Raw genomic sequence first — 121,896 nt, 5'->3', positions numbered from 1 at the left:
GCAGAAGGCTGACACCACAATCTCTTATCCAGTTTTCAGATATGAGCCAGTTTTCTCTCCTCATCTACTGACTGGGGGTCTACATGTCCATTAAGATGGTCTCTGCAAATTTTCCTCTTGCAAAGTTTATGCAGTAATGATTCCCCTAGTCCTTCCCCAAATGGCCCTATGGCCATTTATTCAGGACACTGAATAATGGGAAAAGGGGAATACTCAACTCTTTCAAGGGCTTTGGATAAAGGTTCTGAGCTGACACTGATATCCAGGGGCCCAACATCTGTTAGAGGAAGAACAAGGGGAGTCCTGACCCATACTGGCCTCACAGTGGGTCAGTGGCATCCATGGACCCACCTAGTAATGATTTCTTCTGTTCTGAAATATATCATTGAAATTGATATACTTAGCAATTGGCAGTACTATCACATTGATTTATTGACCTGTAGAAGAAGAGCTATTGTAGTAGAAAAGGCCTAGTGGTAGTTCCTCAAACCTTCCAGCCTCATTAAGATAGTTAATCAAAAACATTATTACATATCAAGGATAATGGAAGAAATTCATGGATGTTGATTCTTATCATATCCCCATTTAATTCACTAGTTTGGCTTCTTCACAAACTGGACAAACCATGGCAGATACAGTGAGTAGACTGCCACAAGCTTACCCAAGAAGCTCCAATAGTAGCTGCTTTGCTGAATGTGGTACCTTTACTGTAACTGATTAATACAACCACAGGTATGTGTGTTATGAGAGTTTAAGACAATTTGAAGGATCTCTACTAATTGTAATTATAATAAAAATTATTACAGAAAAAGATGCAAGAAGTTTTAAGAGAATCAGGATTCTAGAGATGTTATGGGTTCCCAATAAGAGTTGCTAATTTTTTTTTTTTTATACTTTAAGTTCTAGGGTACATGTGCACAACGTGCAAGTTTGTTACATATGTATACTTGTACCATGTTGGTGTGCTGCACCCATCAACTCGTTAGCACCCATCAACTCGTCATTTACATCAGGTATAACTCCCAATGCAATTCCTCCCCCCTCCCCCGTCCCCATGAGAGACCCCGGTGTGTGATGTTTCCCTTCCCGAGTCCAAGTGATCTCATTGTTCAGTTCCCACCTATGAGTGAGAACATGCAGTGTTTGGTTTTCTGTTCTTGTGATAGTTTGCTGAGAATGATGGTTTCCAGCTGCATCCATGTCCCTACAAAGGACACAAACTCATCCTTTTTGATGGTTGCATAGTATTCCATGATGTATATGTGCCACATTTTCTTAATCCAGTCTGTCACTGATGGACATTTGGGTTGATTCCAAGTCTTTGCTATTGTGAATAGTGCCGCAATAAACATACGTGTGCATATGTCTTTGTAGCAGCATGATTTATAATCCTTTGGGTATATACCCAGTAATGGGATGGTTGGGTCATATGGTATTTCTAGTTCTAGATCCTTGAGGAATCACCATACTGTTTTCCACAATGGTTGAACTAGTTTACAATCCCACCAACAGTGTAAAAGTGTTCCTATTTCTCCACATTCTCTCCAGCACCTGTTGTTTCCTGACTTTTTAATGATTGCCATTCTAACTGGTGTGAGATGGTATCTCATTGTGGTTGTGATTTGCATTTCTCTGATGGCCAGTGATGATGAGCATTTTTTCATGTGTCTGTTGGCTGCATGCATGTCTTCTTTTGAGAAATGTCTATTCATATCCTTTGCCCACTTTTTGATGGGGTTGTTTGTTTTTTTCTCATAAATTTGTTTGAGTTCTTTGTAGGTTCTGGATATTAGCCCTTTGTCAGATGAGTAGATTGCAAAAATTTCCTCCCATTCTGTAGGTTGCCTGTTGATGCTAGAAGAAAACCTAGGTAACACCATTCAGGATAGAGTTGCTAATTTTATCTTCCTTGAAACAAATCAACTATCTTTACGTGTCACTAGCAGAGGTTTTCAGGGAAGAGATGGGGAGAAAACTTTTAAAAGCCTGGACTAAGTTTTATCAACAGGAAAGTACGTGTGTACTGTTACAAATTATGCCACAATGTTATGGACTTTTATCTAACAATGAAAAAAGCACTCCATGTTCTCATTGTATAATATTATTACTCAGCAGATGTGTACCTGGGGTATAGCCCAACTCCATGTCCTTAGATGACTTTTTGGAACCCAGCTTCTCCGTCTCCAGTAGACCTCACATGTCCACAGCACACTATGTTTTCATAATATACTTTTTAATCACTGAGTGGTTGAGTACCTGGACATAGCATAACTCCATGTCCTCAGATGACCTTTTGGAACCAGGCTTTTCTATCTGTAGAAAACCTCACCATGCTTCATGACAGCACAGTCTGAGCCTATTAATTTGAGGGTTCTTGCTAGAGAACATCACCTCTATCCACTAAGTTGATGGCATCATATTAAGTGGACTCGGTGACCACGAAGTACTGTGAATGCCGTGGTAAAACACATGAACTCCAGGGGATGGGAAATAAACCTTGCAAAGATTAAGGGACCTACTATATCGGTGATGTTTTTAGGGGTCCCATGGTCTTGGGGATGCTGGGACATCCGCTCCAAAATGAAAAGAAGTTATTGTGCCTTGCATTTCCTATCATTAATAAAGAACTATGAAGCTTGGTCCCCCCTTCAGGGTTTGAGGCAGCATATTTCCACTTGGGATGCAGCTGGTCCCAAGATGATATAGCTAATTTTTATCATCTCCCTTAGGGATAGAGCTCTGACCTGTGTATCAGATGTTGTTAAGAATGTTAGTTTTAACTGGATCCCAGAGCAAGGAGCGGTTCTGCAGCAGGTTTAGGGCACTGGATTAGCAGCCCTGTCACTTGGGTTATATCTGGCAGAGGTCATGGTACTAGAGGTATCTGGGTATTTGAGGATGCTAATGGAGACTCTGGCAAACTCCTATAAGAGAGTCACAGCAGAGACCCTTAGGGTTTTGAAGCGAGGCCATGCAATCTGCAGCAGAAAATTCTGAACCATTCAAAAAACAGCCTCTTGGAGGGATGAGGCTGTGACTGGGTCCAACAGCATTGGTTTGTGGTAGACAGAATAATAACTCCTCCAAAGATGTTCACATCCCAATCCCTGCAAATAGGTTATTTTACATGGCAAAAGGAGTTTTGTAGATTTGATTATATTAAGGATCTTGAGATGGGAAAATTATCCTGGATTATCTGAGTAAGCCTGATGTGATGACAAGAGCCCTTACAAGAGGGAAGCAGAGGGGTCCGAGTCAAGGAAGGAGTAGTGATGATGGAAGCAGGAGTTATAAGCAGAGAGGGAGGAGAATTGAAGATGCTACACTGCTGGCCTAAAGATGGAGAAAGGGGCCATAAACCAAGAAATGCAGGAGTCCTCTAAAAGCTATAAAGCAAGGAAATAGATCACTCTCTAGAGCCCCTGGAAGGAATACAGGTTGGCTGTCCCTGGATTTTAGACCAGTGAAACTGATTTCTGATCTCTGGAATGGTCAGTTGATACATTTGCATTGTTTTTAGCGACAAATTGTGTGGTAATTTGTTACAGCAAAAACAGGAAACGAATACAAGCCTTTCTCACCAAGGCTGGCAGACATTCAGCCTGCTGAATGTCCAACCTGTTGGTAACAGAGATTGACACTGTGTCCATGATACAATGTCATTTCTCGATAAGAACTACCTGTCACTTGATGGCAAATTGACTGCATCTACCTGACTAGGATTATCCTGTTTTCTGAATGTAGGTTTGCCTTTACTGTCTGCAGAGTTTCATCCAGCACCATTCTCTGTGGACTCACTGACGTGTGATCTACTGAAATAAGATCCTGCATAGCACTGCCTCAGACCAAGGGTCCCATTTTAGAGGAAAGGTTATCGGTGAAAACATGACTACTGGATTCACTGTTCCTATGACATACTCCACCCTGATGGAGTGATGACATGCTCTTAAAGGAGAGGATACCTTGCAACATTGGGTGTTATGCTCCAGGATGCACTATTCTTCTTAAACCAAGGGTCGCTATATGGTTGTGTCTCCAACAGATAGAATATATGGGCCCAAAAATCAAGGGCTGAAAGTAGGAGTGGCCTCAGTAATCCCCTGTATGCTTCCCATTTCTACAACTTTAGAGTCTGTGGGTCTAGAGATACTGGGTCCTAGAGGGGAGAAAATGAGTCCCACTAAACTTTAAGCTACAGCTGTTACCAAGTCACTTTAGATTCCTTATGCCAGTTAACTTGAAGGCAAATAAAAGAGTTATCATACAGACAGGGGTAGCTGGCCCTGATCATCATGGCGTGAGAGAGCTACTGCAAAGTAATCATGATGCAGGTAAATATTTGGCACTCAGGTGATCTGATGGATCATCTCTTGGTATTCTCATATCAAGGTTTAACTGTAAGTCGAAAAGAACTGCAAACGCAGTCCAATAAGGGCATGGCAACCCTCAGAACCTCATACCCCTTGATGAGGGTCTAGCCATTCTACTGGGCAACCCAGGAGGGTCAGCCTAGAATGAAGGGTTCTGGAATGGTTGGTAGAGTAGGGAGATGATGAGAATCAGCTATACAGTCTTGGGACCAAATGCGTAAGTGGGGGCTGTGGTTTGTCCCACTATCCCTCTTTTTATTTATGGCTCCAGGAATTGTGACAACACAATTCAGAAGAAACTGTATCTGAATGGAGCAAATTTAATGTGAGAACAAGTGAATCTGAGCAATGCAAGGGGCGAACTGTCATAAATGCTGTGGTGCTTGCCCAGATTTGTGTCACGGGGCCATAACATCATCTCTCAGCTGCTGTAAATGTTGGCTGCTGTAGCATATGCATTCTTTCGCACTTAGCTTTTGTCCACTCATCACTGTTATGGTTATATTCTTGCATATGGTTGTAAGTAGCTGTAATGTAGTCCATTTATTTGTTTTTACTGCTCTATAGCATTCAATTGCATGAATATACCACAATTTGCTCATTCCATGCTTCTACTGATGGATCTTTGAATTGGTTACAGTTTTTGGCTGCTGCAAATAATGTTGCTATGAATATTCTTTTACCTGTCTGAATACACACACATATATTTTTGTTGGGTTTCTATCTAGGAATGAAATTATTAGATCAGAGGGCACACAAATGTTCTAGATAATAGATAATGTTAAACAGTTTTCCAAAGTGGTTTGTGTCCCGTTAGGAACTATTTCACAATTCTACGGGTGTGAAGATATTCTCCTATATTATATTCTGTACTGTTTACCTTTTAACTTTATATCAGTAATCAATTTGGAATTAATTTTTGTGTAAGTCATGAGGCAGCAGTCAAGTTTACATTTTTTTCCATATGGAAATCAATTAACATTTGATTTAAAACACTGTTTAAAAGATTTTCCCTTCCCCAACGTTCTCCAATATGGTATCATGCAATGTTTTGTTTGTTTGATTTTTCTCTGTAAAAGAGCTTTAGTTCTAAGCAAGTAATTAAACAGTTATTTGGTTGAACATCTTATGATGTTGGTATTATTATCCACATTTTACTATGAGGGAACTGAGGCATATGGAAATTAATTTAGTGAACAGGCTCTTCTGTACAAAGATTCACCTCGTAATGCCTTAAACAAGATAGACATTATTTTATTTATTTATTTTAGCGGGTAATAGGATGGAGGTAGGTGGCCCAGGGCTGCTAGATATGAAAATAAATAAAATTTAAGAGCTATTGGAATCCCCTAAACACTTTTAGCTTTGAGAGAGATATGACTGTGATCTGAGTCAAATACGGTTACAATTTCTGCTCTTAGATTATAGATTAACTAGCTTTCTTATTTTTCTTGTTTAGTTCATTGGCTAGAGAGAATTAAACACCAAACACTTTAAGCCTTGAGAGAGACATGACTGTGATCTGAGTCAAATGTCATTACAATCTCTGTTCTTAGATTATAGATTAACTCACTTTCTTATTTTTCTAGTTCAGTTCAATGGCTAGAGAGAATTAAACATCAGGAACAAAACCTTCTGCCTTCTTAATTCATGACTCTTATAATAGATTAATTTTTCCTTTGTTGTCCTGGTTTGCCTAGATCAGACGACAGAAAACCCATGGTTATTACACCATCTGTAAGAATGTGTTAAGTGTACCCTTCCCAGAAAGAAACACTGCCTATAAGCAAATTGCTATATGTGCCAACCTTGTATGAATAATGTAATTCTGCTAAAATCTCCTCTGTCTCTGCCTATAGAAATGAAATCTTAACTTCCTTACTTTCGAACACCGACTCTATTCCTTTGGAGATGGTGTTTCTGGGTGGTCCATCTTCCCACCTGAGCTTGAAGAAACTCTCTTTACGTTAGATCTTGATTATTTTAGGTTGACATAGGGAACTTCTGCCATCCTCAGTTGGTGTCCATTTCTGGATTCAGCATGGTTGCTTCAGTTCCCATGCTCATGTTCTTATCGCAGAGGGAAGAAAAGAAGATCAAGAAAATGCACACCTTTTATTTAATGAATGTTACTTGGAAATTGCACACTTCCACTCATATACTTTTGGCCAAAATCAGTTATACAGCCACACTCACATCCAGAGGAGCCTGGGAAATGGGAGTCTTTACTTTAGGTGACTAGTGGTGTCTTTGGGTTCTCTATTACTAAAGAAAAAAAGGAGAGAATGGATGCTGGAACTGCTAGCCACAGGCATGTACTTGGTTGCAGCACGTCTGAGATTCAAACAAAAGTCTATGAACTCCAAGCTGTACTGTACAGTCCTTGGCACCCAGCTGGACCACAATAGTTTGCCCCTTGAAAACCTTCTTGGGGTACATTCCTGTCAGAATTTCATTTCTAGATATCTCTCCAGGAATGTAGGGGTGCATGTGTTTGTGTGTGTGTCTCCTTTTATTAGAAAACAAAATAACTTAGTGTATTTCTTTTTCTTGCTGTAGCTATCAGAAACCCTGAGCTAAATTTAAAGACATTGCTCTTGTTAGTGAAAAAGTTTCTAAACCTGTTTTACTCCTTCCTCCACTGACTTCACTTAGCAGTTTCTTTCTTTCTCTCTTACCTTCTTTTCCAGACCCTTGCTCCCTTCCTCTCTTTCCTTCTCATCCCTCTTTGTGCCTCTCTGTCTCTTCCATTCTCAAAAGCTCTGGTGCCCCGTTGTTTCCTCTCCATATCCCCACTGCCCATATTTTGACAAATAATAAGCCAAGGAGGGGATGGAAATAGGGTGGGGAAGAGGATGAAGACAATTAGTGAGTCAAAAATGTCCCTTTCACGTATTCATTTTTTAAAACTTTTATTATTAGTTTTTATTACACAAGTAATACATGTTCATTGTAGAAAAATTAGAAAACACAGAAAAGCAAAAAGAAAAAATAATCACCCATAATCCCACTACCCATAACTACTATTAACATTTTAGTTTATGTCCTCCTAGCTTTCTTGTGCATATATATACATACATAGATATATTTATATATAATTTTCTTTTTTACAAATATTGTGTCATACTATACATACTGTTTTATAACATGTGTTTTTCATTTAATATATATTGTGAACATCATTGTTTATTCCCTGAAAAATTATACAGATACTACATGCTCATTGTGGAAAAATTAGAAGTTACAGATATGCAAGAAGAAAATAAATATAATTGCTCCAAATCTCACCTCCCAGAGATAAATGCTGTTACACTTTGGCAAGTATCCTTTCAGACTCTTTAATGCACACATGCATGCATATATTTTTAAAAAGGGATCGTACTATAAATATCCCTCTATAACTTCCTTTTTCATCTAACAATATATCTTGTACATTTCAATAAATACACATATGGTGCTTATTCTTAATTGGTACGCAGTATTCCATTGAAAGGATGTACCATATTTAACCAACCCTATAAAGTAGGCTTATTTACATTTTTCTACTTATCCAAATAATGCTGCTATAAACATCCTTTCTTGCATATACTTTTTGAATGATGAATAAATGCATCTTAGCTCATTTTATTTTCTGACCCATTTAAAGGAGAATTTCCCTAAAGTGGAATTACTAGGCATGCAGGAAAAATACATTACCAAAATATTTTTTCAGAAAGGTGGAATCAATTTACATTCCTGTTGACTCTATAAGATAATGTTTATTTCTATACTTCCTTTTTGTCCCTGGGAACTTTAATTCTTTATACCCTTTGCCTTTCTGACATATAAAAAGGAGTATATAATATTAACTTGCATTTTTTATTACTAGTGTATTAAAACACTTTAACACTTTCATATTTATTATTAGTAGGTTATTTTAGTTTATTATGCATTGCCAGTTTGTGTCCTTGGTCTAATTTTCTGGTGGAAAGTTTGATTCTCCTTGAATGAGAAAATAACATTCATTCATTCATTCATTATTCACTCATTCAGTAAGTATGTTTTCAGCATTTGCTTTGTGTCTGGCACTGTGTTATGTGTTATGGATGCAACAATAAGCAAAATAGACATGGTTGCTGCCTTCTTATACTTCCAATTTAATAGGGGTAAACAGGCAATTAAACAAGCAATAATGAAAACATTCAATAAGGAAAGAATGAAATGGAAACATTTGGTTGAGAAGGGAGTTGTAGATCATGGAAATGTCCCCAAAGTAGTGATGTTTAAGCTCTTAATATGTATTTGAGATCTATACTTTTTGTTGCATATATTGTTTTCTCAATTTAGTTTATTTTTCACTATATAGGATTTTAGCAGTTTTAATAAGTCAAATTCCATTCATCCTTTCTTTCTGTTTTTTTCCTTTGGTGTCACTCAAAGAAAGGCTTCTTTCACACTCAAATTATATAAATATCCACTCATGTTGCCTGCTAGTCTTGCTGTATGTTTATTTATGTGCTTGAATATGTCAATCTTTATTTCATCTGGAATTTATTTTGATAAGAATTATGAGGTATAGATCTAATATTTCTCTCAAGAAATGGCTAACCAGTTATCCCAATATAAATTAATAATGTAAACTTTTCTGATCGATCTGAAATGTCATTTTTATCATATACTCAATTCTTTTATATTCTTAGGTCTATTATGGTCTATATATTTAATTCTAATAATTTATCCTGAGGCCAGTAGTATCACAGCTTTTTCTCATCCTACCTATGGTTACCTGAAAGTTGAGCATTTTGTATTTGGTGACATTCCTAAGACAAAGAAATGATAGACATTTCTTGGGTATGTGTGGGTAAGGTGGGAAGTTTGGCTGGATGATATCCGTAATCCTTTCAATGTTGACACTTTCATAGTTTTAAATTCCAGATGGGATCATTGTTAATTTGGTCCATTTGTTTGCTGTTTAAAACAAAGCAGATGCTTTTACATTCTCTGTGTCTTTATTTCCCCTCACTCTGAAGCATAGCTTTCAGTAGGTGGCAGTATTGCCAAACACTCAGTATCCCAACTGGTTTCGTAGAAGCGCAGAGAAACAAAATGGTCTGGCAATTTTAGAATTTCCCCCAAGAGCTTTAATTCATTAGAGGAGGCATCAGGACTATGCTACTTCTAAAACACTCTTTGTACCCCTGAATAATGGCATAACCAGAGGTTTGCAGTGAATCTGCTCCTAGATGCGTGCAAAACATTAGTGGACAGATTTTTTTTTTGTTGTTGTTGTTTTTGTTTTGTTTTGTTTCTTTAAGTGACACCTTGGTTTTGTGGGCATTTCTTATCTTACCCAAAAGTGCCTTTGGGCCCAGCCACTGACTGATTTAAAACCCAGAAATGTGGTTTTAAACAATGTGGTCGTGGTGGAATTCAGGTGATTTTTATTTTCTATTTGGTAGTATTTTTCAGATTTCCCACAAAGAACATGTATTGTCTTTGTAATCTGAAAAAAAAAAAAAATCAACACAGGATATTAAAGATATGGTGGGAAAATGGGTGAATGTATGCCACAAAAGTTTACATCCTTTTCTGTTTCAAGCATGTGAGTATGTGCGACAAAATGCGTTCAATGTTCTCTTCTTAACCCTAAAGATTGGCTCAGTGTTATTGCTAATCCGAAAGCAAATTACCAGCAGGAAGCCAAGACAGTAGAACTTTATCGCTTGGAACCACACCTGAGAAAATCCTTTGGTAGGTGAGAGGAGAGCGGGGCAGCTCATAAGGGATGCATTGGCCTATCTAATGGGAGACAGTGAATTAACTACTGTAACCATGGGCCAGTGTAGGTTACCAGGATTTTGAGCACTAAACTTAATTTTAGGATATGTTACTGAAAGAGGGTCTTTAGATCTTGGAGTTTATCTGCGGGAACTACAAAACTGATCAAAGGCTGGAAAACAGGCACTATGAATAAAATATACGGTAGTTGAATATATTACCTTAAATATGCAAAGTCTGGCTAGGTAATTAGACAAATTCCCATCTCCATGAATAGCTACTACAGTCTTTTTAGACATGGAGGTGAGACCTGAATTTATTAACAGTCTTCAGTTGTACAAAGGACAATTGCACAGAAGGTAAGTGTTACTTTCGCACTGAGACTAAGGCGAGAATGAACACAAGTTAACCAAGCAGAAGTTATTCAGGTCAGGCATTTAGAAGAACGTGCTGAACAACAAGATTGGGCTTATCAGTTAATAACTTTGCATGGATTACTAGGAACTAGACTGAAGCTAGAGTTCAATATAGTTGAAGTATAGGAGAGGGGATAGGCAGGTGCTGAGAGCTGCCAAACTGGGCTACTTCAACATTTCAAAAACAGTGGATCTTAAGTGAAATGACCTTAGGGGGTGAAAATGAATTACATTCAGGAAGGGATATTAAGCTTAAATCAAGGTTTGCAGACCAGGTAAGTCTGGGTTGCTTGTTTTCCCAGGGAGTATTCACCCTAAGAGTCTTTAAATAGCCGAATTGTTTTACAAATATTTGATTCAGAAAATTGTGATTTTCTCGTATAGCTTTCCGTGGCTACTTCTTTTTTGAAGCCAGGTATACCTATAACCATGCATTAATTACTGGTTCATTGGAACATGACTCTAGATTCAAAGAATAAGGCCAAAAACCAGCTGGTATATTCTAAATAGAGACCTGTATAACGTTCTCTTCCAACCCTTTAATTCTTTCATTTTTCAATCAAAAGAGCTAGAAGACAATTCCAAGTATAATTTCCACATTGGATATTAGGGTGAACTATATGAAATTGCCATTTTGTAGGTCAAAACAGTCAAATATAGGAAATTTCATATAATTCAACCTAATACAGTAATTACTACAGTAGTTCATCTGTACCTCTCTTCACCTTCACTAAAGCAAAAGGCCTTAATATATTTAGTTTTTAGGTAAAAATATTGGTATACATATAAACGCCTGTGCACATAAGTATTGGGAAAGAACAGGGTTGGGATTAAAGATGTGTCTTTAATAAACCACTTATCGGCATCTAGCTCATCCTTCTATTGTAGTAGACACTGGTGCCTCCTGTCTGACTTGAAGGTTTTTCAGACTATGGAAAACAAGAAAAGAAATGCAAAGACTTGATCTCTCAGCCCATGGGAAATTCTGTCTGGGAAATGGGCCAAAGGAAGAACAGGGGACGGTATAACAAAATTTGTACCATGTTACAAGTTTAGTGAAGGAAGATCACAACAAAGCTGTGAGCAGAAAAACAAAGCATGTGGCTTCCTCCTTTCTAAAATATAGTATTGCTTAATGTGTCCTGCTTTCAAGAGTCTAAGCGTAAGACAAGACACCAACTACACATTGGAAAAGTCTTATCTGCATAGTCATCTAAAATGAGACAAGCTTAGCTTAACTAAAAAACTTTATTAACAATGTAAAATGTTAAATATTTTTATGATCTGAGCTAATTCCAGCATGCCCTATAAGATTTAACACTATGCTGATGTGCAGACACCATGCTTCAGATTTCAATTAGAACAAAATGTAATAATATTTGATTTTACATTTGAGGGTAATTGTATATGTTACTACACCATTTCCTAACTGAATTACTTCATTCTCCAAGAAGCTAAAAAAGACATCATTGGATCAAAAAGAAATTAGTTGCCCATATGCATTTGTACGAAGGTATTAGGATTATTGTGTATTTACAAAATTTTAGTACTTTTCGTATGTGGTTTTTGTTGCATTATAAATTAAGATACTTTTATGTTGAAGCTCTTAAATGCCGACAGAATGGAAGACTAAATGTAAATGAGTGCCGAGAAAGCAATAGGTGAGGTGGTATATGTTTGCTTATAATATTATTTCTAATGATATTGATAGATTGGATTTTTGAACACAGTTTTTCAGCTTTAAATAGATTTCTAAGTTTAAAGACTTCTTTCATATACGATAAATTTTAACATGAGATCAGCAAGAGTTATAGATATACTATTATATGTGAAATATTTTTTCTCTGTATAATACATTTAAAAAAATCTTTAAATAATTTAAAAATCATAATTCTTGCATCTGTCATGGCATGGTTTGGAGCAGACATGCACAATGTCAGCTTTAAAATTTCCTTTTAAAAACAGCTTGCTTTTTGAATCTGTTCTTTTTTTTTTTGAATCTGTTCTTTTTTTTCTCGACGGCAGCTGCTTTCAAGTGTAAAATCATTTAAAAGGGCAAGGGGAGGCAGATAAAAGTAATAAGGAAGCATAGAAAACATAGTCAAAAACCAATAACTGTGTGGTTCCGCTGTCTGGAGGTCCTCAGGTTTTGTGATTTTTTTCAGATGTTCTCAGTGGGTTTCCAGGAGGAGCCACCTAGCTTGAGACGAGACAACACAGCCCAAAGAACCTTCTCTTCCGTCTTCTCACCAGGGGGTAGGGAGTTAGATTCAGAAGGCTGCTGTCATCTGTGATGGGACATAATGTGCACATGAATGAGGTGTAGACACAACAACCTGCTTTTTAGGAAGTGGCTTTAAAAATCCATCATCCTCCTAATCAGGATTTCTCAACTTCAGCACTGTTGGCATTTTGGACCAGGTAATTCTTGGTTGTGGGGTACTGTCCTGAGCACTGTGGGGTGGTTAGCAGCATCCCTCAATTCATCAGATGCCAGTAGCACTGTGTGACAATTTGTGACAACCAAAAATATCCCTAGCTATGACCAAATGTTCCTTGGTGTGGAGGAGGCAAAATAATTCAAGGCTGAGAACCACTGCTTAAAATTGAATTGAAACTACTTAGAGGCAATCTTTCAGTTGGGAAATGTGTACACCTTATTTGAAAGAACCCATGCTTATGAGTAAGATTGACTTGTTTTCTAAACCTGCCTCGGCTATTTGCCAGTTCTGTGACTTTGAACATGTAACTGAAGCTTGCTAAGCTGTCTGTAAAATAGAGTTTAATAAAACTTAGCCCAGGTGAGGATTACATGAAATAATCTATGAAAGAGATTTAGCTATGATGAGTAGCTTACTGTCTAGCGTAGAGGAAGCATTTAGTTAAAATAGTTATTATTAACTATTTTCCTTTCCATTGGATCATTATCACGCCTTCATTCATCAACTTCATGCCTTTTCATGTTTCAACTATTTCCTATTGAGTCTTTTCTCAGCACTTTCTGTAGATTTCTGTATACAAGGGCATTCAGAGAAGACTGCCAGCTGTTGAATTAATAAATTTTGGTTTGAAATTTTTAGGATGATGACAAGTAGAGGAAGAAATAAACCAGTAAACCTAATCTGGTTTAAAGAGTTGCGTGTTTTAAAAAAGTGCAAACCAAAAGAGAAGGTGGGTAGAAATACCCTGTTGAAGCAGAACTGGCCAATGTGGGTCCCAGAGGCAAAGGACTACGAGGGGATAATCTAGAATTTTCCAACTGGGGCAGTGCTAGGACATGGTCAGACTGGAGCTAAGAACAACAAAATGGTTGATTGGCGTTGGTGACTGATATGTACCTAAGCTCTGCCAAGACTAGTTGCACTTTCCTTCCAGAGTGGGGCTAAGGAGTTCCCTCCTTTCCCCGTCCTAACCTTAAAGGGGATGGAAGCTTGGCAAAGGGCACAGAAGCAGAAGTTAGATGAAGAGATAGCTAAAGTGAAAAATGTGCCCCACCTGAACCGAACTGATTCATAGAAGAGGGCTTGTTTTTCTTGATTACTGAGCCTAGATGCTGTAAACCAAAATAAAATTGTAAGCCCCACAACCACCTGAATGGACCCCTCCTCTCAGCCAACTGCATTCCAAAGTTAACTTGAAAAACTAGTTCAGGCCATTTTGGGAAGAGGCAGTTGAACATTCTTCATTATATCATCCTCCTGTTTGGAATTCAGACAAAGCTAACTAGAGTTAACATCAACACAGAGACCTTAAGACTGATAGAACAGACTCTTTCATTCTGATAAGAAACATTTATAATCTATTTTCACTGAAACCTGCTACCTGGAGGCTTCATCTACATGATAAAACCTTGGTCTCTACAACCCCCTATCATAATAACCCAGACATTTCTTTCTTTTGATTCCAGGTCTTCAGATAATAACTCAAGCAACTGCCAATCAGAAAATCTTTGAATCTGCCTATGACTTAGAAGCCCTGCTTCCAGTTGTCCTGCTTTTCCAGACCAAACTGAGATCCATCTTACGTGTATCGATTAATGTCTTATGTCTTCCAAAACCTATAAAACCAAGTTGTAGGCTGACCATCTTTGGGCATATATTCTGAGGATCTCTTGAGGCTGTGCCGTAGGCATGTACTATTTCTTGGCAAATTAAATTTCTAAATTGACTGAGACTTGTCTCAGATACTTTTTGGTTTACAATGCTCAGGAAACTGTTGAGAGCAAAAATAGATCCTGGCTTTCCAGTCCTCTTACATAAAGTGTCATCTGAGTGCCTGGGCTTCTCCTCCCCTTCCCAAAGGCTCTAATGTGTCACACTTATTTGTAAATTAGTATCACCCACAAAGGTTGACAGTGTTCCTTGGAATGTTGCACTATGTTATATATTTAGATAGAGCTAGAGTAGCAAGTCCAAGCCAGAGAAGAAAACAGGCGCCCCCGCTGGGCATATCAAATGAATCAAACACAGTCCACCCTCCCAGTCTCCAGAGATTAAAATCCTCTCTTAAAGCTCATATTCTGTTAACATGGAGAAAAACAGGACTAAATTGTCCTTTCCATAGTGAAAAATAATTTACTGTAATCTGGATGTCAACATTATGAGAGTTAAAAAGAGGATATCTTTCTTTTAAAGTTAACTTGCTCCCAAATAGTTAAGAAACTGAAAACAATGTTAGATACTAAACATTAGCCTCAGTTTTCAGGAGAACATCTCAGAGATAAACCATGAAATATTTGGAGCAGAAAGAAATAACTAATTTTCTCGTCATTTTTAGGACTCTTACTTCTTTAACCATGAATTGATCAAGGTACTTAACCTAGTTGGATATGGCAAAGATATGGCAAATTCTGAAGGGTAAAGAATTTTACCTTTCAATATCTCTTTGGACTCTGACTACACTTTCTGAAACTCAAATTCACCTGGAATTCAATGCTTCCCTAAAACAGAGTCACCAAAAGTATGAAGATATTTATGGGAAAGAAAGATCTTCATAGTGCTGTTTATTTAAGAGTTGGAAGATCTGTTTTCTAAATTCTGGTATCTCCTTCCCTTTCCCCAAATACTTACCTAATTTGGGGAGGGACTGAAATGGTCTTTATATGTTATAGTATGCAACTCTGATGTGTTTTGCTCTTCTTACATGAGGAAATGTCTACCACAATGTTGTATTTACAAAGGAAAATGTGTACGTGTATGTTGTGGTCATATACTTCGTTCTACTGTCTTGTTTTTGTATATATTAAAAGCAAGTAGGTATTATACACAGATATTATGAAATTTGTATCAAGATTGATACTTATACCTGTGATGCATTCACTACAGTGGATTAAAAAAACCCAAAAACCTTTCAATAGCACAGCCTTTTGTGCTATTGAAATTCTTCTCACTCAGCCTTCTATCTAACTATCTATCTATCTATCTATCTATCTATCTATCTCCAGATATACATATATATGGCATATATACACATATTATGTACACATACATACACACATATACATATATATGTATGTGTACTATATATCTCTCACAAGGGAATAAATTGTTAGGATTGATGAGAAAGTGCTCAGACATTAAGCAAAGGGGAGGCTGCCTATTAAGGACAACTGCTGATTTGGGTCATCTTTGCTGCACATTTGTGAGACCTTTGCCTTGCTTAGCGCTTGTCTGACCATCACCTAAGGCTGAGGTAACAGAAAAGCTAAAAAATTATTGGCAGAAATTCAGAGCAGCTTTCTACACCATGGGGAGCTAACACCTGCAGTAAATGCTGAAATTTACGAAGCAGTAAGTATTCCTGGGATGGTTTGAAGTGAATTCCGCTCCAAGGAAATGTGTCTCTCCACATTGATTGAAATCCTGTCTCTGAAGGCCTCTCTCAGTAGCTCTGGGGTGGGGCCAGAGAATCAGCATTTCTTACAAGTTCCCAGACATTGCTGCTAGTCCTAAAACCACCCTTTGAGAATCACTGAATAAACAGAAGGGCTGCAAGAATGTAAGCAAAAGGGAATGTTTCCCCAGTCGTTCTAAATTTTCTGGAAGAATGCACTTGAACTTGTTGGAAAATCTTTGATTTTTATTGCAAATTTTTATTTAGATGTGGCTTATCATTAAGAGTTTTATAGCATTTTTTCTCCAAAGTACTCACTCTCAGAAAACTATAACCTAAGACAGTTTTAAATGTGAAAATGAAAGGTGGAAAGGGAAGCAGAGTAAGTAAAGCATGGGAGAAAGTGAAAAAAAAAATAGAGGGAGAGTAGGAAATTTGGCCACCATTAAGTTCAAACCTCAGTCATTCAGTGTTTAATTATTTTAGATTTATTAAAAATTTTTATTTATAAAGAGACAGGGTTTCATTATGTTGCCCAGACTGGTCTCAAACTCTTGGCCTCAAGCAATACTCTCACCTCAGCCTCCCAAAGTGCTGGGATTATAGGAATGAGCCACCATGCCCAGCCTCAATGTTTAGTTCTTGAATGCTGCTGAAGCCAGGGACACTGCAATTCCCCCAAACCACTTCTCTATTGCTTAAATTTATTTTGCTAATAAAAGATTTCTTATATAGGTGATGAGAAATGCTTCTACTACATTGCAGTTACAAATTTCTATTCCAGGGGAAAAAAGAGAGAGACCCTCAGCTAAGCCAGTGGTTCTCAAACATTAGCTGCATCAGCATCATCTTAGGGCTTGTTAAAGCACACATTGCTGACCCCAACTCCAGAGTTTCTCAGTCAGTAGCTCTGGGGTGGGGCCAGAGAATCAGCATTTCTTACAAGTTCCCAGATATCGCTGCTGTTCGTAAGAGCACACTTTGAGAACCACTGGATTAACAGAAAGCCTGCTAAGTCCAAGGCTCTACATTGGGTACTGAGGATAATACCAAGATGGGTCTTAATAGAAAGATAGTCCCTGGCCTCAAGAACCTTTCCTTGAGTAACAATGAGGCTTTGTGAAAAATGCCATAAAAGAGAGTGGACAGTCCAGTCTGGCTGGAATGAAGGGCTTATAAAGGAGGAGACAGTCCAAAACAGAGCTACTTAGAATTCCCTAGCGATGCTTGTACTTTCTTTTGCCTGCTGCCTTTGCACTTGCCACCTCTCGTTTCAGAAAAGTCCTCCCTCCTTAGACAATTGGCAAGCCCTCCTTCAAAGATTAGCTTAAACATTTTTTTTTCCTGCAGTCTTTTCTGACTGCTCCATGCTTCTGCATTCCTTCACATTCCCATTGCTTCTATAAACGATTGCTGCAGCTCTTGGCACATCATCTGCATCCAATCCCATCTTCCCACCGCTCTGTAATAAAGTCTTAATGAATTTACCCTGGCTGCCCCAGTTCATCATCTGCCATTCACTTCCCCTCCTCCTTAGCCAGGCTTCCATGCCCAAAATTCCAAGAAAGCTGCTTGTGCCAACACCACAAGTGACCACCTTGTCATTAAATCCTGTGGACACTTCCAATTCATATTTAGCTTCACCACTGGCCATTCCTTCTTTGCAAACTTCTTTGATTTATTTAATCATGCTCTTGTAATTTTCATCTTCGTCCCCTTTGTAGACTGATCTTGTTTCCTCTCAAACCTTCCCTTTTGGTATTCCAGGACTCTTGTCTGTGCACACTATTGGTAGGGCTTCAATTCCCACTACGCTGATGATGCTCAAATCTGTGTTTCAGTCCTCTCAGATCACATGTCTCACTGAGCACTGCTCCAGAAGGTTCCCCCCATGTCCAAAAGTTGTTGTTCTCTGCCTTTACTACTGCTCCTCTGCTCTCTCTAACTTGGTGACCAACATCGTCATTTACTTCATTTTCCAAGTCTGAATTTGGGTTTCTTCCTTGATTCTGCTTATCCTTATGCACCACATCCAATTGTCCCTGTCCTCCTTTCCAACCTCCTGACTTTAGGTGAGATCTTAAGCATTTTTCACCTGGATGACCGCACCTGCCTCCTCATGGAATCCTTCCAGTGGCTCCCAAACCTCTTAACATGGCCTAAGGGGCCTTAATGATACAGCTCTTGTCTCGCTCTTGTCTCTCTCTTGTCTCTCTCTTAAGCCTCTTGTCTAGACACTTTCCCAACTACTTAAGTCCTTGTAGTTATCAAAATCCCCTCCTCTTTCATCTCCCCGTATGCCTTCACACATCCAGAATCTTCAGCCTAGACTATATTTTTTCTATTCCTTTGGCTAAGTGCTACTCATCCTAAAAATTCTCAGCACAGACACCTTCTAAAAAGCAATCCCTAATAATCCCCCGTTTTGAATTCAAGCCTGGGCCAGGTGAGAATCTAATATACCTTGTAACAACCCATGTCTAATTGTTACGGCATTATTATATTGTGAGCACTAATTTCTGTTTCTTTCCAACTGTGTGTGTGTGTGTGTGTGTGTGTGTGTATCTGTCTGCATATGTAATAGTTGTTTTCAGCCCAACCCTGAAGGCTCTACCAGAATCTGTGCGAGAGGAGGCATATGGCGTTTCGAAAAGTTTCCTAGGTGATTCCCATCCAATTTTTCCCTGTTGAAAGGGACAGGTTTTAGTGGAGGAGAGACATCCTCAGCACCTAGCACAGAATTCGACACATCATTGGTGACCATTATATGTTGGATGACGATGGGGACAAAGGCTGCTGGGGTGAGAGGTCTGTTCTTCCTTCAGTAGATAGTGAGTAGACATAGCTCAACATAATAGAGTAATGCATTAAGAAATCAGATTGGTTTGCTTATGTCACACTGAATCTTGGACAAGAGATTGCAGAAATTGCAAAGGATATGGGGCTACTGGTAAAACTGCCCAGAATAACTTTCAGACAGCAGCCAGAAACGTAGAAAGTCTTTATAAGGCCCTTGGGGGAAGGACCTAAAAGGTCGTCTCTGTGCTAGATGGTGGCATAACTGCCCAGTGTTCTTCAGCCAGATATCTGAGGACTCTTCTGCCTCACACAGCCAGGTTCAGTTCTGGATGTGGGGGTCCTGATTGGAGGAGGATGCCATGAGTTTGGGAGAACTATCTCTAGGCCCACGTTAGTCTGGAGTAGTCTTGTTCACAGGAGGGGACTCATTCTAGCCCAGGTCAATTCCTGACTTACCTAATTCCAGACTGATTCTCGTGCATGGCATCAACGACCGAATTCTATGCAAGAATGAACATACCGACACCTCCCACAGCATTCACTAAATCAGAATTTTGGAAAAGGTGAAACTGTCTTTCAGGCTTAATTTATTTCTGCTGATTTGTTTTGTTTGATAACAGCATGCATTTAGAAGATGCTTGTCCTTCACTTTCCAATCTCCTTTTAGCCTCTGTCAGTAACCTTGCAGGCTCCCCACAGGTGGTTCCATTTGTAATCCATTTGACACAGCGAGACTATCATAATTAATGAAGCTCCCTACAGCACTGCCAGTGACCTAGAATGTAGGACAGGAGGGGCGCTGAAGCAGTGGGAAGAACAGCGGGCTGAGAGCCAGGAGACCTGGCCCTTGTCTGCAGCCCACGGTGGAACTCAGCAGTGCAAGGGTGGCTTGCTCTTCTTTTGTGCATCTCTTTGCCTCCAGTCTGAAACTGGATGGATGGGAAAGAAAAGGCTGTCTAAAAATGAAGGCATAATCACTAACCATTAAAATTCCTGCCCTTGGCCACCTTCCTTTCTTCTCCACTGAAAGTTGATTTAAAGTAAACTGTTGTGGAGCCGAGTTTTGACTGTAGTAGAAAGGGGAGAAGATATGATTAAATCTTTAAATGCTGAAATAAACATGGAACAGTTTTGGAGTTGAGGGCCGAGTTAGAGCCTAGAGAATAGTGGACTCAGTCAGCAGCATTTTCATGTGGTCAGGGGTTGCGATAGGAAAGATGGGGACCAGGAGTGGTATCTTTTCCCTTTTTTTTTTTTCTGATTTAAAGACCCATGTAAACGGAAAGAAAAGAGAAAGGAAATAAGAAGGCAGAAAGAAAACAGATGGCTTTCTATAATGGTTTTCATCCCGTTAGAATCATGTTTTGACAATAAGGTCCTACAGAAAAGAACTGGAATACTTTTTTCCACATTTTACCCTGCACCATTTCCGGTACGTATTAGACCTGTATAATAAATAAACCACCTGAAAAGAATTCCAGAAAGGAATTGGGGAAGCCTCTATGGTCTATCTCAGTCCATGTAGCAAGAAGAATCTATATGATTTGTTCATTAAAATGGTGCCACATGCATCTGTCAAAATGTTCCCAGAGAGACTCTTCAGGTCCCCTCTGGATCCTCCAGTTCAGACACAGTCCCCTTCCCCACTGGTCAGCTCAGTAGGCTGTGAGGTCATGTTAAACACATAGGGAACAGAGATGTATTGTTTCATGCTAAGGATTCCCATTTCTTCCCTCAGTGAAGAAACTCAAATTTCTCACAATCCTTTACATTAGTTATTTTTGATTATTAAAATCCTACTGCACCACCTCCTTCTGAATAAGTCCTTGTATCTCCTTTCTAGCTTTTTCCTTTCTGTTCCCCAGATAGATCCAAGGTTCAAGTCCTGAGTATAATTTATTTTGATGACTATTCCCTTTTCACTCATGTTTTCACTCACAGTATCAACCTTTGATTATTATTATTACATTTAAAAATGTAATTAAAATTAATTATTTTTTCGTGTATAAAGATGATACAAAGTCACATAAAATATTTATATGATATTCTTTATGATTATAAATGACTAAATAAAACAAAATTTCTGTCTTTCTATTAACACACAGTCAAAAACTGCTGGATGAATGATCACTAAATGGGGAGGGAATGTTTAGGATGATGTGATTTAAAATATAGGGTACATGGCACCCATGAAATTCAGACTGGGGGACCCTGGGCAGCCATCCTCTTAGAAAGCTGAATGTGAGGGAGGGCGAGACGTCAGGGTGCTACTGATGAAGGAGGCTTGCCAAACCTATTAAGACACTGAGGACAGTTTCAGACATGAGCTGCGGATCTAAAGTCCTGGGGCCAGTGTTTTGAATTGCAGGCTCAAGACCAGCCTCACATGTACACTACACATGGTCTGTTGCAGAGTGAGTGGTAGCAGGGACTCCTCTATTTGATGGTGATTTGGGGTTCTCTTGAGCAAAGCTGGGTTGACCAGCTTGTAAATAATATTAACAGTGACAACAATAATAATAATAACAAAGCGTTTGTCAAGTGTTTGCTAAGTTTGGTAGTAGGCATATGACACATTGCTTCAATTAATCCCCACAACAGACTTCTAAAGTAGGTGATACTATTATCCCCTTTGCAGGGCTAAGGAAATACATTTGCAGAAGTTAAACAATTTGTTCCCAGGGTGCAAAGCTGGTAGGTGGCAGAGCCAGCATTTGAACCCAAGGCTGTTCTTAATTCAAAGCCCTTGTTCTAAACACTGTGCTTATTTCTGGCAACAATCTTCCATGTAGTGGTCAGAGCAGTCTCTCATCACTACAGCATGTTTTCTACTTTCTCAAAACACTACACCTGTGGCTCAAGCCAGTTGGCCTTGGCGAGCAGGCCCTTCAGGGGCTGTTCCGAGTTATCTGATGTGCTGGAGCCCCTGCTTCTTATTTTCTGACCTCCGCCCCTGTGCAGCTCAGGCCACGCTACTCTTCAGCCTCTTCGTCTGGTGTTCTCACTTCCACCCCTCCACCTTCTGCTGAGCTGCTCCTGGAGCCAAGAGGAGCCTCCAGCTCCACTGCCAAATCCTCCTCCTCCTCCTCCTCGCTTCAAGGCAAGCGGCACCCTGTCTTCCCTCCCATCAGGCTTTGCTCAGTGAAAACAAGAGGAGTTTCTTTCTTGCCTCCTAGAAGCCTTTCTCCACCTCTATGTACAACCCTCTGAAGGTGATACTTTAACTATGGCTGCTCCGGCCATGTATACTTAATGTAAGCCCTTATTATTGGTCCTTTGTACACACTGTCAGTCTCTGGGGCTGCAAAGGTAGGTGCAGATTTAACCAACATCGATTGTGACAGGTATTATTCTGCTATGTCCCAGGCTCCAGATACTGAGGATACAATAGTTTAAAAGGCATGCAGAGGACTTTCCCGCATTCTAGTGAACATCTCCCTCTCATTTCTGCGTTAGGGCATATACTCCCATAGGATAGACCTGGAGACAGATTGCCTGAATTCACATCCCAGTTTTCCTATTTCCAGTCTGTGTGACCTTGGCCAAGTTAGCTAACGTCTCTGTGTGCCAGTTTCTACTAAATCGGGAAACACTAATAGCATTTCCCTCAAAGTTGTTTAGAATTAAATAAGTGAATATGGTTAATACATGCAAAGTATTTTGAATAGTGGCATGCTGTAAGTTCTCAATATATGTTAATTTTTTGGATTGCTTTTTAAAGATAATTACGCAAGTGGATGGCAGAGATCTTCCTTTGAAGGTGTTCTGAAGTCTCCTGCTGTGCCTGGCATGGTGCTTTCCACAGTGAGTAACAGGGCCAGTGGAGGAGGAGTTTGTTTTAAGGTCAGAACGTATCTCGGGCCCCCTCAAAGCATGCTGTGTTCACCAGAGAGTCTCTAGTCTCATTTTGGTATCTTCTTGAGGAAAGACAAATGAATGCTCAATGCCTTCTACTGTTTGTGTGAGACATATGCTTTAATTTCCAAGAAAACAATTCCCAAGTTTATCCCATTAAAAACATCTGCCTCAAAGAGAACTGACAAGACTCACCTTGATTTTTCAATGGTAAAGGCATAGTTTCCCTGAGTTTGCTTAAAAGGTTTTTCATTTCTCGCATGTCTCTGTAAAATTGATAAAAAGACAGAAGAATCAGCTGTAAATTTTCAAAACGAAATCTCAAACAATCTGTTCTATGAGACAACTGAAGGATGAGAGTCTGTGTCTAATTGCACTAGCTCTAGTTTCCAGTAGGCAAATATTGAATTTATTTTGCTTTTACAAGAAAAAAAATCTGAGATAGGTTGGCTCAGGAAAAAATGAGAGCTCCTCTGCCAAACATTTCTACAGGGCATTCTCCTGCAGAAGCCCTCATCTCTGCCTCCAGTCGAACCTGGCTAAGATCAGAGAAGAGCCATTGGTCACGAGAACAGTGCTTTAGATTTACAGAGAGGCCAAGGATGTACAACTGGAGCAACAGGGTTACCCAGAGCAAACTTGAGGCTGGGTGATGGTGCTATCAAGACTTTATGGTCAGAGGACTATAGTGGCTGCGTACGTTCACTTGCTGTTATTTGCTCGTTTGTTAAAATTTGTATACATTTAAGGAGTACAGGTGTAGTTTTGTTACTTTGACATATTGCACAGTGGTGAAGTCTATGCTTTCAGGGCATCCATCACCCCAATAATGTACATTTTACCCACTGAGTATTTTCTCATCCCCCACACCTCCCCACCCTTCTGAGTCTCTGAGGTCTATCATTCCACACCCCATGTCCATGTGTACCCACCATTTAGCTCCCACTTATAAGTGAGAACATGCGCTATTTGGTTTTCTAAGTTGTTTCACTGAAGACAATGGCCTCCAATTCCATCTTCTGCTTGGTTTTAATAGTCCCCTGTTACCATGATTGGAATTCAGTATAACTCAGGTATTAAGCATTCACCAGGGCTAACACTTATGATATTGACTTGGAATAATGAGAGAGTAACAAATTCTAAAACTTCCAGAGAAGAGCTCCTTACAATGGATGAAACAGAAAGGGGCGCAGTATAGGAACAAGAGGGAAAACAGCCCCACCTGGGGACAGCTGGGCCTTCCTCTAGCACGGACCATCCTTCCACACTTCCTGACTTCAGCGCACAGCATGCAATGCCACTGCACGCATCAAATATCTTCCCTCATCTCAGAGCATACATGGTCATAAAACCCCAGAACTGTAAAGCAGGAAGCCATCTTAGGAGGCTTCTAGTCTAAGGTAGGGGAAAACTGATCTTTTGAAACCCTTGGGACAATGGTCCCTATACACTTCTAGGTGGTTGTGCATTGGAGAAAGTGCTCTTGAAACCCCAGGACATAGTGGCAGCTTTCATTTAAAATAGCCAGGAACATAATTTGGTACAAAAAGCAGATGTATCTTTTAATGAACTGAGGATAGGCAAGCACTGGTAGGCACCATGGGTTTAGGAAAGTTTTGTGGGGGAAGATCATCCTAAAGTTGAAGAAATTCTATCCACTTATTTTTCTTCTGTTATCTGAGGAAAGACAGTCACCATTTAATTTTAGGTATGAAACCACTCAGTCCACTTCACAAAACACCCCTGTTCTGTTGAGCATGGTTTGAGGACCATTTTCTTAGGGTAATTCTGAAGACCTCATGGGAGCTCCTTTTCAAGTATTGACTGATATGTGAAGAGGAACTCAAGTCTCAGTAATAATTGATTGGAAAAGGAAAGGAAAGCAGCCTTGAGGATCTGCAGAAATATGCCTGTAAAAACATTCCAAATCCACTCCCATGGGTGTGAGGTGTGAGGAAGTGTCTGTGGTCTGCATGCTGATCAAGTGAGAGAGGAGGGCAGGAGAAAGGAAGCGGGGCCCCATCTCCACAAGTGCAAGGCACAGTCTGTTTTTATGTAAGATCTCAAGGACAGATGGAACGGGTGAGAAAGGGCTAGGAATGCAACATGGGGATTGAGGCAAGGTCTCCTCTAATAAAGCACCAGTTCTCAACCTTGGTGGTTGCAGAGGAGAATGACCTTAAGCCCAGGTCTCACCCCAAGAGAGCCTGATTCAGCTGGCTTGTAGTGGGGCCCAGCTGTCAGTATTTAAAAAATTCCCTCCTGATGACTTAACTGTGCAACCTAGTTTGAGACCCATGATCTCTCAACGCAGACAGCCAGGGAGAACGGAGTTAGCCACATCCTGGACCAGGTCCACTGTGCCTACCTCCATCTCCTTTGACCAGAATCTGGGCTTTCAGGCTGAACGGAAACATTGCCAACGTTGTGGGCCATAACTATCCTACTGTTACTGCCATCCCTTCTTATAAGCTTATAAGGCTTGAATATAGCTGCTGTCTAAGGTTTGCAAAGGAAATGGCTTCACTGATGGTTTATGCCCTGATATGGCATTTCAGCAGATATTTTTTTCCCTGGGAACAGAGCTAAGAATTTTCTATTTTATAAATTAAGATAAATCACTCCCTCATCATTTGTCTATAGTGCTATCAAACTGTGCCAAACAGCTTTATTGTTTGAATTGTTGCATTTCCAAGCTTATACAAAATCCAAGTTTTATTAATAGCACATAATTACCACATGCTCCAATTTTCTATAAACACAGAAATTCGGTAATTAGCTTTAGAATTATGTTACAATCTGAAAGTAGAACCACAATAGCTATAAATGCCATTGTGTGTTACATTTCTAAAAATAAAAAAAAAATAAAATGTTCATTATGTTGTCAGTGACTCAACCTCATACACACAGAACACTCAGTGGAATTGCCCAGTATTCATTCAGCTGCTTAGTGCCAGCTCTGGGGACATTAGTAGCAAAGGGCACAGATATCAGTGTAAAGGCAAATAAACAAGAGGCTTATCTTTCTGCCTCACAGAATGTCACTTTTAGCATCTAGATGGGACATGGTATTTATTATAATAATATTATTATTACTCCTTTTTCCTAAATAAAATAAGATCACTGTAGAGTCTCTTCTTTTCAAGAAAGAAACTGCCTCTCTAGCTACTGAAGTTAAGAAAATGCATTGACTTGCTTTGACCACTGAGGGGCTATCAGCTACCTTATGGAGAGAAAGAGAAGGGGGTCCTGGGAGAAGCCCTTTGTGAACTGGACAGAATGCTCAGCCCCCAAATGGCAGCTAAGCAGGCTGTTCCATATACCTGAAACCCGAGACTTTACTGGAGGCATCTTTGTGTAATTTTGGATTTTCTCCCTTAAACAAGTGAGAATTTTGGGCACCAGCCCAGTAGGTGAACTGTGACAGCATGTAGACTTTCTCCCCTCCAAGGCAGCACACTGTTCTCATTTTCCACGGAGATGCAATGTGTTGGAGTGGGAGAAGCAGAGGCCTGGGAGCCTATGCCTACTGTGGGTGCTGCTAGTGTTCCTCTGCAGCATTTGGACTGCTTACCCTCTGTTGTCTTAGTTTTCTTGTCTGCAGATTAGGCAGTCTCCAGGGTCCCTGCCAGCACTATGCTCCTCTGGCAGACCAAAGAAAGCTCTGTTTCTGAATCTGAACTAGAAAACCTCATCTCTCTGTGGCCCCTAAGAACATTAACGGGAGGAGGATTGGCAGTCTATTCAGGGTAACTTCCCACTTACCTTTCCGTGTTCTCAATGTCTGTGGAAACCTGCCAGGAATGTTGCTGACTATCTACGGGGGATGATGAGGAGTCTTCTAGGGCAGGTGTTTCAGCACTCTCCTCAATTTTGCAATCCAAACTCTTGGTTCCCCCGCCAGGTTCCTTTCCTAAGGGAGGGAAGGTGTTGGTAAAGATAAGAGAAATAAGAAATCATAAATGCAGGCTCTATATGCAGGATGTCAGTGCAAAGGTTGGCTATGCTTTGAGTCAAATGTTCCATTAACCCTAATAGCTTTCTGAGTAATAAAATAATTAGATATATACATGTATGAGTGTGTGTGTTTGTGTGTATAGCATGTTTTCACAACATTCTGGGAAAGACAGCTTGAGGTCAATGGAACCTAAAGATCAAGTAAAATTAAAGCCCCTGTCTTTGATAGAGTATTGGTGTTTTATAACGCATTCTTAGTGAATTAGATTAAGTTAGCTCAGGAGGAGGGATTTAGCTTGTGAAACCTACTGGCTTTTGGTGCAGGTAAAAGGGCTGGGAGCAGGTGACACCCAGCAGAAAGAATGAGAGCTCCTGCTGTTTTCTCTGATTCTAGACACTGGCCCTCTCAGCATGCAGCAGGGATCATGCAGCTGCCTTCCAATTCCTTGGCTCTCCAGCCTCCTTCAATACATCCTTCTATGAGGAGAGAGCCTGACCTTGATCCAGACTTACACCACTAAGACCATAAAGCACCATCAACTCAAATGTGAACACCATGTACTAGGTAGCCGTCCACAGCAATGCACTGCCTACCCACTGAGACTTGTCTTTACCATGATTGATCTCAAGTGAATAAATCAGTACTTTCTGGAAACAAATCTCCAAACTGGTTCAGTCATAAATTTATATGAAATTAAATGGGAGGTTATGTTGTACGGCCTAGGCATAATCTCTTAATGTCTTTTATTCTTTCTTGAAAATTTGTGCCTCCACAGGGGGGTATCCTGGTACCATGGAAACGATCAATGAGGCCTGAGAACTGGGTTTTAAACCTGGCTTAGTCATTTGTTCATTCATTCACTCACTCATTCATTCATTTATTTACAAATATATCTTGAGTGTCAGCTACCAGCAAAGGGATTGCTGCTAGAGATATGGAGGTGAAAGAAAGCTCTAGCACTGTAAGTCTCACGGAGCTTACAGTGCTGGAGTTAAACAATAAAAACATTATACAAATAATTACAAAGCTGTTGTATAACATTATGTAGTCTGGAAAAAAGGGTAGCTATTATATATAGTGTTTTTGCCTCCTTTATCCAGTTTTATTTTTATCACTTAGATATAACTCCAGACTAGTTAAGTGATTGTTACAGCCCATATCATTGAATATTCATAAGGTAGTGGCTATATCACCTTACCTTTTAGCTCAGTTTCCCTAATCCTGCTGTGATTGCTTCGCATTAACAAGAAAACTAATAAAAAACAAAACCTACAAACTTGTGAAGAGGATGCCTGCTCATGGTAAAATCTAACAGGAAGTTTTTTCCTTGGATTCCTGCTGGAAGGAAGTAGCAAAAATCTCATCCCTGAAGTTTCTAACCCATGTGGTAACAACACAAGGAGAAAGAGCGAAGCAATTTAATTGGTTGTATGCCTTTCACCAACCTACAGTAGAAATCGACCTCTGAACATTCAGCCAGAGCACATGCACACATTTACTGATGAGAAACTTTGATCCTTTCCTGTGTACTTTATGCACATTGATCCTGGGTGATGGGACTTGCCTGAGGAATTGTTTTTCCAATTTTATGGTATGCTCTTGGGGGGAAATTAATTAAGCACATAATTTAGCACATTACCATTTCACAGTTGAAGGGCATTGACCTCTTAAAAGCATTTGCATTTTGCCTCTTGGCAGAGTGCGGCAAGTGCAGTCAGTCTACCAGCCATGTATCTCTAGGCAGGGTCACCCTTAGGATGTGAGTCTGAGCAGGGGTAGCTGAGATGAGGGGAAGCGGCAAAATGAGGGCTCCTCCAAAACAGTCTTCTGCTTTTCAAAACCTGAAGGCTTCTGTTACACTCCTGTGTATTGGAAATGCCTTGGTGAATGGAGTATGGTTTGGGCATCAAAGAGGAGGAGGGGAAGAAGATTCACCAGAATTCTCTGGTTTATGGGCTTTGTCTAGCTTTGGGGCCATATTATTCCCTGTCCTGAGGTCCAGACTATAGAGCCTGAAGCTTTTATTCCAATGAGGAAAAGGGAGGACACCAGGAAATGTGATGTTCCTTGTTGGAGTCCTCTCTCCACTTCCCTCATATTACACTTTTTACATGCAAAGCCGTAAATGGAATCTAGTTGACAACACCTTTGATTATACTTAATACCTGTGATTATTCTGCTACTTACAAGACAAATGCCCTTCCATAACTTTTTCAAAGTAAAACATCATTTTAAAGATTTCAAAGATCCTGAAACAGCCCTATGGGCTTGTAAAGGCAGGTAATAACCTTCTTTTCCTATTTTTGGTGACGTTTAGGTCTAACTCTGCTAATGTAGCTGAACCAGAATGGAAACCACGAATGTTGGCCCTCACTTTAGGGCTTTCTGTCAGCTTACAAAATCCCTGCAGAAGTTTGATATAGTATCTTCTTTAGCTAACATGTCTTAAAAGACAGAAAAGATCAATATGAATTTAAGGGGTTTTCAATTCCAGAATGTATGTGGTGTCAAGTTTACTCTGCAAGTGAATTATAATTGCTCTCATTTACCTATAGTACCGACTTTATACTAGGATTCTTCTCCATGACATGACATGTTGCCTTCTTAGAAAAGTCCACTATCAGAAATGATCTTGCTTATGTGTTTGCTTACTAGTTTGTTTGCCATCCCCAGTCCCACACTCATCTCTCATCTCCAAACTTCATAGGTAAACTCCGTAAGGCCAATAATTTTATCTGTTTTCTTCAATTCTATAAGCCTACTACCGAAGACCAAGGCTTACGCATAGTAGTATCTCAATAGATATACAGCATTAAAAAATGTAATTATACTATATATGTTGTTATACAACTTACTTTGCTACTGTAGTCAGGCTTAGAGATATTTTCCTGTTAGTCCATTTTAATTCATGGAATGCTTTCTAATGGATGGGCAGTATTCCATAATAAGGAATCTAGGTTGTAATTGTTCTCTTTTTCCACAATATGTCAATATTTATGTAAAACAGATCCTTTGAGGCAGAATATTGAGACAAAGTATATGTATGCACATTTTAAAATTTAATATATATTGCCAAATTGGCCTCTGAAAAGGCTATGCTAATTTATACTTTTTACGTCCACCAGTGGTAAACCAGGGGGCCCATTTCCCCACTCCTTTCCTAGCACTTCATATTATCAACATTTAATTTTTGCTAATCTCATTGCCCTTTTGTTTTTATTTTTCATTTCCTTTATTACTACTGAGGTTAAACTTCTTTTTTTTGTTTTCTACTTTCTTTTAAAAAAAACTTTTAACTTCAGGGGTATAGGTGCAGGTTTGTTACGCAGGTAAGCATTTATTTTCCTATTTTATTGACCACTTGTGTTTCTTCCTTACATTTTCTATTTGTATCATTTGCCCATTTAAACAATGGGTTGAGTTTCTTATTGATTTGTAGGGGTTCTCTTCATAGAATGGATACTGAACATTTGCTATATATACTGCTTATATCTTTTACTCTATTATGTCTTTGAATTTTGTTTGTAATGTACTTTGTCAAAAGTTAAATTTGTGTAGTCAAAGCTGTTCATCTTTTATGTCTTTTGGTATTATGCCTTGCCTATATTTTCTTCTAATACTTGCACAATTTTGAAATATTCAGTTCTATAATTTACTTTTGTATATGGTACGATATGATAATCTAAATTTTTAGCTCAAATGAAGAGCAATTGCCCCAACAGCATCTAGTGACTTTTCTATTGACTTTGCTCTTTCTAATATATTAAGTTCCCATAAAAATGTGGGTTTATTTCTGGATATACTATTTTATTTTATATTTATTTGTTTATCCTATGGCAATTCCATGATATTTTAATTATTATGTTTTTAGTATTCAGAAAGTTTTCCTTCATTGTACTTTTTCCACTGACATTTCTGAATTTTGAAATTTTTGATTCCACTGCAAATGAAACTATAAATTACTAGCAAGTAAGACTTTGACCTTTATTAAAGCGTGAATCATTGATTACTTTTTAAGTGTTGTCTAGGTTTAATGGTTTATTTAAAATGATTTCTCTTTTTATGTTAATTTTGATAATTCATTTGTCCTAGAAAATAATCCACTGAATACATTTTTAATAGTATAAAGTTGAATGCAGTTTTCTCTTGGAACTGTTTCATACCCTAATGCTATTTATTTATGGCTCCTGATTTCTTTGTATACCACTTTTTCTTGGATTTCAAACATATCTTCCTCTTTTTTGAATTCAGTTTTCATTTTTGGGAGCATATCCTTGACTAATTGTTTCAGAGGAGATCTGTGGAATGCTAAATTCATTAGTTTTTACATGACCACAAATACATTTTCTTCTCTCTCTCTCTCTCTCTCTCTCTCCCTCTTGGTGCTTACACTTAGATTCTAATTGGCTGGCTATATAAATTCATGTTCAAACTAAGTTTTTCTAATAACTGTTATGACTCTGTTCTCTTCTCTTTTATCTGTACCTAGGGATGTGCCAATGTTTTTAAACTTTGATTAAATATGATTCAATATAATTTGATTCTATACTATTATTTAATGTATCGTCTATATTTACATTTCTCCAATGATTTCAATAAATACTTTATCATTTCTCTTTAAATTGAGGGATACATTTAAGGACTATGCACTGCATTTGCTTGTTGTGTTTTTTTTATTTTTCTTTTTTTTTGAGACAGGGTCTCATTCTGTTGCCCAGGCTAGAGTGCAGTGATGATAATAGCTCACTGCAGCCTTGAACTCCTGGGCTTATGTGACCCTCTCTCCTTAGCCTCCCAATAACTGGGACTATAGGAATACAACACCATGCCTGGCTAATTTGTTTTTATTTTTTGTAGAGATGGGGTCTTACTATGTTGCCCAAACTGATCCTGACCTCAAGCACTTCTCCCACCTCAGCCTCCCAAAGTGCTGGAATTACAGGCATAAACCACTGTGCATGGCCTGTCATGTTTCTTTATCTTCTTTTAATCTAGAACAGCATCCTTGCCTTTTTCATTTTTACTGTCATGAATATTTTTGAATGAAGAGTTCAGGTCAATTGTTTTATATAGTGTCCTTCCACTTGGATTTGTCTGATGGGTCCCACATGCCTAGATTCAGAATAAACATTTTTTGGCAAGAATATATAGGGGTGATACTGTGTCCTTAGTGCATCACACCTGAAAGAATGTGAGTCCGTTTGTCTTATTCATGATGCTAAGTATTATCAGTTGTTTGTTTAATGTGGTTTCTGTCAGCTTGTACAAGGTGCATTGTAGATGCACCCCTTTTCCCCTCTGTAACTTTTTTTTTTTTTGAGATAGAGTCTGTCTCTGTTGCCCAGTCTGAAGTGCAATGTTGTGATCTCAGCTCACTGCAACCTCTGTGTCCCAGGTTCAAGCAATTCTTGTGTCTCACCCACCCGAGTAGCTGGGATTACAGGTGTGTAGCACCATGCCTGGAAAATTTTTTGTATTTGTGGGAGAAACATGGTTTGGCCATGTTGGCCATGCTGGTCTGAACTCCTGGCCCTAAGTGATCCGCCCACTTTGGCCTTCCAAAGTGCTGGGATTATAGGTATGAGCCACCGTACCCATCCATCCCTCAGTAACTATTAAGTAATCTACCAAGTGATTCATTGAGATAGTCTAATATTTTAACTTTAGATATTTCTTTGTTTTTTTTAGGGTTGTGGATTGTTTTCTATTTCTCTTGATTATTGATTTCTCTCAATTCTCTCTGTTCTTTCAGAACTACTATTTTATATTGGAGTCTCTGGCTCAGTCTTTCCCATTTTTTAAGTATTCTCCATACTCAAATGATCTTTTGGGCTGAATTCTGGGAGAATACCTTGACTTTGTCTTTCAGTTCACCATTTTAGGCTCTCAGTATTTCCATTATAATAATGTTAAGAACTGTGAAAGGTTTGAGATTTTACCTTACTTGCAAATTAGCCTATTGTAGTTTCATGGATACTGGAAGAAGACATGAGATTTCTCGGTCACATACAAAGGTAGTTTATTACTCACAGAATAGCAGTAGCCAGAGGATTAGCATTTGTGCTGGTTTTTGAGTCCTAATTCCCACAGTGAGGAGCAAAAGGGCCAAACAGTACCTGCACACACAGTGGGCTGCGTGACAGGAGGGCAGAACCCTGAGCTCAGGGATTCTGTGTCTTTTATAAGCATGTCTGCCCTTTGCTGAAGAGGGAAACATTTTCATTGTACTGAATAGTAAGTATGCCTTGCTCTGGAAGAAACATGGTCTCTGTTTTCCAAGGCATTTCCTAAATAAACATCCTTGAGAAGATAGGGTAAAACAAAGGGCAGTCAGTGCCCCAGTTTGCAAGATGTGCAGAATGTGAGAGAGGAGTGGAGAACTGTCTCCCAACACTAATTAACCCATCTATTTTTATTTGATTGATCACATTTTTACTTCCAACAAATCTGGCTGCTTCCGTTATGCTGCAGACAAAAGTTGTTTTAAGAATATGCAGACTCATAAATCTCTTTGCATATATTGATCACATATATTTAAAATTTTTTATCACTTTTAAAATGTGTTCTTCAAGTATTAGTCATTTGTTGTATTTGGTATCTCCTTTTTACAGTGTTTGTTTTTCTTAAAAATCTTGTCATTCCTGAATGTCTATTCATATTTGTTTTTCAGGACCTCTGTCTGTCCGTTAATAACAGTGTCCTCCTTCTGGTGATGATGGAGAAGGGGCAGGGTGTGTGGCTGGACAATATGTGTCAAAAGCATTTCTTCTGGCTGTGAGGGTTTCCCATCTCCAGTGGATACCTGGGTACCCTGCCTGTTTTTGGCCCTGTGCCTGTTCTAAGTTTCCTGTTTACCACTCCTATTCCGGTGAGATATACTGAGCAATTTAGTCTGGAAAAAGCACTGTAGTCATGTGCTCACTGTCTTTTTCTTCTGCAGCTGTCCTTGTGGAGGCTCAGATTTATTTTATACTCTTTTCTGCTTTGCTGCCCAGTCCTGACCCTCACACAAGATGTCCTCCTGGGGCAAGCACCGATGGTCTATGCTGCTCAGTGTGGGGTAGCCCAGCTTTTCCGTAATGCGATTTTGAACATGAAATTTCCTGACAGCAGTTCCAGCAATCTTTCCCATGATTTGTATTTGTTGACTCTGAGTTTGAAGAATCTCTGGAATTGATCTCATTTTCACAGAAAATTTCTCCTGCTTGAATTTCTTCTTGAGCTTCTTATCTGCTAGGGTTTCCTTTGTTTTATTTTCACCAGTCTAATCCCAATTGCTTTCTAGCTTTGACAGATTCCTCAAAATTTCTAGTTTGTTGAAGTCATCCTTCCTTGTTTTCAAGGTTGTGGGAGACTGTTTTGTGTTTGTCATCCTCTATTTTCTTTTCCTCTTACTATTAGAAATGACAGAGCTATGGCCAATGGACTCTGATCAGGAGTGATGTATGCCTCTTCCAGACTGGCCCCTGAAAGTCCTCCTATAGGATCCCCCAGGTTTTCCTTGTTTTCCCCCTGACCATTTGATGAATGCAGAGAATGGAAACAGCAACACTGCTCACTCTACCCAGCTCTGGCATTGGACTATGCCATTGGTGAATAATGAACTTTTATTGTCTTAATCCATTGAGATTTGGTGTTATCTCATACAGTAGTTACCCTACCCTGACAAATACAGGAACTAATATGGATTTATTCCTTTCATTACATGTTTTTCCAGTATTTCAGTGGATTTTCACCAGGAAGGAAAATATATGCATAAGTTCAGCCCAACATCTCTGGATAAACTTTTCCTCTAATTATACTCTCTTTCTTTTGACAATAGACACAGAATTAAAGCAATTCATTCATTTATTCAGTAACCATTAATTGAAACTTTACTCTGCTTGAGGCACTCTGCTAAGTGCTAGGGATACAAAGGTGAACATACTCATGGTGATCAAAGTCTAGAGAGGACAATAGGTAAGAAACCAGGCAATCAACTCTCAATGTAATGTGTGCCATTATTAGAGTCATGGAAATGCTTGAGGGACACATTGAGTGGGCATTGGCCCAGGCTTGGAGGGTCAGGAAAATATTTCTGAAGAAAGTTATGGCCTTCATAAGTTATCTACGTTATGACCCAAAGAAAGTATAGGGATGGGCCAAGTGAAAGGGACAGGGGTAGGGTGAGGTAGGATGGGTCATATGTCCAAGGCAGAGGAAAAAACTGGAAGGAACTTGCAAGTTGATGTTCCTCAAAGTAGTTCAAGATGATTCAAGTGGGTAGGGCAGGGTATAAGGGCAGGTGAGGTGGGGATTACTGGTGAGATATGAGACTGGAGAGGTTTTCAGGGTCAGTTCATAGATATTCTTCTGAGCCACATTAAGGCATCAGCAGAGCCATCCAAACCTGGAAAGTGGCCAATTTGAATTCTTCATCCCCAGCATCACCCCCTTTGACAGGCTGTCCTCAGAATTCAGTACTTGTTTTCACATATCAGGTGGGCTCCTTGCCCTCTTCCTGGAAAAGAGGTCAACATGTGCTTCCAAATGGTGACTTCAAGTCAATGTTTTGCTTTGCCCAAGGGAGTTGTTGTACATTTAAAATCATTTCTTATTATGAAATGAAAAACTCTGTCCCCTGAAAAATCAATTTCAGGCCTCAGTGAACAAATATTTGCTCAGGAGGGGATGGGGTAGGAGAGGAAGAGAACCCTTAGAGCACCTTAAAATCATACCATGCTGGTTACATCACTGTTTAGAACTAGAACATGAAAAACTTGGCCACTTTCCTTAGAGTCTTGAAAAGCTTTTAGCCTTCAGCTCCTTGGGGATTTCTACGTATTTTTAGCTTGTTTATGGATAATATAATAGGCATGTTTGAGGAAAATTTAAGGGAAACCACCCATGAAGCACATAACAAATTGAAAGGCTGGGTTATTCTTATATTCGTGAGAAATTGCCGGTCATTCATGAGAAACAAAAACACATCTGACTGTGGGGCAGTCTCAAGGGTGCAATAGAGCACGCTCAGCTTTAGGAGTCCTCGGCACAGGCACCAGAGGAGTGGGCTGGGAGTCCTTTATCACACCCACTCTAGAGACCTCTTTCCTTCTCATCTCTTATTTCTCCCATCCTTTCTCCTCCACTCATGTTTTCCCCATTCCTCTTTTCTTTCCCCCTTTCATTCCTTCTTGCTTTCCTGCCTGTCTTCAGTTTACCAGTGACAATGGGAGGCAATGCCATAGTATCTTTTTGGATGTCCTTAGTTTGGTCTCTATTGTCCAGTAAAGTCAATTTATCCATTTGAGTAATTGTCTCCAGGAATCAAAACAAAATAAACCAATCTTCTCTGGGATAATACTGTATCAGTGCCCTATCACTTCCTTGGTGGCAGGAGTAAATTTCCTACATCCTTTGTGCTCCTGACACATTACCTGCACACTACGCACAGAACAGGCTTGCAGGGTAGTTTTCATACTGACTGAATGTGAACAACAAAATGAACATGGCTTACATCGGATTCATGAATGCTTATGAATCCAAATAGTTATACTAACTCTCATGCATTTTCATAACTGCTAGGTGCTTTTTAACACCATGCACTGTGAAAAGGACTGGGGAAATGTAGGCTGTTTTTTAAATAATCCACTTTTACTCTCTTGTGTTTCTAAAAAGCATGGAACTTAAATAGAAATAAATTATATTAATTCAGTTAGTCATTTACCCATATGAAAAAGTAGTTTCAAAGGTTTTTCCACACTATGGCAAGAAGATATTCTTAGGGTCGTAAAACACATGGCAAAAAGTAATATTTATACCATACCTGGAGCTCCATTCTTCCTATGCACTGGGAGATAAACATTTTCCAATTCAGAAGAGATACAAAACTATCCCCTTCTCCTACTGCCCTTTGGCCTCCTCTGCGCTCCTTGTGGCACTGCTGTCCCATCATGGCCCCCAGAGTAGCAGCCTTCATGGTAGTGCCAAGTAGCTGTGTAAGAAGCACAGAGCCCCCTTGGAACACAGGAGGAGAGCAAACAATAGAAGATACATTCAAAGGATATCCTTATGGGGCTCTGACTGCTCCCTTTCCAGCCCCTAACACAGTGAGAGCAGCACAGTGCCTAAGATGTATTCACTCTGTAGTTAATTAATTCAGACTTTTCCATACTGGGTGTCATGGCTAACTTGTATGCCTTTTGGATTACATACATGTTTCATTTTATTTATTTACTTTTACTGTATATAATAGTTTCTTAGAATTAAACTTTTTCACCCATGGTAATATATTTTGTAAATAAGATGATATATGGAGTTAAAATTCTCTCTAGTCTTGAAAGTACCTCTCCGAACTAAGTGTTATTTTGGTAAGAAACTAAAAACACAATGTGTTTTAGCTATTAAGCATGGTTTTGAAATATGCTCACTAATCATTAAATAAGATAAAATTCAGCTAACTGTGCTACTATCCTTTATTTCTCCATTTGATATGTCCTCCTGCCCTTCTCCAATGTAGCTTAGTAAGAATGGTCTAGTGCAGTGGAACAACCACAAACTTTGTAGTGAGACAAATGTGCTATGTGGCCTTAGGCAACTTACCTCATTGAGCTTTGAGTTCCTCATGTGTAAAATGGGGAAAATATGCTTGAGGATAAAATGAGATGATATGTATAATGCATCTGGTGAGTAGAAGGTACACAGTAAGTGGAAGCTATGATCATTGTTATTATCCTATTCTTCAGCCAACATCTACATTGACTAAAGGTGACAAATAATGTCCTACTCACTGGTATGTGAAGACCTGGAGATAGAGTAGAAGAAGGCTTTAGATTACCCTTGGGTTTCAGAAGTAAGTTATGATTATATTCTTCAAACACTACATGCCTGTTCTGGTCATCTGTAACACGAATGTTCATGAAATTGTTTCCTTCTTGTCCTTTAAATCTCAGGTTAAATTTTATCTCCTTAGAGAACTTTGACCACCCCTTCCAAAGTAGCCACCCAGTCACTTTCTATTACATCATCATCCATTCTATTTCAATTATTTTCATTGCACTTATTAGTATTTGGAACTTTTAAAAAAGTTGTTTATTTCTGTTCTTTCTTTCCTCCTCCTCCCTTTCTTCTCCCTCCCCCTACCTCTGCTCTGTCTGTCTCTCTTTCTCCTCTCTCCTTTTGCCTTAGAATATATATTTCATAAGAAACAGAAACCTCTTCAGTTTTTCGCCCAGGTTGGATTGCAGTGGCGTCATCGTGGCTCACTGCAACCTCTGCCTCCTGGGCTCAAGAAGTTCTCCTGCCTCAGCATCCTGAGTAGCTGGGATTACAGGCACCCGCCACCACACCTGGCTAATTTTTGTATTTTTACTAGAGACAGGGGTTTCACCACGTTGGACAGGCTGGTCTGAAACTCCTGACCTCAAGGGATCTGCCTGCCTCGGCCTCCTAAAGTACTATGATTACAGGAGTGAGCCACTGCGCCTGGCCTACCTCTTCAGTCTTAATCATTGTAGTCTCTTACCACTCAGAACAGTGCCTTACATATGATAGATAATAAATATTTCTTCAAATAATGAATGCATGTTTCCACTTAGAATTTGAATCATGTCTAAGATTTATTCAGCTTTATTTCTTCTAATCCATTGTTCTATTTTGGTATCAATTGCCTCATTCCATTAGGAAATAAGGCAGCTATATTCTATTTCTGTCTTTATGTTGCTGGCTTCTTTTGTTGAAGTGTGGATCACCTCCTTTACATTTCTTAATATGATGCTGAATACATTGGAGTTTTTACTTCTCATATTTTATTCTTTGTCTTGAGTTCATCCTGTATTTTGCTGGAAGATGGTTCATTAATTTCTCATTAGTGCATCTTGAGCTTTTAGCTCCCAGCAGATGCTGAATTGAGATTTTTCAACTTTTAACATTTCTCTATTATTTCCCTTTTGTGATTACATCTCCTCTGCATATTTTTATCTCTGTATTTACCATGGTAGCACATTTCAGGGGAAAGAACCCATCTCATCTTTGGGAGAGGGAGGGAGGATGGTATACCCTCAAAGGGCCTGGGGACAATTTTGCTGTAAGCTATGGCAGAGAGGACAAGCAGAGTCAAAGGGGACCACTGACAGAGCAAGGTAAAATGAGAACAAAGATAGAAAGGGTAGGTTCACATGTGGAGGGAAGCTGGACTGGAGTGTTCTGTCATCTCTGCTCTTTTCAGAATGGGACTGTTGCCACAACTGATTGAATGGGGAAAAGAAAGCAAGAGAGAGGAAAACCATGGTCAAAATGGCAGGATCATTCAATTCCCTTAGAAACCTGGCTCCACTTTCTGCCAATGAAGTGAATGAAACGTGCAATCTCTTTTCATCTGGTGGCAGAAAACAGGCATCAATGGTCAATGTGATACATGGACTCAGTAATGGGAAAAGATTTCCTACCTAACTAACTGTGAAGAAGTGAGAACAACTATTTTTCACCATAAACATAGAAATTAGACTTTGTCAAGTAATTCTTCAATCTACAACTTAAAGTGTTAGAATATGAAACTACAAGATGACTAAAATTATTCCCATCTGTCACCTTCTTAAAACAAACAAAGTTTTTCAGAACCACTCTCTACCTGATATAACTCAGTAGTGTTTATTATATGTAGATTTTACCTCACATTACTGTAATTTACTTTCATTTTGTTGGCCATAAAAAAAGAAAATCACTTTAGTAATGTTTTTCTTCATTTCTTTGGCAACAGGATCTTCTTGCAAAGTAGAAAAGATTTCCAAGTAGATTGTACCAATCAGACTTATGAGACAGCAAAATTTCAGAAGCATGGTGCATGAAATAAACATGAAAATCCATTGACGATTTTGCTAAGGACTAGAAAGATAGTTATACGTTGCCTAATTGGGAGAGAAGGAAAATCTTCATTACTAAATTCAGGCTCACTGCAGGAGCTTTAAAGTTATTTGAGGCTTGTTTTTCCCAGAAAGAAACTATATTCTTAACCCTTGCAGTGACCTTGTGTGCCCCTTCTCTCCAAAGAGTAAACTCATGTCATGACTACTCAATACAGTAGTACAACTAAGTGAGATACACAATTCTATCTGAACTTCTGGTGGCAGCCAGGGAGGTGGATAGACATAAAAACAAATTAAATGTATAGATAAATGTGAAACAGTTTGGTTTCAGTATCTCATCCTAATAAAAAATTGACTAGAGACTCTCATATAGAGCCAAATTTAGTGACTCAGTTGCAATCCCTTTTTTTTTTTCTTGATGGAAAAGAAATGCTGAAGAAGAGGGGAATGGCAAACTTTTAGTACTCACACAGAGGGAAAATAGTGTAGCTTGCATAATGGATTAAAATAGCAGTTTTTGTTTTGTTTATATTTTGAGATGGGGTCTTGCTGTGTCACCTAGGCTGGTGTGCAGTGGTGTGATCTTGGCTCGCTACAGTCTCTGTGTCCCACTTCAAGCAATCCTCCCACCTCAGCCTCCCAAGTAGCTGGGAGTACAGGTACGTACCACCACACCTGGCTAATTTTTGTATTTTTTGTAGAAACAGGGTCTCACCATGTTGCCCAGGCTGGTCTCAAATTCCTGAGCTCAAGTGATCCTCTTGCCTCAGCCTCCCAAAGTGCTAGGATTGCAGGTATGATCCACCACACCTGGCCTCCAGTTTCTATTATAGCATTAAAATAAACAAACCAGATAGAGATTCTATGCAGAAAGAGATTTCAAGTGTTACAGATTAGAATGTGAGCCATAATTCCCCTAAAACTCTGGGGACTATTTTATTTCTCAAAGAAAGGCATTTAGTGAGGTCAGCCAGACAGACTCAATCCCTAGCCTGAGGCCACGCCAGAGGTACCACTGTTTGGTTATGAGTGTATTATCTTGCAAAAACTAGTCTGCCATCTTAAATCTCAGTAAAAAGTCTTCTTTCCATTGGGAAAATGGTCATTTTTGCTAAGATATGACATATAAAATTAAATAAATATATGTGTATTTATATTTTATATACCTATTTATATGGATTTATATTAGTTCTGGGAGAAGGAGACTAATTTCTTGATCCATGCTTTCTCCTGCTACCTCCACCACCTTGCCTGAAATTTGGAATCACCTACATCTCAATTCTTAATGCACTGCTCATTTTGAGTCTATACATATTTTTCCTTATTCATGCATCTTGACTCAGGGCCTTAAGTCATATTAGCATAGCCTTCCTCCCATTCCTTCCCCATTTCCTGTTTTTATGAAGATGAAGCATTGGTCTGCCTTTCTCTCCAGTGGTAGTAAGTTTTCTCACTTCTTATTGGTAGTAAGGCTACTTGACTCCTTTCTGTCTACTTTTATGAGTAGGTGCTCCAAGCTTCAAGGGTTCCAAGATACATGTTATGTCTCTTAATTTGTCTGACTCTTCTGTTATAGTTTAATACTCTTGGGTTGTGGTCTATGGACCTATCTCTACCTCAACTCATTTCTGGCTATTCGTGGTCACTGGAACCAAGTATTCTTATTCTTTTAACCATGGCCTCCCAAAGAGTCATATACTTGTGTATTAACTAGAGGTTCCTGGGCAGACAGGTTGCTCTATAGTTTCCAATGATATCAAAGAATGAACAAAATCTAGTGGCACCAGCTGACATTTTCTGTGCTATCTTGATGGTGGGAATATGAATTAGCACACAATACAAACAAGCCAGGAGTCTAAAGTATTAAGATAGTATTAATCCCTTAGGTGTAATAAAGATATTAATGGTGAGAAGAAATAGAAAGGATGTGTCATACAAATATGTAACTAAAAAATTAAAAAATGATTTCTTTAAAGTAATCACCCCATCCAAAAGCGGGCAAAGGATATGAATAGACATTTCTCAAGAGGACATTCATACAGCCAACAGACACATGAAAAAATGCTCATCATCACTGGCCATCAGAGAAATGCAAATCAAAACCACAATGAGATACCATCTCACACCAGTTAGAATGGCAATCATTAAAAAGTCAGGAAACAACAGGTGCTGGAGAGGATGTGGAGAAATAGGAACACTTTTACACTGTTGGTGGGATTGTAAACTAGTTCAACCATTCTGGAAAACAGTATGGCGATTCCTCAAGGATCTAGAACTAGAAGTACCATATGACCCAGCCATCCCATTACTGGGTATATACCCAAAGGATTATAAATCATGCTGCTATAAAGACACATGCACACGTATGTTTATTGTGGCACTCTTCACAATAGCAAAGACTTGGAATCAACCCAAATGTCCATCAGTGACAGACTGGATTAAGAAAATGTGGCACATATACATCATGGAATACTATGCAGCCATCAAAAAGAATGAGTTTGTGTCCTTTGTAGGGACATGGATGCAGCTGGGAACCATCATTCTCAGCAAACTATCGCAAGAACAGAAAACCAAACACCGCATGTTCTCACTCATAGGTGGGAACTGAACAATGAGATCACTTGGATTCGGCAAGGGGAACATCACACACCAGGGCCTATCACGGGGAGAGGGGAGGGGGGAGGGATTGCATTGGGAGTTATACCTGATGTAAATGACGAGTTGATGGGTGCTGACGAATTGATGGGTGCAGCACACCAACATGGCACAAGTATACATATGTAACAAACCTGCACGTTATGCAAATGTACCCCAGAACTTAAAGTATAATAAAAAAAAAAAGTAATCATCCCTCCCCCAAAGCTAATATTTTATTTGTCCTTCCAGAAATTTTCAGGAAATTTTTCTAGTGTATATCTTCATGCATATGTTTGCTAGCACTTTATTTTCTCTGGTTTAATGATATTTTCTTTCATGCTTATTACTAGTGACTTATCTCCACCTTCAATATTTTTGTTTTGTTTTGTTTTGTTTTCTTTCCTTTTCTTTTTTTGAGATGGAGTCTTGCTCTGTTGCCCAGGCTGGAGTGCAGTGGCATGGTCTCAGCTCACTGCAACCTCCACCTCCTGGGTTCAAGTGATTCTCCTGCGTCAGCCTCCTGAGTAGTTGGGATTACAGGCACACGCCACTACGCCCAGCTAAGTTTTGTGTTTTTAGTAGAGACAGGGTTTCACCATGTTGGTCAGGCTGGTCTTGAGCACCTGACCTTGTGATCCGCCCGTCTCGGCCTCCCGTAGTACTGGGATTACATATGTGAGCCACTGTGCCCAGCCTTCAATAGATTTCTTAAGCCTACATGTTACTATTTTCTTTACTCCTGTATTAATTGATAATTTGTCACCAATAAAGTAGTCTCCTCCTCCTCATTGCCTTAACTCTACTGGTACCAAGAGAAAGGTAACGGTCTATAGGACAGCTAGTTCTTGGACTTGCATTCTGGAAACCCAAGAGACTTGCCAGGAGTGTAGGGTATATGCATACTTCCAAAAAGAGTAAAGAATTATGGTTTGCTGGCTACAGATGGTGATCGAGGGTTATACACATATTCAGTTGGAGAAATATCTCAATGACTTGTTTTATTTTTTTCCAGCAGTAAAAAAAGTAACTTTAGAGGTGTTTCTGATTTGGTATGTCTGGGGTGAGGACTAAGAATTTGCAATTCTAACAAATGATTTAGACACCGATGCTGTTAGTTCAGGGGCTGCACTTTGAGAACCACTGCCTATTTCAATGGTCACATCCCCAGTTCCTGGAGACAACGCACTGTATGAGCCATCACACAGATCACACTCATCGGGGCACCTACCCCTTTTGTATTTGCTTTTCATCAGCATGGGGGAGAAAGAAGAACACATAAAGTCACATTGAAAGTGTACACTTCGGGGAGTAGACAGTAGCAGAGCAGAATGGCATGGTAAGGGCTTGGAAGTTTTTCCTTTTATTCTTACGGAGGGTGGGGTGTGATTTACATTTTTTTGGTCTCAAAGGGTAGAGGAGCAGTTCTTAATCCTCAATGTGTTTCAGAATCACCTGGAGTGCCCTCAGAGACTTGAATTCAGTAGGTCCTTGGATAGGATCCAGGCATCTGCATGTTTATCCAGCATCCTGGTTAATTTTGAAGCAGGTTTTCTAAGGATTACACTTTAATAATGATTTTAGAAGATAGAAATCCAAGTGGACACTTAATCCTACATGGGGGAGAAATCAAAGATACTATCAGGCATTTTCTCTTTATGAGTTGTACATGGAAGTTTAGGCACTAGAGCAGGCGGCAGCAGTTTATTTGATTATTTTTTAAAAATAGGCAGAGAAAGAAGCAGAGCAGAAACTGACAGTGTAGACAGGAGGCAGTGAAGACCGAAGGAGCTGCTCAGTTAAGAGGTGATTGCATTTCATTTGCATGAAATGACCAAATGCAACAAGAAAGCAGTCTGGATGGGGAAATCCCCTTTACTTATAAACAGAGAGCTAGCAGAGAGGAGTTGTTGTTGCCTTTTCAAAAATCAGTTGTGAAAAGACAAAAAGTAGGAGTGGATGGCAGAAGGAGACCAGGTGGCAAATCGAGGAGCTACAGCAGGAGTGGGAGTAGAGATCACCGGGTGTTAAGGACATGCCGTGAGCAAGGAAGATCCCAGTGGCAACAAGGCATGAAATCCTGCAGGTGCAGCCAGTGCAGACCTGGGAATAAAACTACCTATCCCTTGCCTACTCAGTCATTAGAAAGAATGAAAATACTACTCTGTATGTGTGTTTGTGTGTGAATGCATGTACATGTTTGTGTGTGCGTGTGTCAGAGAGAGACAGAGAGAGAAAGACATCAGGCCTATGACATCAGTTTGGATGTCATGAGTGTGTCTGAGTATTCAATTTCCTGATCAGGCATTAGGAGTATCAAGGAGCTAATCTCTCATATATTAATAACAGAAGTAAAGATGGAAACCCTTGCAAAATCAGCCGTCAGAAGGCAAAAGGAGAAAGACATAATATTCACATATTGGGAAAAATGTTCTCCTGCCTCTGGAGCAATGTAGTAGGATCTTGTTTTTAGTTCACCTGTGTGCATATGTATATGTGTACACAAGATTATTATTATTTTTTTTGAGTGTCGCTCTGTCGCCTAGGGTGGAGTGCAGTGGTGGGATCTCGGCTCACTGCAAGCTCCGCCTCCCGGGTTCACGCTATTCTCCTGCCTCAGCCTCCCGAGTAGCTGGGATTACAGGCACCCGCCACCACACCTGGCTAATTTTGTTTTTGTAGTTTTAGTAGAGACAGAGTTTCACCATGTTAACCAGGATGGTCTTGATCTCCTGAACTCGTGATCCGCCTGCCTCGGCCTCCCAAAGTGCTGGGATCACAGGCGTGAGCCACTGCGCTCGGTCAAGATTTGGTTTTTACAAGTATTTCATCATGTCCTTTAGTTTCCTCCAAATTGCAATGCTTATTTGATTTCAAATCTTTCCTTTAATTGCTTGCTTCTTCATATGAAATATCTTTCTGTTTCCTTCCCCAACTGAACCCTAACTTCAGAACCCTAAGATTTTCCCTGAGTATTTCTAAGTTCTCTGGCCTTTTCTATCTCTGAATTTAAATCATAGGCAAGGATTACCTTCTATGCACAGCCCACCCTCTACCATTATCCTGAGCTCAAGCACAAAAACACTGTATTCTAGAAGTTCCCAATAAATTATTGTTCAATGAATTAATGAAGAAAATACAGATTGAATCTTCTGGTGATGGATACTTTTGACTTCCTCTGTGGCATCCTTCCCATTCCACTGTCTCCCATCACAGAATATCCACTGGTTGGGTGGGGCTGACTCTACCCCCTAGCTCCAGGAATGGGCCTTGATTGCCTTAATCAGTCAGTGGATTCTTCCCCACTGTCTACAGTGATTGGTTTAGGCATAAACCTGGTCCAAGCAGAATGAAGCTCAGAACTTTTTCTCTGTAGTTGGGAGAAGTTCGCTCTCTTAGTGGACAGTGCCAGATGTGATGACTGCAACTGTTGCAGTTTGCTAATGTGAGGGAAGCCAGCTTGAGGGTAAAGCCAACACCCAGAAGGCAGAGCATCATTCAGAATGGGAGCTGGAAGTCTGATGAAATCATGCTGAAGCCATGACTAACCTCTGGAGGGTACAGTCCTTATTTCCTTTATGGTTTAAGCCAGAAAATGAGGTTATCTATTACTAACCTCCCTGTTATTTATGGAGTTCCCTCTATTTTTAAATCTTTGGGACACTATGTAATTTGTCTTCTTGCAACTTAATTCATTTAGGAAAATAGCAGTCTTGGATAGCGTTTACTCTCCTAGTAAAATCAGTACATACCTTGCTGTTTATGCTGAATCTAACAAAAGTCATGTTCACAACAGCTAAAATAATAAATTTGAGAACTGTTGCTGCCCTAATTTCTGTTCAGAACAATCCGTGTTAGTATACACTTAATAGTACTGATATAGACTTCTTACCTATTTATATAGCAAGCATTTCCTGAACATTTAAATTCATTCTAATTGCATATAGATAGGCATATGGTATATATGGACACTTTGCCAAAGATTAGCTTTTGTTCAACATTCCTCAGTGTTTCCGGCAAGATTAAACGTAGATACCTTTTCGATGAAACTGAAGAGACCCCAGCAGACATATGGATTTTAGCATCTCTGTGGTATACATTTCTAAACAGCACTGCAGCTGGATGTAAAGCCGACAGATTTCTGGATGGATCTCACCATCTTCCGGGCTGCAACAGAATGAAAGAGAAAAGCTGTGAACATTCTCAAGATTTCACTCATCAGCCATTTGTCTCAGCTCCGAGAGGGAAAAATGCTCAATAAAGATTCCTTAAAGCCTTGATTCTAAAATATAGGACTTCCTGCTTTGAAACCAATGACCAGTGTGACAGTTCTTATGTAAGTCTCTTTCTGACTAACAGTTCTTAATTTTTTCCCCCTTCAGCAGCAGAGTTCTGCCGGGAGCTTAAAATCATAAATGCTTTACATAATTGAAAATATCAGACATCTTCAATTGAGCTGTTGGAACAAATTTCCAAAATATATTTAAACCATAAGAATCTCCTAGCCTGCAAGAAGAGATTAAAAACCCTTGTTTTTAGAGAAACTGACAAGAGCAATTCAATTACCAGTTGTAAGACAGCTCTTTAATATTAGGGCCCTCGTATAATATGATTAGAGAGCAATTTACAAATTATTTTTATCAAGGTTTTTTGTCTCAGTCTAAAGGTTCTTCCTTTATTGTTTGCTATTGCTAATTTACGAGAGACCAAATGTTTTTAACGAAAAAATTAAAATGTCATGAAAAAAGTAATAAAATTCTACTAATTATGCTTAACAATCTAAAGCTAAATAAATGCTGAACTTATGCTCTAAAGTTTATTCTAAAGTCCTTGTGTCTTCCTCTATTAAATATGATAAAACATATATAAATGATAAAACATGGAGCAATCACTTTTGTTTTTAAGGGGAGAAAAACTAGTTGATAAAACAATACTCTATTTTGTATGCGACTAAAATAGCATGTGTTGAATAAAACAAATCAAATAAAAGGGATACAGTTTAGAGATAGATTAGAAATAAAAGAAAGCCTAAAAGTGAACTCTATCAAATGTCTTAATGAGTTAACTTTACTTCCATCCCTATTAATTTAAAATGCAATGAAATCTGATTTTTAAATATAGCATTTGGATTTGATTTCTTTGTAATGTGGGTCAGTGGCAAAATATCAGGAGGTAATTATCAGATAAAAATAACGACTTCAAGTTCTGGAATCACAGTAAAGAGAATTTGTATGTACACAGCGCTTTACAATGATAGTTAGTTTTCATTTTCAATACTTATTTAGTCGATGAGCAAGAGTTGATCTAACCATATGGCTTATGTAACACAAGGAAATGCAAAATTCTTAGCCTCAGCATCAGTGATGCCTGCACATGTTTTTACTGTGTCAGACAGAATAAAGTACCTCAGAAGAGCTTACATGCAAAATTTGGCTTTATCTGAAAATTAAAAGATGTTATTTTCTCATTGGTGTCTCGTGGGTGCCACCCTAGGCCAACATAGGAAGCAAGTGTATCTCTGGGGAAAATATCGGGTTTTTTTTCAGAGCATCCTCCCATAGGTGCCTTCCACTCTCAAGCTGTCCTCCGATTCTCCCATCTCACCCCACTCAGACATACCCAGACATACACACACACACCCAGACACACATACACACCCCCCTCTGATTATTTCATATCATCTTCAGCCTTCACAGTCTCTGACTGTGTCCTATTCCCTCATGGACCTGCTAGATTCTGAACAGATAATGGGCATTAATTGTTCATGTAATAAAAATTGATCCTTGTATGTTATCTACTGATACATTTACTTTTCAGAGCAAAATCTGAAGATAATATCTTAATCTAAAAGGAGGGTAAAGGGAAAATATTTTAAGGCAGACAGTTCTTTTCTATGCTGGTTCATCATCCCAACATCAGCTGCCTATTTTCACCTACATATAACATTGGCCCTGGTGGCTCATAGGCAGATATTTTTAAAAATTTTGTTTTTAATGGACACATAATAATTGTATATACTATGGTATAGAGTGTGATGTTTTGATACATGTATATATTGTATAATGATTAAATCAGAGTAGTTGGCAGATCTGTTACCTCAAATATTTATCATTTCTTTGTGGTGAGAACATTCAGAATACTCTCTTCTAGCTATTTTGAAATATAAAATACATTATGGTTAACTATAGTCATGCTACTTACTGTGCAATAGAACACCAGAACTTATTCCTTTTATCTAACTGTAACTTTGAACAATATAAAATGCTTCACAAATTTGCATGTCATCCTTGCTTAGGAGCCATGCTAATCTTTTCTGTATATTTCAATTTTAGTATATGTGATGCTGAACCCTCATATGCAGATTTAAAAAAAAAAACTTTAAAACCTTTTAAAAATCTGTTGTATGTATTGTACATTTTGTGAGTGGGACAATTAGCCAGTACAGTAGCATCCGGGCCATGGAACATTCGTATTTTCAGAGGTACAAAATATGTGCCTAGTGGGGCTTAGCTCCAAAAATATGCAAACTTCATATATGGATGACATTTTATGTAATTTAAACAAATGACTACCCTATTAACATGTTTTAAGAACCAGTATATTTAGTATTCTTTTACAGCTAGAAAAAGAGAGGTCAAGCAATGCATTAGGTGCTTCTGAGAAAAGGCACGTCAAAACAGATTAAAATGCCTAATTCAAAACATTTCTTCGGGTGCCATCTCCCAAATGCCTCTGTAACCCACAGAGATTCTCAAACTTGTTACAAGAAGAACTGAATAGGTGCCACCAGAAATTCAATCTGCCTAACAAAAATTAATTGATGCTAAGGTTGCATCATAAATTTTCTGGTTAACAAAGTCACATATACACTCATATGTTGCCCTTTAATGTCTTGGGAAATTGAAATATAGAGAAAGAAAGGAACTATTTAAAGAAAAGTGGAAAAGTTAAGGTATCTTTTATGTTAGAGTTTCATGATGCCTTGACTAAGTTACTTTAACTTCAGGGCTTGTACAATTTATTTCTCCCTCTTTAGAGCTTTAAGATTTATTACCGTTAGTGATTACTGAAAATTCATTGAAATGCAAGTTGTCAAATGAGTTATAATATGTCTGATGTTATAAGCAGTGAACTGAAATACATTTTTGGGAAACATTAAGAGCATTTGCGTTATTTTCATAACAAATGAGTAAGAGCTGAAACACGGAGAATGAAAGAAGAGCTAAGAAAACAGCAATTTAAAAGCTTGAAACTTCCTAGGGATAGATTACAAGACCTAAGGAAACATTTACATTAAAATGAAATTGGACCTGTGTAATTCCTATGGGAACTGGAAGTAACAACTTAGAGGTAACTTTACCACATGTTATTTATGTTTAGTCTAACACGATTCACTCTAATTAATCAGAGTTTAGGTCTATGAGAGTCACCCCTGAGGGTGATTCTTTTAATTCAGTCAAATATGTTTTATGAGTTAGTGACTAGATTGTGATTATTTATTTTTTCTATTGCGTGTAAGTCAAGAGCTTAACCATATTGATTAATTTCAAAGCCTTAGTATTGATAGAAAAAAACTCTAAGAATTAACTTCAAAATTTCAGTGCTTTAGAGCTCAAGCTGAATCCAAAAACATTTAAAATAATGACCAAATTATAAATCTGCTCTCAACTAACTCCTTGCAGATCAGGATTTAATGACCAAATCATATAGCTTAGGAAACCTGAACTGCTGTAGGAGGAGGAGGACACGAATACAGATTTTGACTAAGTTGCCTCTTGACAATGGAAACTCTCTCTATTGTGAATATTCTTATTTTGTAGTTCAAAAAGTAATCTGACAAAGGCTTGATAGAATGGCTAACTGTAAAAAGACTCATAATGCCCAATGTTGGTGATGATGTGGAGCAACAGAAATGCTCATACATTGTTCATGGGAATTAAGTGATCTACAACTCCTTTATAAAAAGTTCTGGAAGTTTGTTATAAAGCTAAACATACACCCTCCTATGACCTGGATTCCATTTCTAGGTATTTGGCCAAGAGAAATAAAAACATTCACAAATAGAGTTCTACAGTAATATTCATGGTATTTTATTTAGATTAACCCCAAACTGGAAACAGCCCAGGTGTCTGTCAAAAGAAAAATGGTTAAAGAAATTAGTACACTTCTACAATAGAATAATACTCAACAATGAAAAGAAGCTAACTCCTGATCCTCAAAACAACATAGATAAATCACAAAAGCCTTATCTTGAATGAGAAAATCCTTACACAAAAGAATAAATACTGTATGATTTCATTCATATGAGGCTCTATAACAGCTAAAACTGATGGTAAATATTAGAACAGAGGTGGGGAATTGACTGAGAAGGGGCATAAGTGAACTTTCTGGGGTAAGGGTGATATCCTGTGTCTAGATGGAGGTTTAGTTACACGGGTGTATACATTTGGCAAAATGTATTGAATGGTACACTTAAGATTTGCATTTGATTACATGCAAATTTTACTTAAAAAAACAAAAGCAAATATTGAACTAAGTTAATGCTATATATGCTGAATTGTTTATGAGTAAAGTTTACTGATATCTGCAGGTTCAGAAAAATGAAATGGATTGCTGGTTGGACAGAGGGATAAACAGACAGGTAGATATGTAATAAAGCAAGAATTGTAAAATGTTAATTGTAGAATCTAGGGAGTGGGTATTTATTTGATGACTGAGGATTTACATTTACCTAAATAATTACATGGGATAAATTAATCAAAACCACTGGGAGGCTTCATAATTGGTAGGGTCAAGTTTAGGAGTTAACACACTGGGGATTTTAGTTATGAAATGTTTTGGCCCTGTATCTGTCTGCTCTTTTGCTGAGATTGCCAGACTTTGGAGGCCTGTGTAGCTGCTAATAGCTTTTTAAAAAAAATAGCAAAATGTTTGTTATTTTAATGGTCTGTCCCTAATGTAATGATTTATGTATTTAGTTGAAGGGAGCAAGACATAATGAAAGGAAAATTGAATCCTGGAGTCAGAAAACTTAGATTTAAATATAGGTTTGCCCCTTAGAATTGCGATCTTAGGAAAACTACTTTAACTTCTCTGAGACTCAGTTTCCTCAGCTGTAAAATTGGAATAACACCTATATGAAGTATCTCAAGGTTGCTGCAAGGATCAAATGAAATCATGTGTGGGAAAACAAGTATAAAAGGGAAAGGATGGTAAGAAGTTGGCTGCAATTCCTTTTAGCGCATCAAACTTGTGTTTAGTTAGCCTTCTGCTTGAACATAGTCTTTACTTATAAAAATTATCTGCTATTGTATAAAAGTCTTTATTTGCTTTACAGTTCCCTAATATGGACTTTGCTTAAAAAATATGCCATTAAGCTGAGGAAAAAAAAGTGTGACCTCACTGACAATCACTCAGCATTTTACAGAATTTAGTGATGACAGAAAAACACTCAGGGTTTGTCAGCTAGCAGAAATGGAAACAGAACTCCCGTCACAACAAATATATCTAAGTTTCTCTTTTTGGAATCAATTCTGTTGTTGGCTATTATGCCAAGTGGCAAGGAAAGACCAAGGAAGCCAAAACAGGATGAGGGAAGGGGACGGTATCATTTGCTTTCTTTTTTAGAGCAAATAGGAAGAAAAGGGATTAAATGACTTCTCCAAAGAGAGTGAGCTCCAGGATCTCTCTTCAAATATCCCCACTGGTTCCTCTCAAATGAATTCCATTTACAAGGATACACCCTAATTCAGCGCCAACTTCAGTGACAGCTTCAGAGCTTAGTCTTCATATGGCTTCAGTGAGGGAGCTTCCTCAAGGTGGTCCCATATATCTATGTAATCATTGGATAGTTGGGGGCAGGGAAGATACAAATGTGTGTGTAAACCCAGTTATTAATTTTGGTTTCAAATTCTTAAAGGTAATTACAGACTCTCATAGATACAGAACAGGTGCCAGATCTCTACTGAACAACTACACTATTTCATACCAAAATAAGTACTACAATTAAAAAAAAAAAGAAGCCCAGTTAATTAGAAGAATAGAAATAAGACATTTTTCAAGGCATTTACACATATTATAGTTGAGTCTTGTCTCCATTTTTCTCATAATCTTGCTCTAGTGAGTTTTGATGAAACTTGTGCTTTAGGTGGAAATGTGTGTTGTTTTTTGTTCATACAGAGCCTTAGCAAGTGTGATTCCAGCAGGAGCCTTTGAAGAATAATTGCAGTAATTCCCCTCTCTTCACAGCATGTTGTTTCATGGGAACATATGGCTGGCTGTGTGACTTCCTCACCACTGAACATGAGCTGAGATCAAACTCTGCCCTGAAGCTATTCAGGTTCAGTCAGAAATAAAACTTGACTTTTAACAGGAAAGGGGAACCTAAAGTGCAATGGAATTTTCTTTTGGTGGCTACTTGGGGGACCTATATGTAAAGCAACAGGCCTCAGAGGGGCCAGCACCTTTTACAGTTTCTAGCGATATTCTGGTGACCATCTCCCTGTTGTCCCTTGCTTGCTCTTGGCCAGTACCTTTGCCATTTCCCTATGACCCGGTTGGGAGAGTTGATAAATAATGGGTAGCATTACTAAGCACTTTATTCACTTTTTTTTCATTTAAAAAATAAAAACCATATTTAAACATTTAAACACTAAAAAAAAAAAAAAAAAAATCAATAACCATCAGTTCCCTGACCTTCGATGCTTATAATGAAATAAGACTAAAAATATTACGATTAAATTGTAAGTCATCTTTTATTCATCTTAAATGTAACTGTTAATGCAATACTGGGGAAAGTTGGGAATAAGCGGTGACATTTGGGGCAATTCTGAAAGGGTGGTCTAGGCATTTCTCAGGGCATTGGTGGTTGAAAGAGTTAATGGTCGATAACATCATGACTTTGTGTTTTCGTGACAGGAGTATCACTCCTAAAACTCATGCTTATTGGCAAGGAGAAAACTAACAAGTACAAGGCACCATTTCTTAAATCTTTAAAATAAAATGTCTTTATTATTCTGTCTTGGCCTCGTCTTCCACCTTCCTACCCTTTTTGGCTTGAGGGTCTCTTGACCTCTCCATTTTTCCCTTTGATTCTCTTAATGTTGTCCTGTTTACCATAAAGAGGCAAACAGCTCTTTAGTCTTGGTCTTATAAGGTCTTGTGATTCTCAGAGCTAGCAGAGACAGGTCTGCGACTGATAGAGTCCGAGTGCTTAATTCTTCAATCTCTGCTGGGATGAAAATCAGTACCGTGGATTACATGGCTAGAACAGAGCCCTTTCCCACTGAATATAGCTACGATTAGTTTATTTTTAAAGGTATTTATTTAAGTGTGTTTTTATGTAAATATATATATTTATAAATATAAAATATAAATATATCTTATAAATATATATTTATGTCTATATATTATTTTATTTTATTTTATTTTTAATGTTGCTAAGTGCTTTAATTAATTCAAGACTAACAGCAATTGAAAGTCAGATCCAATTCATGACAACTATGATGATGCACTGATAACAACACATCCTGCCTGACCATCTCAGGAATTCCAACTTTTTGTTTTCTGTGCAGGGTTGGACATTTGCCATGCTATCCAGTATTGTGTGTAGCAGCTAGACTTCTTTTATTTATTTATTTATTATTATTATACTTTAAGTTGTAGGGTACATGTGCATAACGTGCAGGTTTGTTACATATGTATACTTGTGCCATGTTGGTGTGCTGCACCCATCAACTCGTCATTTACATCAGGTATAACTCCCAATGCAATCCCTCCCCCCTCCCCCCTCCCCATGATAGGCCCCGGTGTGTGATGTTCCCCTTCCTGAGTCCAAGTGATCTCATTGTTCAGTTCCCACCTATGAGTGAGAACATGCGGTGTTTGGTTTTCTGTTCTTGTGATAGTTTGCTAAGAATGATGGTTTCCAGCTGCATCCATGTCCCTACAAAGGACACAAACTCATCCTTTTTGATGGCTGCATAGTATTCCATGGTGTATATGTGCCACATTTTCTTAATCCAATCTGTCACTGATGGACATTTGGGTTGATTCCAAGTCTTTGCTATTGTGAAGAGTGCTGCAATAAACATACGTGTGCATGTGTCTTTATAGCAGCATGATTTATAATCCTTTGGGTATATACCCAGTAATGGGATGGCTGGGTCATATGGTACATCTAGTTCTAGATCCTTGAGGAATCGCCATACTGTTTTCCATAATGGTTGAACTAGTTTACAATCCCACCAACAGTGTAAAAGTGTTCCTATTTCTCCACATCCTCTCCAGCACCTGTTGTCTCCTGAGTTTTTAATGATTGCCATTCTAACTGGTGTGAGATGGTATCTCATTGTGGTTTTGATTTGCATTTCTCTGATGGCCAGTGATGATGAGCATTTTTTCATGTGTCTGTTGGCTGTATGAATGTCTTCTTTTGAGAAATGTCTGTTCATATCCTTTGCCCACTTTTTGATGGGGTTGTTTGTTTTTTTCTTGTAAATTTGTTTGAGTTCTTTGTAGGTTCTGGATATTAGCCCTTTGTCAGATGAGTAGATTGCAAAAATTTTCTCCCATTCTGTAGGTTGCCTGTTCACTCTGATGGTAGTTTCTTTTGCTGTGCAGAAGCTCTTTAGTTTAATGAGATCCCATTTGTCAATTTTGGCTTTTGTTGCCATTGCTTTAGACATGAAGTCTTTGCCCATGCCTATGTCCTGAATGGTACTACCTAGGTTTTCCTCTAGGATTTTTATGGTATTAGGTCTAACATTTAAGTCTCTAATCCATCTTGAATTAATTTTCGTATAAGGAGTAAGGAAAGGATCCAGTTTCAGCTTTCTACTTATGGCTAGCCAATTTTCCCAGCACCATTTATTAAATAGGGAATCCTTTCCCCATTTCTTGTTTTTCTCAGGTTTGTCAAAGATCAGATGGCTGTAGATGTGTGGTATTATTTCTGAGGACTCTGTTCTCTTCCATTGGTCTATATCTCTGTTTTGGTACCAGTACCATGCTGTTTTGGTTACTGTAGCCTTGTAGTATAGTTTGAAGTCAGGTAGCGTGATGCCTCTAGCTTTGTTCTTTTGACTTAGGATTGTCTTGGAGATGCGGGCTCTTTTTTGGTTCCATATGAACTTTAAAGCAGTTTTTTCCAATTCTGTGAAGAAACTCATTGGTAGCTTGATGGGGATGGCATTGAATCTATAAATTACCTTGGGCAGTATGGCCATTTTCACGATATTGATTCTTCCTATCCATGATCATGGTATGTTCTTCCATTTGTTTGTGTCCTCTTTTATTTCACTGGGCAGTGGTTTGTAGTTCTCTTTGAAGAGGTCCTTTACATCCCTTGTAAGTTGGATTCCTAGGTATTTCATTCTCTTTGAAGCAATTGTGAATGGAAGTTCATTCCTGATTTGGCTCTCTGTTTGTCTGTTACTGGTGTATAAGAATGCTTGTGATTTTTGCACATTAATTTTGTATCCTGAGACTTTGCTGAAGTTGCTTATCAGCTTAAGGAGATTTTGGGCTGAGACAATGGGGTTTTCTACATATACAATCATGTCATCTGCAAACAGGGACAATTTGACTTCTTCTTTTCCTAACTGAATACCCTTGATTTCTTTCTCTTGCCTGATTGCCCTAGCCAGAACTTCCAACACTATGTTGAATAGGAGTGGTGAGAGAGGGCATCCCTGTCTTGTGCCAGTTTTCAAAGGGAATTTTTCCAGTTTTTGCCCATTCAGTATGATATTGGCTGTGGGTTTGTCATAAATAGCTCTTATTATTTTGAGGTACGTTCCATCAATACCGAATTTATTGAGCGTTTTTAGCATGAAGGGCTGCTGAATTTTGTCAAAAGCCTTTTCTGCATCTATTGAGATAATCATGTGGTTCTTGTCTTTGGTTCTGTTTATATGCTGGATTATGTTTATTGATTTGCGAATGTTGAACCAGCCTTGCATCCCAGGGATTAAGCCCACTTGATCATGGTGGATAAGCTTTTTGATGTGTTGCTGAATCCGGTTTGCCAGTATTTTATTGAGGATTTTTGCATCGATGTTCATCAGGGATATTGGTCTAAAATTCTCTTTTTTTGTTGTGTCTCTGCCAGGCTTTGGTATCAGGATGATGTTGGCCTCATAAAATGAGTTAGGGAGGATTCCCTCTTTTTCTATTGATTGGAATAGTTTCAGAAGGAATGGTACCAACTCCTCCTTGTACCTCTGGTAGAATTCAGCTGTGAATCCATCTGCTCCTGGACTTTTTTTGGTTGGTAGGCTATTAATTATTGCCTCAATTTCAGAGCCTGCTATTGGTCTATTCAGGGATTCAACTTCTTCCTGGTTTAGTCTTGGAAGAGTGTAAGTGTCCAGGAAATTATCCATTTCTTCTAGATTTTCCAGTTTATTTGCGTAGAGGTGTTTATAGTATTCTCTGATGGTAGTTTGTATTTCTGTGGGGTCGGTGGTGATATCCCCTTTATCATTTTTAATTGCGTCGATTTGATTCTTCTCTGTTTTCTTCTTTATTAGTCTTGCTAGTGGTCTGTCAATTTTGTTGATCTTTTCAAAAAACCAACTCCTGGATTCATTGATTTTTTGGAGAGTTTTTTGTGTCTCTATCTCCTTCAGTTCTGCTCTGATCTTAGTTATTTCTTGCTTTCTGCTAGCTTTCGAATGTGTTTGCTCTTGCTTCTCTAGTTCTTTTAATTGCGATGTTAGAGTGTCAATTTTAGATCTTTCCTGCTTTCTCTTGTGGGCATTTAGTGCTATAAATTTCCCTCTACACACTGCTTTAAATGTGTCCCAGAGATTCTGGTATGTTGTATCTTTGTTCTCATTGGTTTCAAAGAACATCTTTATTTCTGCCTTCATTTCGTTATGTACCCAGTAGTCATTCAGGAGCAGGTTGTTCAGTTTCCATGTAGTTGAGCGGTTTTGATTGAGTTTCTTAGTCCTGAGTTCTAGTTTGATTGCACTGTGGTCTGAGAGACAGTTTGTTATAATTTCTGTTCTTGTACATTTGCTGAGGAGTGCTTTACTTCCAATTACATGGTTGATTTTGGAGTAAGTACGATGTGGTGCTGAGAAGAATGTATATTGTGTTGATTTGGGGTGGAGAGTTCTATAGATGTCTATTAGGTCTGCTTGCTGCAGAGATGAGTTCAATTCCTGGATATCGTTGTTAACTTTCTGTCTCGTTGATCTGTCTAATGTTGACAGTGGAGTGTTGAAGTCTCCCATTATTATTGTATGGGAGTCTAAGTCTCTTTGTAAGTCTCTAAGGACTTGCTTTATGAATCTGGGTGCTCCTGTATTGGGTGCATATATATTTAGGATAGTTAGCTCTTCCTGTTGAATTGATCCCTTTACCATTATGTAATGGCCTTCTTTGTCTCTTTTGATCTTTGATGGTTTAAAGTCTGTTTTATCAGAGACTAGTATTGCAACCCCTGCTTTTTTTTGTTCTCCATTTGCTTGGTAAATCTTCCTCCATCCCTTTATTTTGAGCCTATGTATGTCTCTGAGTGTTAGATGGGTCTCCTGAATACAGCAGACTGATGGGTCTTGACTCTTTATCCAGTTTGCCAGTCTGTGTCTTTTAATTGGAGCATTTAGTCCATTTACATTTAAGGTTAAGATTGTTATGTGTGAACTTGATCCTGCCATTATGATATTAACTGGTTATTTTGCTCATTAGTTGATGCAGTTTCTTCCTAGCCTCGATGGTCTTTACATTTTGGCATGTTTTTGCAATGGCTGGTACCGGTTGTTCCTTTCCATGTTTAGTGCTTCCTTCAGGGTCTCTTGTAAGGCAGGCCTAGTGGTGACAAAATCTCTAAGCATTTGCTTATCTGTAAAGGATTTTATTTCTCCTTCACTTATGAAACTTAGTTAGGCTGGATATGAAATTCTGGGTTGAAAATTCTTTTCTTGAAGAATGTTGAATATTGGCCCCCACTCTCTTCTGGCTTGGAGAGTTTCTGCCGAGAGATCTGCTGTTAGTCTGATGGGCTTCCCTTTGTGGGTAACCCGACCTTTCTTTCTGGCTGCCCTTAAGATTTTTTCCTTCATTTCAACTTTGGTGAATCTGGCAATTATGTGTCTTGGAGTTGCTCTTCTCGAGGAGTATCTTTGTGGCGTTCTCTGTATTTCCTGGATTTGAATGTTGGCCTGCCCTACTAGGTTGGGGAAGTTCTCCTGGATGATAGCCTGAAGAGTGTTTTCCAACTTGGTTCCATTTTCCCCCTCACTTTCAGGCACCCCAATCAGACGTAGATTTGGTCTTTTTACATAATCCCATACTTCTTGCAGGCTTTGTTCATTTCTTTTTTTTCTTTTTTCTTTTGGTTTCTCTTCTCGCTTCATTTCATTCATTTGATCCTCAATCGCAGATACTCTTTCTTCCAGTTGATCGAGTCGGTTACTGAAGCTTTTGCATTTGTCACGTATTTCTCGTGTCATGGTTTTCATCTCTTTCATTTCGTTTAGGACCTTCTCTGCATTAATTACTCTAGCCATCAATTCTTCCACTTTTTTTTCAAGATTTTTAGTTTCTTTGCGCTGGGTACGTAATTTCTCCTTTAGCTCTGAGAAATTTGATCGACTGAAGCCTTCTTCTCTCATCTCGTCAAAGTCATTCTCCGTCCAGCTTTGATCCGTTGCTGGCGATGAGCTGCGCTCCTTTGCCGGGGGAGATGCGCTCTTATTTTTTGAATTTCCAGCTTTTCTGCCCTGCTTTTTCCCCATCTTTGTGGTTTTATCTGCCTCTGGTCTTTGATGATGGTGATGTACTGATGGGGTTTTGGTGTAGGTGTCCTTCCTGTTTGATAGTTTTCCTTCTAACAGTCAGGACCCTCAGCTGTAGGTCTGTTGGAGATTGCTTGAGGTCCACTCCAGACCCTGTTTGCCTGGGTATCAGCAGCAGAGGCTGCAGAAGATAGAATATTGCTGAACAGCGAGTGTACCTGTCTGATTCTTGCTTTGGAAACTTCCTCTCAGGGGTGTACTCCACCCTGTGAGGTGTGGGGTGTCAGACTGCCCCTAGTGGGGGATGTCTCCCAGTTAGGCTACTCAGGGGTCAGGGACCCACTTGAGCAGGGAGTCTGTCCCTTCTCAGATCTCAACCTCCGTGTTGGGAGATCCACTGCTCTCTTCAAAGCTGTCAGACAGAGTCGTTTGCGTCTGCAGAGGTTTCGGCTGCGTTTGTTATTGCCCTGTCCCCAGAGGTGGAGTCTACAGAGACAGGCAGGTTTCCTTGAGCTGCTGTGAGCTCCACCCAGTTCGAGCTTCCCAACAGCTTTGTTTACCTACTTAAGCCTCAGCAATGGCGGGCGCCCCTCCCCCAGCCTCGCTGCTGCCTTGCCAGTAGATCACAGACTGCTGCGCTAGCAATGAGGGAGGCTCCGTGGGTGTGTGATCCTCCCGGCCAGGTGTGGGATATGATCTCCTGGTGTGCCTGTTTGCTTAAAGCGCAGTATTGGGGTGGGAGTTACCCGATTTTCCAGGTGTTGTGTGTCTCAGTTCCCCTGGCTAGGAAAAGGGATTCCCTTCCCCCTTGCGCTTCCCAGGTGAGGCAATGCCTCGCCCTGCTTCAGCTCTCCCTGGTCGGGCTGCAGCAGCTGACCAGCACTGATCGTCCGGCACTCCCCAGTGAGATGAACCCAGTACCTCAGTTGAAAATGCAGAAATCACCGGTCTTCTGTGTCGCTCGTGCTGGGAGTTGGAGACTGGAGCTGTTCCTATTCGGCCATCTTGCTCCGCCCCCCCCCCGTCTATATATTATTTTAAAAGATAGCTACATATACTTGAATTAAAGATACATACAGGTTTCCACATTTTAATCTGAAAAATATTTTTGCATCTAAAATCAAGATTTTCAACCTCTGGTGCTTACTATTTTCACCTGATGTCAATGATCTTCAAAGGTCAATTATCATTCAATTATCATGTGTTATACTGCAAAGAAATCAACTGAATTTTCATTATATCCAAAGTATGGGTCATTCATTGCAGCATGCAGTTAATTTCTGCATTTATCCCCTGGAATTTTAGGGGTCAATACATTAAACTGTTGGCTTATTTAAATAGTATTTAGCTTTTCCTTCTTAATTATATCATTAAGTTAGTGATGCTGTATTTTTCTTCAGTAAAGCTACAGGTTTTATGGAATTAGTATTGCCAAAAACAATGACACAGCTTTAAAACATCCTGAGGTAACTGGGCTATGTTTAAATTATTCAATTAATCCTGATGTCTGCAACTTCAGAAAAATAATATGGATTGCTGGTTGGACAGAGGGATAAGCAGACAGGTAGATAGGTAATAAAGCAAGTATCGTAAAATGTTAGTTGTAGAATCTAGGGAGTGGGTATTTGCTTGTTGACTGAGGATTTACAAAAGAGAGATTTTAATTTAAAGAAGACATTATTCTATCATCTAATTTAACTGTAATAGCACAAAATGTTGATGAATACTTTAATAATTAATTATGACAAGTAAGTTGTATAGTTATAGAATACCCAATTGTTGAATCCATTGTGTTTGCCAGTTCCAAATGGCCTCCTCTTCCATGCGAAAGACTGTTTATCTAAAGTGATGGCCCACAGGGTGACAGAAAGACCATAAGGGCCCCCAAACATGGACCATACTGGTGGTCCACACTACATACTAGTAAGCATGTTCTGCATGGTCCTCTGGGTGCACATGCGCAGTAGCTGTACATGCTTGTTCATATGTTGCATGTCTCATTGGCATCTTAAATATCCACCCAGGGGAGGTTTATTTTACTATGAAAATGAGCAAAAGGTCCATTCGAGGACTGGTAAAATGAAAGTGTACCTGCTCTCAGTAGGGGAAATTCCCTACTCAAGATAGCTTTGCTTGAGACAGTTTATCTAAAGTTATGGGCCACAGGGTGACAGAAAGACCATAAGGGCCCCCAAACATGGACCACACAGGCCTGAAATCCCATTTTTTAGACTCACAAAAGGATTAAACTTGAAAGGTAGTAAAGGAAGTGACCATGTTCTCAGAACCCAGCAACCGTGGTGACCATACAGTCTACACAATAAACCCCAGCATTCCCACTGTAATTGAGCTCATTCAAGCAAAGCTATCTTGAGTAGGGAATTTCCCCTACTGAGAGCATGTACACTTCAATTTTACGTGTCCTCAAACTGACTTTTTGCTCATTTTAATAGTAAAGAAAACCTCCCCTGGGTGGAGATTTAAGATGCTAATGAGACATGCAACGTATGAACAAGCATGTACAGCTACTGCACATGTGCACCCAGAGGACCACTCAGAACATGCTCACTAGTAACATCTCGTCCCACCTCCTAATGAATAATCATGTAAGACTCCTGTCAAGCAGTCTCCCCAGTGCCAGTCTTTGCTGTCTCGCTTTAACAAGTAGCCTGCCCTGAATTCTCTCTCTCTCAGGGTGTACTGTCTATTCTGCACCTAACTTACAAGAAACTCTTTTTCTTTTGCAATAAATTACTCTCTGCTGCATTTCCTTTCTGCGTGCCCCTTGTTTAAATTATTTTAAACTAAGAAAACAAGAACCAAGGCATCACATCAGCTGTCAACAGCCCTGTGAGGAGGGTTTAGGAATAGGGTAGGAAGTTGGCATCTGTTTATCATACTACTAGTAATAATAGCAAAAACAGACAGCTTCTACTATGTGCCAGAGGCCCAGGGCTGCCACCTTAGCTCTCTGTTTCATGCTTTAGTTGATATGATGAATTTAGAGGATAGTTAGAGCTTTCTTCCCCAGCATTTTGCAGTCTTTTTCAGCTTCAGACTCCTACCCAACACTAGGGGTTCTGTACACATTACATCTAATTGGATCCTGGAGTGTTATTGTCTTTTCATTGGCATACAATGATAATTTCCATTTTTTTTGCATAATTGTCAAAAATGACACTTCATGCCAATATGAAAATGTTTATATCTAGACAGATGTAAGAGCTATTTTCTACAAAAAGGCACATGCTTTATGCAAACAGAAGAGGCCAGTATCTATATACATGGAAAATATCATCTTCCACCATGAATTTCTTCACTGGACTGTAAACTCTTTGAGTTAAAAAGAAGTTTATCTTGTGTATCTCTGTTATCCCCAACCCTTAACATGTTCTCTGGTACATACGAACTAAAACAATTCCAGGGTGGCTTAAAAACTAGTGCCTATGTGGTGTGAGAAGTTGGAAGGCTGGGGTTACAGCGCTGGTTCTACCTCATCAGTTCCATTTCATCACTAGAGATTGGCTTCTTGAGGGTTTCTTTTCCTGAAGTCTTCTTCTTTTTTTTTTTTTTTTTAAAAAAAAAACTATTTTATAAAAAATAATACATATAAACAGAACTTTTATGCAGAAACATAAGTAGAAAGAGGAAAAGATGACTTATGCCAGAAGTAAACACCCTAATATTTTTGTATATTTCCTTGATTAAAAAATAAGTATATAAATATATATATACACAGGCAAATATATATGTATGTGTGTATATATATATAGAGAGAGATAGAGAGCAAGTGAGCAGCATATAATATATATATTACATTGGAGTTCGCTTTTTTACCTAACCACATACCACCCATTAGCTTAGCTTTTCTAAGTGAATTAGCCTCTCTGAGTCTTAGTTTTCTTATCTATAAATTGAGGATGACAGTGCCTATCTGATAGTGTTGTGGTGATGAGTGAAATTATTCATAATAAAGTCTCCAGTATGGTTATGCATGGAAAAATCTGAATGCACTCAGATGCTTGTCCAAGTTTCTTCTTTACTTGTAATAGTTTGATGCAGAGATTGCATACTGGTGGCATGTGGTCCAAACATGGCCACAAACTTGTTTCATTTGGCTTGCAGTGGTCAACCTTTTGTTCATGAATTCTCACAACAATCTAGATTTCCTGTGTTTCTTAATGTCAGAAGATGATTGCACCCGGCCTGCTCTGGAATGGCAGCACTTAACTGCTTCTGAGGAATAGCCACCCTTGTAGACGAGCAGAAGCTCCCTTCTCCAGAGACCCCTGCCCAGACTGCTTCACATATTGACTGTGTCAGTGTGGCTTCTGCTGTATCTACATTTGTTAGTGTTGGCTTAGAGCGCAATGAATTAGGATATATAACAGTCTGCAGAGTGAGCTTACCAAACAACCACATTTTAGGAGGGAAGTCTGCAGGCAGCAAATGCTTGCATCAATTTCAGTGGAGCAGAATTTCCTCAATAAAAATGCTTTATTTGATATGAAACGTAAAATTGGAGATTAAGTTGGTAATTATTTAAGGGTATATAAAAAGTTCATCACAATCTGTACCCTTCTCATAAATCATGAATTATAACTGAAAATAGTTATTAAAAAGCTTCAAAAGTTCTTGAACAAACAAGAGCTTTTTATCATTAAATAAGCCACATATTTGAAATGTAGCAAAATAAGCCTTCTGGTCTTATTCCAAGAAGCAAAAATTCAGTTTATCACTTAACCAAGAAGTATATTAAAGAAAACCAGCAAAGATCCTTGAAACTGTATAGTTGGCTTCAGTTGCTCTAAAAATAGAACTTTGGAAATACTTCCCCAATGGCAGTTACTGAATTAACTGCAGTGTTTGTGGGCAGACTGAGGCAGAACATGACCAGTGGAAGGGTGGTATATGGAACTGTATTAAGAGTATGGTAGCACTGTGGACCAGATGACTGACGTTTTTTCCAGGTCATTCGCTTTAAAATAACCACTTCAATCTCGGCTAACTTAATTCTCCTATTCATTGTTAAGAGAAAGGGAGTTAACTCTCTTGACTAGAGAGTGATGCTAACACTAACACAACAGTGAAATTGATGTTTAATACCCTTCAGGTGAAGTGCATTGATGGACTTCTCTGTGAAGGAAAAAATGGGAGAAAAATTACACAATTACAAATAAAGAAGTGCAGAAATGTTTAGACTAGAAAGACACAGGCTGTGAAGCCCAATAATCCAAGTTAATATTATCTTGAAGGATGTCAAAGAAGCACCACAGACTTATTTTTGAAACTCCAAGAATTCCTTTTAGGTTCAAAATAAACACACTTAGAAGAAAGTAAAGGTATTGTGTATTAGCTTGCTAGGGCTGCCACCACAGATTACCACAAACTAGGTGTAATCAGAAATATACTGTCTCACAGCTCTGGAGGCTGGAAGTTCAAGATGAAGGTGACGGGAGGTCACAGCTCCTATTGAGGGCTGTGAGGAAGAAACTGCTCTGTGCTCCTACCTAGCATCTGTTAGTTTTCTGGCAATCACTGAAGTTCTCTGGCTTATAAAAGCATCCCCCTAACCTCTGCTTTCAGCTACACAGAGCTTCCTCTGTGTGTGCATGTCCACATTTCCCTTTTTGATAAGGATATCAGTCATAATGGATTAGAGGCCCACTCTAGTCCAGTAAGATTTCTTCTTAACAAATTACATCAGCAATGACCTTATTTCCAAATAAGGTCACATTCCAAATAAGGGTTAAGACTTCAACATATGAATTTGGGGGACATACAATTCAATTCATAACATTGCTATTTGAAAAAGCAGTTGATGAATTTAAGAAACCCTACCAGATTGTCCAGGCTCAAAATATAAATGGGTACAAGGATTAATTCATAAATGAGAGATCTTTATCTATAATACAGTAGGGTTTTGAGTAGTTAACTCTACTTTCCTTTTCCACCCTTTAAAGTAATCAAGGAATGTATTGCCCTAGATTTAAAATCACAGGTGTGCCAGTGCTAGATAGACTTCCAAAGCGACTTTTCATCAGGATCCAGGGAGAGGGTGCAAGCAGGAAAAAGGAGCAGCTGGGGAGACAGGAAGGGAGTGTGAGAGGGAGGGGCAACATTCTTAGACAATGTGTTTTCTATCAGATACAGATCCTTAGATTACAATATCCCCAGGACCAGGAAGTTTTACTCATTGTCTGGGTTTCCCCAGCACCTAGCTTACTGCCTGGCTCATTAAAGGCTCTCCATCCATGTTTGTTGAAACGGATCAAACTGAACTTTCAAGGCTGTGGAAGATGCCCAGTCCTGCTTACCCACCAGCTCACCTGGTTTCACTGCTGGAAACGGTGTTGTGCTGGATGGACCATGGATTTGGGTCCGTGTGGTACAGATACTGTTTTCAAAGGGACAAGGCTAGTAACTTCAGAGTGTTCACGTTGGTGAAGGAAAGCAACAGTCCTGGGGGAGGAGAGTCCACTTGACTGTGGGAATTCACACTTCCTCAAAAAGAGGAAAGAATATTGACATTAAGGCCACCTTCTGGCCTCCACATGAAGCACAGATGCTCCAGAGTCAGAAAGTCCTCCCTAGGTTTCTATTTTAATTTCATTACTCACAACTGTGTGATTTTAGGCAAGTTTCTTAATCTCTCAGTGCCTCAAATCATATAATAACACTTCGTAGCACTGTGAAAAAGATTTAAGTGAAATAATATATGGAAAATGTAAGGTCATAACAAGCAGAAATGAATGGAGGATGTGTTCCAGGGAGGCAATTCTGTACATTATGCCTAGAGAACCTTATATCTTTGTTACAGGCTTTCTTTTTACTTATTGATGCAAATATTATATATTGAGTCCCTGCTATTCAAAAAAGGATGAAATTGGGGAAAAAAAGAAAAGCATTACATTTTCTGGAGTCCTTTCCTAAGAGTTCATGAAGACTCCCATTATTATCCTATGGTGTTTTTATTGGATGATAACCTATTGTAAAGTCTCCTGTAACGCAAATTGATTTTTCTGAATAGTGATAGAAAACTTGCAGTCCTTTATTTCCTTCCTTGATGTAGTATCATTTTATCGCCAACAAGTTTTCAACTAAATGGTTCCACCGTGGAGATCTACATATAATTTTTTCTTTCTTTCTTAATGATGAAGTATAATGCACCATTAGGTGAAACAGAATGAAAGGACTGTGCACCGCTGCCAATGATTAGCTCAAGAACGGAAATAGCTCTTCAGGCAGACAGACATATGGGCAGGAGGAGATAGTGATTAGCAAACGTTTAGGTCAGTCTCTCCAATAGAGACATTACTTTTGATTTTCAAAGTGGCATAAATTATGTAAGATCATTTAGTGAGGGAAAAAGGGTTGGTGAGCTTCACTGACAAAGAACTTGAGGTTAGGAACATGCTTTTATTATTTCTTGGCATTCAATTCAGCATTAGCAAAATATAATAACGTTTATTGGGAGTTTACTGTGTGCCAGACACCATGCTAAGCACTTACATCCCATTTAATTCTAACAGTGAGTCTATGAGGTAGTTGCTATCCTTATCCTCCATTTACAGATTGAGGGAAATGAGGCTTAAGAGAGGTTGTGAAAGTTGCTGAAAGTCACCCAAAGAATAAACACAGTGATAGGACTCAAACCCACATTTATGTACATACCATCACCAGGAGAGAGTGCTCAGGAACGGAACTATATTTATATGTTTGTTTATTCATCCCAGGCATGGTTATTGAGAGAATACATTTTGTAAAATATTGTGCTTGGAATGAAATAATCATTTTGTTCTATTTTTTCTTTGTTGAGCCCCTAAATTATTGCGGCTTAAAAGTTGGCCCTCCTCTAGTTCTTTTACTTTTCCTATAATAAGTATAAATGTTATTTTGTGCCTAGCTCAGAGGAACACATAACACAAAGTGGGCATACATGTCTAGCACAGGAGGACCACCAGGCTAGTGCAAGTTAGTGTAAGTGGGGGTATGGGGAAAACTGCAAACAAGAACAGGGTGCTCCTGGCCCCCAGGAGTCCCTGCATCTAAGCAGAGCAATGAGAATGGGAAAAGGATATGGCAACAACTGGGCATAGAACCCTCTCTAACTTTTTGTGCTCTTTTCTGCACACACAAAAATGAATGCATTGAGGAAAAAATGGGAAGGTGGCATCAATGCTGTTCATGGACTGTCATTATTCTCTTTTTCCCAAGGAGAGGCAAGAGTCAGGATGCAATGCAGCGGCTCCTTATCATTTTACTGGGAATGTGAGACTTCTCTGCATAAGGGGAGAAATGAGTACTGAAAATTATTTGCAAAGCATTTTAGAAGTGAGAAGATTATTAATGCAAATATATGACATTGTTAGAGACTAATGGCTCAGTTGGATTTCCAAAACAAGAGCTTTCAAATATTATGCTGAGACAAGTGGTCTTCAAACTTTGTATATCATGCATTTCTATAAGTAAAAAATTAAGCATGTACCTCTAGTGTGCAACATGTACTTGTTGATACATTTTATATATATATATATGTATATACAATGATATTAACTATTAGACATATTTTTAAATACAAAAAATAGAAATTAGGAAAGGAGTATGTAATAAGAAAGTTATGATATTTTCTTTCAGGTCATCTTGCACAACTTCACTTTGAAGTCCACAGACTCAGCTTGGAGGTTCTCAAATTTTAATGTGCATCAGAATCACTTGGAGGGTTTAAACCACAGAATGCAGGGCTCTATCCCTAGAGTTTCCAATTCAGTGGGTCAGGGGTGGGACCTGATCATTTGATTTGTATTAAGTTGTCAGCTGATCCAGGAACCATACCTTGAAAACCACTGGGTTAGCCTATTACAACCATACCTCTGTAAACACATTAAAACAAATTTGTTTTTAAATACTAGATATAGAGAAAGTACTGTAAGGTTAAATTTTGATGTTATAAGTGGGCATTTCATGGTTTGAGTTATTTGCATGAAACAGCCAGTGTGACATATGTAGGGCCTAATTGAATGATGAATATGTTATGTAATATGGCTTAATTTAGACAGATTAGAATTCAAGTATCCCAAATAATGATTTCCGAAACATGACAATTACTTCCAGTAAACCTTTATCCATTCAGGGCTTCTCTAAAATGAGTGTTTTTCCAGGATTTTGCCCAACTCCTTTGAGGAGGGCTTTTCATTATATTTTTAGTGGACAAATTATTGTTTTTAAATCCCACATGTATGTTTGATTTTGTAAATACCAAATAAATGCACATGTATGTCAATGGAACAACACAGTATTAAAATGAAATGTAACTACTGGAAGGATGCTCAGCACCTGGCAAATGTACTGCATTAGTAAAACTTGTTTTGCCTTTTTTCATTTCTTCCACTAGAACTTCCTCTTTCCCTTTTCTTCCTAATTTTCTTATAGTCCTCCTCCTTCCTCTCAGCCCTTCCATTATTCCTGGGTCCTGTTCTGCTTTTATTTTCTGTCTTTAACATTGGCTAAGGTGTTAGGCTGAAATACGATATGCCAGCAGAGATATTTACATTTAAGAAAATGCTGAAGATGAGAAGGCACCTAGCACCCCAACATCCAAAGGAAAGGAGTAATAATGTTGACATGTCAGTGGTAAGGTTGATATTTAAAGCAGGCAACCCGATAGTGTTCCCCCAAATATAACATACAGCCATAGAGGTAATTCCATGAACCAGAAGAGTAGTGTCAGTAAATATCCAACCACATTCCAAGACAACACATGGAGAGAAAAATGTTTTCAGATGCCATTCAGGATACACACTAGAAAAATCTTAGTAAGTAGATCCAAACACACACCTTAGCTCAAAGTTAAGCAGATGGAAGACCATGGGAGGCTCCAGGCCCACAGTGGTATGGCATCCCACATGACAGGCACCCCTGAGAAGCCAAGCATTGCTTGGCAGATTATTCCAGGAGGCCTCCTGGAGGGTGTGCATTCAGATTGCAAATCCTATTTGGTTTGCACTCCAGGTTTTACTGTGCAAGGTTTTATCCTAATTTTAAAAGTGTCTTGTTTAAAAAGTTTTGCTTCATTTTGGCCTTCTTTCATTTCTTGTCCTTGAACTCATGTCACAGCAGTCTTAATATGAACTGACATCTTATTACGAATCAAAGGAAAGGCAGCAACACCCACTTCACAAATTAGCATATAAGTTAACAAAGAGTCCCAAATGGTGAGATTACCAGAAAGGGGCAATGTTCTAGGCAAGGACAAGGGCAAAGTCAAAAGCGATAAACTCAGAGGCTTTCTGCCTCCTGTCCTAAATATATCACTTATAGATGTGTTCATTTAAAAGCAACTGGGAAAGGCAGGGGATACACAAAGTCACCTTCCTGCTCACACCACTAAAATTCCAGAGATCCATAACAGATATCCAATATGCCTACAGCTGATAAAAAGTGCTTGAAGGATGTCACGCTGCAGCCTCCGCTGGGGCCTGAAGTCTCAGCAAAAAAGTAGAAAGACAGCTCCTGTCTTGGTTATCCTGGCTGTGCTGTCTGAACCTGCTGCAAAGAGCACTTGTATCAGGATGGAAAACATCATTCATTAGAGAGTAGGAGGGAAATTAGGAAAGTTGGTTCAGGCAGAAAATGAAAGAGTAATACCAAGAAAACTGGCTGACAATATGACAGAAGGAAAGGACCCATCAGGACAAATGTGCTCGGGTATGTGGGGGAGCGTAACCACATTCCTCCAGTGGAAGTTTACACATGCTGGCTGCTAGTGCTGTAGTGAAACATCTTATAGAACACAGCCCATTCTGTCCCAAGAATTTAGGTGAGCAGGAAGTATTTTCCTTTTAGTTTCTACATTACAGTTTTTGTTTTGTTTGTTTGTTGTTTTAAGCAGTGCAGTTCCACTTTTTAAGAATGTCATTTATTTTCCAAGTTGACTGCTTAGAAATACAAGTATCAGCGTGGACTGAAGTTACACTTCCAAAATATGAATAAGTGAAGTCTCTAAGAGATGTGCACAAATTCATTTCCCTCTACTAAGAATTATGAAAAGCAGTCTCCTTTATAATTTAAACATGTTGTCTAATTAAAGATACAAATCTCGAAATGCCTTTCTTCTCTCAGCAGTCTATTCTTTCTACACACACATAGAGGCACACACATACACGGACTTTTTTTTTTTTTAGGTCAAGCACACAGTGTTCTACCAGAAAGGAATAATGTCATAAAAATAATAGCAGGGATAAAGAAAAATAATCACGCAGTCTACATGGAGCCAGGAGAAAGACTTAAAAACAAAGACTAGGAAGTGGTAGGGCAATTTTCCCAAACCTCAAACAAAACTGTATTTGTTTTGCTCTTTGAAGATGAGAAAATAGTATTATGGCGACATTAATGTCATTTTTAGATAAAAAGTAAATTTCCCCAAATATCACTATCTTAAGGTATCTAAGTTAACAACTGTAACAAATTTTCCAAACTTTAACCATCTGGACATTTTCTTTTACTCTGTTAAAATCACTGAAGGCCAAATTTGTGTGTGTGTGTGTGTGTGGGGGTGGCGGGGTGGGGGAGTTGCGTTTTTTTTTTTTTTTTTTAACTTATCACTATATCATAAACATTTTTCCACTTTAAATCATTTCAACTACTGTGGAAAAACATAAATAGAAAATTCACAGTAAAGGAAATATGAAAGGTTAATAATGACATAAAAATACTCAGCCTCATTAGTAATCAGGAAAGTGTAAATTTAATTCAGTGAGATATATCATTTGATACCCATTAGATTAGAAAAATAAAAACACAAAAATAGCAAATGTCTAAGAGGAGGTGAAGCAATGTACGGATTGATGGGAGAGTAAATTGATACAACCATTGAGGAACAATTTAAAGTATCAAGTAGAATGGAAGCTGTGCATGGCAGCAATCCATCAATTCTACTCCTGTACCTATTCTCCAGAGCAGCACAATCCAACAGAATTTCCTGTGACGACGGAAATATTTTCCTGTGCTGAGCAATATGGTAGCTACTAGCTTCCATGTGGCTAAGGAACACTTAAAATGGGCTGGTGGACTAAGAAATTGAATTTCAAATTTAAATTATGTAAATTTAAACTTCAATGTTTCTAGCATTGTGTAGCATATGTGTACCAATTTTACCACAGAATTACCAGAACTGAATGTTTTTAAATTTTGACATTTTGTTAATTTACAATGTGTGAAATTCAATTTCTTGTTTTACCATGTGCTTTTTCAACTATTAACACAGTGGAATATTTTTCCTTGTGTTTGTTTATTTCAATTGTCTGTTCATACCCTTTGTCCATTTTCAGCTCAAGTCCTTGCTATAAATCCCAGGTAATCTTTTTCTTTTTCTCTGGCAATAGTTCCTACTTATTTTATACACTCCTTAATTTCTTTATAATTTATATCCCCTAGAATTTCAGTGCAGTTTGCCCCATTGTATTTTTCAGTAAGCATTAAAACATTTTTGCCTTTTTTCTTAAAGTTTCTTGTTTGAAGGTTAAAACAACTTTAGTTAAGATCAACAGGTTTAACTATGTAAAAAATAAACTACTATTGAAACAAAACAAATATGCATTGAGTAAAACAGACAAATATGTTTTTCTAAAATGTGATGAGCTCCTTTAGTTCATAAGGAAACAGTCAGTTGTGAAGTGTGGCAAGGTGTTCGTTGCCTGTAATCTGCTAAACATTTTATTCTGTTGTCATCTGGCTTCTATTTTTGTTGTGGAGAGACTCACTTCAAGCTTAATTGTATTGTGGTTCCTCTGTAGGTAATATCTTTTCTCTCCTGTTGCTTTTAAGAACTTCCTTTGTCCTTGGTATTTTGTGGTATCATTCCATTGTCTACTTTCCCTTTCTGTAACTCTCATTAGAAATACGTTGGATCTTCTCATGTTGGTCTTCATGTCTTCTTAATCCCTTTTTATATTTTCGATATCTTTACATTTATCTGTTGCATTTCCTTCAGATCCATCTTCCAGTTTACCTTTTTTAGTTGTATATAATATATGAAATAGGTTTTAATTTTATTAATCATATATTTTATATATATATTCGTTTTTAGAATTTATTTGAGTTATTTTCCAAGTATGCTTGGTCTTTTTACATACTCTTTTGTCTCATGTTTTCAATTCTTATCTTGCGTCTTTAATAATTTGACATATTTATTCTAAGTCATTAACAGGTAATGGTATTAACTAAAGCACTTGAAGGACTAAATCCTGCTGTTTACTTTGCATGTTCACTTTCACCTTTGCTAGATTCTTTCCTTGTGTGTTTTACAATTTAACTTGTGATCTCGTATTCAGCAGACTTTATCTGTAGATTTCTGAGATGTATTGCTTTTGGACTATAACAACAGTATAGTCATGATTCTTAGGATGCCTAGTCAAGCAAACATCCTAGTTATCTTCTTGGGCTGGTGGTACATTTTCCCTACCTCTTCACTAAGCATGTAGCCCTTTGAAAATCCTGGCTTGAATCAGAATTGTAACAGGAAACAAATGGATGATTTGAAGAGCATCTCTTTATACAGGGAGTAATTATAAAGGTATGGGTGGCAAACAGAAACCCCAAGGAATTTGAGGTTGGCTGTATGGTGCTGTCACCACTAAGGATGAGAGGAGGAAGAGGTTCCTGGCACCTGAAAGGAGAAAGAGTTATATAGTGCAGGCTTCCTTGTATAGAACAGTGACCTGAAGTTATGGGAGACTGTTAAAAATAACCTTATAGAGAGGGAAATGGGAGAATAAATACCCTGGCTTCACTCTTCTCCTTCCTTCCAATGTCCTGCCAGAGTTTCTGATTGATCAAGCCCAACTGAAATCCAGAGGATAAGGGAGTGGGATGATATAGGGTGGAGGAGGGCAAAGAGCAGATCTGGAGGGTCAAAGAGCAGACATCCAGCAAATTACTTTATGTGTATATCTCAGTTCTAATTCCTGCTCCCACATGATCTTCCAACTACAAGCCCCTTGTTAATGGAGTCAATGAACTTCCTCAGGGAAGCCATTGTATCAGACCATGCTGCCTTTCACCTCACTTTTTATTCCCTATTCATTTTCGACCCTGAAGATTTCTCTTACTTTCCTGTGAGCTTAGTTATACATTTAAAACGGTGTTTGTATACGTTATACAACTTAACTATCTTGTTTGTTTTAGGGTTATCTAACCAGTGTCTTGCCAGAAATAGATACATTATCTCACTCAATCTTACACAGACCTTATGATGTGTAGATATTATTAATATTTTAAAGATGAGGAAACTGAGACTGAGTTAATTCTCAGGGGTCATAGAACTATGAAGTCTAGGATTGGTACTCTAATCCCAAAGCCTAGGCTCTTTCTACTACACTAAACATTGGGTGCAAGCATGCTATTAGAATGGTCACTGACATTTTGAAAAAAAAAAGTCATTTTGAAAGAAAAGAAAGAAAGAAGGTAGAAAAAAATAAAGGAAGAAAGGAAGGGGCTAGGTGTGGTGGCTCACACCTCTAATCCTAGCACTTTGGGAGGCCGAGGTGGGTGGATCACCTGAGGTCAGGTGTTCAAGACCAGCCTGGCCAATGTGGTAAAACCCCATCTCTACAAAAATACAAAAATTAGCTGGGTGTAGTGGCACACACCTGTAATCCCAGCTTGGGAGACTGAGGCAGGAGAATTGTATGAACCCGGGAGATGGAGGTTGCAGTGAGCCAAGATTATGCCACTGCACTCCAGCCTGGGTGACAGAGCAAAAAGAAAAAAGAAAAAAGAAAAAGAAAGGAAGGAAGTCCTACAGATTCAAGTTACATTAAGTCATCTGAAAGATTAACTGTAAAGCTCCAAAAATAAAGGACAAACAGACTAAAAAACAAGAATACTAGAGATTCATTAATAAGGACTGACATTTAAGTATTTTAGGTTGCAGGTGCAAATCTGATATTGAGTCTCCCATGGAAGCCATTATTAAGGGAGGAAGAAAAGTAAGTCCTGATAATTTATTTTCTTCTGGTCAGCACAAGACTGTGAAACAAAAACATCCTGATTTCCAATTATCTGGGCTTTTGCAACTGTCCCATGTTACTTCAAAACAAAATCAACTACTCAGGAGGCTGAGGCAGGAGGGTCACTCGAGCCCCGGAGTTTGAGACCAGCCTGGGCAACATAGCAAGACACTGTCTCAAACAAAACAAAACAGAATCAAATGTCTCTAAATTGACAAAATAGTCAATAGACACCATGGAAAGAAAATAGCAACATTTACAAGTCCAGAAAGACACAATCTAAATTCAGACCCAGGTGATAAAAGTTGATGACGCAGAGTGGAAATTCTCATTCCAGATTATGTCAAATCAGGACAAACACTTATTTCATGTATAGAGGTAATTCAAAATGAAGATATGTTAGGTATGTCAAGTCAGTTATAATTCTCCTTTGTTGAGAAATTAGTACAAAGATGAAAGAAAACAAGAAAAAGAAAAGAGTATTCTGTCAAATTCAATAAGATACCTTCTACTTCATAAGTTAAATAATTAAGAAAATGTCAGAAGTAGTTAAGATGGTCTAAAAACTGACTAAGTTTTGGAAAGCTATTTAGAAAATATTACTGACTTTGGAAAAAATAATCAGAATTGGGAGAAGAAAAAAGAGTAACCATTTCTGAAAATAAGAACAAAATTTTTTCTAATAGATACATTTTAAAATACCATTTTAGGAGATGTTATTTAGGGGATAAATTTTTCTAGACTGCTTATATTAGACCACATTATCACCATTTGTGATAATCAAAAGATATTTTATTGAGCATTGAAGGGAATACACTTTAAAATACACTTGAAAATAAGGAAAATTAGTTATGCAGATAAAAAGTGCAGAGATGCCTTATTTTTTCAAAAATTTTGATAAAGGCACGTATCCAGCTTCTAAAACAAATTCTAATCAAGTTTATAAGGTATCAGACATGCAGTTGTCAATCTAACCTTGTTCCGTTTTTAGTATACAGATGAACTTACTGTAAGGATGTCAGCTGAACAAATGTATTTTTAGAGGAAACTGTATATGAATCAGATGATATGTAATTGGAACACTTGAAAAATGATCTTAAAATTTAAAAAGTAAAAGATTTTAGATTAGCTGTAAAGAAGAGAATACTAATACATAATGGACAAAGTAATTATTAATAACTGCTTAACACATAATAAAAGGAAAGAAAGAAATTTCAACAAAATGCAGAAAAACATACCGTATTTTCCAGACCTAAAAATGACCAGAAGCTATTTAGAATAATCCCTTTGGTCTTAATAGTCAAGTGCTGATTTGAAAGATTTTTTCTAAATACTTGATGTCTAAAGATGAATTGAAGCACACTCTATAGTCTTAATATAGGCTGACTTCCGTAAAAATCCTTAAGACACAAACTTTGGGAGGCTAAGGCAGGCAGATGGTTTGAGGTCAGGAGTTTGAGACCAGCCTCGCCAACATGGTGAAACCCTCTCTCTACTAAAAATACAAAAATTAACCAGGCATCATGGTGCACACCTGTAATCCCAGCTACTTGGGAGGCTGAGGGAAGAGAATTGCTTGAATTTGGGAGGCAGAGGTTGCAGTGAGCCAAGATTGCACCACTGCACTCCAGGCTGGGAGACAGAGCGAAACTCCATCTCAACAACAACAACAAATCCTTAAGACACAGGATGCTTCTACAGACAGTAATCTTTGTCTGTTTTAATACTGTGTTGGCAGAAGGGGGAACATTCTTGAATATGGGTGACAAATAAGCAGAAAACCCAATACAGAGAGTAGATAGAAATGACTTGTGTTTCAAGGAAATGAAACCTTAGTTGAGCCAGCATTCAATCTGGATAATTGCTGCTATGCTTGTATTGTGGTTTAAAGGCTTTAGAAAACAATATTTATATAATTTTGAACACTTCATTTTTAATATATTTTAAAATGCATTTGTTTTACAAAGTGAGAAATATTCTACATTATGGCCTGAATGTATCTCCCCTCACCAAATTCACATGTTGAAGCTGTAACCTCAGTGTGATGATGTATTTGGAGATGGGGTATTTAGATGAGGGTTAGATGAGGTCATATGGGTGGGGTCCTAGTCTGAGGGGTTAGAGCCTTTAGAAAAAGAGACACCAGAAAGCTTGTTCTCTCTTTTGCTCTGCCAAGTGAGAATACAGTGAGAAGGTGGCCATCTGCAAGCCAGGAAAAGAGCCCTGGCTCTCAACTATGCTGGCATCCTGATCTTGAATGTTCAGCTTTCATAACTGTGAGAAAATCAGTGTCTGTTGTTTAAGCCACCTGGTCTGTGGTATTTTGTTATGGCAGTCAGAGCAGACTGCTATAACAAATACCTAAACATGTGGAAGTGGCTTTGGAACTGGGTAATGGGTAGAGGCTGGAAGAGTTTTAATGTACATGCCAGAAATATCGGAGGTTAAGAGTGGTTCTGGTAAGGTATCTGACAGAAATGAGGAACATAATTTGGAAACCGTAGGAAAGATGATCTTTGTTATAAGTAACAAAAAAGTTGGCTGAACTGTGTTCTCGTGTTTTGTGGAAGGTAGAACTACCAACCAATGACATTGGGTATTTAGCTGAGAAGATTTCTAAGTGTTGAAGGAGTGACTTGGCTCCTCCGAGTGCTTACAGTGAAATGTAAAAGAAGAGAGATGAATTTAAGAAGAAATTGTTTAGCAAAAAGAAACCAGAACTTGAGGATTCAGAAAATTCTCAGCTTGCTCATATTGTTAAAAAAAAAAAAATGAGAAAGCTTGTTCTGAAGAGAACACCAAGAGTGTGGCTGGACCATCACTTGATAAAGTAAAGAGCTTATGGGATTACATGAGCAGAAACACCGCCAGTTTGAACAGAAGGGGATGGAGACAGGACAAAATGAAGGAAAGCTGTCAGACTTTTCAGACTTGACAGGAAGGAATGATAAAGCTATTCAGCCATGTGTGATGTTCTTCAAGAAGAAGAAAAAATGACCCTGAAGGTGATTCAGAAATTTCAAGGCCACTGCTTCAGTATCAACAGTCCAGATGGCCTCTGCCTGAAGCCTTGAGGGCAGAACTGCTTGGCAGAGCCATGGGGGCAGGACCCCCACCTGGAGCCATGAGGCTGACTCTGCCACCCAGTTGACCTGGAGGACAGAGCACTGAACCAGAGAGGATTAGTCCCAAGTCTTAACATCTAATGGAATTTGTTTTGCTAAACTTTGGACTTGATTGGGACCTGTCACCCCTTCCTTTCTTCCTATCTATCTCTTCCTTTTGCAATGGGAATGTCTATCCTGTGTCTGCCCCATCACTGTATTTGGAACTACATAACTTGTCTGTTTTCACAGATACATATCTGGCAAGGAATTCTGCCTCAGGATGAATTATACCTCAACTCTCATTCATATCTGATTTAGATGTTATTTAGATGAGACCTTGTACTTTAAAATTTAGAGGTGATGCTGGAATAAGTTAAGACTTTCAGAGCTATTGGGATGGAATGTATTTTGCGTGAGAGAAGCACACAAATTTTGGAAGGCCAAAAATGGAATGTGTGTGACCAAAAGCTTGTGTCCCCTGAAAAATTTATATGTTGAAGTCCTAACCCACAATGTGCTGGTATTTAGTGATGAGGTCTTTGGGAAGTAATTCGGGTACTTAGTTAAAAAAAAAAAAAAAAAAAAGTAAAGGGCTTTTGACTTTGCCTTTTTTTAGAAAAACAAGAACAAGGCCGGGAGTGGTGGCTCACATTTATAATCCCACAACCTTGGGAGGCCAAGGTGGGCAGATCACTTGAGGTCAGGGGTTTGAGACCAGCCTGGCCAACATGGTGAAACCCCGTCTCTACTAAAAATACAAAAATTAGCCAGATGTGGTGGTGGGCGCCTGTAATCCCAGCTGCTCAGGAGGCTGAGGCAGAAGAATACTTGAACCTGGGAGGTGGAGGTTGCAGTGAGCCGAGATCACACCACTGCACTTCAGCCTGGGCAACAGAGTGAGACTCCATCTCAAAACGCAAAAAAAAAAAAAAAAAAAAGAGAACATGTTGGTTGTCCAGTAAAATATTTCAAATCTTGAATTTATGTTTCTATGTGGTATAATTTAACTTGCGTACAGAAATTTTAAATTATTATATAGGCAAATGTGTCACACATTTTTGTTAAGTTCACTGGTTTCAGTGTCACTTTTATAAAGGCCTTTCTGACTCAACTGTATAAATATGTATCTCTATTATTTTCTAGCACTTTTACTTCAGAATTTGTACTTAAATCTGTGACCTATCTAATTTTGGTGAAATGTTTAAACAGATTTCTAAATATATTTACCATGATACTTGTGAGAATTGAATAAATTATTAGATGATATTGACAAGCAATATTGTATATAATATTAACACAAATATATATTTACTGCAACAATAAATTATTAGATAATAAGTTATATTGCTGAGGTAAATAATTATAGATAATATTATCTGAATTGTCATATATTTATTTCCTTTGTCAGGTTTTAGATATTGCATCAAATAGAAACTGCATCAAAGAGGAAAAGACCATGAATCAAAATATAGAAGAATCAATATTCAGTTTTATGTCAATAGTTTATTTTATTATTTTTCCCCAAAAGACCTATTAGCATTCTTCAAAATAAGTCTATACTTCTGATTATAGTGAATGATGACTTCAAATATAGCATTAAAATAAAAATGAGAAGAGGAAACAGAACCATTACCTCTAAACTTACTACTTACACAAAATGTAAATTGGAATAGATGCATCAGTGAGAAACTTCCATCATCATAGAAGCTACTTGCTTCTTTCTAATACATTAGATGATAATATTTCCTACATATTCAAATTATGGGTGAGACTATTTCTGACATAATTTTTCTGATTGTTATGATAACTTTAATGGATAATTAAATTACTTATTTCTCATAAAACATCCTGAATTATGTTTACATGTTTTAAATATTAGATTTGTTTTACTGGAAAGGTGATAGCCAATGATGGGAAATACTTAAGGTAGGAAACTTGAAATTGAAATTGTTATAAGTACCAACTGAAAAGCTATGGTTTATAATGTCAGAAAACCTGAATTTCAAAATGTCTGCTCACCAGAAGGCTAAAATCAAAAAGACAGACAACACCACACTTTGGTGAGAAGGATTTCCATACACTGCTTTAGGGAGTGCAATTGATTCTACCCCTTTAAAAACTGTTCAGCTTTATTTATTCAAGTTAAAGATACACCAACCCTATGCTCCAGAATCTTGCTTCTAGATGTTTACCCAAGAGAACTGAAAATCTTTGTCCATCAGAAGATATATGCAAGAATATTCATAGCAGCTTATTTCACAACAGCTCCAAGCTGGAAACAACTGAAATGTCATTCAATAGAAAAACGAATAAATTATAACACATATACACAATGAAATATAGTAATAAAGAAAAAAACTGCTACTTGCAACACATGGATGAATCTCACAGATATGCTGAAAGATTTCTTTTACATGAAGTTTAAGAACTGGCAAAACTATGGTGATGGAAATCAGAATTCCGATTATTTACCTCTTGGGGTTGAGGTTGATGAGAGGAGGCATGAGGGAACCTTCTGCAGTGCTGGAAATACCCTACATTTTGGTCTGAATGGTGGTTAGACAGGTGTATACATATGTAGGAAATAAATGAACTATATACATAGATTAGTTCATTGACTTGCTTTACTGTACATATATCCTGCTAATTTCACAAGAGACAGTAAATTCTACTGCTGATGATTTTAACTGCATGAAAGTTAGAATAATATATTCAAGTTTCTCCCATGTAAAAAAAAATTCTTAATCTGTGTCCCTTCTCAGTATCTGCCCATCTTTCCTTCCCTTTACAAAGTTCTTTCAAAGATGTCTGAGTTCACCTTCTTTGTTTCTCTCCTCCCAATCTTGTTTCAACCACTGTCCTCTTCCCTTCCCTGAAATGGTCGTTTTCAGGGTCCCTAATATCCTTGTTATTAAATCTAGGGGACTATTTTCAGTTATTTTATCACCCGTTGAGAGCATTTCACACTGTTGATCTCTCTTGCTCCTCCTTGAAAGTCTCTATTCCTTGCTTCTGTGACGCTGTCTGTCGTGGTTTTACTCCTACCTCTCAGGGTGCTGCCTCTTGGTCTCCAGTGTTTTGTCTCTGTCTGTTCATTAATCTTAGTGGTCTGCAGGGTTCTGCCCTAGCACTCTTCATCACACATTACACACTCTCCCTGACCACCTCATCCATTCCCAATTAATTTTTGTATTTTTAGTAGAGACGGGGTTTCACCATATTGGTCAGGCGTTTTATTTTTTTGTTGTTGTTGTTTGTTTGTTTGTTTGTTTGTTTTTGAGACAGAGTCTTGCTCTGTCACCAGCCTAGAGTGCAGTGGGGCGATCTTGGCTTACCGCAACCTCGTCCTCCAGAGTTCAAGCAATTCTTCTGTCTGAGGCTCCTGAGTAGCTGGGACTACAGGTGCACACCACCATGTCTGGCTAATTTTTGTATTTTTAGTAGAGATGGGGTTTCACCATATCAGTCAGGCTGGTCTCAAACCCCATTACTTTCATTAATACTTGTAACGTTTATTTCCAGCCCAGAGCACTTTACCAAGGTCCAGATCCATTTATCCAGCAGCCTATTAGGTGTTTCCACTTTGATTTCTCACAAGTTCCCCAAATTCCATGTTATTATCTCACCCCCAAATCTCCTTTCATAAGCCCTAGCTCAATGAATGGCATTCCCATTTACTCAGGTGGCCAAGCTGGAATTTTATGAGTTATCCTGTTATCTTTAGTTTATTCCCTTCTTTCTCTTCTCAGATGCAGTTAACCACTTTGAATCTACCATTTGAATTATACTTAATTTCCCCTGCTTCTTTCTACTCTTACTAATGAAGTTCAGGTTCACATCACTGCCCACATAAATTATGCGGGGATCCTTGTGAGTTTTGCCCCCTTTCCACTTATTCTCTACAGTATAGCTAGAGTAAACTTTTAAGATGCAAATTTAATTATATTATTGCTTTGTTTAAAACTCTTCAATGGTTCTCTATTGCCCTCAGGATAAAAGCCAACTCTGTCGCCCAGGCTGGAGTGCAGTGACACGATCTCAGCTCACTGCAACCTCCGCCTCCTGGGTTCAAGCTATTCTCCTGCCTCAGCTTCTTGAGTAGCTGGGACTATAGGTGCCCACCACCACACCCAGTTAACTGTTGTATTCTTAGTAGAGATGGAGTTTTCGCCATGTTGGCCAGTACGGTCTCAATCTCTTGACCTCGTGATTCACCTGCCTTGGTCTCCCAAAGTGCTGGGATTACAGGCATAAGCCACCACACCGGGCCAAAAGCCAACTCTTTAATGTGTCTTACAACATGGTTCCCACCTCTTCAGTCCAGTCATTTTCTTCTGCTCATTGATTACTACGGCCTTAGAGTCAAACTACTTAAAGTTCTAGAATGTGCCATGATTTATGGCATCCTAGAGCCTTTGTATATGTTCTTCTAGTCATCACACTTTTTTCAACTCCTTTTTCCTTACCAACTCGTACATAGTCTTTTTTCTTCTTCTTAAGAGATAGGGCCTCACTTGGTTGTCAGGCTGGAGTGCAGTTACATGATCAAAGCTCACTGCAACCTTAAACTCCTGGGCTCAAGTGACCCTCCTGCCTCAGCCTCCCAAGTAGCTAGGACTATAGGCATGCACCACCACTCTTGGCTATTTTTTTTTTTTTTTGCAGAGACAGGGTCTCACTATGTTGCCCATGCTGGTCTCAAAACCCTGGCCTCAAGCAATCTTCCTGCCTCAACTTCCCAACGTGCTGGGATTATAGACAGGAGCAACAATGCCTGGCCTTCTATACATCTTCAAGTCTCATCTTAGATATCTATATCACTTTCTTTGGGAAATCCTCCCTAAAATTCCTAACCAGCATTAAGTACCATCCCTGTGAGATCCCAGTACATCTCCTAGGATGATACGCATCATACTGTTTTCACCACCTGTTTGCTTCTTTTGCTCCCACTGCAGCGTAAGCTTTATGAAGGCAAGAACTGTGTCTTGCTCACTTTTGTGCCCCAGTGCTTAATTCAATGCCTGACACATTGGCTCAGTATTTGTTGAATGAATGAAGAGTAAGTTAACCATTTCTAAAGTACAATATATCAAATATCACTAGTGCACTTACACATGTAACTCTGCTATTCACAGAGATCGGTAAATCAAAAGGTTTCTAAAGCATTATCTTTTTGGCATTTCTGGAAAGGGAACCATTCAAAAGTTTTTAAAAAATGCTGAAAGTCTACCTATTGTATAGAGATGCCAGGGATTTTATTTTGGCCACAGAAACTAGACCTCAGGCTCAAAAGTTAGTGATTAAAGTCTATAGTTTAATGGCCTCTGCCCTTCCCTTTTCTTTTCATTCTTTACAGGGAAGATAGAGTGGACACCCTTGCTCTTGCCCTACCCAACCTTCACTTTTGTTGGGGCACAGCAGCCCCTGGGAACATGGCTCTCCCTGCTCCACTTATGCAGCTCCCGCAACCTGTCATTTTCTTGCATGACCCTGACACCCTATCCACAGGTGATTGGTTACAGCTAGACGCTGGACTTAAGCTGTGTAAATCATAATACCTGTCCCCTGCCCCTAATGGATTAATCCAGAGATAGGCACAAATCTGTTTCTTTTCTGGGATTTTTTTTTTTTTAACTTTTTTTCTGCAGGTAGAGGAAGCTGTCTTGAGTGAGAGATAATGAACTGTCACAGAAATGAGAAACAAATAATTCTCATGGTGTTTAAGTTCTGGATTCAGTTAGTTATGAGTTACCCATATGCCTATCCTTCCCACATTTAGTTTAAACACTTTCATGGAGTTTTTGCACCAATTAATCCTCTTTTTGGCCTAAGCCAGTTCAGCATTAGTTTCTGCCACTTGCAACTAAAAGAATCTTGTCTACTTTAGAGTGAAATGTTCTACTTTTGATTCTGTCTTTGCTGACATTGACAAAAGTAAGCTCCCAACATTCAACAATCTGGCTCACTATACAAAATATAGATAACATGGTCATACTTTACCAGTAGAGGTCTTTTCTAACATAAGTCTCCTATGAGTGTTCTCAGAGCGATTACTCCACCATTTTTCTTTTTTAGATAGATACCTGCATATATCATATATACTCTAAGCACTTTTAAATATGAACTATCAATGTTGTGCCATTTTCAAGATGGAGATATGCCTCCTTTTATGGTTCAAAAAGATCGTAAATATGGCATTAATGAGTCTACTTCCACATGGAAGAAAATATCTGCAACAGTGTAAAGGAGTTCTCCCCAAACACTGACTTCACAGAGTCATATGAGGCCAAAAGGAGACAATGGATATAAAAGAGACAAGCATCATGTACTTAATAACTTTGCATTTACTTATTTGCCCATTCTTGTGATGAAAATGCTGTGCTATAAAATGCTGATGAATTCTAGACATAGAGCTCAGATTATTCAATTCATGGTGCTGGATGAGATATAAAATGTTTCCTTTTACTGGTAAATCAAGCCATGTCCACGTGGAAAACAAAGGGTTAACAGCAGTCCTGAGACTCCTTCTTCCCTACTTGGGGATGGTTGACCTCAACCAGGGCTCCTTGTAAACATGTTATGGCTTTTAAATTAGTGGAAAGATACCAGAGAGTCCCTATCTAAAATAATGTTTTTGGGCAGAATAGACTTGATCTGTCTAGACTACGTATTATAAATAAAGTAGTAGTTTATGGATTTATGGGGCATGGCTGGCTAGAGATCGGGAGGTAGTCCTGTAAGCATTTTAAATCTAACTAAAGGAATATAAAACTGGGAACCCCAAAACAAAAATGGCATTTAAAAAAAAACAACATGTTCACATATTGTTCAGAACTCAGCTGTTACTCTGAACCAAAACATGTCCTAATGTAAGAGAAGGGGAAGTTCTGGGGAGCTGCATCTGGTAGACTCAGGCACCTTCAGTAATTCATCCATGTCGGTTCTTGCCAGTACCTTTGTATCATTAGTAAAGTCTGGTGTTGGGTGAGACGAATGATACTGACAAGTCTACTTTAAACTTTCAACTCTTTCGTTAACACAAAGCATATATAAGGAATAAGAAGATGGCAAATGCAGCATGCCAGAACAGAGAAAGAGAGGACAGATTATTTAAAAAAAATGCTGTGAAAATTGGTTAATATCTAGAAATACATGAATTCCTACCTCAGATTATATACTACAACAAAAAATAAGATGGAAAAATCATTAAAAAAAACTAGAATAGAAAATATCTGAAATGATTTCTGATTTTTACTTAGGGAAGCTCGTTCTAAGCAAATTAATTAATTTTAAAACATCAAAAGAAAAACCAGAGAGAGAGGACTGGTAGCCAAAGAACAAACTGGGGGAATGTATTTGCAATGCATTTGACAGAGGTAGATTTAGTATATCGAGTAAAAAAATCACTGAAAAAAAATTAATGCTACTGTAGGAAAATGGCAAAGGTGATAAACAAGTAATTGCCAAATGGAGAAATACAAAGTGTAAATAAGTATAAGTACAGCTACATTCTAACTGAGAAAACTCAAAATAAATGTGAAAAAATGAGATGCAATTTTCTGTGTATTACATTAGCTACACTTGAGATGATGAGAATACCCTATGATGATGACCAGGATCCTGCAATGCAGTTGTTCTCATCTCCACTGCTGGTAGGAAGTGAATGTGGCAGACATGGAGGAGAGAACCTGCTGTGCAGGGTCTGTGAGCTCACCACCTACAGCTGCTGTGTTTTGGGGACCCATTGATGTGGCTTGACTTGGATGTTAGTCCCTCCAAATCTCATGTTGAAATGTGATTCCCAGTATTGGAGGTGGGATCTGGTGGGAGGCAATTGGATCATGGGAGTGGATCCCTCATGAATGGTTTAGCACCATCCTCTTGGTAATGAGTGAGTTCTCCCTCAGTTAGTTCCCATGAGATCTCGTTGTTTAAGAGCTTCTAGGACCTCCCCCTGCTCTCTCTCTTGTTCCCACTCTTATGTAGCATGCTAGCTCTCCTTTGCCTTCTGCCATGATTGTAAGCTTCCTGAGGCTGTCACCAGCAGAAGCAGAGGCTGGCACTATGCTTCATATATGACTTCCAGAACCATGACTCAATTAAACCTCTTTTCTTTATAAATTATCCAGTCTTAGGTATTTCTTTATAGCAATGCAAGGATGAACTAACAGACCCACAAAAGTGTTATCCAGTCTCAGGTATTTCTTTATAGTGATGCAAGGATGAACTAACACACCCACAAAAGTGTTCATGCCAACACCGAGCTCTCCAGAATCACTAGCCACTGACTAAGCATGGTGATATGACTAGAACTGGGTCACTCTGTTCAATGCAGGACTCCTCTAGCAGGTCTTCTTTGCTTACGGTCTTCCCCTTGGCCTGGTTGAGGCTTTTTTTTAATGCTGCATGGCTCTTCGTAGTCCTTCCTCCTTTCTTCCTCCTGTTCTTTCACAAGTGTCAGTCCTGATGAAAGCCATCCTGTCTTCCCACTGTTTTCTCTCCCCTTCATCATTCACAAGAGTTTCCCCAATAATAATCTTGCATTTCTAATTTCATCTCAGTGTCTGGTTCCCAGAGGACTTGAACTGAAGAAAACAAATTAGTATAATCTTTTTGGAGGTCAATATAGTAATACTCTCTGACTTGTATTTTACTTTTATAAATTTATACTAAGAAAAAAGCAGATATATTTATAAAGTTTTATGTAGGATTATTTGACACATTTATAATTGAAAAAAGTGAAAATTAATGATAAATGATTGGGTATTTTATTATAGTCCATAAAACACTACACATGGTCTATCAAGTTTAAAGATATGGGAAGTTCACTGCTGCTTGTTTGGTTGGTTAAAAAACAAAACAAATAAAGTTATGGCAAATTACTATTACACTGTTAAATGAAAAAAGATTATAAGTGGTACATACAATATGAATTCAATCTTAGTAAATATGTATGTAGACAAAAGAACAAATTATATACGTGAGGATGTAATTTTAATTTTCTTCTTTGTGCTTTTCCCTGTAATTTATAAACTTTCTGCAATAAACACATTATTTTTACAGTAAAAATGTGTATTATTTAACTATAAAGGAATTAAAAAACCAACTACAGAAAATATCAAAATATAATCAATTGCTATTCTTTGGGAGACAATATTATAAGTAATATTTTTCTGCTTTACTCTCTTTAAGTTTTAAAATTTTCTAAAATCAAAAAGAATCTTCATTAAAACTAGATTTTACTGATTTATAAAATTATGCAAATCAGTTGAATGAAGAACAGATAACCTCAACAACAAATAATACTGAAACATTGGGCATTCATATTTTAAAATATGAACTTAACCTATACATCATACTTAGTTCACAAATTTAGCTCAAAATTGTTCACAAACCCAAATGTAATATATAAAACTGTAAACTTTTAAATCGTTTTTAAACAGGATTTCACTATGTTGCCCAGAGTGGAATGCAGTGGCTATTCACAGGTGCAATTCCATTAGTGATCAGCGCGGGAGTTCTGACCTGCTCCATTTACAACCTAGGCTGTTTCACCCCTCCTTAAGCAACCTGGTGGTCCCCAGGTCCCGGGAGGTCACCATATTGATGCCAAACTTAGTACAGACACCTGATAGGCATAGTTAACTGCAGCCCAGAAATGGGCTCAGGCAATCTTTCTGCCTCAGCCTCCTGGGTAGCTGGAACTATAGGCCAGCACCACTGCACCTGGAAAAACTATAAAACTTCTAAAAGAAAACATAAGAGAAAGTCTTTGTAGCCTTAGATTAGACAAAGAGATCTTAAATAAGACACCAGAAGCACAATTCATAATAGACAAAAATTGGTAAATTTTAGTTTACCAAAATTTTTAAAAATTTGCTCTGTGAAAAACACTGTTAAGAAAATGAAAATACAAACCTCAAACTGGGAAAAAATATTAAATTATATATGTGACAAAGTATTCATATCCAGAATATATAAAGAACTCTCAAAAATCAATAGTAAGAAAACAAACCAACCAATGAATAATAAGCCAAAGACTTAAACAGACACTTCACTAAGGAAGGTGTATGAATGGCAAATAGCACATAAGCAGATTCTTCACATCTTGAGTCATTAGGGGAATGCACATTAAAAACAAGAGATACTTCTCTACACTTTTAAAATGGGCAAAGCAAACAAAAGCTAACAATATGTAGTACTGAAGATGTCATCAAAACTGGAAACAACTGACAGTGAATGGATAAACAAACTGGGGCACATCTGCACAACAGAATGCTACAGAACGAATAAAAAGGAATGTGCATTCAACAATGTGGATGCATCTCAAGTAGAATCAAGTGGAATCTCAAATGAATTAGGCTAGTGAAAGAAGCTAGACTCAAAGGCTACATGTTGCCTATAATTCCAGCACTTTGGGAGGCCAACAAAGGTGGGTGGATCACGTGAGGTCAGGAGTTTAAGACCAGCCTGGCCAACATGGCGAAACCTCATCTCTGCTAAGAAGGCAAAGATTAGCTGGGCATGGTACGGGTGCCTGTAATTCCGGCTACTCGGGAGGCTGAGATAGGAGAATCTCTTGAACCCAGGAGGCAGAGGTTGCAGTGAGCTGAGATCGTGCCACTGCACTCCAGCCTGGGTGACAGAGCAGGAGTCTGTCTCAAAACAAACAAACAAACAAACAACAACACCCAGCTACATGCTATATGATTTAGCTTAGATGGTATTTTGACAAAGACAAAACAAAGGCAAAACAAAGACAAAATAGTAGGAACAAAAAACAGATCAGAGTTTGCCAGGGGCTCTGCAAAGGGGAAGGGATTGACTGTGAAGGGGCAAGATGAGAGAGTGTTTTGGGGGTGATGGAACTCTTCTGTATCTTGATGTTGGTAGTGATTATACAACTCTACACATTTGTCGAAACTCATAGAAATGTACAACAAAAAATGAATTTTATTGTGTGTAAGTTAAGCCAATTTTAGAAGATTTAAAAAACTAGGGAGACAGAAAAAAGTTAAAAATTAAGTTTTATAAAAACATTCATATCTTTGATAATAATATTAATTAAAATTAGCTATGTATATGGTTTCAGCTAAGTAGGTAAAATAATGCATATTTATTAGGTTTATCAACTTTAAAATTCATAAATTCATAAGAAAACAGGTTAAAGAAGAGGTTAAAAAAAAGAGCTTTCTATTTACTTGGTTGAAACATTAGTTCTGTCTAGGGTTATGAGTTCTCTCCTCTTTCTTTCCTGTCTTTCCATTCTTCCCAGTGTTCCCATGTGGCTGCCTGCAGATTTTTAGCACTGAGAGAAGTTTGTCATGTGGATCTTCGAGTATTAGGCTTTGAATAGCGTAATGGAATGCTTTTAGCAGCATAGCAGAGCAGGCAAAGATATTCTTCATATGACAGACTCTTTCCTGGATCATCAGTGAAAGTCAAGAGTCTCACACTAAAATCATGTATCTGTGAAGGAATTTCTAACATAATCTAAAGCAAAATGGTCCATGATGTAGCTTTCTGGGGCTCTGTCTTGATCCAGGAACAGAACTTAGGGAAACTCATATTCCTAGGCTCTTTCTCTCGAATATTATGATTTTAGCCAAGCTTCTGGGAGAGGTAAAGCTTGGAGAGCCCAAAATGAACATCCCTAGCAGGTACAGTAAAAACTCTCCTACCCAGTTTACCAAGACTGGTAATCGGGTGGTAAAAAAGTCAACTCTAACTATATATCTTAAACTTATTTTAGATTGAGACACCTAAGTGTACATTGACCTACCAGTCTTCTGGTGACAGCCTAAAGCAAGCTTGTAAGCCGTGGCCCAAGGGCTACATGTGGCCCAGGATGGCTTTGAATGTGGCCCAACACAAATTTGTAAACTTTCTTAAAACATTATGAGAGGTATTTTTGCGATTTTTATTTTGAGCTCATCAGCTATCATTAGTGTTAGTATTTTGTGTGTGGCCCAAGACAATTCTTCTTCCAACATAGACCAGGGAAGCCAAAATATTGGACACCCCTGGACTAAGGTCTTCTTTTTAAGTATGAATCCATTGATTGGAGTTCTTCATCTGGCAAGAACCATATTCATTATACATTATCTCCACTTGATCTTAGCCAAAAGGCTGAGAAGTGACACATAAAACATCATCTCCAATTTCCAGTTTCAATTTCTTTAAAGTCTAGAAGAGACTTGAAGATACTTGTGATGCACACCCAGTGCAGAATCCTTCTAGAATGTTATGATTATTTGTTACAGTCTTTTATAGTTATCTTGGCCACACCAAATTTGATAGCATTTTTTTTCTTACTAGTTCATCAAATTAATTTTTATGTTAACAGTTCTTTTTGCCCTCCTATTTCATCAAATCACCTAATCAAAATATGGCAAAAACAGATTTGGAAACCAGCATAGCTGACTCTTGATAAGCATACAATTCAACGGGTGGGTCAGAAGTCCATATCTGGTACTAGAAGTAGCTTGATAACCAGGGCATTAGTCAATAGGTTTCACAGAGGGAATAGAAAGTTTCCCTTAATCCGGTGAGTTAGGTAAGTGAAGGTCAGTTAAAAGAATACCTATAGAACCTGAAGTGTAGGTATTCTATGTTATTGATATATTTTGTTTTGAAAGTAAAGTCTGTGACTTGCACTGAATTGCAAGGATACACGTAAATAGGATGAAGATTTTCATCCTATAAGAACAACTACTACTGTTAATAAAGGTATTTGGATTTTTTATTGTGAATGTGTGTGGCAATAAACACCATAAGGAACATAATCACCCTAGTTAACATAATTTCTTTTTCTCCATGCTCCCCGACCTGAGATATCTGATGCTCGTTGGATTTCTCACATAGTCCCTCTCAGAATTTCCTATATGCTCTCCACTTCCTCACTGTACTCACAAGCTCTTGCTCCCAATTGAAGTTTGTCTGCAGAAATCAGAAATATCTTCCCTTTACTGGTACGGCTATGGGCTTCTGTCTTCAAACTCAGCCCTGCCCCAATATCATGAGCTACATTTTGGCTGTTCCTTGATGTTTAATGAGGATATTACCTACCCAAAGACACTTCTGGACTTCAGTTCTGAAAGCCCTGCTACACAGGGCAAGACCACTGTATTTTGACGTTGAGAGTTACAAATTATCCTTTTCTGCAAAATACAGACTTAAATTGGCACCTGTAGAGTAATTTATTTCCATCACAATTGTACCCCCAAGGGCTTGTCTACATAGACACCCCAGACAGCTAAGTATTTTCAAGACTTTTTGTGTTACCCATTTTGAATCCCAAGACTCTCTTCCAATAAAGTAGATTTTTGCCTTTTTCAAAGCTGATATTAAGCTGCTCCTTTGACAATAACTGGCCAAATATTCTGTTGCTTCTTGAGGTCATAATCTAAAAGATATTGGCAGGACCATTTAATCTCCATAAAGGAGGATGTATGTCTTCCTCTCTGCTATGGAAGGAGAGTGAAAATCTCATTCAGCTAAAAGCTATGTGAATTTATTCAGGTTTTAAGTTGAAATGAATAGGAATGTGAGAAAGTCTTACTTTGTGCTATTTAAAATTGAAGCTTTCTATGTTGGATAACCTTTCCTGTCATTTAATAATCAACCTTTCTTTCTTTCTTTATAGGCATTTTAAGGGGATCATATATTTTGCTCTTCGATTATGATGGTTAGTAGAAGCGGTGGGGCTGGGAGGGAGCATCTTTCCAGAAGTTATTCCTGCATGGGCTGACAGCAGAGCTAATCCTCTCCTTAGCATTCATTCAAGTTTCAAGTTTCTTGTAGCCATTATGTCAAACAGGGGATGCACTGAGTATATTTAAGCTGAGATCAGGCATCTAGTGTATACACTTGTTCTTTAACACGAAAAATGTGCACACTTTAATAGATCTGTATATTCAGAGGTCTAGATCAGGATAGGGAATAAGTACTTGTTTCCATGAAGAGCAGAACTTCTTGGTAGATGGGCCAATAGCCACTGCCTCCATTTCCTCACATCTCACTTTCTCTTCAGCCCTCAAATCCAGACTTCTGTTCCCAGTGCTCCTCTGGCTGCTCATGTCAAGGACACCAAGAACCTCTCTCACAAAATCCACTGGTCCCTCTGTCCTTATCTTATTGGAAATTTCAGCAGCATTGGTAAAACTGTCACACCTTCCATCTGAGACAGTTTTTCTCTTGACATCCAGGGCCCTATCACCCTAAATCCCTGGACCCTACTCAGTTGCCTTTGCTGGATCTTCCTTCTCTTCCTAGGCTTTAAGAGCACCTCAGTGCCCAGCCCCTAGCTCTCCTTTGTTTTCTTTCTACATCATCTCCCTACATGAACTCATCCAGTCCCAAAGTTTTAAATACCACCTCCATGCCAGTGCCTTCCAAATTTAAATTTACAACCCTGACCTTTCTTTTGAGCTCCAGATTTGTCCTAATGGACATTATCTTTTAATGGATATTAATGGATGCTGAAAGGAATCACCAAGTTATTATCTTCAAACATAGCTTTTGGTTTTTTGCTCTCTCATCTGCCAAAGGGCACCTCACCTAGACCTCCCTGTTTCATGGCATAGCACCACCATCAAATCCGTTACTCAGACCAAACACTTGTTTCTGATTCTCCCCTTTCCCTCATTCTCATCACCCCCCCTCCAACCTGCAACACTTCTGCAAATTCTGCTGGTCTTACCTCTAAACAGTTGCTTACCTCTAAAATAAGCAACTATTACCCGAGGGACGAATTCCTCTGTTGCCCTGTACAGTCTTTTCTTACACATTTTAAAAACATAAATCTCATCCTCCAGTGGCTTTTCACTGCATTTTAAATCAAATCCACTCTTTCTTGTGACCTAGCGAGGCCCTGCCAGGCTGGTTGCTAACTCCTTCCTGACCTTGTCTTGTCCTGCGTTCCTGCCTCTCACCACACTCCAGTCTGTCAGGTTCTGGAACTAGCCAAGTTTGTTCCTGCCTCAGGGTCTTCGCATTCACTCCTCCTTCTGCCTGGCATGCTCTGCCCCAGATCTTCGCATGACTGGCTCCTTTACCATTCAGATCTCACCTCAAATGTCATCTTCCCAAAAAGGACTTTCCTGGGTACCTGAATCAGCTGCTCTTTTCCTCCACCCACAGATGCAGCACACTTGTTCTCATATTATCCTTTTTCTATTACTGTCCTTAGCCACATCCCACTTTTGTAATAATCTTGTTTATTGATTTGCTTTCTTATTTATCATATGTGCCCTCTGGCAGATATAAATTTCACAAGTGTAAGTCATGTCTGTTTTATTTCCTGGGGTATCCCCAGTGCCTGGTACATAGTAGGTGCTCAATACACCTTTGTTGAATGAATAATTGTAGAATAAATAGTTGTAGCTTAGAAATAGACATGAGGTGGGGAGGGAGAAGGTTGGCATAACGTTTAAACTTCTAACAGAGTTTTACTTCACTGTGTCAAAATACAAAGAGGCATAAATCTTTGAATGTATGTGAAATTGTTGTTAAAATCTGGGTCTCTTGCACATACTTTATTTATGGAAGAAAAATATGAGGTGATGATCTTTATGTTTAATTCCTCATCCTGCCGCTTTCTAGGTCAGGAGTTCTCAACCTTTTTTGTCCATTGGGATCACCTCAGGGGCAGGACTTGGGTCCCATCCCCCAGGTGATCCCCATTGATGTGGGTGGTGGCCTGAGCATTAGGAGTTTTAAAGCTTTACAGGTGATTTTAATATGCAGCCAAACTTAAGAACTCCTGTTCTAGAAGATATTTATGGAACTCATGAAATATGCTTTCCAAAGCTCATGGAGTCTGGGAAATGGAACTATTTACCTGAAAATCTAGTATTAGAGTCTCCAAAGCTTCTTATTCATTAATATAGACAGGGTTGACAGGGCCTAACTCATTCTGGCTGAGTTTGAGTATCACCAACCACATCAGTCTCTCTCAGATCTAGATGTTTCAGGAGCAATGAGAAGAGAATTTCTGAATGCAGGTGGAGGATGAAGGTCCATTCAAGAGGAAAGAAATGAAGGGACTACCTAAGTGGTGCAATTGAGAAACTGGTATGGTCATCACCTGGGCTATAGCAAGAGGGAAGAGTTCTCAGCGACGGCATCCAGAAGCTGTTTGGCAGAAAGGCACATGGACTGGTAACAACAGCCTAGTGTGAGCAATGCCCTGGAAAATGAAGGCACAAGAGTGGCAGTCCAGATTCCAATCAGTATGTGTATATTGATGAGGCTGTGAGGTAAGTGGGCCAGAGACACAGAGCTGTAAACAATACTGAAGGGGCAGTGTGGTAACACTAGAGATTCAGGCTGCAGCATGGGCTGACTCAGCAGTGAATGTGGGACAGGCCCTCCGTTACCCAAATACACTAGAGAAGAATGGCCTGAAAAGGAGGTTGGGGGTATGTGGGGGCAACAGACTTCACAAATAATATGAGAGGAGGGCTCAAGTCATTTTACTTGGGTACTAAATGTAAGGGTAGCTTCTGAGAACTGAAGAATTTAGAAAACTTTTGTTTCATTATTTATAGAAGTTTTTAGCAGCTGATGCTCTTACTTTCACTGGGAAGTAGAAAACTAGACATCATTCTTTTTACTTATTGTTTTTACATGGAAATGGCTTTCCAAATACCTAAAAAAGCAAACATAGGTGCTCGTACCTTCAACTTTCAGAAACAAAAGGTTATTATTTTGACACTTGAAATGGTATTTACACAATTTCTTCTAAGAATAAATGCTCTTTCTAAAGCCCATTCTGCCTCTCTACGCTTTGCAGATTAAGCCTCATTGTTCTACGGGGCTCTTCTGTTTGGGTTTACGAAAACAGACACTGGACTGATACAACCCAGGTTTGGCTCCAGGAAAAAAAAAAAAAAAAGGATATTACAACAAATTGTGGTGGTGCTTACACTATTTAGAAAAAGATTTAAACAATGATAACATCAAGTCATTGTTTAGCTCTTCCCATATACAGCTCCAGTTCAGTTTTTATCATCCAAATTAGTCCAACTTTAAGTATAAGTCTGTCTTTGGTGAGCTCCTTCTTTTTCATTTTCTGAAAGACAGTAAGCATGCCAAAAAGGCTTATGAAACGAAATCTTTCAAGACCTAAGATTCTGTCTAAAAATAGCACTTCCCGATAAGCAATGAACAATTTTTATTCTTTACTTGTGCTTGTATGCACATAGCAAAAGAGAGAGAGGGGGGAGAAAAACCCTAGCAGGTAGGAAACTAAAGGATAGAGCAGAAGGGGAATTTCCAAGATGATGAAAAATTTTAACAATGTTTAAACATATTAGTAAATAGGCTACTCCAATATTATTAATAAGTGAGTTCTCTAGATTACTTAAATACCCTATGTTGTTTGAAAAATTAAATTATCTCTAATTCTTGCATAGCAACATACACAACATCAAAATCACGTGAGAACAAGCCTACCATACATATATACAAACAAGATTTTTTTTCAGGATCTATGAATTTTTATCTTCATTTTCTCAGAAGCAGGTGCTGGAAACTTCAGTGCCTAGGACACAGAAAAGTGCATAATAAATGTAGGCTGAACAAATGAATGAATGAATAAATGAATAAGGAGCAAGTTTCCACACTGTGCCCTAGAATGGCTGTGACCTTATTGCATGGGGTGACTTCTTCACAGACTGGAGCTGGATTAGAAAATGAACGAGTGTAATCCCACAGACTTCCTAATTTGGAAGATGTTGAATAACAAACTCCGCAGGTTCAAGTTTTGTATTTCTTTTTCTCAGTGTGCAAATTGATTGTGTCTCCAATGACTTTGTTATCTACCACAGATTTTTAAAATTAAGAGTGAATAAAGTATTCTTTTTAAAATAGCTTGTAATTTTCCTTGGAAGCCTCTCTTACAAGATTTTCTAATACTGCAGAAAAATAGAAGGATGTGGACATATAGTTTTGAACTACTGTTCTGCAGGAGACATTGTTTTGGTTGTCTTACATTCAATCCTTCTTCCTATTGAGGGACTCCCCATTATTGATGGTATTGAGGGTATACAATGTCCACTATAGAAGCTTCCTTCCATGGGGACAGTCTTTCCTCTCCTACTCCCTGCAACCAGGATGCTGCACATGACCAGTTGGGTGTTTGTACCACAGCTTTGAAGCTGGAGTGTTTGACCCATGAGGAAGGGATAGTTAGGATTCATTTAGGGCAGCAGCATCCATCAGTGGTGTTGGCTAGGGCAACATCCTGGCCAGCTTGTCTCAGCTATGTAGCCTGCGCATTCTCCTAGGTTCGTGTCCATTTTTCAATCCCTTTTCTCTCATTTCCCCATGTGATTGCAATGATTCCCTTTGCATTGTTTGGAACAATGATTCCAATAAATTATTCTACCTAATAAATATATCTAAAGCCACCTGCTCTTGCTTGCAAAAAAACAAAAACAAACAAACAAAAAAAAACTCTATTGACACATCTCCTCAATTACTGATTAATAACAGAGCTAAGTCTATTCTTGGCAGTTATAAGTAAAATGAAAGGAAAAGCAAAAATTATAAATAACCTAATAAATTTGAACCACATTTAGACATGATTTGTACTTCCAGTCATGGCACAGTGGAAAGTATAGTGGCCTTTGAATCAGGGGGATGTAAGTTCAAGCACTGACACTAGCATTTATTGCCTATGTGACCTTGAGCAAGACACTTAATCTTTGTGAGCCTTCATTTCCTCATCTATTACACAAGAATAAAAATATCGCACAGGTATGTTCCAAGGACAATGTGAGATTATTTTTATCATGAAAGCACTTTTAAATCTTGAAGCTATTTTTGTCATTCTAGGCCAATAATATATCTTCTATATAATCTCATTTTGTATGCAATCTACATTCATTACATATTTCCTAGTTTCTTTTTCAGATAAACCTGGGAGATAAAATACTTCTGGCTTCAAATTCTAGTTTTTAAAAGGCCCCCTATATCATTACTTCCAATGTGAGCAATACAGTTAAAGTATGTTGTAAAGATGAGTAGATACTTTTTTTTTCCCTCAATTTGAAAGCTAAGTTTACATCTGACTCGACTATCTCACTCTCCTAAGGACAGGTGCATGCACACAGAACAGTTCAGACCACAGCTCCTGGCCTGGTGATCCTTCAAAGACACCATCTGAACACTTTGGCTTCTACCAAAAGTTAATGTGGTTGAAACATATTTTCCTGGTTCATTGATGTCACCTGGCATAGAAATGGTATAGAAGTCCTGAAGTATAGAAGTATACTTCTGAAGTATAGAAAGGGAAAAAAAAAACATAGAAATGGTATAGAAGTCCTGAAGTGAAAACTGAAGCAGAGATGCAGAGAATGGAAGATGACATGACGCTAGAACAGCAAGGATCCAGAATCTGGTCACTTGCCTTGGTGAAAGAGGAAGGCAGACAGCCCTTCTTGGGGACTATACTTGTTCAAATAGATCCCTTGTCTGTGTCTGTGGTTCTCAAACTTGTCTGCATATCAGAAACACCTGGATGTATTTTAAAAATTCTGGAACCCAGGCCATGCTCTAGACCAAGTAAATCAGAATCTCTGAGGGTGGGACCCAGACACTGGCATTTTTTTTAGGCTCCCCAGGCGATTCCAATGGGCATCACAAGCTTGGTAACCACTGGTTTATATTGTTCTCATAACCTATTTAATTCAGTAAAGCCCGTGATCTGAAACCAACAATATCTTAGAGTTTCTTTTCCCCCATTCCTGTACCCAGTCCTGGTTCTCTTGAATCTTGAGTCTGACAAAAAGTCAAGATACATTCATTATATGAAGTGAGTATACTATATCATTTTGAAAACATTTCTAAAGCCCTAATCACTTTTATAACAGAAAAATACTTGCCTTAAACCCAAAGTCATTTCTAGTGTAATTTCCTTTATCGGCAGCACATCATTTCTCTAAGGCATTCTTTCTGAAATGAAATATTCTATTTTTGGTGTCAGACCTTAGAGGGACTATTTTTAAACACTTGAAATAATTCTTTTTTTTTGGTATTAAAATGGCAAAAAAGTACATTTTTCTAATCAAAATATAACCTCCCAAACTATTTTTATCATTCCTTGCCAGATTGTTAAAGCTGTAATCTTAAGTTTTTGTAATTCTCTTTTTCTGGATTACAATAACAGTGCTATCAATGCCGCAAGTATTTTTGGTTAAGGAATACTGGAATATGTTGTGATAATAATAATAGCTGGCCTGTATTAAATACTTTTTATGTGCTCTATGTTTTGCTTTGTGCTTTATCTATGTCACATCATTTAATTCTCATGGCAATCCAGTGAAATTGGTGCCATTATTATCCTCCCTCCCACTTTTTTTTTTTTTTTTGAGATATACTCTCGCTCTGTCGCCCAGGCTGGAGTGCAATAGTGTGATCTCGGCTCACTGCAACGTCTGCCTCCCGGGTTCAAGCAATTCTCCTGCCGCAGCCTCCTGAGTAGCTGGGATTACAGGCTGACATCACCACACCCAGCTAATTCTTGTATTTTTAGTAAAGACGGGGTTTCACCATGTTGGCCAGGTTGGTCTCGAACACCTGACCTCAGGTGATCTGCCCACCTCGCCCTCCCAAAGTGCTGGGATTACAGGCCTGAGCCACCGTACCCAGACTATCCTCCCCTTTTTAGGGGTGGAAACTCAGGCTCACAGGGGATAATTCTCTGAAGTCACATGTTTGTTAAGTAGCTCTTAAGGCATGTGTGAGTGAATGAAAATTTATTGAACAATTGTGTGCTTAAATGTGACCTAATCTTTTTCACTGATGTCTCTTATTTTATCTTCATAATCACCATGGTATACACCAGGCAAAAAATATCACAGGATGCTCTAGGGAAGAAAAACAGATCAAGAGCCTTCTCTCCTGGCTCCCTGGTCTGCTGACTTTCTCACTTCTGCTTCCTCTCTCATTATTCTCTCCAATGAAATGAGGGCAGCCCCGCCAGGACCCAGAACAAATACTGCAGGAGAAATGCCTTCTCCATCTTCTCCCTAGATCTTCGGTCTTCAAATCAGGAAGATGAACAAGTCTAAGGTTAGTACATTTTTGTAGGTAACCTAGAGGACGAGCAAAGCAGCCAGTTTTTGCATATATCTTCCTAATAAATATAAAAGCTAAAGCACTACCTATAGAGATATAATTATTTTTGAGATTTTCTACAACTATATTTGACTGATATTCAAGGTTTGACATGTGTGGATAGATTTTTTCTCTCTCTTAGTATTTACCACAGAATATTTAGAAAACAGACATGTAAAAAGAACAAAATGAAAGTCATTCATCAGGAAAGGAAAAACTAAAGATTTTGGTGTATATCCTTGCAACCATATACATATCTATATAATTTTTTCATTTGGTTTCAAAAATGAGGTCATAGAGTAAAACTATTTTACAATCTGCTGTTTCACTTAATGTCGTTTTATATGTTTGCACTGTATTCTAGCACCTGGGTATGCGTGATTTATTTAATTAATCCTCTATTGGATATTTAGAACATTCTTTTTTTTTTTTAACTGTTATAAGCAATGCTGTAATGTACATACAAATTTTTGTGCCTAAAAGAAACTTAGAAATGATATGAAAACCACAACCAGGAGTGGTCAGGGAATTGACCAAAATTACCCAGCTGAAATCTTGCAGAAACTAAGTGGGGTCTTCTGATGATCAATCCTGGCCTCTTTTCCTCCATACCAGTAGTTCTCAATCCCTACTGCAGATTCTCAAATCACCTGCTGAGATTTAAAAATATATCATGTCCTCGCTTCACCCCCAGACATTCTGAATTAATTTATCTGGGGTGAAGCCCAGGTAGCAGTATTTTTAAAAAAACTCCCCTGGGGGCTCTAATGTGCTGCAGGATTAGGAGCCACTGCTCTATACCAGGCAGCTGCTGGAATCAAGACTTCACGGAGAGCTGTCCTGGAACCCTCTCAGCATTAGCTTCTGCAAGTTAAACAGGGAATGGTATAATAGAGTCTCTCAAAACATCCTATAATTATTCTTTCTCGAGCTAACTGGACCCGAGTATGTTACTCTGGTAACTTCTTGGTCCATTTTCGTGGGGTCTTTGGTCTTGAAAGAGAAATTTCAAGTGTGTATTCAGGAGAATACATTGGAGAAGTGCTTCTTCATGTAACTGCTCAGGTTTTAAGAGAGCTTTGAGTGTCTGCTTTACAGGTGGTACAGGGGAAGGGCTGGAGAGCAAATGAGGAGCTGCAGCTTTAGTATCTCAGGCTTTTCCCATTTGTACTCACAGCCACAAAGCCCGTTAGCATTACTCGCACACAGATCTCCATGGCTCTGAGCCCCTCCTGCTTGGCTACAGCCAGCCTCTTTAGGCATCTCCAGGAATTCCAGGGTTGAATTTCTGTAAAATACTGGTAGGTGTCTAAATGGTTCCATTAGTTGCTCACTGTCGTGGTAAGCTGGCCTGAGCATCTGCAGCCTCAGGCCCTAACTGTCCTACAGAGGTATCAATCAGACCAGAACTTGTCCATCACTACCATTCATTGTGCCTTTTTGTTGCAGGGAAGTTGGAAATAGCTTGCAAGCTGAGGCTAGGGAAAATGGTGCTCACCCACCATGTTTTCAGACCAGAGATTGCAAATTAGGAGAAGACTGCCTTCTGTGTTTTCCAGTTATTTAGACAAGTGTCTGGAGGGAAAGTTAATTGGCCCACAAAGCTCTAGGATTTAGTGATTCAGCAGTTCAATTCATACCCACAGGTTCCCACTCCAGGGCCTGAGCTGAGGAGTATGGGGCCATGATATACCATACCCAGAGCACCACTCTCTCAGTGAAACTGGCCCGATTTTCCAACAAGCCACATGCCAATAGAATTGAAGCAAATTTACATTTGTACAATGAAACACACCTGCTGCCTGCTGACCAACTCCTTTTCCTTGCCCCTCCTGTTTTCCTTTCTGGCTGTATAAACCTGTAACTTTAGTGAGGAAGAAGGAATGGATTTGAGATCTGGCTCTCGTGTCTCTGGCTGATGTCACCCGCAATATAATAAAGCCTTCTTCCCATGTCAATACCCATCGTCTCAGTGATTGGCTTTTTGTGCAGTGAGCAACAGGATCCAGCCTGGACCCCTGGTGTTCAGTAACATTAGAAACTACAGCAAAGTACTAGATTCCCTTCTCCCTTATGGTGGATTTGCTCCTGGGGGCTTCCTACTGCCCTTCCTGTGATCTGCATGCTTCAGGTCTGTATAATACATCAGAACACCAATTGAAGATAAATGATGAAATAAAAATGGAGGAGATGGGTGTCCATTGACAAGTGATAGAAGAAGCTGCTTGATCCTAGCTCTGGTTACTCAGAAATTCCTTCACAATAAATAACAGGATGGCTGGAGAGGGGCACCTGTGGGGTAGTGGGCAAGATCATGGGCTAGAGGTCAGGAGATCTGGCTGCTCATTCCAACTCAGTAGCTCACATGCTGTGTGACTGAGGCAAGTCACCTCACCTCTCAGGGCTTCGGTTTCCTCATATGTAAAACAGGGATAAATAATTCCCAGCATATAGAGGTGCAGAAAGGATTAAATGTCATAATTTTGGTGGAAGCATGTTACATCTTGTAAATCACTAGAATATCTACAGTCAGAGTGGGGTCCACCCATTCAGTAAAGGGTAAGTATGCCTCTTACCCTCGGGAGCCTCTCAGGCTTCAAGATATCAAGGAGTAGGATACAGCACTCCTTTAGCTCTAAAGTTGAAGTCTAAAACAACAACATCATCAACAACAACAAAAGCCCTGTAAGGGACTTCACAAGACACCTAGGAAGGAATACAGTCCCAATAGCTGTTCTTTCTGTTACTCCCTGGCTTAGATTGCTGAGCTAGGGTGGAGATGCTCCCACATCAAGAACACCTCCCTTATCGCTTGCTCTGTTCCCATCTCTACCTCCATCACCAGTATTTGAATATGCCAATCTGCTTGGGGGCATCTATTTTATCCCTGGAGGAGGGTGGAAGTTGAAATGGGTGGGAAATAGACCTAGAAAAAGGCAGAGGATGATGCCGGGTTGAGTGGTACATTTACCACTTTGATGGCGAGTTGAGTGGTATGTTTACCACCTGGACCCTAGAATAAACTCAAACCTTGATGAGACGGAGTGAGGTAGACGTGACAAGAAATACATGAACAGTTTATGAGTGGCACTTTCTCAAGCCCCAGGCCACTGAGTATGGCATAGAATTGGTGGAGAGGCCAACTCACATTTCAGTATATAACCCACTCACTCTGGGGACTGCAAGCTTTCAGAGCACCTCAAGACAACCCCCTTACCTGGATTTTTCAGAGTGATGGCAAGGAAGTTGTGCTAAGGGGCCTCGTGGGCAGTGGGCATGGACAAGGGACAGCTGAAGCAGGAGAGGGAGAGGAGGGCTGAAGTTGCTGTGTGATGCCTGTGGTTGCAAACTGATTGGTGGGCTCATGTGCACTATCTCTTTGGGGACTAATAAAATAATATAAAATTTTTAAAGAACATGAAAGTTTTGGAGTTACGGATTCAATTGTCCTCAAAAGCCCCAGAAAAATGCAATTGCATTAGCAATATAATAGTGATGTTTAAAATGTTGATGTTGAATCTAATTAGAATAAATTATTGAGGAAAAAATTAAATTATAGAAATCCCAGATCTCAGAGTTTTAATGAACTTCTGTGTTAGTCATATGATCCAGTTTCCCTTCAAATGTACAAATTTCTTCCCTAGACATCACTCTGCAGGTAATACCTATGTTTCTCGATGCCTAATCTCCTTCACTTCAGTTCCCTTTCACTTGGCTACTTTATTGGAGGAGGGAGAGGAAAGGGCAGGAGAAAAATGGATGGGCTACATTAAATCTTGAGTCTTAGAATAGGGACAAATTAAGTTTTGAAAAGGAAATGTTTGATGTAGGTTCCACACCTGTAAGCAAAAAAAGCTGATCATAGAATGAACACTGTGCTGGGAATTCAGAAATAGTTGTCTAGAAATGGCCATAACTCTTTTGTGTAGATTGACATCTGTCAATATTTCACATACAGTGTTCTCTTGCAGTTAAATCCTACCAGCTACTAAAGCATATAAATAACAAGAAAGTAAGTTAAGAAGTTTTTTTCCCTTTAGGGTCTCATTTAGGTAAAGTTAAATATGTATGCCCAATATTTAGCATGCATGCAGACCTCAGACTCTGTTATATACCTGACAGGCTATCTTGATCTTAATTATAATAAGATTGATGGTTCCTGTGTGATGCAAGAGAGTAATATGTGAACCATATGATAATTTGCATTTGTCTTCTCGGCAAAAGAGAGGGTCTTTAAAGCAATTTGACTTCAGAACAAATTAACAAATATGATAATTTCTTTATGTTCAATTCCAGAAAGGTTTAACATGTTCCTAAGGCTAATTAAAAGATTTGGTCTTCATTAATAATTCAAAGCCAAAATGTATTTCCTTTTTTCTCAATATTTGGCGTATTATTTTTATTTTAATTATGTAACAGGTATTGACAAGTTTTAACACTCAATAATGTGACATTCTGAAAGCAGCAAAGAAAGAAGGTGATAAAGGTCACACTTACTAATATAAACTCAAAGTGATAAAACACTCAGGCATTTCTTTAATTGTTCACATCCAACAATCCACAAATATTCTGAACAAACAAGCAGGTGATAATTAACAGAGGTAGACACTAATGGCTGAGAGCCACTTTTAGTCAGCAGACTTTTTCTATGGGCCAACATACAAAAATCGTGATATTTCACACGTAAACTTGAATTCATCAATTCTCTTAAGAAAAAGTCACACACACAAAATGGCACATTTGGCCAATATTTCCCCATGGGACTCAGCAAACAGTGAAGCCTGGTGGCAGCTGCCTGCTTCAGATCCAGGGGCACGTGCTCACCCCGACAGCCCTGCCCCACTGTGTCCACTTTTTCGCTTCACCTACCCAGGGCCCTGCTGGACCTGGGTTTGGAGACCTTGAATTGCACACTCCCTCCAATCACCAACTCTGCGACTGGAGAGTCCCTTTTATTTGCCTTCAACTCCATTCCTTTATCTCCTGGCAGTACCCACTCCTTAGTCAGCATAGTTCCCAAAGAACTGGTTCGGCCCTCCTTCCCCATTTTCTCTTTTCTTTTCCAGCTGAATCATTCTCCTTCCCTGCCTCTTTCCCCCTCACATCCCACAGAATTTCCTTCTCAGAAGATGGAGAATGCCTTTATAATGCTGACACGTGAAGGAAGACTTTCCTGGAATGAACTGTGTGATCACATATATCTTTTGGAAAGATTACACCTAAATAGATATCTGAACTCGCTTCACATTTTCATTAGATCTACAATGGCGCTGTGTAATAACCTAATACTAAAATTTAGACAAGAATTTAAACCACTCTGAGCCTGAACAGATTTGGTAGCTTAAAACATATTTCATCCTCAGAAAACAAAAGATTGAATCTATGAATATAGAAACAGTTGATATGGCTTGTTTTATGGAAGGAACATTTGCCAAGTGATTTTGCATTATGGTGCATGCTGTGGCCTAAAATAATCCTCATTATTCAATGATGGTACAGTACTCAAACAGATGCAACCATTTGAGCTCAAACTTCAGATAGTAAGAAAATGTGACTTATGGTGGAAAGACATGCATGGGAGTCACCGAGTTTGGAAGAGACAGCAATCTCCTTCAAATCGTGTTCTTCCCTACGCAGAGAGTCTTCAGTGAGGGCTGAATCATGTTCTCGTTCCTGACTGTGCGCTGACTGGCAGGGGTCATCTCTCTGTGCACACAGGTAAGGCTTCTCAAATGTCCACAGGTGACTACCCCACAGCTACACTCTTTCAAAATGATGACAACTGGGGCCTTTGGCCATCTGCTGTGGTCAAGGAAAACGACCCAGCTGGGGAGAGACCTTCCATTCAGCCTTCAGTAGGGTGAGTATTTCTCTCTTCCAGGCAGAGGACAGCTGTATTCATTGGAACGGGACATTACCAAATTATGGTCACAAAAAGATTCTGACCATTTATATTGGCCTCACCTAGCTCACTTGAGCACAGAGAATCTGTTGTAGTCCTCACAGGGAAGGTCTTTCTACACTGGCCACTAGTTTTGAGCAGGACCCAGGTAAGTATTATTACAACACCAAATAGATTTTTGTAAAAGTTAATAAAGTGCTTGTAAGAACAGGAACAAGAGTCTGAAGGTGATTGGTCTTTGACTTGCTTTCCAGTTACTGTTTACTCTTTGGAAATGTATCCATTTCCTCCCACCCACATTTTGTTACAGCAGGATAGGACAGAATGGAGTAGAATCATTTATTAGAAAAAAAATTACACAAACCCAAAATGTCTCTGATGCACGATTCAAGAAACATTAAGTGCTTATTATATATCAGGGACCATTTTAGCAATAAATTTGTATTGCTACCTAAATTTTTCCTACCTCAGCAATATTTTGGTGAGGATAAGGGAAAATGATTTATTCTTTAATTCTAAGATAAATAGGACTGTTCATGGTAATGAAAAAATAGGAATATGATATAAAAGATGAAAACTCAGAAAATGTCTGTTTACTGACAATATGTAAAAGAGACAAAAGGCCAGGTGTAGTGGCTCACGCCTGTAATCCCAGCACTTTGGGAGGCCGAGGTGGGCAGATCACCCAAGGACAGGAATTTGAGACCAGCCTGGCCAACATGGTGGAACCCCATCTCTACTAAGAATACAAAAATTAGCCGAGCGTGGTGGCTCATGCGTGTAGTCCCAGCTACTCGGGAGGCTGAGGCAGGAGAATCCTTGAACCCGGGAGACAGAGGTTGCAGTGAGCCAAGGCCGTGGCGCTGCACTCCAGATTGGGTGAGAGAGCAAGACTCTGTCTCAAAAAATAAATAAAAAAGAATTTTAAAAACCCCATCAAGTTCCCAGATTTCCTCAGCTTAGTGAGTGGATGGCAAGACTGGAAATAAGAATTCCATGCCAAAATGGAACACTTCAAAATGAGACCCACTAAGGGAATAAAAGAGTCTAAAACTCAGAGCCTGAAGCCCCAACAATCAGTCATTTTGGCTGGAAACTAGAAATCTCATGAGGGAGGCAATTTAGGTAATTACCGTGATGATTTTAACGCCATTTGTGGGAGAACAGGAGCTCTTGTGGATTTATTGACAAGGGATTTCAGTATTTTAAGAAGTAGTGTTTTTGAGATTGGTCTGATAATCTCTTCCGGATCTCATTTCCTATGATTTCTTCCCATCTTTTCTCCCAGCCTCAGTGTTACTTTCTTAGGAGTGTCCCTGTCACTCCAGGGGGAGGCTGTCTCTCCTTCAAACCCTTCCAGCACTTCCTACCATTCCCCACCCTCACCCCCCGTGCTCATTGATGTCCTGGAGTGGAGCTGGTGGCCAATGCCATTCTTGTGATGGGGAGTCCTGCCCCTGCTAACATGTCCTCCCCTGGGAAACAGTAGGTCAATTCTTGAAACACCCAGAATTCAGCCCACCCAGACCTGGGTCAGAGTCTGATCCCATAGGGTCATGTCTAGGACTTGCATAGTCAAACAACCAGGAAAGAAGGTGCCCCCAAATGAAGCAATGTGAGTAAATGTGGTATAGGAAAAGAAAGACTGAAAAATTAGGGGTCCAGAGAAAAGTGCTGAGGCCTCAAGAATGCAGAGCCAAGATCCATTTACATTCCAGTGGCGGCTTCAGTAAGGCCATAGTTTTGTTATTTTTTTCCTTCCTGCCTGTTTTCCTCCTCTTAGTAGCTGAGGAAATCTTAAAAACCCTCAAATTGGCTGTGTGCTGGCTGAAGAGATCCTTGTTCTGAAGTGTGTCCGGGGGAAGAGAGGCTCTGAGTGGAAATAATAGTTTGTGGCAGTAGAAAAGAAGGAAAGCAATCCTGTGGCCAGTCCAAGAAAGAAGGGTCTGTCAGGAAACAGCACAATATGGTGGCAAGAATAAAGATTCTGGCACCAGAGAGACCAGTGTTCAAACTCCAGCTCCACCAAACATCTTGACCAAATATCTCAACTTTTCAGAACCCCAGTTCACTATAAAATGGAGATTTAAAAAATACCTAACATTTTGAGTTCTCTAGAAAGTTTCCAAGTGAGCTTCACCTAAAATCCAGAGACAGCTCTGGAATCTATTTGCTCTGGACAGGACCAACATGTTGGAACCATAGGGAAAAGGCAAAAGAATCATGAGGATCTCAGTCCTGACATTCTTGAGTTGGTAAAATAATCTCAGCTCCCACCCAAATACACAGCTGGCTCTATGATGAGGCCAATCTGTGAACAGGTTGGTCTCTGTTATTTGCAAGTAAATTGTGCTTCCCAGTCAACATACCAGCCTTTAAAAACAGTATCCTCCCGGGTTGTAGGTAAACGTTATTTCAGATGAATCATATTCATTTCATCATGAATATGATTTAATCATGAATTATATGTGCAAAGAGAACAGCACATAGTAGGATCTTAGCACATTTAAACTCCTAGTTCTGTTTCCCCATGGTTCAAAAGAGACAATTAGTGTCTCCTGAGGCTTACCTATGGCAGAGGCCTATGACTGTATAACTAAAAGAGAGAGGACATTGCTATTTGCTCTTCAAAGTTCAGCCCAAGTGACATCATTCCCTTTATGAAGTTGTTTTCCCTGGCTACACCCAGTCAGGCAGAGCTGATTACTCTTCCTCTACTGTATCCTCTGCCTACTTCTATTGCAGAGTTGATTCCATTGTTCTGCAATGATTTGTTTAATGTCTATCTCTATACAGAGGCTGGGTGATAAGCTCCTCAGGGGCAAGGGCCATGTTGATTCATCTTTATGCTTCTGGAGGCTCTCACAATGTCTGGCCCATAATACGTGTTCAGTGTTTAATGAAAGGAACAAATGAACTAAGAGGAAAATGAGCAGGAAGGAGAGGTTAATGCTGGTCGATCTACCTTTACTTCTTTCTCCCACTCCAGCATCCCTTTTCCTCACTCCTCACATCCAAGCTCCATACTCTTCCCGTCTCCCCAGTCTTGCTAGAGATCCTGCCCTAGGCCTCAGGAAGCATGACTTTGGCTTATAGATTAGGAAATTTGTGTTCTCAGCAGACAGCTGGTATGGAGAGAGATGTATGCAAATCAGATCATAAAACTTGCAGTCAGGGAAATTACATGACACCGCACTGGCTGCTGGGACATTCAGGAAGTTGCTGTGTGAGGCTTCTGAGAAACTCTTTTAAGAAGGGCCACATTTAATCGGCTTATGTCTGTGCTCTCTGCCCTTTCTACTTGCCTGGAACATGGATACAATTTCTGAAGCTGCAACATCAATCTTGGGACCTTGAGGAAAAGCCCCAGAGAACTACAGAAATCTCAGTCATGATGTTCTTCAATCATGAACCAATGTTGGCGATCCCTACCCCTTTAGGTATTTAATTATGTGAGAAAAAGCCACCTTTATATGTTTAAGTCACTGATGTCTGGCCTATGTTACTGGCAGCTGAAGATAATTCCAAACCGATAATGCAGTCTTCAAGGACATTTACCTTGCTGTTGGCTGCTGCCTCAAATGCTTTTCTCTACAATTATCGTAGGACTGGTCCCTTCTCAAAGTCAGATATTCAGTTCGAATGTTACCTTCTCAGAGGCGCCTTTTTGACCACCTATCAGAAGATAACTACCCACACTGCATATATCATTCCTTAACAATATCATCTTGTTTTCTTTTCCTCACTGCATGTATCACTATCTGAAATGCTCTCTTTTGTTTGTTTCTTCTCAATCACTGGCCCCACCCCCGCTGCCACCACCACACACACCATAAATATAAGGACTTTATTTTGTTAAAAGCTGTTGTATCTACCACACCTAGAAAAGCACTATGAATAGGTTCCCAGAAAGAAAGATGACTGCTGGAGTTGGGCATGAATCTATTTTCCCATAGAAAATACAGTTATATATGATGAAAAGGGTTGTAATTTAGGAAATTATGGGTTAAATACTGTTTATGACTTAAGTACTATGTATAACATTGTTTATATGGGATAATGAGTTCCAAGTCCAATTTCCCTTAATGAGCTCATTATGATCTTGACCATAGATCATCTTGTAGTTTATCCCCATCTCCAGAAAACCCTTCCTGCTTCCTTGAGTTTTCTAGCTGCTTCCCACCTTTTATTCGTAACAGTTTATCAGATTTTAACTCCTTGATGAAATTTTTTTCTTTGATTTATTTACAGAGGTTTAAACATTTTTTTTAAAAGGGTCTCAATCTCATGTAGATTTTTTAAAAAATTGATTTCTTGAGTGTCACTACCTATACTCCTTGCAGGCTCTACCCCATTTCACATCCTGTCTTGTGAAAATTATACTTAAGTCCTTTCAAAGCCAACTCACCTAACTTCCTGCCCTCCCAGTGGTTTCTAAACTTCATATCTTTTCCATGAGTTCACTTAAAAGCAGCAAAATCTTTTTTTCAACCCTTTCCGGACCCTTTCCCCTGTTCTGCTTTTCAGTGTGAGGAGCATGGCAGACTATAATGAGAGTGCAGGTAAGACCTTGACATGCAGGGGAGTGAAGTTTTTCTTTTACTGTCTAACGAGTATGGATTTACATATAGAAACTATATATGTAGATGAATGGAATAGGGTCACTCTGTTACACACACTTAAGGAGTAAAAACTAGACCAGTTTGAGGAAGTGGAATGTTTAGAAGTGAAGTGGTAAAACATCCAGGAATATAGGTTGGGTACTGTGACAGAGGTCGTTAGTTGTTTCCCAATACCCATTCTTTCCGTTTTCCTTAGTAATGAAATCCTTTTTATTTAAGGTGGCAATGAAAAAAGACTGTATTCCCCATTCTTGCTTGCAATTAGGTGTGACCATATGGTACCGTTCTGGAAGTTTTGTTTGAAACTGATTAAGGAGTGCTGACCCATCTGGACATGGTGGCCTTTTGCCCTTCCTCTTTCCTTCCTCCTTCTGTGCTGGAACATGGACGGATGGCTGAACTCCTGTGCTCATCTTGCCTCATAAAGCAAGGTTGAGGACAGAAACCATAAACAAAGAATGGGCGCAGAACCATCTGGTTTCATGGAGCCACTGTACCAGTTCCGAATTGCCCAACCTAGGACTTTTTTTTTTTTTTTTTTTTTTTTTCTGGGCAAGGATAAACCCTGGTGTCTTTAGTAATTGCTACTTTGAATTTTCTGTTAAATATAGCCAAGTATAATCTTTTTTGATACAGATGCACACTTGGGAAGCTTTTAAAAATACCCCAATGCCCAGGCAGCATCCCAGGCCAATTAAATCAGAAACTCTAGGGATGGCACTAAAGCATGAGCAAATTTTTAAAGCTTCCCAGGTGATTCCCATGTGCAGCCCACGTTGAGAATCGCTGTTCTAGGCAGATAGGCCTCATATGTTGCATGTTCAACAATCTTCTGGGAGATGCAGTGGTGCTTGTTAAAAATTTGGATTTCCTATCCTTACCTCCCCAGAGGTTTCGGTTCTTCAGGTCTGAGGACATCCCACCCACGTGATTCTGATACAGGAAATCTAGTTTCAAATTTGAAGAAACACTGCTTTAGGCAATAGGAAATCTTTAGAAGTTTCAAAGCAAAGAAGTGACAAGATCAGAGAAGCATTTTAGGAGGAGGATTAGCCTGGATCTACTGAATAAATTGAAGAGAAGAGGTGAGAGATTGAACTCAAGGGGACCAATTGGGAGGTACTACAACAGCTGATGGCCAGAGGGGATACATTTGTGAACTAAGAGGTGGCCACAGAAATGGGGAAAAAAAAGAAGGCACACAATAGACACTGAAAAAGATAAAACACTACAGGACTTGGTACCTTATGGGATAAGGGTGGGGGCACTTCAAGATATTCTCAGTAACTGAAGAATACATGAGGGCTTTGGCTTCTTCCGGGTTAGTATATATTTCCCCTTGTGCTCAAACTTAGATTGGTGTAGTTTATCAGTTTTCTATATATCTGCAGCTGCAAATGTTAACTTGACTTTTGTTAACCTGATTGTATCTAGAGTCTTCTATTAGGTTGAAAACATATATTTAGGTCAAGAGTGGTGAGTCACGCTTATAATCCTGGCAGTTTGGGAGGCTGAGCTGGGAGTGTTGCTTGAGGCCAGAAGTTCAGGAAAAGCTTTGGCAACATAGCAAGACCCCAGTCTCTGTAATAAGTTTTTAAAAAATTAGCTGTGTCTCATGGTGCATGCCTGTAGTCCCAGCTACTCAGGAGGCTGATGCACAAGGATTGCTTGAGCCTAGGAGTTCAAGATCAGCCTAGGCAACAGAGTGAGACCCCATCTCTAAAAATAAATAATAATACTAATTATTATTATTCGCTAAATTAGTTCTATTTAAAGGCTCAGATACTTTATCCTAACCAGAATCAATCTCACAAATAAGTTTACTCTGTGTGTGTGTATTATATATGTATATGTGTGTATGTGTGTATATATATATGTTTGTGTGTGTGTGTGTGTATGTACGCATATAGGCAAGTAATTAAATGTTTTTCATAAAGTTTTACCTTTTCTAAAGTCATGTTTTATAAAGCAAAGGAAATAAACAGGCAGTTTAAATACTGTTCTGGAGCTGTGCTTTCTATAGGTGTCTTTTTGGGATAAGACACAGCTAAACTCTCAGGGCCTAGAATTTTAAACAACAGTTCGAAAAGGTGATCTCAATGGTAACTGATTAATTAACTATTCAATATAAAGTGTCCACTAAGCAGAGAGATGTTATGGTAATATTTTATCAAATAACATAAATTAAATATAATTACTTTATGAGTAATTCTAAGATACACAATGCCCGCTGATTTGTCATAATAATGAACACCTACGCCTCAGAAATGGCTCTTAGGTATGCTCTTCGAGTCCTCTGTTATTTAAAAACCAACATATTGGTTTTAGAATTATATTAAAAAAATAGTTAAATGTAATAAGATGTAAACGAATGTAATCTCTCAATTCTTACTAAAGTCTGTATCAAGACCCGGCTTCTGTTAAGAATAAATTTTAAAATACCAAGTAAACTTAATGAATAGAGAAGACAACTATATCATCACTGAGCTTACCACTCAGGGTGCAAAGATGAGTGAAACAGTCTTGCTCTCTTGCACTTTAGAGTACACATAATAAAGTGACAGTGAATTTTTCCAAAGTTAGTTTTAGATTTAATTTTCTCTCTAATTGGAACATCTATTAAGAAGACTCTAACAAGGTGAAAGTCATTAAATCTGTTCAAAACATAAAACGGCTAAACTTCAATAGGCAATGGGGGAACACTTGTCTAGATGCCATATCACATTTAGCTGAGTTGCTAATAATAGCCCTCTTCTTTAATCTGGTGTGAGTCAGAACCTTGTCACTTGCTCCGGAGTATGCTTATGGTCCTTAAGCAACAGTATTAGCATCATTGAGGGTCCACCACCTGCTCAATTCTCTCATGCACACCAGGGAAAGTGAATACCCCCTGTGTGGGTGTGGATTGTCAGTTGCTTCATCAGCTCTCCCCAGTATTGCCTCTTGTAGCTGGTTTTGGTTTATCTTTATAATGTGATTAAAAGTTCTAACTGTATTAGAGACTCAGTATCTTTGTGAACAACTCCATTTCATACAGAAAACATTCTATTCTATATTCACACACTCTACCCTTATATGAGTTACGATCTTGCAGATGATTAAATATTGGGTCCTAGGATGGCTTTGTATGAAAGTACAGAGAGAGTATATAGAAAGTCCCAGGCAAAATCCCACCTCTAGTTGGGGCAAAACAACCCAAAGTGTGTATTTAGCTGCAGATAGGTCAAGGAAATTTGTCATGGGTTAAATTATGCTCCCTTTCCCCCAACCAAATTCATATATTGAAGTCCTAACCCCCTAGTATCTCAGAATGTGACCTTTTTTTTTTTTTGAAAATAGGGTCATTGCAGGTGTAAATAATGAAGCTAGGATGAGGGCATACTGGAGTAGAATTGGCCCCTAATTCAATATGACTGGTGTCCTTGTGAAAAAGGGAAATTTGAACATGGATGCACACACGAGGAAAAGGCCATGTGAAGCTAAAGGCAGAGATACTTCACCAAACTGAATAAAGTGAAAGATGGTCAGCAAACCACCAGAAGCTAGCGGGGAAGCATGGAGCAGATCCTTCCTCATGGCCCTCAGAGGGAACCAACCCTGCTGACACCTTGACCTTAGACTTCCAGCCTCCAGAACTGTGAGACAATAAATTTCTTTTATTTAAGGCACTCCGTTTGTGGTACTTTGTCACGGCAGCCTTAGCAAACTAATACTGAATTGTTCTTCCATCATTATCTTTATGGGTAGTATATTCTTTTGGTATAGACGAAACTTGCCTTTCACTATTTGACCAGTGAGAGCTAAACATTTTAAAGCAAAACACCTTTAATAGGAAGAGAAAAGAAAAGACAGAGTGGGTGGCCTGGCATGCCTGCCAACCACAGGTCCCTTTTACTAACGGCAGAGGCTGTCACTGCCCACATAAGGCCTCCTCCACCATGTGGATCAAAGAAGGCTGAGAACTGCTTCCATGGTCACCAAGCTCTTCTTCCATACTCTGTCACCACACATCATTGCTGCTGGCTCAGCCAGTGTTGAAAGGACTATTGCTAAGCTGCAATACTTTATTCTCCCTTATCTCACTCTCTCACCTCCTAACTTCCTAACAAACAGAACAAGGGTAGGAACAAGAAACCAACTATAAGTGGGACTGAAAAAATCATGGCAAAAAATTAAACGCAAATCGAAACCAAAACGGCCCACCCCAACCCCCCAAGAAAAGGCAGGAGGAGGAGAAGGAAGAGAAGGAAAGAACATGAGGAAAGAGAAGGAGAAAAGGAGAGAAACATAGGTCTGGTTGGTCAGGAAAATCATTGCTGGAGGGAAAAACCTGAAATAGGAAATTAAGATTCTTCTTGTGAATGTTCTATGTTTGGATCTCAACAAATTATTTCTGGAATTCAATCATCAAACTTCTTGCATGATATTTATTTTTCCATAGCTCAGTTCTGTAAACAAGGTCCATGTGATTCTCTATGAATTAACATAGAATAATGAGATGAGCAAGCCAGGAGATTCAGAAGTCATTCAATGTAACACTCTCATTTTGGCAGGCAGGGAATTTAACAGACTTGTCCAATGTCATATAGCCTATACCAGAACTAGGCCAAAAGATTTTGTAAATATTATTTGATATATGAAGAATCTAGGCCGATTTATATAAAAAATTTCTAAACTACTTTTGAATCTTAACATCTCCATATAATTGTTATAGTATCCCAGAACAGGCTTTTTGATAGCCATCTGGGAAACTTCAACCTAGAAAATGTCTCAGAATATAATATAAGAAACCAAGGTAAGCAAAGATTTACTCCAGCCAAAGTATTCATTTGGAAAATATTTGATGGATTAACACTTTTGATATAAATGTATCTCGACAATCTGAAATTTTAAATGTCTTATTATATTACCACTAACTTGCACTTAATAGCATTTACTATATACTTGCAGTCTCCTAACTACTTGATCCTCGCAATGCCACATACTCTGGTCCCATTATTCATTAACTGCATTTTGCTGTTGAGGAAACTGAAGCAGAGAGGGAGAGACAATATCTTTGCCTGACTTCATACTACGTGTGACTAGCAGCACAGCCAGACTGCGAGTCTGGCCCCAAAGTCTATGTACTTAACCATGGTACCAGACTACCACTAACCACTCTGTGAATCAATCTGCATACAAATTCACACATGTCCTTAGCAAGTGGTAAAGCCTTGTCTAATCTGACTTAGAATCAGTGCTCTTTCCCATCACACTCTACTGTCTCTCATATTGTCATACTTAAACTTAAGATCTGGAGTAAATCCTTCTACATTTAGATTCTCTTGAGAACCATTAATCAAAAGCAGCAGTGTGAGAAAGATTCAGTCCAACACAGACACCGCAGAAGTACAGCAGCACAAAGAGAATCCTGACCACCAGTGCCCCAGCCATAGCAGTAACTCCCGAGGTGTGCTGAAGGATGTTGGCTCCTGGGGCCACTCGTACCTTGTATGCTATGCTCATCTCTCCTCATTCTCAGGTGTGGTTGATGCAACAGGTACTAGACCAGGGAGCAGGAGATCCAGGTCCCAGTCTTAGAGCAGCCTCTGACTGGCAGTGCCATTGACAGGCTGGACATGTGGTCCCTGCTTCACATACCTAGCTCAGTTAACTCTCTCAAGTACCCCACGAGCGGGCATGACACTAGTTTACAGATGAAGGAATTGTGGCTCAGAGAGTTAAGCATTCCATCAAGGTCATAAAAGATGATACTCAGTCCAAGTCTGCCTGACTTCAAAGTCTTCACGTATTCTTTGTCAAGTTGCCTCAAAAGTCACTTAAATCCTCTGAATCTTAGACTTCTCAAATATAAAGTGCCATGGAGCCCTAGGGATTCTATGAAGTGTCTAGAAGTCACTTTGGGTAGGAAGTCCAAAAGGCAGGACCTGGCCTACTCCTGATATGCACATGGACACACACACACACCCCAAGCAGTGCAGAGTAATGCCACTATGACTGTCTTTATAAATGTGGCTTTCTACATTTAGATTGAAGGGAGGATTTGCTGCTAAAAAAGTTTGAGGCCCATTCTTGCAAGTGATCTTTAAGGCCCCTCTTAGCTTTAATGTCTGGGAGAGGGTCAGAGTTGTAAGGATACCATAACTTTAGTAAATCAAGACAGTCAGAGGAGACTTTGTATTCACCTGGCTAATTCTGTCAAGAATGCAGATATCTGATGCCTTTGAAAGAAAAGGCTGTGTCTGAACTCTGCTGATCTAAACACAATTTGAGAAACTGTGTTGATTGTATTTGTGAAGATGGCCTTCTTATACAGGGCCAGTCAGAAAAAACGTAGTCTGAGTTTTCTTCTGCTGTGAGCTCCACCGTTCCTTGAGGGTTTCAGTTGGTCAGGGATGAAAGGTATATAGCATTAGTGGCTTGTTTAATGCTAACTCCTTGTTTTTCCTCTTCTTCTCTATCTTGCCTCATCTTCTTTTTACCCTGTCCACCTTCAATCCTGTCTACCTCCTGTGGCCCCAAAGCCAGCTGGCAGACCAGGAAGTGGGGGTCTGTATTGGTAGAAAATGAATAAATTCACTTACTCCTTCAAGTCCTGCCTTTCCCGCACTTGTATTCCTACACAGAGCAAAGCATTGGTGCTTAAACAATAGCCATGAGGCAGGTGTCTTGAGGAATGCGTGGGGAGCCAAGTGTTACTTTTCCTCCACCCTATAGCTCATACCCCTTCATTAAAAGCTACGTATGTAGAAAATAATAAAGTTGACAAAATAAAAAACAACAAGTGTTAATGATGGTGATGATGATAATACCTTTCTAAAAAACAATTATTGGGGTATACTTTGTATGCCATAAAATTCACTCGTTATTAGTTACAATTCAATGACTTTTAGTAAATATACGGTATTGTACAACCATCACCATAGTCCAATTCTGGAACATTTCCATCATCCCAAAAAGATTCCTCGAGCACATCTGTAGTCTCTACCTGCTCTCGCCTCCAGTTCTAGGTAACCACTAATCTACTTTCTGTCTCTATAGATTTGCTTTTCCTGGGCATTTCACATGAATGGAATCACATGATATGTGGTATTTTGTGACTGGCTTTTTCAGTTAGCATACTCTTTTTAAGATTCATTTATATTTTATCGTGTATCCTTTATACATAGCACCTTTTTGAATGGCAGCATTATATAGAGGAAAAAGCATGAATATCAGAAGCATGCAAACATGGGGCAGAATCAGAGCTGTGTCACTTCTTAACTGTGTGACTTTGAGCAAGTTCCTCAATCTCTCTAGACCTATTTGTAGAATAAGAATAATAATCCCTCCCTCAGCTGAAAGGGAATAGCTGGGTTGTGATGACAAATAGTGGGCGCTCAAGAAATCCAGTTCTTCTCTCTAAATTTCACCAAAAACCTTTGCTTTTCTCATCCCTGCTTCAAACTTTAAAGTGACTCCTACAGCCTCCCTACCAGCCTTCACATCAAGCTTGAAACAAGAACCCACATAACAAGTGATATCAGAAACGGAATTCCGCCAAAGGGAATCACATCCTTCATTAATGGAGCCCAGATGGTGAGGAACTAAAGGGATTTCCTTCAATTATATTGCTGTCATCTTTTATAACGAATGTCAAATTGCATTTAATTATTATTGTAAGGGGGGAAATGTGTCAAATTCTATCCTAGAATATTTTATGGAGTTGGTTTTCCTTTGGCAAGGCTCTAAGAACCTTATTTTACCATGAATTCTTATAAAACTGCACCCATTAACATCAACACTCAGATAACATGCAAGCAAGTAGCAAAGAGCTAAAAACACCAGAGTAAATAAAATCCACCTCATGCCAGGTGCCATGGTGCATTCTTGTAGTCCCAGCTACTCTGGAGGCTAAGGCAGGAGGATTGAGTGCAGGAGTTTAAGACCAGCTGGGGTAACATAACTAGAATACCTCTGAAAGAAAAAAAAATCCATCTGAAATCCTCCAAACTCAACTTTTAGCCAATAGTTTCGGACCTTTTCTTTCCTGAACCTTTAGAAAACTCTGAATTTCGTGTGTGTAGCAAAATAGACTGAATCGAACTCCTTGTTCATTCCTCCAGCCCACCTTCTCTGATTAGAACATGTTCTCATTTTGAGTTCCAATTCAAAGGGATCCTAAATGCAATCCAATCCTGTAATCTAGGACACAAAGTTTACAGAGTTGCTACTCCTTAGCCCTGAGAGAAAATTTCCTGTCCTAAATCTGCTTTTCCTTTGGAATTATTGTTTATCTGTGCCTTTAAATTTAACAGTGCTCCTTCACATTTCTGATTTTTTTTCTCTCTCTCTCCTTGTCTGGGACTGATCACAGCTGCATTTCTTCCCCAAACTCCCGAACCACTTAATTCCCTTCCATTACCCAGATTTACTTCTCGTTAAGAATAGTGTAAGAGTTAAAACAGAAAAGGATAAGGCTTCTCAATATTTTTACTAAATAAGATAGGGTTATAGCATATTTTGTTTATCCCTTTCTTCAAGGAGATGAGTACAGCATATCATTTTTCATGATATAAAATGCCTGTGGTCAAATGTGAACTAATTATTAAGAGAGGCAATATATGGCTTTCCAGTCTTTATAAACTAGTATTAGTCACTATATATATTATTGGAATTAAAGATGGCAAACAGTGATTCTTTCAAATAAGTAAATTAGATATAATTCCTACAAGTGATCAATTTGTAACATTATCAGGTGAGTCTGACCAATTTGAACTCCTGCTGTGATAAAGATATACTCACATAGATAAACAGATAAATGCTATATCCAGTTTGAACCAAACACTTAATGTATCAATGCATTTGTATAAGGATTCCTGTGTTTCCTTGCTCTAAGTACTTATCTTGAAAATAGAAACTGTTAACAAAATCCATGGCTAACTTTTTTCCCAATATTAAGAGATGAAAGAAGGAGTAGGTAGGATCCAAAGACAGAAGTTTTCACATACCGAATTATCTCCTAATACAGGCTTGAAAAAACATAAATCTGATGAAAATAAATAAAAATTTGGGGGACAAAGTCATCTTAGTTTTACTGAGATTGTGAATGTCCCCAATCTTTAAAAACTGTTCTTATGCTAAAACTTACCCCTTCAGATCACCACAGTGAAGAGTAATTTATATCTAAGACCTTATTTTAGGGATTTTATTTTAGGCGGTATCATAGGAATTTATCTCATGGTATAAATAGTTTAGTAAATCTGGGATTTGGGAAAGATTTTTCTCTATAGCACAGGCCTTTTGTTCAGCAGCAGATGACAAAATAATTTTGAGGCATGATGATTTAACTTCAATTTGATGCCCAACCATCCACCCCAAATCTTATGCTCCAAATTCCAGTATGTGGCCAGAGTATTGAAAATTAAGTTTTAAAAAAATCACTTGATCCAAATCTTCTAAATATATATACATATATACAAGAATGACATAGCCTTCAAATTGTGGTTTGGCCTATAGTTTGTGTATAGCTCTCTAAGAGAATTTCGATCTCAAGATTAAAATCTCAAATATGTGGAGATCATCTCTGAGGCCTTGGCTACCATAAAATTCTGTCAGCATCCATGCATCATGTATAAGAATTACCAAATAATGCCGAGTCTCCTACCCTGAGATGGCAGCCAATTTTTGGTGTGCCTGACGGGCCATTTCACAGCCTTTGGTTCTTGTCTTGTGCATTTCCGCCCGGAGTGAGGGGCAGCTGACCGAGACATCCCCAATAGAAATGACCAGCTCTCGGTACAGGGCCACTTGTGTGTTGAACTCTTGGACAAGCTGGAAAAGAAGTGAGTTTTGTTTTGTTTTGTTTTGTTTTTTTAACCAAACATTTCTCATCAGAAAGTTTCCTATTTTGGAGTACATAAACAGGGGCCTTCACTGACCCCTCAGTCGGCTCCCCAGATCTCCAGCTAAAGAACCTAGGAATGGTTTAAAGCAGAAGCACCAAAATGGCAAGTCTCTTTGTCCAAGGCAAGTGTTTATTTTCATAGGCAAGCCTGGCCATGGAAGCTCTAATTCCAGACCTACTTCCCCTCTCCCTTTCAGACTCAGTTTCTGAAGAGCAAGAAAGCATATTTGGAGGGCTACCATGCCACTCCCAGGCCGACAGAGAATGACGCTGGGGAGTCCTACGTAGACGCTCCCCTCTGCTACTGCTAGGACATGGCTTTTAAGTTGCATGGCGGGAGGGGCGGGGGAGGCCACAGGTAGGGTGTAATAGGCAAACCGTTCACCTCTTGCTGGGCCACTGAACCTCTCGGCCTGACGGCCTGACTGGAAGACCAGCTACAGCCTCTGCGCTGGAACCTTCGACCCCTCGGTAGCGCCCCGTGCGCTGTATTTGGGTTTGTTTGCTACTCTCTCCCCAGAAAGCAGCATCCCCACCTCCTCATCTCTCCCTCCCCGGTGAGCGAGCCAGTTCACTGTGTCTTTCGCATCCACCATTCTTCGAGGGGGTAGAGGCACAACCTACAGTCGCTGATCCAAAAGACCCTTGCTGTGACACTTCTCTCTGCAGGGCCATTACGACCGGGGTGTCACCCTGAATTTGGGGGACTGCAGATTTAAAAATAGTGCGTGTGCCACGTGATCGGCATTGAGGCGCTGAGGGTGGGGGAGTGGCTGGCACTCAGGCAAATGATTAACATACATGACTCCCCCCACCCCCTCTCAATTAAAAAAAAAAAAAGAGGCGCAGTTTTCACCCACCATCTTGCAGTCGTCCAGGGCTCGTTGGGTTTTGTGGGCGCTCTCGGAGCCGCTGCCCCTGCGCTCCCAATCTCCGCTCTGCAGCGGGGGCTTGCTGATCTGGAAGATCGAGGAGCGGGTGGACCGGCTGGGGCGCTTTTTGCGCCCATTCGGTGCAGAACTCATGCATACACATCCACCAAGCCGAAGCCGCTGGTGCAGTGCGCCCCGGCGCGGGCGGCCCGGTTGTTGCCCTGGGCGCCGCCGCCGAGCAGCCGGAGCCTGGACCTGAGGCGCGCAGCTCACAGTGCTGGGGCTGGCTGCACGGGTCGGTAACCTTCAGCTTGAAGGAGAGCCGAGGAAGCGCTGGCTGTGCCGTGCAGCATCGCTTCCACTAGCAGCGAGGAAGGGGCGCGATCAAGTTCTGCTCAGCAGCATTGCCGACCCTGTCCCGGGAGCTGGGCGCTGGCGCGGGCTCGCACTGCCTTCCTCTCGGCATGGATTGCAAGGCTGGGCGAGAAGGAACGCGCCGCCCGGCGGTTCCGAGTTTCCATTCAGGTGGGGGAGCAGCTTTCAAAGCCTGCGCTGCAAGGTGGGGGGCGGAAAGGGGTGTCGCTCTTGCTTCAGTGTCTTCCCGCAGCGGCACTCGGTTGTCTTTCCCCTCCCTCCACTGTCGCCAGGCCTGGAAGGACTGGCTGTCCCCAAAGCAAGCAATTGGTTCTAATCGGCTGCCTTGATCCCTCGTCTCTAAGGGCTCGTCTGTTTGAAGATCCCAGATGAATCTGTGGCGGGACTGGCAGACGCAGAGAATCGGTCCGGCTGACGTTGTTCGCGGGCCCGCACATTGATAGGACGGGAATACTAATGTGATCTGTCCATGCAACCCCCTTCCCCCTCCACACTTTATGCACTTATCCAATCAAATCCCCGGGAACATCAATTGCAATATTACTTCATCTGCTCTATTATTAGAAACGAAAAGTGTCATCAGAGTGGAGCACATGCCACATGCTGGGACCTAAACATGGATTTCAAATAAGCCAGTATGGGCTTGAGGCCCTCACCATCTGAGACTGAGACTGGGGCCACAGGAGGGGGTGCGGTTTTGCTCCAAACGGAAGACCTCTTGATAACCTAAAAGGAAAGCTTTGTTTCCCTGAGTTGTTTTGTTTTTATTTTGTCTTTGTTCATGGAGGGGGAAGGAGGAGCCAGTGAGGCAGAATGCACAGAGGCATTCGCTCAGATTGGGCCTCATCCCCATCCCATTTCAGCTAGTAAAGTTCTTAGTCTTGCATGCCAGGGTTTCAGGACCCGGCTCCTAGAGTTCCCTTCCGGAGACTTGAACAAATAAGAGCCAAGAGATCTCCCTGGACACTCAAAATGACCTTCTTCTCAGTAACCCAGAGGCCAACAGAAGTGGCCTAGAAAAGTGGGGATGATGCCTGTGTGAAAAGGAGTGGGGGTGAGGCCCTCAGCCATTTAAGTTCACCCTTCCCACTGGCATCTTCCTAAGGTTCTTCTGGGAGGAAGAGCTAGTGTTGTAGGCATTCAACTCTAAGGCTCTAGGGATGCTTGTTCTCTTGAATGATTTGTTTGGAGAGAGAGAGAAAGGGGTCTGCCACAGGAAAGCTAGTTATGTATTAGTAATCCTAATGAGAACAGATCAGAAGTTCCTGGTCAGTCTGTTAAAGGGATATGGAGAGTACATAGAAAGAGAAAGCCAGAAATAGCCAGGAAGCTTAATATCCTAAGGAGGGTGACTCTACATTTTTTTTAACAAGACAAGTAAACATAATGGGGTACTATAATAAGAGAGTTATTTGGTCTTTGTCCCCAGTTCCTGGTGCAGAATTCCTAAAATGCTTGGAAATTGCCTGAGTTATTATAAGGCATCTTGTCACCAGAAAGACCAAGCCTTGATTAGATGCTTGCAACTTTCAACCTCACCCCCAATCTCAGGGGAAAGAAGAGGACCTAGTGACTGAGTTCATCACCAATGGCCAATTACTTAATCAATCATGCCTACACAAAGAAACCTCTGTAAAACCCCTAAACAACAATAGAGTCTGGGGAGCTTCTGGGTTGTGGAAGATATCTAGGTGCTGGAAGGGTGGTACACCAGGAAGGAGCATGGAAGTTCCATGTCCCTTTCCCATACCTTGCTCTATGTTTCTCTTCCAGTTGGCTGCTCCTGAGTT

The 121,896-nt window shown here is 39.2% G+C and overlaps 1 protein-coding gene and 1 non-coding gene across 5 annotated transcripts; both read right to left on the bottom strand.

Annotated features, from left to right (window-relative positions):
• Positions 1-7,269: 7,269 nt before the first annotated feature.
• RGS7BP (regulator of G protein signaling 7 binding protein) lies at positions 7,270-120,493 on the bottom strand. Of its 4 annotated transcripts, none has more exons than XM_078003810.1 (6): positions 119,396-119,570; positions 118,620-118,786; positions 46,500-46,630; positions 26,795-26,942; positions 23,225-23,295; positions 7,270-12,831 (listed from the first exon to the last, which is right to left on the bottom strand). In XM_078003810.1, the coding sequence occupies exons 1-6, from the start codon at positions 119,453-119,455 to the stop codon at positions 12,740-12,742; spliced, it is 669 nt and encodes a 222-aa protein (XP_077859936.1). In that variant the 5' UTR covers positions 119,456-119,570; the 3' UTR covers positions 7,270-12,739. The 4 variants fall into 4 exon arrangements, with proteins under 4 accessions (XP_077859936.1, XP_077859937.1, NP_001252992.1 ...); NM_001266063.1 differs by lacking the exon at positions 119,396-119,570 and adding an exon at positions 119,720-119,886 and having other exon boundaries at positions 12,532-12,831; XM_078003811.1 differs by lacking the exons at positions 118,620-118,786; positions 119,396-119,570 and adding an exon at positions 60,133-60,227.
• Positions 48,714-48,816, bottom strand: LOC114679093 (U6 spliceosomal RNA). The gene has a single exon (XR_003730777.1). It is a non-coding gene; the product is annotated as a U6 spliceosomal RNA (small nuclear RNA).
• Positions 120,494-121,896: the final 1,403 nt, after the last annotated feature.

The sequence above is a fragment of the Macaca mulatta genome, chromosome 6 (assembly GCF_049350105.2).
Source record: "Macaca mulatta isolate MMU2019108-1 chromosome 6, T2T-MMU8v2.0, whole genome shotgun sequence".
Lineage (NCBI taxonomy): Eukaryota > Metazoa > Chordata > Mammalia > Primates > Cercopithecidae > Macaca > Macaca mulatta.
Note: the sequence above shows the minus strand (reverse complement) of the source record. Positions and strands in the feature narration are given on the sequence as shown.

What these genes read in the sequence shown, in the direction of transcription:
- RGS7BP (NM_001266063.1), bottom strand. Translation starts at nt 119,884, where the DNA reads ATGAGTTCTGCACCGAATGGGCGCAAAAAGCGCCCCAGCCGGTCCACC. An exon ending in TCTTCAGTTTCATCGAAAAG is followed by an intron (nt 26,943 to 46,499) that starts GTATCTACGTTT and finishes TCCCTCCCTTAG; the next exon opens with GAAAGGAACCTGGCGGGGGA. An exon ending in TTTACCATTGAAAAATCAAG is followed by an intron (nt 12,832 to 23,224) that starts GTGAGTCTTGTC and finishes GTCCCATCACAG; the next exon opens with ATGACAGCAGCCTTCTGAAT.